Source organism: Heptranchias perlo, chromosome 26 (genome assembly GCF_035084215.1).
Source record: "Heptranchias perlo isolate sHepPer1 chromosome 26, sHepPer1.hap1, whole genome shotgun sequence".
NCBI lineage: Eukaryota > Metazoa > Chordata > Chondrichthyes > Hexanchiformes > Hexanchidae > Heptranchias > Heptranchias perlo.
Window position 1 is genome coordinate 37,467,517 of NC_090350.1, and position 144,179 is coordinate 37,611,695.

Consider the following 144,179-nt stretch of genomic DNA (forward strand, 5'->3'; position numbering starts at 1 on the left):
GAGCGACCGCCCCCCCCCCCCCCCCCCCCCACTGGCCACGACCAACCTGGACCTGTGGATAATGAGGCTGTGGTTATGTTGTAGCTAATGATCTCACATTGACTATATTGGTAGGTCAGTCTGGATGAGCCACAATTTCCTCCAGCTAAACAATGGAGAATAGTGGAAAGGATAATACTTAAAGCAAACCTGACATGAGCAAGGCTTCCTTTCCCCCCTAACCCTTTTTAGTAAACATTGGGGGTGAATTTCCACAGATACTCCCGCTCGTCCACCGAAATAAAGGCGGAAACCCCATAAAAATGCTGCAAACGCCATTTACGCTGGTTTTCTGGTATTTCCAGGGCTCTTCCGTCGAAATTATGGCAGACGAGAGGGAGAGCCCCCTTGTGGAAATTCACCCCCATTGTCTTTATCAAGGTGAGTGATGTTAGTTCCAGCATCAAGCATTGCTAGGTTCAGCATAGCATAGGAGAGTAAAGCTCACTATACTGCACACTGTCCCAACCTCAGAAAAGTACTGCCTATTGGAGCAATGTGACATTTCTATCTCCCTTATGGCCTTGCCAACAATGGCTGCCAATTTTGTATCTATTAGTGCCAATTTATAAGTATGCTGACAACTATGTGGTTTGGACCAGAGGCTGCTAAGTACTGGGTGAAATTGGCAAAACACGTTGCAATAAGAGTTCTTACAGCTGGAAGAGAGAGGAAATGTCCATCTTGGCTGGACTGGATTCAGACCCAGGTTTCAGAGATGAAATGTCAATGTTCTGTGCCAGTCTCTCGCTGTAAGTTTTTCCTTAGCAAAATAAATTTATTTCCGGCAGGAATTTATGATGAAAAAAACAAAAACATAAACCAAGCCATAGGAATATGAATGTGTATCCTTTTCTCAGCTGACTTGAGTTAATGGTGCTATTCCCTCCTTTACATACATATTAATTTTTTCACTAAAATTAGTGAACAGGAAAATATGGAACTGAGGTAATATATTTAAGAATTAAAATAAAAAACTACAGAATTGGCATTAAGAATTTGTAAACGAGCTCTCCTCAGTGAGTAAGTATTAAGCTCTTCAGATCAGGAAGGCTCCAAGTTGATTTCTTGGTTTGTACCGATTTAGATGATCTCAAGTACGGAGGCAGTGGGGTGATAAAATTGGCTTCAGTGACCCTGGGCTAGAAAGAAAAAAATAACAGCCTGGGCTCCTGATCCCAACTCTTACCCAGTGACCCCTGCTGGAAAGTACACACGTGGACATCAGGGGAATACTACACTGGACTTGGCTGTGATATCCTCTGTGGTCAAATAGACTGCTGATACTCATGGAGAAAGAACAAAACCTGGGCAAGGGACCGGAGGGCTGCTAGTGGAACAGTTATTTCAGGAGAGTAGGGGAGCAAAGAAAATGTCAGAAGAATAATTGTTTTTTATTTGTCACTGACTGGAAGAATTTTCAGGCACCTTAGCAAAAGGGCAATGCAGTGGAGCAGCAACACCAAAGTATGGCACTTTGGCCATGTGGAACATTGCTGTTGGTCTCAGCTGCACTATTATGCGGCGATGCTTAGTGCAGAACAGATGGCGCATCATAGGGAAAGGGGAATAGGGTGGGCAGGAGGAAGAATTTAATAGAGATGGATCTGCAGTCCACTTTTGTACTTTTCCAAGTAGCCAGCTCAGAGTTGCATTGGTAGAGGATTGGTCACAGGATAGTCATTGCCCAGGAAGGTCAGCTGCATATCGCATAAGAGGCTTCTCTACAAGATCCAAGCCGCCGGTATTTGTGGTAATATATTGAGCTGGATTGGGAACTGGCTGGAAGGCCGTAGGCAGAAAGTAGATGTAGATGGATTCGGATCTGCTTGAAGACCGGTCACCAGTGGTGTTCCACAGCGATCGGTGTTGGGACCAATGCTCCTTACTAATTTTATTAATGATCTAGATGGAGGTGTTGGGGGCATGGTCTGCAAATTTGCAGATGATGCTAAGATTTGTGCGAACGTCAGGACTGTAAATGATGTTCGGCTGCTTCAGGGGGATCTTGATGCGTTGGGGGATTGGGCTCCTGACTGGCAATTGATGTTTAACTCAGAAAAGTGCAGTATTATGCATGTAGGCAGGGCGAATGCTGAACATACACACACCCTTCAGGGAAAACCATTAAAGCAGTTGGAGAAAGAAAGGGATCTGGATGTTCTAGTGCATAAATCTTTAAAGGTTCATGAGCAATACCATTAATCAATAGCGACAGTGAATAGGGTGTTGGGGTGCATTTATAGGACAATTGACTATAAGACAAAGCAGACTATTTTGTCCTTGTACAAGACCTTGGTCAGGCTTCAGTTAGGATACTATGTCCAGTTTTGGTCTCCTCACATGGTGGGTGATAGTGAGGCTTTGGAAATGGTGCAGAGGAGGGCCACTAGATTAATTCCTAGTTTGAAGCATCTTAGTTATCACGATAGGCTAAAAGAGCTGGGTTTCTACATTTTAGAGAAGCGCAGACTTAGGGGTGATTTGATCGAGGTTTATAAGATGATGAAGGGAATAGATTGTGTTCTAGTAGACAGTTTGTTCCAATTAAATAGGTTAGGGAGGACCAGGGGTCACAATTTTAAGTTGAATAAGGCCGGATCTAGGTTAGGTGTCAGGAGGTGGTTCTTTTCCCAGAGAATAATGGACCTCTGGAACAGGCTGCCGGCTTGTGCGCTGGATGCTGATGTGTTTAATTCCTTCAAGTAAGAGCTGGGCCTGTTTCCGGTTGGGGCAGAGGTCACCTCGTACAAAAGGTAGATATTGCGTTGAATTATCAGGGCCAGAGTTATCTCCTGGAATAGTTTTCTTTAATTCGTTCATGGGATGTGGGTGTCACTGGCAAGGCCAGCATTTATTGCTCATCCCTAATTGCCCTTGAGAAGGTGGTGGTGAGCCGCCTTCTGCGATCACCTGGGTGGTGGGTGGGGTTGTGGGGGTCAGTGAGGAATTTCCCAGATTTTTTTTCTCCACATTGGCCTGGGTTTTTATCTGGTTTTTTTGCCTCTCCCAGGAGATCACATGGTGTGTGACGGGATGGGGAACATATATATTGTGATGTACAAGGTATCACAAATTGTGTGGGACAGGCTGGATGTCCGTCATTGTCCATGTGTTTGTAACCGGTGATCCTGAAAATAAAGTAACTTACCAGGTGATGCCAATGTTTCTGCCCTTCCATCTCCAACCTTCTACATGCCTTTCTTGGCTTTGTTGCAGTGTTTGACCCCCTTTTGACCTACCTCAACCAAAGTTATCTTTTTACCAACACCAAATATATATTTTTTTTATGTATTTAAGAAATGTCATCTTGGCTCAGTATTAGCATACTTGCTTAGCATTCTCTGAGGCAGAAGGCTGTGTGGTCAACCCCCATTCCAGGACTTGATCAGTACTGAAAGAGTGCAGCATTGTTGGAGGTGCTGTCTTTTGGATGAAACGTTAAACCGAGGTCCCATCTGCCTGTTCAGATGGGCATTAAAGATCCCATGGATTGGTCAACATTCATTTCTCAGCCAGCACCAACAAAACAGGTTAACTGATTAGTCATCTCATTGCTGTTTGTGGGACCTTGCTGTGCACACACTGGCTGCCACATTTGTTTAAAAAATAAAACCCAAGTGGTTCGCACCTGCCGTCCTTCACTGGTCTGGGCCTATATGTGACTCCAGTCCCACAACAACATGGTAGATTCTTAACCGCCCTCTGAGCAAGTCATTCAGTTGTATTAATCTGCTCGGTGGTTCAAGAAGGCCCACCACCACCTTCTCAGGGCAACTAGAGATGCGCAATAAATGCCAGCCTTACGAGCGACCCAACATCCCGAAAATTAATTTTTAAAAATGGGCACCACCAAAGTTGAAAAGATTGGTGGAGAAGTATGAGGTAAATCAGGAAGTGGTTATTAAATTGAAACACTACTTTAGTGGGGAGAGGCGGCAGGGAGGAGAGTAAAAAAACTACCTCAGAACACTGGAACATCCACATGGGACTTGGCAGTGTCTATGGGAGGTGGTACTACCTCAGGTGATCCATAAAATGTACAACCTCTTAGACCAAAACATCCTACTCAGGTGAAGGGGGGGTGGGGTTTGCTGGGGCACTGCTTCAGTGGAAAGTTTGATTTTATGATTAGTTGGCAATTCATTTTATTCAATTTTCTTTTAAGTGAATGATGCTTCTTAGAGTCACGATTTGTATGGGAGAAAAAAGAAAGCAAGTTTCAGTTCAAAAAGATTCGGCTTCCAAGTCCCGTCAGTCCCCAGGATGAACTGCCCATCTGGTTAGTGCAGTAAGATTTTTAAAAATGAATATCAATCATTACTGGACTTGTCTTGTTTGATCTTGTGATCTTGCCAGTCTGGATTGAGGCTACTCCTGTTCATTTCATTTGTCACATTCTTACCCATCAAAAAAAAAGGAGACTGTTCTCAGTGTGGTCTGATCAGTGCATTGTAAAACATTCGTCTAACTTCTATGGACTGTCATCGCCTCTCAGTCAGCTTTTAACTCAAGTTTTCAGTGTGAAACAAGAATATTCTAATCAATGGAGTCACACAGTCTTACAATCTGGCCGAAGAAGAGAAACAATAATGTAAATAAAGAAAGCAATGTCCAGAATTTGAATGTTTTTAAGGCCACTTTTATTTGTCTGTTTTATTTCCTGACACAAACTAGGTTTTACCAAGATGACAAAACAGAACACCCATAAAACTTCTTAAAAATGCATGATACCGTTTCTCTTAAATATACTTTCATAAATATCCAGATTTTAAAAAGACACATATAAGACACTTTGTTTCTTGGTTTTGTCTAACGATTTCATAGATATCCCATCTTTTAACTGTTCGCCTTGCATTACATCTGCCTAGATTTTATGAGTAATTACGATCGTTCGTTTCTGTTCTTTATGTGGTATTTTATTTTTGGGTCAATTTCAATCACACATGTTGTGTACTATGAGGCTGTTATTTTTACCAGTGGACAAAAATATGTAGGTTTATAATTAAATATGGTTGAATGACAGGATCAATATTGGTATCAAACAAGTAAATTACAATATAAATACAAATTATGTTTTAGTTTTACATTTGGCGACTTTCTTCTTTAATATACAAAATATACTGCAAAAATATTCAAAGTTTCTGGTATATTTCACAGTGCTTTGTCCATTTGAAAACGACTGCACTTAACGTTATAGGGTTCCTGTCTTAGGAGAAGGTAACTAGACTAGACACTTTAACATAGATGAAAGCATTTTTAGTAGTTCAAATGCTTTTGTATATTAAATAAGCATGTTTTCAGTATATTACAATAGGCTACTTAGTGATGATGTTAAGGGTTGTCAGGAAAAGTGCACCAGAATCTATTAGACGAGAAGTCTGTTCTCAAGAGCTGCCAGTTTTTTTGCGAAGGCACCTAGTATAAAAATTGTTAAGGGCAATATTGCACAACAGTTAAAATATTCAGCTACAGTGCTTCATACGAAAGTGTACTAATGGTTTAAATTTTTTATTGAATTATGTATCTATATAATAAATCTCATGTCGGCACACACTTCTTGGCAACTTTTCCCATTATAAACTCCTACGTCCACATAAGCTCGTCGCACTATGATTACACCCTCCCGCCAGTGGTGGCACTATAGAGCCCCAGTTTTACTTCACCCAGCAACTCAGCCTGCACTGCAGAGAAACATCTACGCTCCAACCAACTCTACGCTGCTTCCTAAATTGCGACATATTTTGCTATCTTACTATAAATAATAATAAGTGCAAATTATTATGTAAATATAAGGACACAATCTATAACATTAAAATGGGGACTGAATTACATCTGAACACCCTGGTTCAATTATCCGCTACTCTTTAATATCGCTGTACCAGAACATGACACTTGGTCTTGGCTTCCCGTGTGCATCACCACAGGAGATCAGCTTTACATTAATATTATATATAAAAACAAATAATGCATGATTAAGCAAATATGCAAATTTAATAAATGTAATGAAATGTAAAAGCTGCTCTGAAGGGTCAGCTGATAAATGCATTTTGGTACTGAGCCACATAGAACAGGAAAGTTCAGGGTTTGGTTCCTGGCCTGTCCTGCATTAGTTGATCTCAGCTCATGCAACTGTCAGAGTGTTACAATTAGTATCAGCAGCCCTGGGCTAGGGAACAGTGAAATCGGCCAGGGCTCCCTCTCCATTCAGCTATCCAGTGACCCTCCTCCTGAAAAGTGCACATGTGTGGTGTTGGGTGAGGAATTGATCTGGTACAACTGTGATGGCTCCCATGGTAAAATAGACACTCACTGTCTAGCATCAGACATGAAGGATGGAAACAATGACAAGGTACCAAATATTGGGGCGGAGGAGAGAGAGAGAAAGGCGCCCATGGATAGAATGAGGGTAATTTTCAACTTCAGCGGGGGCAGAAAACTGGTGAAAGTGGATTGGCTGCCCGTCATTGACCCCATCCCATTGATGTCAATGGAAAGAGAAAGCAGGCAGGATGCATAATGGGCGTCCGATTCACTACACCAGTTTTCTGCTCTCGTTGAAGTTGCAAAACTACCCCATGGGTGTAAAATTATTTACCTTAGTATAAATCTACTGATTAGTGTGAGTGTGTGTTCCCAGAATGTATCCAATTGGCTAGAAACAGATGACCAATTGCAGCAATTCCATACAAAAGGTCATTTAGCTCAATGTCTTTAATTTGCTGCCAGTTGAATGTTGTTTCTTTCATTTAACTATATTATAGACGTAAAGCTCACCCGTCTGAGACCAATGATGGATTATTTCCTCTTAGTCTGAATCCACAGATACTCTTGGCGATATCGTTGAATGAATTCAGTGCAATTGTGTCATTTGTTTTCAAATACTTAGATGTATACTATATAGTGAAACTCTGGTCACTGAATTAATAACTAAGGGTTAGTTATACTATAATTAAGGGAGAAGTTATACGATAAATACCATGTTTGAGTGCACAGTGATAGACTGGAATTCTACTGTTCAAGTCCCTGCTGAATTTATTGCACTTTGAAAATCATTGCTAGCTTAGTGGATATAAGGGGAATAGGAATGTTGGTGTGATGACAATCACACACATGTGAGTATGTGTCCAATGTACCAACATTAGGGTTGCAAAGTGTAAACTTGAGGAAGAAAGTGTTCCTGAACAAATGGCCACTGAAATGTGATTTTATTGCAGTGCTGCCATTTTTAGTAGAAACAACTTTAAAAGTACAGTGAAGTTTACAGGTCTGTACCTTTGCTGCCTTCATTGCAAGAGGATTTGAGTACAGGAGCAAGGATATCTTACTGCAGTTATTCAGGGCCTTGGTGAGACCACACCTGGAGTATTGTGTGCAGTTTTGGTCTCCTTACCTAAGAAAGGACATACTTGCCATAGAGGGAGTGCAGCGAAGGTTCACCAGACTGATTCCTGGGATGGCAGGACTGTCGTATGAGGAGAGATTGGGTCAACTCAGCCTGTATTCACTAGAGTTTGGAAAAATGAGAGGGGATCTCATTGAAACGTATAAAATTCTGATAGGGCTAGACAGACTGGATGCAGGGAGGATGCTTCTCCTGGCTGGGGGGTCTATAACGAGGGGTCACAGTCTCAGGATATGGGGTAGGACATTTAGGGCTGAGATTAGGAGAAATTTCTTCACTCAGAGGGTGTTGAACTTGTGGAATTCTCTACCACAGAAGGCTGAAGAGGTCAAGTCACTGAATATATTTAAGAAGGAAATAGATAGATTTCTAGACACGAAAGGCATCAAGGGGCATGGGGAGAGAGCGGGAATATGGTATTGAGATAGAGGATCAGCCATGATCATATTGAATAGCAGAGCAGGCTCAAAGGGCTGAATGGCCTCCTCCTGCTCCTATTTTCTACGTTTCTATGTTTACTCCGACAAGCTGGTGTTATACTCCAGCCTGCACACAGCAGAGTTGGTGGTTTTACTCCCTTTGTTCAGGGATCAGATCACCGATCCAACTCCTGAGTCATTCTTTGCATTGATGCAAAAGTGGTAGTGCAATTGTTTCATACTTAAACTTGGAATATAAACACTATATTTTATGGCTTTTTTAGCACACATTTTTACATCAATTTCTCTCATTTTTGCTCCTTTGCTTTATCAATATATCTGCACTGCATACATTCTTACTTAAACAGGAGAGGGGTTGGCAAAGCCTGTGGAATTTTTCAGGACTAGTATCAATGATACTTGGTTTTGACATCTTATCTAATTTTCCTGGACTCAGTTGTTAAGATAAGGGTCCCTTAATAGTTGGTAAATGCATCACATGATGTGACATTAATTAAGGCAAATAGAGTTGAGGTGCAGATCAGCCATGATCTAATTGAATAGCAGAGCAGACTCGAGGGGCTGAATGGCCTACTCTGTTTCTAATGTTCCTGTGTTCCTTAGCTCCCAGTTTATGCAGATATGACCCAACTTTTTTTCCATTCTTAAAATGAAAATATCTATATTTTATTAGAAATCTTGCATAGGGCATGCATTTCGTGTCCATAAACTTTACTTCCTATTATCATGATTTTTGGTCACCCTTTTGTGCCAACATTTACTATTGTAAATTGCTATGTCAACATGTCCATGCAAGTTTTCTATGTCAACTGTCACAATGTAGTTGCAGGCTCTGGCCACTGGGTGACTCTGTGGAATAAGTTCCTGAAATTTCTGACCCAACCCCATCATATATACATATATTATATATATAAAGAAACTTATATTCAAAAACTGACCGTGGCAATGCCATATGCAACTTACTAGTAATCAGAAAAAAATCTTCACACAAATGGTTGTGAAAATATGGAGTGCACTACCGCAAATATCCATCAGTGCGGAATCAATTGAGGCGGTAAAGGAAGAAAGATACTTACTTGTGAAGTAAGGATATTAAGGGATATAGAGAAAAGGCGAAGGCCGGGATTAAAAAGCTGAAGAGTTGTCATAGCTAAAACAAGTGTAACAGGCTTGATGAAACAATTGGCTTACTCCAGTTCCTATGTTACTATATATATTCCTGAAAAAAGTGCTGGCAGCCTGAATCCTGCTAATTTCATAAAACCCAAAGTCCCGACTCCCCAGCTGGTCTCCTGGTCTATTTAAGCTTCTGGTCACCATTGACTAGAAGCATAGCTGGACCAGCCATATCAACACAATAGTTACAAGATCAGGGTGGAAACTGGGCACACTGCTCTGAATGGTTTACTCCCTGATCCCTCATTGCCTCTCTACCATCTATAAGGCTCAAGTCAGGAGTGTGTTGGAATGTGTACCACTTGCCTGGATAGATGCAGCTGCAACAACACTCAAGAAGTTCAACACCATCCCAGATGAAACAGTTTGCTTGATTGGTGCCTCTGCCAATGGGCTCAATATCCATCACTGGGTGCACTGTGGCTGTAGTATGCACTATCCACAGAATACACCTCAGCAACTCACCAAGCTTCCTTTGACAGCATCTCCCAGCCCTGTGACCTTTGCCACCATGCACAAGAACAGCAATATCATGGGAGCACCATGACCCCTTCAATTCACACACTATCCATCATCATCACTAGCTTAAAATTCTGGAATTCCCTACCTAACACCATCATGGGGCATCATCACCACAAGGACCGCAGCAGTTCAAGAAAAAAGTTCACCATAACCTTCTCAGGCACCTAGAGATAGGCAACAAATGCGGCCTTGCCAGTATCACCCGTGAAGAAATCATTTTTTTAAAACCTTGAAGCTAGATATCAGAGCTGCGTGGGCAATGAATTATACTAGTTACTGGACTTTCAGATAAAAGCTACCTCTTCTGCTGATCAAGAACTCAGCGTGTGAAAAATCAATTAAATACACGCCTTTAAAAATTCTTGCGGATAATGGGAGTGCAGACAATTGAGGTTCCATTGTAGTTAGGTGTATGGGTCTAGAGCAAACAACAATATCTGAATGACACTAAAAGTTCAGAACTGAAACTTTTATACTGTCTACACACTTTTTCTCTCTTAAGGTGTTGAACTATATTGTGAATAATTCTCTATTAGTATATTTTTATGACGAACTGCACATGGGTTTAAAAGGATATGTTTTGATGTCAGTGTTTTAATTATTTTCTCGACCTTTGTCTGGAATTCCACAAGCGACTCACAGGCACATGGGTCTCTGGGTACATCTGAAAGCAAAAACAAAGCAGGTGAGGCAAAAAATACCAACGTATTCCAGCCTTCTCATAAATCACTACCTGCAGCTGCATGTCACGATACAGACATTTACTGGGATGTTCTCTGTGAACATGTGTAGTGAAATTGTAAATGTGTTTGTTAGTGGATGTTACTTAGATCTAAACCTACATAATACAGTCCCCAGTCCTTCCACTGTGATTCTCTTCACTATAGATACATTGGTTGTAACACAATGTAAATCTTTCCAAGGGTAGTACTGTAGTCCAGATAGTGCTAAACAGACACGGCATAAAGAATAATGTTAGGGGTTGACTTTGTTCTCTCTTTTCCTGGTCTAATTTCTAGGTCTGATTCTCCCTTCTTGATCTCTTCTCTAAACTAAAGTTCTGTTCTCTTCTTTAAGAGTTTGCTCTATTCTCTGAAGCAAATTCATTGCTTTGTGAGGGGAATTAATACCAATTTACCAAATTGTGGCCTTTATCTCTGATATATATTATTATTTATATTATGCACCTAGGATGTATGAATGGAAAAAAATCACATGGCTGAAAGTCAATAAACCAAAATCCCCTGTGTGAGTGTGTGTATATTCTTTTAGTATGTGAATATTTACTATTTATTCTTACTGTTCAAGTATAATCTTAGCATTATGTACACTGGACAATGTGCAAGTGGAACGTGAAGTTCATTCCTAGTGGAGAATCAAACACAACTGACCAACAGGTTTATCACCTCTCCAGTTCTGAAAGGAACAATCCAGTTTTTGACTGAGTTGTCCAGTAATTTTTAAAATGTTAACTGGACACCAAAGACCTGTTTTTTAAAGAATAGAAGTCCATTTTTCACACTTTGCTCCCATGTCATATGATGTGGAAGTACTAATTGTTAAGATTTGCAATGAATTTTCATCCACTACGAAGCAAGCATCTAAAGTCAAGCCACGATTGTTTAGGGCTGATTCTGAGATTGGGCACTTCTAACACAGAGTGACAATCACAGGGAGCACTGGTTGGGAAATCATGGACCTGCAGTGCCTGGTTTTCCATCGCTTTAAATGAATGGATGAAAAATCAGACACAATGGGCCTGTGATCTCGTGAATTGCACTCTCTGTGGGCACTGCTCCACGTCAGGAACGCCCAGTCACCAGAATCAGCCTTTTTGTGTCTCTGTCCTGCTCTGTGTTCAGTTAGGGACTTGGGAAAAGCTGGCAACCTGACTCGTCAACGGTAGGCTAGCAGAATGAAATGATTGTAATGAATTATGACATTGAAGTGCTACAGATCAGAAAGATCATACAGGTCGCAGCAGTAACAGAACACATCCGAAAGGTCATTTTTACAGGTGCAGCATTTTGATAAGGTCGCCCACAGGATGTTTACAGATGCACATGCTCACTGCCATCATGTGGGGATCATTTGCCCATTGGCCGTGCTTATCAAGAAATGGTCCACACGCTGCTTGCAATTTTTCTTCCATTAAAATGAATGGACGGAAAATCTCGCAGAAACCTTTAGAGAGTTATGACCAATAATGGCAAGATCCCTTTCTCCCTCAACTGATTTTAATTTGGTACCATGTAGTGCGTAAGTACACTTGGTATTGATCAAGCCCAAGTGCACTTATCTAAGTAAAGGACATCTGCCAGAGTTTGGCCCAGTCCCCCAGCACATTTAGACCCACTTGCAGAAGTTCCTTCTCCTGCATAGTCCTGACACTCGCACAAATCTTAGTGTCATCTGCGAACTTGTGGACCATTCCTCCAACATCTACATCTAGGTCATTTAAGAAAATCGTAAAAATCAATGGCGCCAAGTCCGATCCCTGCGGGACATCACTAGTAGTGGGACACCACTAGTAACTGGCCTCCAAGCAGATCCATAGACATTAATAGCAACTTTCTGCCCACGGGATTGTAGCCAATTTCTAATCCATTGTAACAGTTCCCCACCCACACCACAAGATTTTGTTTTGTAGAGTAACGTGGGGATACCTTATCAAAGGCTTTTTGGAAATTCAAGTAATCAATCTTTATTGGGATGCCCTCATCTACTAACCTTGTAACTTCCTCAAAAAGTTATATTCAATTAGTTAAACACAACCTCTTTTTCTAGAAGTTATGCGGAGTCTTTGATGATACCCTCCCTATCTAGGTGATTGTAGAGGGCATCTCATACGATCCCTTCAAGCATCTTACTTATGATTGATGTCAGGCTTGTGGGCTTGTAGTTCCCTGGATCTGACATCAAGCTTTTTGAAGATCAGCATCATATGAGGATCTTTCCAATCCAAGGGAAAAATTCCAGACCCCAATGAGTTGTTAAAGATAAGGGCAAGGGGCTTGCAAATCACAGGTTCCAGCTCCTTAATCATCCTTAATCACCATCTGGACCCACAGTCCAATCTACTTTCAGGTTCTTTATTCTATCTAAGATATCTTCCTTTTTTATTGTAATATTTCCAATTTTCCTGTTTTTACACAACCCACGTCTGGCAGCTGGGCATCATCCACAGGAGTGTAGTCTGATGCAAAGTAATTATTGAACACCTCTGCCATGCCCTGAGATTCCACTTGAAATTTGTCCTACGGTGTCCCTCAGTGATCCAAAACAATCTTTTATGGTCCTCTGGCTCGGAACGTAACTAAAAAAGCCGTTGCTATTACTCCCGCAATTATCAATGATCTTCTTTTCCTTTAAACTCTTAGCTGCTCTAACAGTTGCCTTAGATGCCCTTAATTATGTATGATATTTATCTCTATTTTCTAGTGAGTTGTTTTACTTTAATCTGTAGAAGTACTTTGGTTCAGTCTAATTTGTGCTTGTACATTTCTGGTTAGCCATTTTGGTTTAGTTTTGCCATGTGTCCTTTTAAAAACCCTTGGGACATACATGGCTTCTTTTTGCTTGAGAATGGTCTTAAAAACTACACATTTATTCTCAGCATCTATTTTCCTACTTACTAGGGTTGTCCAATCAACTTCTTCTAAGTCTTTGGCCAGTTTATTGAAATTAGCCCTCCTGAAGTCAGGAACCAACATTAAATTGTTAATAGTCTTTTGCATGGCTAATAAGATTACATCTAATTATGTTATGATCACTGTTGCCCAGGTGTTCCCCCACACAGAGTTGTGATACAGGTCAAGAATTTGAGCACCCCTAGTCACATCACTAACATGTTAAGTTAAAAAAATAAATCATCATTTGTATCCACAAATGTTGCAGCTAATTTACCCACCACACTTGGTTCACCATTGGTCCATTTTATACAAGGAAAGTTGAAGTCCCCCTTAATACAGACCTAATCTAGACTTGCTAGCATGTTAGTTCTGTTGCGGCAAGCTAAACAAAACATTTTCTGCAATGATAGCCTTGTATTCCTTTGGGTAGCTGACACTGTCTTTTTGAAGCTAGGATATGGGTTCATGGATGTATGTCAATATTTGCAGGGGGTCCTCAAGCTTATGGCAATATTGCAGGGTCTCTAGAGTGAATCAATATTTGCTGGGTTCCCCATACTGAAAAGTTTGAAAACCTCTGGATTAAGACAACTATAACGAAAGACTGAATTGTATTGAAAGATGAAAGAATATTCCTTACCGCATATTTTAACCTGTAATTTGTCTGCAATTTGGTTCATTGTCTTGAAGTCTGCAGTATAATAATAATGATCCTTAACTGGATCTGAAGCAATTATTCTTAATTCCTCTTCAAGTGCATTTCCCACTCCAATCGCAAACATCCTAATTCCTGAAAACAGATAAAATTAATTTCTAATTACATTTTGAAAAGTTATCAAGTGTTTTGTACATAAAAATGCATTAGGGCGAATATCAGCATTACTGAACGGTACATTTTGTACCAAGAACTTGATATGTGCTGCTACTATTACCAGTAACAAATAGACTAGGTTCTTTAGGAGCATGTAACATAGAGAATAGCAAAGGCTGTAGTGCCCTCCAAAGACTCGATCGATAATTGAACCATATGGTGTTTCATTGAGTCAGACGGAGCTGCAAGGTCCCAGTTTCAATCTCTAATCTGTGCTGAATTAACCAATTTTATCTGGAGCAGGAGTAGGGTGCTGCAATTGGTTTTGGTGTCCCTGGAATATGAAGGGGAAAAATTTGCTTCTGATCACCATTCATTGACGTCTATTGGAAATGTGGGCAATGTATGACTGCTGGAAGAGGAGGGCTTCGTTGTGAGAACCTCTCTGGTTGATTAGCCCGCCACCACTTTCTTTGTAGGCTTGCCAATGGGCCTCCAGTGCTTGAGGACTGTGGTGGATGCAGATGTTGAGCACTGTGATATATTCACAGTAATAGATGTTAAAGTGTGAAAGATACACAGGAACAGGTATTGAGGACTGTGAGAGAGATAGTTGTTGCAGAATGTGATACACAGGAACAGGCATTTAGGTTGTGTGTGTGTGTGTGTGTGTGTGTGTGTTTTACATAAAGAATAGATATATAGGAATCTGTTACTTGGGCAGCAATAAATATTTAGAAGACGCAGAGTAGGGCTGCTTCACTGGATGGGGAGAGGGGAATTTTTGGGGTGGGAGGCTTCAGCCATGCTGCTCTCATACATTTGGTGGCAGCTAACTCAACTGTGGCATTCACAGCAGCCTGGGAGCAGGTCATTTGTTCAACATCTTGATTGTAAAATAAATACTAGTATAAGGGGAACATGTATAAAAATGGGGGAAAATATCATCAACATTTCCTTATAGAATCATAGAATCTTACAGTACAGGAGGAGGCCATTATGCCTGTGCCGGCTGGGTGAAAGAGCTATCCAATTAGTCCCACTCCCCCGCTCTTTGCCCATAGCCCTGCAAATTTCTCCCCTATGTATAAAGACTTGAGAGTAGTGGCTAAATTTTCTATGAAAGAGTTAATTTTTCTTCTTCAAGTATTACCTTGATCTTTGGCCTTCTGAGCAAAATCATTAATGTAATCCTGTGAGCGGCCGTCAGTAAAGACGATACCCACTTTCGGCATGTTCTCTCTTGCTCCTTCAGAAGGGTCGAAAACATGTTCGGTCAGATGCTGCAGCGCCAGGCCTGTCATTGTTCCTCTCTCCATGTACTCCATTTTCTTCACTGCTGTCTTGATATTTTGTCTTGTTTTGAACTTGTTGAAGGGGAATTCTGTCCTGACCGAGCTCGAGTACTGAACGAGGGCAACACGCGCATTCTGGTCACCAACATCTAGGGAATCGACAATCTGATTGATGAATTTTTTTACCAGTTCAAAGTTTTCCGGTCTCACACTCTTCGACCCATCGATGACGAAAGCTAAATCAACACCTCCTGAACTGCAAGCTGTGAGGAAAATTAAAAGCAAGAGTTAAAGAAGAAAGAACTTACATTTATAGAGCGCTTTTCACAACCGTAGGACCAAGGATAGCTGACTCAGGAGTGATTGAGCTTCTAGGTAGGTGCAAGTTAGAAGAATATCCAGTCAGTTCTCACTTTGAAAAGCATAAATTATTAAATAATTATTTTAATATTAATGGGTTCTGTGCTCAATACTGATGGTCCAATCTATATTGCTCAGTTTACAGGAAAAGGAGAAAAGACTGTGAATCATTTGTGGTCTGTGACTATTATATTTATCTATTGAATAGCACTGCCTCTTAAATAAGAAAATCACAAATTGCCCTAATTTCTCCTTAATTGCTAATAGCAAAACATTTATTAAAATGATATATTGGTTCAAATATTTGAAATGCTGAATGCATGCATTCACTTTAAGTGTCAGTTCTGTTGCCGCCTTCCTCTCAGCTGTGCTTCTCACTCTGCACGCTGTGTTGGAAAATTGTAGCTTATGCTTCATAAGAAGGTTTGTGATTTCTCTCTACATTGTGCACAGAGGATATCGTCCTCTGTTATCTCTTTGGCTCATGATATCATTTAGTGTAATAGTTCATAGAAAAAGAGGGGAAAACCGTAACTTTGGGCATAGAATTGAAGCTGTAATTTCGAATCTCTGAGCATTAGGTTTTAATAAGGGAGCCATTCATTGTCAGTATTTCAGATGTATGGTGATATATTTTAAGAGATTTCCACACTGTTGTAGAAACTACTTGATTCTGACTCAACTTTGATTTTTGTTCTCACAATATTATCAATATCACTAGATGTTGGCATGATTGTAATTGGGTGTGATGATACTGGACATCTGGGATATAATGGGATCAGGCCAAATAGAAGATATACTTGGGATCAAGGTCTTTGGAAGAGAATCTGTAAATGCAAATAGGTTCCCCTCATCTTAGAAGATCTTAGGATCTATAGTGCTAAAAGTTGGTCACTGTGTTTGATTTGGGTTAGCGAACAGGAATCTACAATCTAGGCTCTTTTAGAAGGTTGCTATTAATAAATGCCAAAGTGGGATCACAGTAAGAATGTTAACATCTGATCCAAACACTTGATGAACAGTCCAGTATCCACTGAATCCCTACACCACATGCATCAATTCAGGTGTGTTAGCTTGTACAATGCATTACCCCCACTCCCCCACCACCACTTTGATGTGTACAGTTTTCGCCTCGTATAACAAGGGACATCCTGACCTCAGAGGCAGTGCATAGAAGAGTGGGTAAGTTGATAAATGGGATTGGGCACCTCAGCTATGAAGAAAGACTAATGAGAGGAGGGATGTTTACATTGGGAAAAAGGGAGCTTAGAGGTGACTTTATTGAGCTATTTAAGATCTTCAAGAGAATAGATAAACTGGATCCCGGAATTATGTTCACTATCAATAGACACCTCAGGGCAAAGGAACATGGATTCAAACTTATATGAGAAAAGGTGAATAAGCACTTAAGATATAACTTCTTCACACACAGGGTGGTAAACATATGGATAGCCTACTGAAGATGTTGTAGCATAACACAGAGGACGACCCTTCTCGAAAACATCTCATGTAGCATCACCTCTACTTCAGCAGTCATCAAACATGCATGGGTCAGGTAAAGGGCTGTCCCATCACTTACCTGCAGACTCGTGCCTACATCTTGGGTTTCATTTTCACTTACAGGCAATTTTCCACTTACACCACTAATGTGCTCCCTACACATGGTCCAAACCTGCAGCTGTAATTATGCTGCTATGCTGATTTGGGAAAATTGAGCACAAGCAACTCGCCTCCATTTCAGTCTATCTAAAACCTCGCAATAGCATTCTGACAAAAGCTAGGAAAAATCTAGCCTGGTACATCCAGTTGTGGATGACCATGGTCTCCTGGTGTTTACTTGATTGTCTTATGGAGTCCTGCAATTAGCCACATGTTTTTTGCCTCTGCTCTTTGGCCTGTTTCAGGAGTTATCATTACTAGCGGTTAGATGGGATAGTGCTTCCTCAGTCTAATGAATAGGCCAAGCATTGATGGGCCTGATGGTCTTACTTTGTAACTGTAAGTGTGGGTTAGCTAACCTTCAGTTTAAATGCTTTTGGATTCCTTGCAGAAACAAGACTTACTGCCACATGTTCTTCCATCTGGATTTAATGTGAATCCTTTATTGCAGGCACATTTGTAAGAGCCAGGAACACTTACGCAGATGTGCTCACAGTCATGGTCCCCACTGGCACACAGGTCCACCACTGAAACACAAAATTCAGGTTATTTCAATCGCAACAAAAGGATATACCTTGGCCCTTCACCTTGGTGTCTGAACAATACAAAAATGAATCTAAGCTATTTGGTTTCATTTGCTTTGGCTATTCAAAAATATTGCTGATTGAATGCAGTAAGGGAAATGAGAGTGATTTACAGTAACAGTTTCACAATGGCCAAACTGTTGCCAATATCAAAGACACAATCGTAGAGGAGCTTATCACAAATTGTGGATTTACTTGTTTAATTATAATTAGAGTTCAGACAAGGGCCTGGAATTTCCTCTTTGGGCGTAACCTGGAAGTTAGACCCAAAAATGCACCCAATGTCGCGCCCTTTTTGCTGATGTCAAGTTACGGCCAAGTATCCTCCCAATCTCATTGGAATACGCCCGAACTTAAAACGGGCATAAATCACTGTAAACAATCCGGACCCAAGGAAGGTGCTGAACCCACACCATATATTTCTTCTTTAAGTATGAACATTTAAATTTCAACTAATTTAACCATCATTCATGCACATCAGGCACAGCGTGTTTAGGAATCTGAAATCGGGGAAGCTTTTCAGTTTTTAATGAGACATATTTATGCCATAAAAATTCATCCAAAGAAACAAAAAATACGATACAGGTCTCAGTGAGGACAAATTATAAAAAAAACACTCAAAAAATTGCAATGAAACACCAGAAGAATGACTTTCTTTCCTGCTGTGCCTGAAAATCTGGCCGCAATGTGAAGAAACCCTCTGAACAAGCACAATTGGAGGATTCTGGCCTTTGATAGTTGGAGGCATGATCAGTTTTGTGGGAGGAGATTCATTCGGGCAGAGGGTTTAATGGGCGGACACAAAAGATCGAGGAGACTTGGGCGCATTGTAGTTACGCAGTGAGTTGTAATGATCTGGAATGCACTGCCTGGGTGGTGGAAGCAGATTAAATGGTAACTTTCAAAAGGGAATTGGATAAATACTTGAAGGGAGAAAATTTACAGGACTATGGGGAAAGAGCAGGGAACGGGATTAATTGGATAGCTCTTTCAAAGAGCCGGCACAGGAACGATGGGCCGAATGGCCTCCTCCTGTGTTGTGCCTACTATGACATGCGCGTAACTCGCTCACACCCAAAATTCTGCGATCTTTTATGCCACGTAATTGGTTTGCGCCCAGATTGTGCATTTCTGGGCATAATTGCGGAGGAAATTCCTTGATTGTTTTCTTAATGGTATTGTATATGTCTTCTTTATAGAATTAATCCTATTAATAATATTTTATACTACATTATCAATTGTATATTTGAATGTAATATTGTTAAATCTATCTGAAAATCTGGACTGCAAAAGAGGGAAGGTTGAGTGCACTACCTTGTACAGTGTAATTTTAATGTATATTGCAGAGGAAAGATAACATACATTTATAGTTATTGTTTTAAACTGTGCAATAATAGGTTCTAAACAGCAATTTCAATAATATACACAACTGCAAATGTGTGCTCAGCATTTCATCTGGTAACCACCCCCCCGACTTCATGAATCACATTACCAGGAAATAAAATGATTCTGTAAACAGAAGTAGACTGTACTCACTCGGGTACCTGTTAGATATGGGTACTAGTCTAGTGCGAGCACTGGCTGGCCAAATTGGAGGTTGAATACTGGCCAGCGTTGATACCCAGACTCTAAGTCCTCATAGGCCTGAAGGGTGAACCTCTTAACTGCGATGCTACTGAGCTGACACCATTCTCCCTTCTTTGCTGCATTACTCACCACAGAATGCTTCCTGGAATTTTTTCGAGAGTTTCTCTATAGCGCTATAGCTTTCCACGTAGTCCAAGTGCTCTTCCAGGGGTTCGCTGGCGATCTCGCGCAGGGAGTTCAGCTCTGCCCTGCCCACACCAATGGCAAAGATCTCAATGCCGCTCTGTTTGGCACGTGTGGCTGACTCCTGCACTCGGTCCTGGGGCCGGCCATCGGTCACAATGATGGCTACCTTAGGGTAGAAGTGGGCACAGAACTGTCAGTTGCTTGCAGTAGTCACGAATGAGTTGACATCAGTACACTGGAGACTTTATTCCATTGCTGATTTCTGTTTTTGGCATAAAGTGAAGCCAGAAAGACAATTGCGCTTGTGTTCATTACTGCTATCAAATCACAATCAATAACCTGGGTCAAAGTTCTGGAACTCCCTACCTAGCAGCACCGTGGGAGAACCTTCACCACACGGACTGCAGCGGTTCAAGAAGGCGGCTCACCACCACCTTCTCTAGGGCAATTAGGGATGGGCAATAAATGCCAGCCTTGCCAGCAACGCCCACATCCCACGAATGAATAAAAAAATAACCGTTTCGAAAGTAATTTTAGTCAATGCTTTTCAAAGTGTTTAACCTTAGTGGCACCACCAGTAGGCATAGTCCTTAGGCATAGGTACACAGAGGGCACAAAGCTCCAAAGTCAGTGTTCTGGGATGACTGTATTAGATGCTTCACTACTGTGACAATGTTGTTATATTCATCCATTGGAGCGTTTATGACAGTTTTATATTTGATGCTTATTAAATTAATCTGTTTTCACAATATAAAACTCAAAGCTGTTAAAGTAAATGATACATTTAACAACAACAGCAACCATTTAACACACCATTTTGGTAACTAAATCTTAATAGAAATTAATTTTTGTTTGTTTCAGAGACTTTTTTTTCTCTACATTAAATGAAGTACATTGTCTATTTCTCAAAGGCAGTTTGAAAAGATCTTTGGCCTGTGTTTTACCTATTTGAAGAGTGTGAAGAGTTACCGACTTGTTTTTTTGTTGTTGATGGAACTACCCAGTAGAGGGCACCAAAAGCATCAAGCCAACTCTTCCCAGTGTGCACTTTGGGTAGGAAGAAACTACAATGTCTCCACAAGAGTACAACATATTTACTATGGCTAATATTTTCCAAGGTATACAATTTGTGTAGAGCTTAATAACCAAATGTAATGAAACCCCAGTGTAACACTACAATATTATGGTACTCAGAACCCTGTCCAATGTTGCTTCCTCAGCCTTTCAGATTCCCAGCCCATCTTTGTTTGCCCTTAGAAATGTTGCTTACATTCATAGTATTCCAAAGAAATGTGATCACTCTCACACTTGCAACCCCTGCTGTAGTGCCCTTATGTCTCTATTTTCTAAAGTTATGGATGCTGTTGTTAAGTATCAACTTATCCATCGCCTTGAAGATTTTGACTTATTTCATTATGCAGTATGATTTTCAATTTGCCAGTTGATGTAATACAACTCTGGCACTCCGTGTTAACACTTTGTTGAGTCATTTGCCATTGCCTTACACCTCTTCAAAGCTAGTGAGAGGGTCCAGCACAGCACAGCGAAACAAGCAGCCATGATGCAGTCTTCCACCAAAGTCTATGAATGCCTGGTTTCCTCTCAAGCCGCTATCTATGCAATAATAGTTGATATCTGATTATTTTTTCATCAAATCAGGGGCCTCCCAGGACTTTGTTCTTTCTCCATAATAATGACCTTCTCCACTCACCATCCAATGTTATCCAGTCTTTTACTGATATTTTCAATCAACATCCTATAGATTACACACTCTCAGTCCATAGAACCTCGATTGCTCTCACTGTACATTGGCTGTTATTACATCTTGATTTCCTCCAAGCCCTCCAATGGGGAAGTAAAATCTTTCTTTACATTTATTGGACAGTTTCTTCATGCCTTTGACAAGTCCAACAAACAACTGCCAACTCTTACCTCTGATAGCTACACTGTTAGCCATTATTTGTCTATCACCATTCTTGGCCATGATGTGGAGATGCCGGTGATGGACTGGGGTTAACAATTGTAAACAATTTTACAACACCAAGTTATAGTCCAACGATTTTATTTTTAATTTACCATTCTTGGCAGCACTAATGCCACTGATCTTAAAAGGATCTCCCACATCTCTTCCAGTTCTAAAGCTGTCTTGAAGAAAATGTGTTCCCCTTTTCATGCCAAATATTTCTCCCCTCAACAGCTCTTGGCTAGTTATAAAAGTATAACTCTGCCCAAGGCTTGGAACTCTGTTTCTATATCTGAGGAAGCTCTTCTATCAATTCTCGCACTCCAGAACAGTATAGAAGAAAAGAAATGATGTCTGCTAGATCTTCTCTCGCCTCTGGCCTCCAATTTATTTCTCTCCATCACAACCCTTCTTGTATCTCACTCTTTTATTGCTACTACTTTGGTCATGCTCCTCTGCCATTCCTCTCTTGTTTCTCCTAGGCTACAAATACCCCATATTATGTACTATTCTTTTCTCCTGTCTCCAACGGAGGATGAGATTTCAGACCCAGAAAGGTTGAACCTAGTTTGTACATTGGGATTGGGATGTCGCTTTCATAAAAATATTTTTCTGAATCAGGAAGTATCTCTTCTGAAGTGCTGCAGCAATTCAGTGGTGATATAATTTACACAATTTTCAGAATACTGTATTGCACTATTGCCCGGTGTACAGGACCATTATTAACATTAGTGACAATGAAATTTCATCCACAGCTTGTTGGAGTGTGCAGCTGAGAATTTAGTCTATAAGGTTCTGAAGTCTGTGAGTTTTTATTTATCACTGTTATTTTATAAATTATTCTGCCTTTTCTCCCCCAGCCACGGTTCTGCTACAGCTGACCTGCTCTCAGGCTTTTGACTATGCTGTTCCTAAATCAGCCAACAATGACTCCATAAGAGCAAAGCTGTGATGCTGCTCCTTCTGATTTTTCCTCTCTCCCAGGAACCTCTCTATGGTGCCCCACCATAGCATCGCTGAGATTGATCAACTAGTGAAGCATGGGATTCCACTAGTGAAAAAAAACATGAGATTGAGCTAGTGAATCATGAGATTGAGCTAGTGAAACATGAGGTTGAGCTAGTGAAGAGTGGGATTGAGCTAGTGAAGAGTGGGATTGAGCTAGTGAAGTGTGGGATTCTGCTGGTGAAGCAAAACATGGGATTGAGCTAGTGAAGCATGAGATTGAGCTAGTGAAGAATGGAATTGAGATAGTGAAGTGTGGGATTGAGATAGTGAAGTGTGGGATTGAGATAGTGAAGTGTGGGACTGAGATAGTGAAGTGTGGGATTCCGCTGGTGAAGCAAAGCATGGGATTGAGCTAGTGAAGCATGAGATTGAGCTAGTGAAGAATGGGATTGAGCTAGTGAAGCATGAGATTGAGCTAGTGAAGAATGGGATTCCGCTGGTGAAGTGTGGGATTCCGCTGGTGAAGTGTGGGATTCCGCTGGTGAAGCAAACCTTAGGATTGAGCTAGTGAAGCATGATATTGAGCTAGTGAAGTGTGGGATTGAGCTAGTGAAGTGTGGGACTGAGCTTGTGAAGCGTGGGATTGAGCTAGTGAAGAATGGGTTTGAGCTAGTGCAGAGTGGGATTGAGCTAGTGAAGTGTGGGATTGAGCTAGTGAAGCGTGAGATTGAGCTAGTGAAGTGTGGGTTTGAGCTAGTGAAGTGTGGGATTGAGCTAGTGAAGTGTGGGATTGAGCTAGTGAAGCGTGAGATTGAGCTAGTGAAGAGTGGGTTTGAGCAAGTGAAGTGTGGGTTTGAGCTAGTGAAGTGTGGGATTGAGCTAGTGAAGCGTGAGATTGAGCTAGTGAAGAATGGGTTTGAGCTAGTGCAGAGTGGGATTGAGCTAATGAAGAATGGGATTGAGCTAATGAAGAATGGGATTGAGCTAGTGAAGCGTGGGATTGAGCTTGTGAAGAATGGGTTTGAGCTAGTGCAGAGTGGGATTGTGCTAGTGAAGTGTGGGATTGAGCTAGTGAAGAATGGGATTGAGCTAGTGAAGAATGGGTTTGAGCTAGTGAAGTGTGGGATTGAGCTAGTGAAGAGTGGGTTTGAGCTAGTGCAGAATGGGTTTGAGCTAGTGCAGAATGGGATTGAGCTAGTGCAGAATGGGATTGAGCTAGTGAAGAATGGGTTTGAGCTAGTGAAGAATGGGTTTGAGCTAGTGAAGTGTGGGATTGAGCTCATGAAGAATGGGTTTGAGTTAGTGAAGAATGGGTTTGAGCTAGTGAAGAATGGGAATGAGCTGGTGAAGAATGGCAATGAGCTGGTGAAGAATGGGTTTGAGCTAGTGAAGAATGGGATTGAGCTAGTGAAGTGTGGGACTGAGCTAGTGAAGTGTGGGATTGAGCTCGTGAAGAATGGGTTTGAGCTAGTGAAGAATGGGTTTGAGCTCGTGAAGAATGGGTTTGAGCTGGTGAAGAATGGGTTTGAGCTAGTGAAGAATGGGATTGAGCTCGTGAAGAACGGGACTGAGATAGTGAAGTGTGGGATTGAGCTCGTGAAGAATGGGATTGAGCTAGTGAAGAATGGGTTTGAGCTAGTGAAGAATGGGTTTGAGCTCGTGAAGAATGGGTTTGAGCTCGTGAAGCGTGGGATTGAGCTAGTGAAGAATGGGATTGAGCTAGTGAAGAATGGGATTGAGCTAGTGAAGTGTGGGATTGAGTTAGTGAAGAATGGGTTTGAGCTAGTGAAGAATGGGATTGAGCTAGTGAAGTGTGGGATTGAGCTAGTGAAGAATGGGATTGAGCTAGTGAAGAATGGGATTGAGCTAGTGAAGTGTGGGATTGAGCTAGTGAAGAATGGGATTGAGCTAGTGAAGTGTGGGATTGAGCTAGTGAAGTGTGGGATTGAGCTAGTGAAGAATGGGTTTGAGCTAGTGAAGAATGGGATTGAGCTAGTGAAGTGTGGGATTGAGCTAGTGAAGTGTGGGATTGAGCTAGTGAAGAATGGGTTTGAGCTAGTGAAAAATTGGTTTGAGCTAGTGAAGAATGGGATTGAGCTAGTGAAGAATGGGATTGAGCTAGTGAAGAATGGGTTTGAGCTCGTGAAGAATGGGTTTGAGCTAGTGAAGTGTGGGATTGAGCTAGTGAAGTGTGGGATTGAGCTAGTGAAGAGTGGGATTGAGCTAGTGAAGAGTGGGTTTGAGCTAGTGAAGAATGGGATTGAGCTAGTGAAGTGTGGGATTGAGCTAGTGAAGTGTGGGATTGAGCTAGTGAAGTGTGGGATTGAGCTCATGAAGAATGGGTTTGAGCTCGTGAAGAATGGGTTTGAGCTCGTGAAGAATGGGTTTGAGCTAGTGAAGAATGGGTTTGAGCTCGTGAAGAATGGGTTTGAGCTGGCATCTTACCATTCTGCATTGCCACGTGCTGCTGCCCCATCGGAATGCACCAACAGAAATGTTAACATTTTTTGACCTTTAGCTGGACGCCAGTTGCTGTTCACTGTGGCCTCCATTGGTTTAAAAATGTTTTTTTTAAGTAAAGTTTTCTGAAACACTGATCCCTCTGTAACTGTAACTTCATTCAATGTTGCGTAGACATACCTTGTCACACAAGTCCACACAGCACACACACTGTACAGTACTCACAGTCCCTCTCCAGAACTATGACAGGAGTCTCTTTGTATTCTGTGTAATTTTCAGCTTGGTATTTACCATTTGAAAGGGATCCTTTTTTACTTGATTTAAGTGAAATGAGAACCATAAACATTCGCAGAAAATATTGCTTAAGAGAACAGAAATGTTTAGACACACTGAACGGTGGGTATGATTATGATACATTGGTATGTGTTTTAAAAAATGGCATTGGGAACTTGAAATTAGTTCCTGGTAAAAGTAGTTTTTAATTTACGACAGTTCTGATGAAAAGTCATTGACCTGAAACATTAACCCTTTGTTTCTCTCTTCCACAGATGCTGCCTGACCTGCTGAATGTTTCCAGTATTTTCTGCTTTTCTATCCAATTTCCAGCATCTGCAGTATTTTCCTTCCAGTTCATCTACTTGGGTTTAGCTGATTTCATGACAATATACTGCAGATGCTGGAAATCTGAAATAAAAACAGAAAATGCTGGAAATACTCAGCAGGTCAGGCAGCATCCGTGGAGAAAGAAACAGAGTTAACGTTTCAGGTCGATGACCTTTCATCAGAACCCAAGTTTTATGTTGTTTCCATTTGCATACATGCATTTGGATGTTGGAGAATGGGTGGAGAATTGGAGAGCCAGCTCCAGGCACATCCAGGGCAGGTACAGTATAACAGATACAGAGTAACTGTTCACTAACTCTATCGCAAGAATATTCTTTAACCCAAATCTTAGAAAGCGATTCCTCTCCACCCCGCGCCCCCCACCCCCCACTCAGTGCACATGTGACACTTCCTTTTCCCAAACCAGCTAAATGTTTGTCAGCTAATATAACCAACAGCAATTTCTAGTCTATGGTTGCTGGGTGTAAAGTGACTGCAGATTATTACCCACACCTACAGTATAAAGTTCGATGTAGAAACTTTACATATGATCGAGGTAATGAAGTATGTCCAGCTAAATGCTCTATGAATATTACCATAACCTGACCTAGCAAACTTGGCACTAGAAATGTCTCTCTTCTGTCTGCAGTCTCACGTTGTTCCCAGTTACAACATTATTGACCAGCACAACATCCTTATTATTCTCAGCACAACATTTGTGAAAAGATATTTGATCAACAAATATCCAATAGTTAAAAAGAATTACAATTTTTATTAGTTGATTCTAAAACTACAAATCTAGAGAAATGTTTTTTTTGTCCATTTCTCTGATTCTAGGTAATAACATTAGGCTTGTTTATAGAAAAATACATTTGTAAAAAAGTAAAAATGTTTAACAGTTGTCATTACTCGGATAATTGGTGCTATGATATTTGTAATACAGTTCATTGTACCTGTGTACAGATACATTAAAATTATCAAAACAATATAAAATCAGCTTCATTTTTTGGCTTATTATATTGTCCAATTCTGCTTTGAACCATATTATCATTAGAATCATTTACTAAACGCAACTAATTTATGCATCTGTATGTTTCAATGAGGATTAATTTGAAAGCTTGTATTGGATCACAGGTGGAGAACTGAAATCGCCCTCATCGTCCATGGATTAAAGAGAGATCAAAAAAAAAATCAGGCACGGGGTCCCATTCCTGATTGGTATTTAGTGATTGCTGCTAGAAAGTCCTAGTAGTGTTGGGTCTTGGGTGGGGTCGGGATCGGGCTTTACAATAATGCTCTCCCTGGTCAAGTAGTCTTATTAACATACAATGAATTTGAAGAACGGCTCCTTGGGTGGGATTTTCCTCGAGAGAGAGAGGAATGGAGAAAATCACTGGGTGTTGACTAGAACTAAACCCAGGGGCTTTTATATTGTGCATGATCCGTGCTAGTGCGGCAGGGAATTGTCAAGATTGGATGCATGGGACCCGCCCTTGAGGAACCCAACGGCATTGGCGCAATGTGAAAGCACCTCGAATGTCATCGACCAATGTCTTTGTTTCACCTTCTTTAATATTGAATTATCTTCGATCAGTTTAAAGCTCCCATTGGTCCATCCACTCATAGTGGTAGATTAAATTGAAGGTTTATTCAATAGTCACAAAATAAAACAAAGTTGGCAATGCAATCCGTTTGAACGACATCTGATTTTTTTTTTTGGATTAAGTTTCCTGAATGCATGCATTGTTCACAAATTACAGATCCTTTCAGCACCACTGGGTTCTGCCGATCATAAAAGCGGTGGTCCTATTGTGGCAGGGGAATGGGAGTATCAGGCGGCCTTTTACATTGTATGAGGAGTGGACATGGATCACAATGGACAGGTTCCTTTCATTCCCACTAACCAACCACAATGGTGTATTTTTTTAAACCAGTGATCTGTCAAAGGTAAAGATGTAAAGGTTTATCACGCAGGTGACCTTCAGTTGAACCTTCTGCCCTGGGTAGTCATCTGTACTGAATGAATGGTAGGCATCACATTTGATATCTTTGCACCTTGCATTGTTACTGCCCAAATACCAGGGACAGTGGAAAAGGTATCAGGTTTGGCACATGCCATTTGATGAAAATAGAAAACTGTCCTTGGAAGGATGGGATCCTATTGCTGCAGCTGAACACTTGTAAAACCACTCACACCTTGTAATAAAATGAAGCTAAGAGGATAATCATGTCGGTACTGATCGAATTGCTTTAAAAACAGCAAATTAATTTTAAAAACAGAAGAAGGAAAATTATATCAAATATTTAAAAAATATTATTGAGTTCCAGACAAAGAAAGTTTCCATAGTTACCTTGCTGGCGGCATTGGATTTCACCCGTGCCCCATGAGTCTCACTGAAAGCAACGTTTGTTGCAAATTGAATAGCCAGGCCAGTCATGGTGCCGGTGGAGAGCGGCTGGATCTGGGAGACAGCTCGCATGAGGCTAGCCTTGTTGCGATGTGCCTTGAGGGTGAATTCGTTTTTGACGGTGCTGGCGTAGTTAACCACACCAACCCGGGTGGCGTTTGGACCGATGTCAAGGGATTCGATTACCTGGGACACAAACACTTTCACCTGTTCAAATTCGGAAGGGCGAACACTCCGAGAACTGTCAATGATGAAGACCAGGTCCGTTGGTTTAGTCCGGCATAGACCTGTAAGAGAGAGAAAGAAACAAAAGGGGGAAGTGAAAGAGAGCAAAACAAAAGTGAAAACAAAAGTAGAGAGAGGGGTGCAAAGAGAGAAATGAATAATACAGGCAAACAGAGAAAGAGAAATGCCACAGAAGGTTGAAAATATTGGAGATAAAAGGAAATGTCACGACAGCCTGAGAAACATGAGCAATAGTGATTGAGAAATAAAGGAAATTATGTCAATGAAAAAGGAAGGAAAAAGAAATGGTTACACAAAGAGCAGGTATAGAAATAAAGAATTAAAGAGAAGAAAAAAATATTTTTGGGTTACAAAATTCAAACTGAAATGATCTGTGGAGGCCACGTATGAAGGAAGTACACTGAGTGGCACTGCACAGATAACTCTCAAAAACTATACGTGCAAAGGATGGGATCACCAACCTAAACCACTAGTCCCAGCATGAATCTATTCATACAACTATCTTTGGCTTATTACTAATTTGGGCACAATTGCCTTTCAACTGTATAATGAAACATATGATAAAGTTTCACAGTTTGCTTGAATGGTGCTCCTGGACTCAATATCCACCCTTCCACCACCAGCACACTGAGGCTGCAGTGCAGCAACTCACCAAGATGAACTTGAAAGTACCTTCCTTCCCTGCAACCTCTACCACCGAGAAGAACAAGAGCAACAATGTCATGGGAACACCATCATCTGCAAGTTCCCCCACCAAGTCACATGACATAGACTTGGACATAGTCATTGAGTCAATGTCCCGGAATTCTCTACCCAACACCATTGTGGGAGCACCATCACCAAAAGGACTACAGTGGCTCAAGCAGAAGGCCCACCATCACCCTCTCAGAGCAGCTAGGGATACAGCCTTGCCACCATCACCTACATCTCAAGAACAAATAAAGTGACATGGTTTTGCATTAGTCGTGAGCATATTTACCAGCGCAATATGATTGACATTTTTTGATATATTTGTTAGCTCTGTGACTTGTAGCTAATGCTAGTGTATGGTAAAATGCAATACAAATTTCAATTTAACTCTGCAAACTACCCCTAAATCAACCATAACTTTAAAATGGTAGGTTCAGTTTACACAATAACTGAGTAAAATTGAAGGTAAAAAGGAACAGCTTAATCACTAGGGACTGGAACTCATAAAAGCCATGTTTTTTGTGTTACTGCGATAATACAAGATTAAGAGATTTTTCCAGCATACTCTTTAATCATCATATTCCAGTAGTGTGGAAAGGGAGAGGGCCACCCTAGGCACCACTAGTGCTGTTCTGTTAAGTTAAAGTGTCACACTTGCTTCAAACACCATATTAGTGCACAGAACTCGACTATTGAATGAAGTACAAGGGGCAGCTATTTCTAATGGTCTTAGCTGTGTTTCTTTTGTCATAAAACTTTTTAATGCTCTTTTTGTTAGCGTTAACCTGTTATCTTTAGAGATGCTGGCTGTATATTTCCAACACTTCCTATTTTTATTTTGCTGCATTCTAATCTGTGAAACAGACTCTTTCTCTGAAAACAATAAAAACACATTATTTTGTAGAAACTGTGTTTGTGACGTTTTCCAAAAGCCATTGAAGGGTTGGGAGAAAAGAAAATAATTGTGTGATTGTAAAATATTCTTTGGAAAACATGAGTACAGGAAGTATAAATAATAGTACATCCCAACTATGAGAGTTAAAGTAACAATAGGCACATTGAATAATATTTTTTACATATGTGAAAGATGCACAACTCACTCAATCTTCATAATGCATAATGAGTGTCTCTTTCACAAATAAAAGAATACAGTTAGACGATACTTTGCTATCACTGGACCAATATTCTGTAGGCAGTGCTAGAGTATTGCCAATATATTCTGCAAAAGATTGTTTTTTTTTTCTTCTTCTGTTAGTCGCCCTTTTGCCCCCATCTTCTCTTGGCTGCACTAACTCCTGCTGAGATGTGGTTCCAGATATACATTGCATTACACCCCTGCAGGAGTATCTCACTCAGTCTCCATATTTGAGCCTAGACAGCGAGGATCAGCTGAGATTGATCCTCTCCTTAACAACCGCACACGCGAACCTTGCGACAGGGCTCACTGGACATCAATCAGGATTGGGAACCTCAGAATTAATCTTTCTTTCCCTAACTTAAAGCCTCTGAGAACAATTTTAGTGATCTTACTGGCACCTCAGCTAAGATCATTCCACCTCAGCACAGCTTTTGATCAAACCTAGGATCTTCTTCACCTCATGGCTCAGTGTCACACCAGCCGCAGCATTTACTAACTAAGCCACTGGGGACCTTCTGTTTGTTTCCAATAAGTCAAACAGAATAAGATGTGTGGAAAATATACTGAATTTTACAGATGATCCCTAGAGTTGAAATCAGCTCAGTTTCTCATGGAACACAGATGCAGTACAAGATCTCTTTTATAGTGACTCTCTGATAGATATAATTATGGCAGAGTTTCCACTGGAGTCACTTTCAAATTCACCTTGGATTTTATCAAAGATTGACCATGTCAATTTGGGCAGTGGGACAAACAGTATGATTATCTAATTTCAGGGGTTTTACCTACAATGTAGATAGGCATTACTGGTAATTAGTTAAAAACTAATTTTTTTAGATGAAGTTTCATTGCAGTGCAAATTTGTAAACTATAGATAGATGCTACAATCAGACTGTGTTGAATTTACTGAAGAAACAGTCAACACCTGAAACTTTCACTTTTAAATACTATTATAGCACATTAAAGTCCATCTAGCAAACTCTCTGGTACAAAGTGTGCTAAAGAACTGGAGTTTTTGGTTAATTTTCCACAGCTTAATGGATATACTGAAGCATTGGGCAAAATTTCCCTTAAACACATGGAGTATACATCAGACTTTGTATAGATCAAAATATCTCAAGGACTTTGATACCAATTGGAGCACCAATATTGCTACCCAAGCTGAGATAGGCTAACTCAGCACAGACCAGAAATGAAGCTAAGGACCTTCCATGTCTGTATAGCTCCGGACTGCTTTTAATAGCACTGAAAATTTATTGAATATTTTCTCCCCTCCTCTTCTGAAGACGTTGCCTTATGTCGGGGTGCAGTTCCATTGTGAGTGCTCATCTTTCGGTATTTCACCCAACTAGCCCTTCTTGGAAATGTGAACCTTGGCAGTGAGTTTCAGCAGATAATTAGATCATGAGGGTACCAGAGCCGAGGTCCACCCTGTCCTCACCCAACATCTGTGTACATTCCACTTTCCAGTAGGGTTCACTTGAATGATTTTCTCCACTCTAGCCAAGGGGTACTGAGGCCAATTGAAGTATCCCTACCACCACCTTGGTGAGATCAGTTAACCCAACACAGACCAGAAATGAACTTGGGGCATTTTAGTTCAGTTACATCAACTGTATAAACACTACCTTTATCACATGAGCCAACACAGAGGTAATAACACAGCATCCTTTATTAAAGGTTAGATTCTGCTTGTAAATTGGTTGCACAATCTTTGCAATTCATTTCAGAATGCTAGGATCACGCACACGCAATTCCATAGAGATGGTTGAACACAGAGTATAATGACCAGTTCCTTTGAAAAGCGAGCCTGTTTTCAATGGGCAAGCTTAGAAGGATTGAGTTCAACAAACAACTCATTTCCAAAACCATCAGTTCTGATCATCCAACCCTTCAAAACCAAAGTGGCATAATAGTTTGCCATTTGCAAACTGACTAGTCAGGTAGAGTATTGTTGTTTCTGTTAAGAACAGTAAGTAGCACTGTGCCATGGAAAGCAGCGTAGTTGGATTGTAGTAGCCAATTCCAACATTCTTGATGACACAAACCATTATAGTGAAAGTGCAAATTTTTTTTTACAACACTGAAGATGTTAGCGGCAGTTACCTGCTTTATCACGTTATTATTTTCATCAATGTAAAATATCACTACCAGGGACCGAGAAAATGCCAGCAATAGCTGCAACAATGCCATTTCTAGTCTAATTAACTACTGCAGCGGTAGATATGCAAAGATCCAAAGATCCTTTCCATGCATTCCCCCGCCCCCCCCCCATCAAGCACATTATGCATCATCAAACTAGTTATTTTGAAGGCTTTTCTGATGGTTAAGTGGTTAAATGCACCATGTCCGGAGCTATACAGACATGGAAGGTCCTTAGCTTCATTTCTGGTCTGTGCTGAGTTAGCCTATCTCAGCTTGGGTAGCAATATTGGTGCTCCAGTTGGTATCAAAGTCCTTGAGATATTTTGATCTATACAAAGTCTGATGTATACCCCATGTGTTTAAGGGAAATTTTGCCCAATGCTTCAGTATATCCATTAAGCTGTGGAAAATTAACCAAAAACTCCAGTTCTTTAGTACACTTTGTACCAGAGAGTTTGCTACATTATTAAAATTAATTTTGTGTTCAAATGTGTTTGAAAATTCACCTGCATGTTGTTATATGAGTTTAAATGCTAAGTACAATGCACCTTGAAATATATACTAAATTCTAGCTGCATTCTTCAGCTCAGTGTTGAAGTGACAATGATAACAATAACAAGGATTTCAGCCTTAAATTCCTGTAATCAAAAGATCTTGGAACCTGTAGCAGAAATACAGTTTGAAGATTTTGAGCAGATAAAATGTACAGAATCTGAATTTTGCACTGGCCATAATTTCAGAAGCAAAATTGCAATACCAACATTAATTGTACCATTTATCCAACATTATATTGATTTGGATGCAGCTGAATTCTTACAAAGTAATTCCAAGTTAAGTGAAAATTCTTAACTACAAATTAAGAAAATTAGTCTTGCAATTTGGAAGAAATTATCAGTACTGGTGATCGTCTGTATATGATCGATTAGAAGGATCTAAAGCCTATTGTAGAATCATGTGAACTTAACACTTAGAGCTCCTAATTTTTAACAATAATACATGAATATACCCTCTTACCAGCTGGGACCTGTGGACCAGGTTTTGCAGGTTTGAATTTGAGTTTGGGTACCCCATTAACTTGAACCAGGATTAAGGCAGTGAGGAGCAATCCAATGAAAAGTCCCTTCATCTTGATCAGTAAGTAGTTGCAGGAGTTCAGGTTGCAGACAGAGTGTGGCAGAGAGCGGGACTGGGTCTAGGTATTAACATACCATCCCTCACAGAGGCTGGAATGCAGCCTGACACGTGTGAAATACCTAAAAGGGGGTCTAGGAAAGGCGTTGAAATTTAACTCTTTGACAAAATTATTCCCCAGCCTCCTTTGGCTTCAGAGGTTTATAGATAGGGAAAAATCGTGAGAGTAAGACTAACAGAATTAAGCAGGCGAAAAAAACAATGAAGGGTCAGAAAACATTCCAGTGACTGACCATTTATATTACTTTATAATATTTGAAGCTATATCTGTTTGTGATCAGTATATAACAGTTATTTTGTTAGAGCTTTCTAAATACGTTGATTTGTGTAGAGTGCTGGGTTTAAGCTTTTGTTTCAATAGTTCACATTTCAATATTTATTTTCCTTATATCACTTACTTTAACCAACCGCACTTGGACCTAATCATACGATGGGTGACTCAGTTTTTAAAAAAAGTCATAAATACAGACATGAGGCAACAGATCAAAACCCCACAATAACCCTGGATAATTCCTTAACTTTCCCGAGATTTCATTTTAGCGGCATGGATACAAATTTGCTCGCTAATTTCCCCTCAGTAGGGAGTAAGCGCCAGACTACACTGGGGGTGATAAGATTGTGTTATTGAATATTTCCTGTGTTGCTGATTTTAGCTAAAAAAAAGTAAACTGCAAATGTGCGGGTGTTTTTCAGCACTGCACTGTGCCATGTTATTGTACATTGATTTACACGGGCTGAACTTCATTGTGAAGTTTTCTCCCAAACCCGACTTTTGGATTTTAACACCAAAAGTGATGTGCTAAAATTGGTTCTGTTTAATTTGCTTTATCTCCTGGTATTTAACACAATTTAAAACGACCTCGCCTTCCCACCGATAGCTGCCATCTCATTGCTGGCGGTACATGTTGCTCATTCTCAACATTGACCACCTTCCAAATGACCCAGAAGGACTGACCTTTTGCTCTGTAACTTGTTTGTGGGATGCATAAATCCTTCCAATTTAATAACATTTCTTAAACTCACTTCCAAATTTCGCCCTTCTTAATGGCCGGTAAATCGAACGGTTCATATGTTCAGATACATGCCTGATGATACATCTTTATAGCAATGCACTAAATTTGTCGGGGTAAAAGGAATAAAATGATTTGAAGAATACAATCAGTTGTTTTGGTCACGACCAGTCTGAATACTTAATAGTTTAAATGGTTAAGGGGATAACGAGAAACTATGGAGAATAGCGGCACTCTTTTAACTGAACTATTGTGAGTTTTAAAGTCTGTTCAAAATGATCCCATTCCCTGGTTTTATTAATTCATGTTTACAGTGTTTTGGCTTTATTTCATTTATTGCGAGATAAACAAGAAACATATCGATTTTCCCCACGTAAAACAAACGTGTTCAAATGAGGTAGGGACAATTATTCTTTGGCTGAAAAGAGAATCATTGCTTTTAAAAATAACTTCTGATTTCCTTAAGAATTTCGTTTTAATGTATTAATACATAGAATTTACAGCATAGAAACAAGCCAATCCGCCCAACTGGTCTATGCAGGTGTTAATGCTCCACAGCAACCTCCTCCCACCTTAATTCACCTAACCCTACCTGCATAGCTTTCTATTCCTTTTCGCCCTCCTGGACTTATCCAGCTTCCCCTTAAACGCATCTATGCTATTTGCCTCAACCACTCCACGTAGTAGGACATTCCACATTCTAACCATTCTCTGGGTAAAGAAATTTCTCCTGATTTTTTTATTGGCTTTATTCGGTTTGCAGCCCCTAGTTTTGGACTCCTCAACAAGTGGAAACATGTTCTCTAGATCAACTTCATTGTGAAGTTTTCTCTCCAACCCGACTTTTGGATTTTAATATCAAAAGTGACATGCTAAAATTGATTTTGTTTCGCAATTCTGTTTAATTTGCTTTATCTCTTCGTATTTAACACTATTTAAAATGACCTCGCCTCCCACCGATAGCTGCCATCTCATTGCTGGTGGTACATGTTGCTCATTCTCAACATTGACTATCTTTCAAATGTCACAATTCTAAAGGCCTCTATTAGGTCACCCCTCAGCCTTTGCTTTTCTAGCGGCCCAGCCTGTTCAGTCTTTCCTGATAGTTATAACCTCTCAGTTCTGGTATCATGCTTATAAATCTTTGTTGCACCTTCTCCAGTGCATCTATATCATTTTTGTAATATGGAAACCAGAATCATAGAAAGCTATGGCACAGAAGGAGGCCATTTGGCCCATCATGTCCGTGCCAGCCGAAAAAGAGCTATCCAGCTTAATCCCACTTTCCAGCACTTGGTCCATAGCTCTGTAGGTTACGGCACTTCAAGTGCACATCTATGTACTTTTTAAATGAGTTGAGGGTTTCTGCCTCTACCTTTCAGGCAGTGAGTTCCAGACCCCCACCACCCTCTGGGTGAAAAAATTCTCCTCAGCTCCCCTCTAATCTTTCTACCAATTACTTTAAATCTATGCCCCCTGGTCAGTGATCCGTCTGCTAAGGGAAATAGGTCCTCTCTATCTAGTCCCGTCATAATTTTATATCTCAATTAAATCTCCCCTCAGCCTCCTTTGTTCCAAAGAAAACAACTCCAGCCTATACAATCTTTTCTCATAGCTAAAATTCTCCAGCCCTGGCAACAATGGCAATTGATGCTAGCATATTACAAAATCCTGGAACTCCCTTCCTAACAGCACTGTGGGAGAACCGTCACCACACGGACTGCAGCGGTTCAAGAAGGCGGCTCACCACCACCTTCTCAAGGGCAATTAGGGATGGGCAATAAATGCTGGCCTCACCAGCGATGCCCACATCCCGTGAACGAATAAAATAAAAATTGCTAAATTTAAATCTGAGATAGATAGCTTTTTGGCAACCAAAGGTATTAAGGGATATGGGTCAAAGGCAGGTATATGGAGTTAGATCACAGATCAGCCATGATCTTATCAAGTGGCGGAGCAGGCTCGAGGGGCTGAATGGCCTACTCCTGTTCCTATATTCCTATGTTCCTATGTAACATCCTCGTAAATCTCCTCTGTACCTTCTCTAGTGCAATTAAATTTTTCCTGTAATGTGGTGACCAGAACTGTACGCAGTACTCTAGCTGTGGCCTAACCAATATTTTATTCAGTTCCAGCATAACCTCCTTGCTCTTATATTCTGTGCCTCAGCTAATAAAGGAAAGTATCCCGTATGTCTTTTTGACCACCTTATCTACCTGTCCTGCTACCTTCAGGGATCTGTGGCTATGCACTCCAAGGTCCCTTTGTTCCTCTATACCTCTCAGTATCCTCCCATTTATTGTGTACTCCCTTGCCTTGTTTGCCCTCCCCAAATGCATCACCTCACACTTCTCTGGAATTCCATTTGCCACTTTTCTGCCCACCTGACCATTGATATCTTCCTGCAGTCTACAGCTTTCCTCCTCACTATTAACCACATGGCCAATTTATGTATCATCTGCAAACTTCTTGATCAAGCTCCCCACATTCAAGTCCAAATCATTAATATATACCATAAAAAGCAAGGGACCCAGTACCGAGCCTTGTGGAACCCCACTGGAAACAGCCTTCCAGTCGCAAAAACACCCGTCAACCGTTACCATTTGCTTCCTGCCACTGAGCGAATTTTGGATCCAACTAGCCACTTTCCCTTGGATCCCATTGGCTTTTACTTTTTTGACCAGTCTGCTATGTGGGACCTTGTCAAAACCCTTGCTAAAATCTATGTACACTACATCAAACGTATCACCCTCATCGACCCTCCTTGTTACCTGCACAAAAAATTCAATCAAGTTAGTCAGACATGACTTCCCTTAACAAATCCATGCTGACTGTCCTTGATTACTCCGTGCCTTTCTAAATGACAATTTATGCTGTCCCTCAGAATTGATTCCTATAATTTGACCACCACCAAGGTTAGACTGACTGGCCTACAATTACTCAATCTATCTCTTTCTCCCTTTTTAAACAACGGTACAACGTTAGCAGTCTTCCAATCCTCCGGCACCACGCCTGTAGCCAGGGAGGATCGGAAAATGATGGTCAGAGCCTCCAATATTTCCTCCCTGGGATACATTTCATCTGGGCCTGGTGATTTATCTACTTTCAAAGTTGCTAAACCCCTTAATACTTCCTCTCTCACTATGTTTATCCCATCCAATATTTCACACTCCTCCTCAACTACAATCTCTATCGTCCCCCTCTTTTGTGAAGATAGACGCAAAGTATTTATTAAAAACCATACCCACATCTTCTGCCTCCACACATAGGTTACCTTTTTGGTCTCTAATAGGCCCTACTCTTTCCTTAGTTACCCTCTTGCTCTTTATGTATTTATAAAACATTTTTGGGTTTTCCTTAATTTTACTTGCCAGTATTTTATCATGCCCTCTCTTTGCTTTCCTAATTTCCTTTTTAATTTCATCCCTGCACTTTCTATACTCCTCTAGGCTTTCTGCAATATTGAGTTCTGAGTGTTTGACATAAGCTTCCCTTTTTTGCTTTATCTTATCCTGTATGCTCATCATCCCGGGGGCTCTAGATTTGGCAGTCCCACCCTTTTTCTTTTACTCTGAACCCCTTGAATCTCCCCCTTGAATACCTCCCATGGCTCTGACACTGATTTGCCTTCAAGTAACTGTTTCCAGTCCACTTTTGCTAAATCACTTCTCAGCTTAGTAAAATAAGCCTTTCCCCAATTTAGAACTTTTACTCCTGTTCTATCATTGTCCTTTTCCATAACTATGCTAAATCTAACTGAATTATGATCACTACCACCAAAATACTCTCCCACTGATACTATTTCCATCTGCCCAGCTTCATTCCCTAAAACTAAATCCAGAAATCCCCACCCCCTCTTGTCGGGCTTGCTAGTATTGGCTAAAAAAGTTCTTCTGAATGCAATTTAAGAATTCTGCACCCTCTATGCCTTTTGCACTGATTGTATCCCAGTTAATATTAGGGTAGTTGAAATCCCCTATTACTGCCCTATTATTTTTGCACTTCTCAGAAATTTGCCCACATATTTGCTCTATCTCCCTCTGATTGTTTGGGGGTCTATAGTATACTCTCAGCAGTGTGACTGCCCCTTTTTTTGTTCTTTAGCTTAACCCATATGGCCTTATTTGATGATCCTTCTAACATATCATCCCTCCTCACAGCCGTAATTGTTTCTTTAACCAATATTACCCCTCTCTATCTGGTCTGAAAACCTGTAACCAGGACTGTTCAGCTACCATTCCTGCCCCATGTTTAAGCCTGTACACAGTACTCTTAAGTGTACCTAAAATGTTTAAAAATTTGCCCCCCCCCCCCCCCAAATTTGGAACACTCTTACAAGTGCAATTTCAACAAATATTCCGTGAAACCGTATATAGCCCGAGGCAAACAAAAAGCTGCTTATATCCAGAATTGGGGGACCGCTACACCACTACTGATTAAAGCAGGAAGAAACTCCGCCTTAGTAAATATTTACTTATTCCGACACTTTTCCAGGAATTCATTTTACAACAGATCTTCATCTGTGAAATGGACTATCTAAAAAATGGCGTTTTAAATGGTATGCTTTAAAGGTCTGAAAGAAAGCGGTTTAAATTTAGGTGCCTGAGGTTCCTCTGTGTTTGGAGATTTAGGATTGATGAGGGCGATCTGAGCACAGCTGCACGTTTCCCACAACTGCACATTCTAACGTTGAATGTTTAATGTGGTAGATGGGTGTAAAGGGACACAGTCACACTGCAACTCCAACAACATTGCAAAGTGATTTGGGATGCATGTGACACTTCAAGAATCAGCCGAATGCTGGTGTCTGATAACCGAGCGCATTCAGTCCAAGTGGTGCGAGGCCCAATCCAAAAGTCTATCTCACCTCACGTTTGGGTGCGCTGTAACTCCAGCCCGTGTGAAGCCACGTTTGAAAAGCCGTCACTGCGCTCCTGATAATCAAACTCAGGTTATTATTGACTATAACGGCTCTTTGTTGACTGCATCAGGTCGGTAGTTGGAGCACGATCAGTCTTAGATCTACATATATCGAACAAACTAGGCAGAATCAAAAAATCCAGGTGGCTGGATACTTTGAATTTCAAAGCTAAATTACTCACTGCCAACCTACATATTTGTAAAAGTTAGGAAAACAAGTTAATTTCTCAGTCAGTTCCGAATACACACAAGGGTTCATCAGACAGAGTAAATGATACGATGGTGAGACGTTTAACTTTCTGAAGAAGAAAAAAAATCTCAAAATTGCTGCGTTAGTGATCCTTAAAGATGGAAAAGCAGCATATAAGGGAGTTCCTGCTGATCGGAGATCTGACTGAGTAATAATTATATAGTCTAAAACATCATTAGCAACTGGAAAATAGACTATAAAGTTGAGAAAATAAACGCTATAAAAACCCATAAGAGGCACTGCAATAATTAAACTTATTGCATTGACTTTAGGAGGTCCTATGAAGATTCCCTGGATCTATGGTCAGGTCCTTTAGTTGACTTTCTGCTATATGCTACCTGATGTTCTCACTTAGCACCATGCAAAGTTACTACTAGAAATCCCACTGGGCCCAGAAAGGCTGGAAGTTGAAAATATTTTGTATGAATTTCTTGGTTAATTAAGAACACTGTGCAGCTGCTAGTCTCTACTTCCCACCCCACAAAACCTGGTAGTTTATTGGGATGTATTGCGAAGGAACTGAAGCTGGCATGGAACCAACACAGGGCACCAGCGTGAACTGGTCATTCCTGACAACTTACCCAATTATTCTGCTGCTTTAAAAATGCTCAGATTTCTCCTTCCTTTTACAAGTTGTACATTTCCTATTTATAGTCAAAAGGGCAGTCTGTGAGGTCATTTTATAAACACTGGGACATTTGTTTTGCTCAAAACCTGTGCCTTTATTGTTCCAGTTCACTGATCATATCTGAGGAGGACATTAGGTGCATCTCTTGGTCTTCTGTACCTTGATGCTTGTATAACTATGTATGCTGGTAGAGTTTCCTACATTTTTAAAACTAGCTCTTAAAAGGCTAAAACCCAGACACTGCCTGTAAAAGTCATTTAACCGTTGTAGGTGGAAGTGCTCCCAGGCTGCTAATAACTGCATTTTCTTGAGTTTGCAGATTTACAACAGAGATAAGATCATGCAACATGCTGCTGATAAAATCTCCATACACTATAGCTTAGCAGGGAGAAATACAAATAGACAAATGGTGTATTTTTGTGTACTTGTCTTACATTGGAATGAGCTACAAGTTTCCAACGATTTAGGTTTTTGAACAACTCTTAACAAAATTGTGTTGTTTGTATAATTTATTTATGGAAATAATCTCATTTTACAGAAGCAGAACCAGCTTAAAAAAATCATAAGTTACTGATTGCACAGAAATGTGAGGACAGCTGCATTTGCCACAGTTTAGCCAAAACAAAGTACCACAGATTTCAAAATGTCATGTAAACCTTCAAAAATACAAGCACAGATTACATTCTATTTGTTGCACTTTTACTGCTCAAATTTAAAGGTACACTTAAACGATCTTAGAAGTCTTAACCATTTCAATGCTTCATATCTTATTCTAGCAAGCTGCAGATTTTAAGCAATGCAAACAGCTAATATTGAAGCTAACCCTCTATTCAATTGGCCTATACCATAGATAAATGGGGAATTTTATAATGGATTCAATTGCTTCACTTAAAAGCAGTGTAAATATGCAGTATTAGAGAAACAGAAAAAATGCTGAGTCAGCATTAAAGCATTAACCAGGAACAGACAATATCAAAACCTCTTAGCTATCCCATGCCTCAAAATGTAAAAACAGTAAACACACAATGGTCAAAAATGTGATACTCATTGAACATGTTTGTAAAGTTTTCATAAACAGTCCTTTCAAATGGAAACGAAAGAGAACAACTGGTTATTTTTAAGAAACCTCATTATACATGGATTTGACTAAATCAATCTTGAGGGAAGAATTTCTGCTTTTTTTTAATCTGTAGCAAAATCAAACAGATGTATAAAGAACAGGTTTATGATTTTATTAGAAATAGTGACAAGAAAGTCTTTTATCCCTCTTCCCCCACCCTCAATTTACATGAAAATAAATTACTCTGGAGCAACATTTAGACAATCATCTAGAAGAGAGCCCAGATTTACCTTGCTGATCTATAGCTTGCAACAGAGTAAATTTTTGGGAGCCAATCTTAATTTCAGCCTGGTTCAAACATATGATGAGTTTTTCCACTGCCAGTAAGGAATTACAATACTTTTAAGTGTGGTTTACCTACGCCTAGGTAATTAGAATCTATTTACTATGAACCACACATCATAAACGGCTCACTTGACAACCTGATCAACTGGTCTGTTCCAGTTGGAATACTGATTGCTGGTTTCCTACTAGACAGAAATCCACTGAAGCTTGAATCTTCTACAGTCAAACTCCAGTGAATCACCTCCTGCTGGGTATATGCAACCATGCTGCAAGGAAGTCTGATCAACCTATAAATTCTTTCTGACTGAAGGGCGACTTTACTGGAGACTATAGATTAAAGCAGTATGCTCCATAATATTAGAAGTTATGATTCGTGTGCTTGTCCAGTATTCACAGCTTTCCAAAAATGTAAGTTAGTCCATGAGAAACTATTGCTAAAAACCTTAAGGATTGCTGAATTGGTTTGTAATGACACTGCCTGTGTGCAACATCCAAGTCAATAGGAAGCAGTTCCAGAGTTGTGCATCATCTGATGACTGTCAAAAGTACACTTTAATGTCAGTGAAGCTTTTAAAATTCAATTATCAGATAAGAAAAACATGATGGGAGATGGATCTTTTTAGGCAGGTAAATCCACTTGTGGGGCACTGTAGCTTTATGTAGAGAAACTTTTCTATTTTAAAAAAAAGAAAAATTCTAAACTGGAAGTGTGCAGCCATCATCTACCTAAAATTCATTCCTGAAGACCCGGTGATGGGTTTTCAAAAGAGTTACACTCATCAATCTAGAAATGTTGGGATGGATTCCATAGTCAGTGAGTAGAAAATCTAATCCATTATCTAATAGTTCAACACAATGCTCATCAACCTTACTGGAACATACCTGCAATGTCCAGGAATGGATGATCTGACCCAGTGCTCAGTATAACTACTAGATAGTTTTAACTTTTAACTCTTGAAATGTGTCAATTCAAATGCACAAGCATTGTCTCAAATAGCTATCAGAACCAATATTATATATTTAACATGTACCACAGACAATACCCATCTGAACCTGAAATGCCCTTACTTTTGCAGGTTTTGAGATTATGATTTCCATTTTACACAAGCAACACAAAAAAATTAAAAATCTCAAGTGTAACAATTATAAAATCCATTCACAGGGCTTCCAAAAAAAACTGCAAATAGAGTGTTCTTTCTGAAGCTCAGTATGTTGCTTAGTACAATACTGCATGCTAACATTTTGATAGGTACTGAACATTCAAATGTTCACATTAGGCCACTGTAAATGACATTGTTGTATAGGATGGTGGAGACTCCTTGTGTGGCAAATCTGCTGGTGCCTTCTTTACAACCTCCTCATATAATGGCAACGTCATAATATCTTCATATGCTGGTGGCTGGGTCTGAATGCAAAATAAAGTGATTCATTACACAATGATATTAATGAATACAGTTCACGTAAATGGGACTGTGTTTCAATTCAGATAAGCACACAAGACAGTGGAAGTTTCAAAATGGTTGTTAAAACATCTCCAGTTTAAAGAGGAAGTACCAGAAGGAATTATTATGAATGAGTACTCATTGTTCTCTGCAGTTACCCACCTAAACAATCATACAGAACAAAAGCACCTGTTAGACAGAGAAATATTAAGCGCAGAATAATTGAGATAAAATCAACTTTAATGCAAATGAAATGCCAAAAGCAGTCCAGGATAGAAATGGATGGCATAATGCCATTACTGGTCTATGGAAAATCCAGAATACATGGTTTTTCTGGATTTAAGTTTAATAGGAATTAGTTCTATCAAAAAAAAAACTGAATTTGAGAGATATTAAATCTCCTCTTTGCATTCTTTACTTCAGTGGAAGTAATCCCAGTATCTCAAGTCTCTCCTCATAACTATAGTTTCCCACTCCTGGCATATCTATACTGTACACTCACTATGGCTTTAATGTCCTTGCTATAATGGGGTACGCAAAAGTACACATAGTACTCTTAACTGTAGTCTAACCAATGTAAGTATAAATTCATCATCACTCTTCTACTCTATGCCCTATTTATAAAACCTAAAATTCTATTGCTGTCTTTTACGGCTTTATCGACCTACATTCCTAGTCAGGGAATTATTGAACCCCTACATGTCTGTTCTTCATCACTCTTCAGTGTCTTTTCATTAAGTGTATACTTCCCTTCCTTTTCTTCCCCTCCCAAAATGTATTACCTCACATTTGTCCACTTAAAATTACATCTGCCACTTGTCTGCCTATTCACTAACCAGCTTATGTCTTCCTGAAATCTTTTACAGTCCTTTTCACTGTTTGCCAAACCTCCCACCTCTGCAAGTTTAGGAATTGTGTTCCCCATACCCAAGTCCAAATCATCTATATATAAACATCAAGAGCAAAAAAGCGGACCTAGTACTGACCTCAGGGGTACACCACTTCCAACTGTTCTCCAGTCTGAACAACACCCAACTACCCTATCCTGTCCATCAGCCAACTTTCTAACCATGCTGCTACATTTCCTCTTAAACCATATGCCTGAATATTTGTAACAAACCTCTTGAGACATCTTATCAAACACTTTAGTATAATCCATATACACTACATCTACAACATTCCCTTTATCTATCCAAATCAGTCACTTCTTCAAAAAACTCAAACACGACTTGCCTTTAACAAATTAACCCAAGGATTTCAAATTTTTTTTTTTATTCGTTCATGGGATGTGGGCGTCGCTGGCGAGGCCGGCATTTATTGCCCATCCCTAATTGCCCTGGAGAAGGTGGTGGTGAGCCGCCTTCTTGAACCGCTGCAGTCCGTGTGGTGACGGTTCTCCCACAGTGCTGTTAGGAAGGGAGTTCCAGGATTTTGACCCAGCGACGATGAAGGAACGGCAATATATTTCCAAGTCGGGATGGTGTGTGACTTGGAGGGGAACGTGCAGGTGATGTTGTTCCCATGTGCCTGCTGCTCTTGTCCTTCTGGGTGGTAGAGGTTGCGGGTTTGGGAGGAGCTGTCGAAGAAGCCTTGGCAAGTTGCTGCAGTGCATCCTGTGGATGGTACACACTGCAGCCACTGTGCACCGGTGGTGAAGGAAGTGAATGTTTAGGGTGGTGGATGGGGTGCCAATCAAGCGGGCTGCTTTGTCCTGGATGGTGTTGAGCTTCTTGAGTGTTGTTGGAGCTGCACTCATCCAAGCAAGTGGAGAGTATTCCATCACACTCCTGACTTGTGCCTTGTAAATGGTGGAAAGGCTTTGGGGAGTCAGGAGGTGAGTCACTCGCCGCAGAATATCCAGCCTCTGACCTGCTCTTGTAGCCACCGTATTTATATGGCTGGTCCAGTTAAGTTTCTGGTCAATGGTGACCCCCAGGATGTTGACGGTGGGGGATTCGGCGATGGTAATGCCGTTGAATGTCAAGGGGAGGCGGTTAGACTCTCTCTTGTTGGAGATGGTCATTGCCTGGCACTTATCTGACGCGAATGTTACTTGCCACTTATAAGCCCAAGCCTCGAATTATGGATTCTAAAAGATTGCCAACCACTGACATTAGACGACAGTTGCCTGGTTTATCCTACATTATTACATTCTTAAACAAGGCTGTTATATCGGCTACTCTCCAGTCCCACGGCACAATTTTCATATTTGAGGATTAAAGAAATTGCGGGCAGAGCCTCTGCCATCTCCTGACTTCTTTCAACAGCCTAGGGTGCATGCCATCAGGGCCAAATATCTTAGCCACTGTGAGTTCTCCTAATTGTTTCAGAACAAGTTCCTTTTCCACAGTTAGCTCATTGATTGTTCCATATCCGCATCTAGCAAACTATGTTCTTACTTCCACCATAATTTATAAAAACTATTGCAAAATATTTAATATCTCCACCATATCTTAATCCTCCAGTTAGACTCCCTCCTTTATACCGAGAGGTCCTATCCTCTCTGATTATTCTGTTACTTTTATATGCTTAGTTCCTTTTATCTTATCTGCTGCTCTTTTATCACATTCCCTTTTACCCTTTCTAATCTTTTTTTGCACCTCTCTACTACATTTTCTATATTCCTCATGATTATCTTTAGCATTGCTAGCCCTAGCTTTATCATATGCTTCCCTTTTAAGTTTCTGTTTAGTGATAGAAACAGGCGAGGGGCAATGAATAGGAGCTCCAACAATTTCAAGACCAAGCTGGGGCCCTATTGAAATATACATTTATTAAAAATAAACTTCAAAAAGTATTTTTTAAAAAATCAAAGCTTAATAACTTACCTGAAGGCTGTTAAACCCTCAGTCTGGTGCCCATAGTGGCACCTGGGCTGGGGAATTTTCAGAGTTAAGTAAGCAGTAGCACCACCTACCTTGGAGATGAAGGTGTGGAGGATTCAGAGGTAAATAACATCAATAGAAACACAGTGTGACAGAAATAGTATTACAGGAAGTAAGCGTGACACTTTCAGGAAATGCATGTATACCCAAGACTTATTATAGGTGTACACACACTAGCATATGGCAATATACATTTGGTCTACATTGCAAGTCTCGGCCTCGAGACAGAAAGGTTCCCACTTACTCCATCTCGAGGATGGTGACTGGAGTTGGGATATCATTCCATGGGCACTGAAATCTCCCCAGTTCTTTGCCCAAGTGACCATTCTTCAGTGATCCTGAACAGCAAAATTGGCAGGCTATTTGATCGCAAGGGCCATCACACTGGGTCAAATTTTGTCTTTATTCGATTCAATGGAGAAATGACCAAGAGCAGAAATTCTGGCAAATGTTTCCTCCCCCAACCTGGAAGAGGTGGATAAACAGAGGCCAACTGCAGTAAATCTACTGCAATCAAGTTAAATCAACTTAAATCAGTTCAAAACAGAAATCAAACCCGAGACTTTCTTAATATGTATGGCTCAGAACCACAGCAATGTATATATTTACCAACAGAATGATTGGGAGTTCAAGAAATGTTTTAAGCCGAATTTAACCTATCATGTACATGTGGTTTTGAACCATAAAGCTGAGAAATGTCCTAGTTTTAACTCTGAGTTGCCCTAATTTGACTGACTTATCCTGGTAGTACAGGATACTACAATAAACCTCAGTGCCCTTGGGTTGGAGACATGCTTGACACAGACACAAAAAAGCCAGCATTCCCACTACTACATTTCAGTGACTCATGCCGGAAAGTGCATGTATATGTAGAGGATCAGGTTAATGCCAACACTTGCTCTCCAGGATCAACCATGAGCTTATGGTTCTTGGGCAAAAGTACTGGAATGCTGCTAGCTCTTGTGGAATGATAGTCCAACCCGAGCCACTGCTTTTAGAAAAAGAGGAGGAGAAAATAAAAAAAAGCAAGGATTTGGATTGGTTTTAAAGGATCATGAAGCAAATGGATCTCAAATGGCACAAACTGGTGGGTGAAGGATACACTAAAAGCAGTAGTAAAATACTAACAATTGCATATCTGCCCTATATTTTCATACACATCAGCTGATTTTTTTTTCTGTAGATGATTTACAACTCTCTATACTAAACTATACTCACTATTGATCTTTCGGTTTAGCTTGCTGCGTGGTTGGCTCCTAGTTGAGAAACCCAAAGACAAGAAAATAAATTTTAAAATTCAAGATGTAAGCTGATGTCTTAGGCCAAAGGAATTCTACTCTAATGCCCACATGCACAAGTTAAACCTATATTAAGTATACATTTTGCCACCTCTAATTGTCCTCACAGGTCATTTCAAGCATCCTTTCTTTAGCCAATAAAAACAATACCGCGTTGAAGACAAGTATTGTACTTCAGTATTATTACAACCGAAAGCTTGTTAAATGCACAATCTAGTGTGCTACCAAGCCATACAATCAAGAAGGTTCCAGATTGATTCACTAGTTGTGCTGAGCTAGCTGAACTTAGCTGGGGCACCAGCAGGGTGTTAAAATTGTTAATAGTGTCCTAGGCTGGAGGGCAGCTATGACTCTTGCTGATCGCTACATAGGAACTCATTCTTTAAATTGCGTTCATGTGCGTGGAGTATTAGATTTGGTTACAATGGCCCTGATGCTTGAATAGCCTGCAGACATTCCCCATGGCAGATGGTCAGTTGGGTGAGGTACTAGGAAGGAGATCAGTAACTGCACTGTACCCATGTATTAGCTTCCTGGGGAAAGGAAGGGTTGGGAGGGGGGGGGGGGCAGGGGAGAAAGAGAAAAGATGAGGGCCCTGAATTGCCGCTTTGGTCGCAATCGGCATTTGGGCACAAATTGTGCCCGAACATTGCACCGACTGGGTTTTATTGCGACTTTCCATTAAAATGGCATAACATAATCACAAACGTAAAATCTTCTATGAATCAGCGCAATCTGGCAGCTTAACAGAGCGTAATAGTTTATTTTTTTTTGCAATAAAAAATATTCATTGATGTTTTTAAGATGTATTTAAGAGTGGTAACCTGGTGCAGTTTTATTAATACAGCTGAAAATGTGTTTATTAGAAATAATAAGCATTTTTAGTAAGAGTGTCTAGTCCTCCACCTGTGAGTAACCGGATTTTAAATCACTGAAAATGACTTTAAAAAACTATACTGAAGCATTTACTACTTCCATTGGTGTACACTAGTCAGTTATCATAGAAAGGTTACAGCACAGAAGGAGGCCATTCGGTGAATCGAGTCTGTGCCAGCTCCATGCAAGAGCAATCCAGCTAGTCCCACTCCCCCGCCCTATCCCCATAGCCCTGCAAATTTTTTCCTTTCAAGTACATATCCAGTTCCCTTTTGAAAGCAATGATTGAATCTGCCTCCACCACCCCCTGGGCAGTGCATTCCAGATCCTAACCACTCGCTGTGTAAAGAAGTTTTTCCTCATGTCACCTTAAATCTATGTCCTCTGGTTCTTGACCCTTCCGCCAATGGGAAGTTTCTCTATCTATTCTGTCTAGACCCTTCATGATTTTAAATACCTCTATCAAATCTTTTTTCAACTTTCTCTGTTCCAAGGAGAACAACCCCAGCTTCTCTAGCCTATCCATGTAACTGAAGTCCCTCATCCCTGGAATCATTCTAGTAAAACTTTTCTGCACCCTCACTAAGGCCTTCACATCTTTCCTAAAATGCGGTGCCCAGAACTGGACACAATACTCCAGTTGTGGTCAAACCAGTGTTTTATAAAGATTCATCATGACTTCCTTTCTTTTGTAGTTTATGTCTCTATTTATAAAGCCCAAGATCCCATATGCTTTTTTTTAAAAACCGCTTTCTCAACTTGCCCTGCCACCTTCAACGATTTGTGCATATGTACCCCCAGATCTCGCTGTTCCTGTACCCCTTTTAGAATTGTGCCCTTTAGTTTATATTGCCTCTCCTCGTTCTTCCTATCGAAATGTATCACTTCGCATTTTTCTGCATTAAATTTCAGCTGCAATGTGTCCGCCCATTCAATCAGTCTGTCTATATCCTCTTGAAGTTTATCACTATTCTCGTCACTGTTCACTACCCTTCCAAGTTTTGGTGTCATCTGCAAAGTTGAAAATTGTGTCCTGTACACTCAAGTCCAAGTCATTAATATATCAAGAAAAGCAGTGGTCCTAGTACCGACCCCTGGGGAACACCACTGTACACCTCGCTCCAATCCGAAAAACAACCGTTCACCACTACTCTCAACTTCTTGTTACTTAGCCAATTTTGTATCCATGCTGTTACTGCCCCCTTTATTCCATGGGTTTCAATCTTGATGATAAGTCTATTATGCGGCACTTTATCAAACGCCTTTTGAAAGTCCATATATACCACATCGACCGCATTGCCCTCATTGAGTTTTTTGATGAGGTAACAGAGAGGGTCAATCAAGTTAGTTAAACACGATTTGTCTTTAACAAATCTGTGCTGGCTTTTCCTAATCAATCCACACTTGTCCAAGTGACTGCTAATTCTGTCCCGGATTATTGTCTCTAAAAGCTTCCCCACCACCAAGGTTAAACTGACCGGCCTGTAGTTGCTGGATTTATCCTTACACCCCTTTTTGAATAATGGCGTGATATTTGCAATTCTCCAGTCCTCTGGCACCACCCCCATGTCTAAGGATGTTTGGAAGTTTATGGCCAGTATCGCCACCTCATTTCTGAGTAAATCAAATTTTTAATATTTAAAAACATTTAAACCATGCCTACGAGTGCCTTTGTGCCCAAGAAAGCTAGCGTAATTTTAAAACCCTCCTCGAAAGGCTGCAGGCTGGCGCAATCGGCGGAAACTCACCATCCCTGTTGTTTCGATCGGGGGCGTGGCTGGCTTCAGCCCGATTTTTTTTTAGCCACGCAAAACATCACGAAAACGCGAATTTACATTACGCCCAACGTAAAGTGAAATTCCGCAATGTTTTGCGCTGATTCGGCCGGATTGCACTGAAAAAGCCAGCGCAATCAAGCAAAAACTCTGGGCCGAGAAATATATTAATCCTAATCTTCCTCTATAAACTTGTCCAAAATTGGAATAAATTTCATCATACTAACCATAATACCATAAATGCATACCAATGTCACAAAGCTGTGATATAACCCTACCCCTATAATATAATTTGCAATCTAGAGGCAGTTAACACTTATACTAAAAGGATAACATGCCTAACAAATATACCATCAATCATGGGCAGGACTTAGTTTTGATTATACAAGTTTACTAATTATGTTACATTTAACAACTCGTCCTTCTGCTCCTGCAGTTTGCCTTTTGCACATGTGAAGTCCTGAAATTTTAGAATATATAAACTGCACTGCTGAGAGCAAGGGGCAAAGCAAAATGAGCACTGTTGAACATTACTATGGCTTTGTAAACACACTAACCAACACTGTGCTTTTCTAATGCTTAATGACTAGCACAAATGTGCAATGAACTTTAATTTTGAAATATTTACAGACCACCATAAAACATCCATGTGATACACCAGTCATTATCACAATTGTCCTAAATGACAAATAAATAGTTTAAAACCAAGTCTGGCTAAAAACTCCTATTTTGTGTGGTCATGGAGTTAAAATAGAGATATTCAAAATTAATCAGCCATTCAGCAGGAGTTCAGATATAAAGCACCAGTGTGCTGTCATGGACATGGGTTCATAGCCACAATCACCATATGCTCAGCTCCCAATGGCAGAGTTATGATTATGGGAATGCACTTAGCACATACTTCAAGAGGGAGTTCAGAATCTGTTTTAGGATGTAAATCCACTGATCACACCCAAATGAAGACAGCATATTTGATGTACTCATCCATTTCCTGCTCAGTGAGCATCAAGCCGTGATAACCTTACCCGAGAACGAAGATCGAGGAGAGTTTCCACTAGGCTGTTCTCTTGTTCCAATTCCTTAATAAACTTGTAGCAATTCCATGCAGCGTTGATGAAGAAACACTACAGACAAAAATAGGATGATGACTTGGGTCAAATTACAAAGTTTAATTTAAAAGTTTTTTATGCAAGTTCATGGGTATCAAGTTAGGATTTCCGGTATAAGAACATAAGAAATAGGAGCAGGAATAGGCCATCCGGCCCCTCAAGCCTGCTCTGCCATTCAACAAGATCATGGCTGATCTTCTAACTCAACACCATTTTCCTGCATTATCCCCATATCCCTTGATGTCTTTAATATCTAGAAATCTATCGATCTCTGTTTTGAATGTACTCAACGACTGAGCCTCCACAGCCCTCTGGGGTAGAGAATGCTAAAGAGTCACCACCCTCAGTGAAGAAATTTCTCCTCATCTAAATGACCTACCCCTTAATCTGAGACTGTGACCCCTGGTTCTAGACTCCCCAGCCAGGGGAAACATCCTCCCTGCATCTACCCTGTAAGAAATTTGAAAAATAATATAATTTTTTTTTTAAAATGGGAAGAATGTCCAGCAGTAAATAAAAGATGCACAAGGCTGGTAGCCAGCAATATATTAAGACTTCTTAAAGTTATTGATAGTTAGTTTACAGAGTTTTGCCCAGGCTGATGAGCAAAGAGTAAAACATGTGTGTGTGCGTGTATTTATTTTGTCTTTTAACCCCCTTCCTCTTGTTCTGTTCATTCTTAAATGGTGTTTATTTGCAATATCTTTCAGTTCTGAGGAAGGGTTTATACCTGTAACATCAACTGACTCGTGTTTTCTCAATGGATGCTGCCTGACCTGGGTGACTCCAGCATTTTCTGTAAAACTTTCTGGTTCATTTACTAAAGAAATCTGGACACTAGTTAAAGAAGGGAATTTCTAGCCCAATTATCACTGTGTAGATTTAGTGCATTCTAGTACAGATTGACAATATGTAGTTTGGGGTGATATTAGCTCCCTAAAACAAGAAAACCAGGTATTTTGGGGCAATATATTTCACCCTTTGTTGCCTCTGCCAGAGACAACTTGGTAACTGGAGAAGCTCAAACTTTTATTTTTAAATGAAGCAGGTTATAAACATGAACCCATCCACCGACACCCGAGCTTTCACTTTAAAAGGAACGGATTTAGTGTTCTAAGTTTACCATTTCTGAAGTTTTCAGGGCATGGCTGTACATCAGTATGTCTAGCAGATAAGTTACTATCTCTAAAGAAAGGAGAGAGACAGAAATGGCACCCTGAACAATATCAGCAGCCCAATTAAGGTTATCAAAGAGTTTACATAGAATCTACAGCACAGAAACAGCCCAACTGGTCTATGCCGGTGATTATACTCCACAAGAGCCACGTCCCATTCTAATTATCTCTTCCCACCTTGTCCCCATATCCCTCTATTCCTTTCTCTCATGTGTGCATCAAGCCTGCCCTTAACTGTGTCAATGTTATCTGCTGCAACCACTCCATATAGCAGCGAGTTCCACATTCACCACTCTGAGTAAAGAAATTCCTCCTAAATTCTTTATTTGATCTGTTAGTAGCTTATATTTATGTTCTGGTCTCACCCACAAGTGGAAACAATTTCTCCACATTCACCTTATCAAATCCCTTCATAATTTTGAAGACCTCCATCAGTTCTCCTCTTAATCTTCTCTTTTCTAGAGAAGCCTGCTCAATTTTTCCTGATTATTGCATCCCTTCAATGCTGGCAATGTCCTTGTAAATATTTTCTGCGTTTTCTCAAGTGCTTCAATATCCTTTTTGTAGTGTGGAGACCAGAACTGCGCGCAGTACTCGAAGTGTGGCCTAACCAAGATTCTATATAAATTTAACATTACTTCCCTGCTTTTGTAATCTATTTCTCTAGATGTAAACCTCAGTACATTGTTTGCACTCTTTATGACCTTATCAACTGTCGTTGCAACTTTTAGTGATTTATGTATTTGTATTCTCAGATCTCTCTGCTTCTCTACCTCATTTAGTTTCTTATCTTTCGAGGAATAAGTGACCTCCTTATTCCTCCTACCAAAATGAACCACCTCACATTTCACTATACTGAATTTCATTTGCCATTTATCCGCCCACCCCGCAAGCCTGTTTATATATTCCTGTATTTTGGTGTGGTCCTCCACATTTTTAGCTATACTCCCCAATTTAGTATCAACTGCAAATTTTGACACCATACCTCCAATTCCTGAGTCCAAATCATTTATGTATATGGTAAAGAACAGTGGTTCCAACGCAGATCCCTGCAGTACACCACTTGCCACTTTCTGCCAGTCCAAGAACTTCACTTAACTCCTATCCTCGGTTTTCTGTTTTGTAGCCATCTTTTAATCCATTCATTTAAGGCACCAGCTCGTGAAAGAAGATAAAATAATGTCTTGTCTGCAGTGACTGGGTTATAATTTATTAACCAATTACAACTGGGTAGATTTAGTGCATTCAAATTGTACAACAGTTTACTCTGCCTGCTTGCAGAGGTACACTATCAAACTCCTTCATAATTTTAAAGACCCATACTAGGTCATTCATCAGCCTTCTCTTTTCTAGAGAAAAGAGCCCCAGCCTGTTCAGCCTTTCCTGATAAGTATATCCTCTCAGTTCCGGTGTCATCCTTGTAATTCTTTTTTTACACTTTCTTCAGTGCCTCTATATTCTTTTTATAAACATGGAGACCAGACTATGCACAGAATTCCAAGTGTGGTCCAACCAAAGTTCGACACAAGTTTAACATAACTGCTCTGCTTTTCAATTCTATCCCTCTAGAAATAACCCCAGTGCTTTGTTTGCTTTTTTAATGGTCTTATTAACTTGCATTGCTATTTTTAGTGACTTGTGTATCTGTACCCCTTGAGCCCTTTACTCGATTTAGACTTATCCAAGCCGTATGTGGCCTCCTTATTCTTCTGACCAAAATGCAACACCTCAAAGATCTATATTGAAATTTGTTTGCTAATTACATCACTAGTTCTTTACCATAATGTTAAACACAAATCTCCAATTGTACCACTAGGTGCTATTTACAATTCAAGTACACACAGTACAAATTTTTTACATGTCCATTACACTTGACTGAAATTAGTGATGGGCATGGTGAAAATGTTGTTTTATAGAATGCATTGGTAATTAGATCTTTCATCACCTCTGAGAATAACAAGTCCATTCCACAGGATGAACTCAAGTTCGTCACAAGTTGCAGTGAGTTTCCCATTAAAAACGGTGGTCAGTGTTAGTTAATTTTATATATGGCGTCACCTTTAGGAGGGGAGAAATTAGAACAAGAGGGAAGGAAAAAAAATAGTACAGTTATCATCAACATTTTTTGTTTCAACAACTCTCCTGGATGAAAACAAGGTAATCAAAGTGGCGGCTTTCCATGTTTAAAAAAAAATTCAGAGTTACAGAAGAACATAAGAAATAGGAGCATGAGTAGGCCATTCGGCCCCTCAAGCCTGCTCCGCCATTCAATAAGATCTTGGCTGATCTACCTCAACTTCACTTTCCTGCCCTATCGCCATATCCCTTGATTCCCTTAGTGTCCAAAAATTTATTGATCTCAATCTTGAATATACTCAATGACTGAGCATCCGCAGCCCTCTGGGGTAGGGAATTCCAAAGATTCACAACTCTCTGGGTGAAGAAATTTTTCCTCATCTCAGTCCTAAATGGCTGACCACTTAACTTGAGACTATGGCCCCTAGTTCTAGACTTTCCAGCAAGAGGAAACCGCCTCTCAGCATCTACTCTGTCAAGCCCTCTAAGAATTTTATATGTTTCAATGCGATCACCTCTCATTCTTCTAAACTCCAGAGTATATAGGCCCATTTTATCAATCTCTCCTCACAGGACAACCCTCTCATCCGTGGAATCAATCTCAGTTCATAACTTTTGTTTGCTTATGCATACAAATCATACCAAGGCTGTGCAGAAAAACAAACAAAACATTGAGCACTGGGGTGAATGTGATGAGGATTCAGCAACTTTGCACATTTCCCCTGCTGCTTGCTTTGCCAGAGCTTTTTGAATTCTGGGTTAGATCCCTTAGCACAAAAGGAATATAGCTTTCTCTGATAAAAAAACTGAAATAGACATGGTGCTTGGGCAACATATCATGACTACTACATGGGATTTTCCTGAAGTTGCTAAGTAATCTGCTCAAGACAAGGTGGCCATGATCCTAAAACATTTGGGTACTGGAAGTGACAGTGTATTTTGTGCCCCCTGATATCTTGTGCTACTGACCTTATTTTGGCATTATATCCATGTCCAAAATCTTGTCTAACACATCCCTAGGTTTGTAACATGGGATGAATCAATCAAGTTCCTTATGCATTGGCTAAAACAGACCACATCTAGGGGATCCACACACCCAATGTGAATGTTTATTGGTTACTCCCTCTAGCATATCTTCAGTGGTTTTCAGGTACAGAATAGTTTGCCATTTGCAAGTTAAAAATATTTTATTGTAGCAAGGATTAAAAAAAAGTTACCCTAAGTTCTAAGGCCAGGAAAAAAAAGGAGGGACACTTGCCTAAATTAATCTAGTTGAAGGATGGCGCAACTAGAATTTAAAAAGTGACCTATTCTAGCAGTCATGAGTCAAGCAGTGGCGATCAACACTAGTGAACCCAAGGGATTTCAGGACACAAATATATCCTACTATGCCTTCTAAACCTCTCTTTTGGCAGCAACTCTGCATCTATTTTGACCTATGAAACATTAGCAGGAACTTATGTAGCTAACTGACATGGGCAAACCATTATAGGCCACATCCCTGCATTAACCGTTTACACAGACAAGAATGGTCAGTGGATAACTGATGTGGTTCCAGTGGATGTACAGCTGTAAGGATGTCTCCTTCCTTCAACAAGGCCCATATCTCAGGTATAGAACAGGCTGGAGTTGGTTATATTTTGTGTATACATATAATCATTTTCTGGATATGCATATTTCTTTCCTTCAAGAATAAAGCATGAATAATTTATTATCTGATTTGTTCCAGCAGAGTGTCAGTATGTTTGACGATGTCTGACTACACCAGAAATATGCATGAACTTGAACACATATGCAGAAAAATGTGAAGTAGTATATTTTGAAGAATGCAAACCCTAAATAGTAAGATTCTTAACAGTGAAGAAACAGAGATCTAGGGGTGTAGAAAATATTGTAAAAGGTGAGAATAAAGGAGCAAAAGGACATAAAACAAGCAAATAAAACTGGGTTTTACACATGGAGATACTGAATATAAAAGCAAGGAAGTGATTTTGAATTTCTACAAGACATTGGTTAGGCTGCAGTTGAGAGTATTGCATCAATTATGGAGAAGGTGTTACTCACAAAAAGGGTATGGCAAAGATTCATAGAATGATACCAGGAATGAGAGATTATAGTTGTGAAGAAAGGCTCACGCCACCCACCCACCCCCCCACCCGAGGGAATCCGGGATGGATGTTTTTATGAAGTTTTGAGTGGGTAAGTAGCATAAGATTGTCTTCACTAGTTGGCAAATCAGTAACAAAAAGGCATATACTTAGGATCATCACTAGAACAAAAGGGGAAATTCAGAGAACATTTTTCAGAGGCTTGTTTGGATAAATATTTGGAACTGGAGAATATAAAAAAATACAGGGAAAGGGAAGATAGATAGATTATAGTAGATACTCTGATGGAAGATCTACCACTAGTACAGACACCATAGCCAAATAGCCTCCTTCTGTGCTGTCAGTTCTATGAATCTACAAAACATTACCTTAACACTGGCAATATCCAGTGGGTTCAGTGTAGAGTCCAGATACATACTTCTGATTAAGTATTAGGTTTTGTGAACTATTACAACAATCCTGTGTGACCATCCTAAAATCATATTGGGTCTAGCCAACCAACGAGACACAACATAAATTTAGCATTCAACAACATCTGTATTTCTTACCTTCAAAAGCAGAACGGTTATAAACATAGATGTGTACATTATCAATGCTTTGCTGGAGCCTGGACCAGTCAAGGTATCTTTTTCTGGGAAATAAAACTTGACAGAAAAAATGTCACTTAGAAATACAAGTCATGCAACATTAACTGAAAAACAGTAATAAAAAGGAACTTTCCAAAATCACTGGCTCTTCATATAGAACTCTTCATATAGAGAGTGCAAGACTGTTATACCATTCTTCCTCCTACATATGTTGAAAGGAACAGGGTGGTGCAGTAGTTAAAACATTAGCATTGCAACTCAAAGCAGAGTTCAAATCAAGTCCAGACTGATGGGATGAAGATCCCTTGTCTGCAAGGATCCTATGTAAGCAAACAAAAAAAAAGGAACACTTCCCAAGTCATCAAAACAGTCACTGTGGAGTTCCTACTCCATCTGGGCAACAAAACCCCACAGTTGTATGCAAATAAGTAAGCTTTTATATTTGAGAGAGATAAAATTGACAACTATAATCAGAGAATGATAACATATGTCTTGAGATCAGAATCTCTGCATTGTGTTGCATTGGTAGAACACTAACTCAATTTTAACAATTCTCTTTTTTTTAAATCAAAAAAGAAAAAAGTGAGATTACATACCTTCAATCAAATCTCAACAACTACTTGCATTTATAAAGCCCCTTTAATGTAGGAAAACATCCTAAAGGGCTTCACAGGAGCATACTAGATGAAAATTGACACAAGTCAAAGGAGATATTAGGAGGGGTGATTAAAAGCTTGGTCAAAGAGGTAGGTTTCAGGGAGGGTCTTAAGGGAGAGGAGTGGTGGAGGGGAGGTGAGGTTTAGGGAGGTCATTCCAAAACTTAGGACCTAGATGGCTGAAGGCACCAACAATGGTGGGGAAAAGGGAGTGGGAATGCACAAGAAGCCAGAGTTAGAGAAACAGAGTTCTTGGAGGATTGTAGGGCTAGAGAATGAGAGTTTTAAATTCGAGACGTTGGTGGACTGGGAGCCGATGTAGGTCAGCAAGCACAGGAGTGATCGGTGAGCAGGACTTAGTGCAGGTTAGGGTAAGCTCAAGTTTATGTCGAGTCTGGAGGTAATAAAAAGCATGGATGAGGTTTTCATCAGATCGGTTGAGGCAGGGATGGAGACGGGCAATGTTACGGAGGTGGAAGTAGGTAGTCTTTGTGATGGAGAGGATATGAGGTTGGAATCTCAGCTCAAGGTCAAATAGGACGTTGAGGTTGCGAACAGTCTGGTTCAGCTCGCGACAGTGGCCAGCGAGGGGGACAGAATCGGTGGTGAAGAAACGGCCAAAGACAATGGCTTCAATCTTTCAGTGTTTAATTGGAAGAAATTGTGGCTCATCCAGGACTGGTTATTGGGCAAGCAGGCTGACAACACAGAGGCAGTGGAGGGTCAAGAGAGGTGGTGGTGAAATAGATCTGAGTGTGCATGTGGAACCTGATGCCATGTCTTCAGATGGTATTGCCGATGGGCAGCATGCAGATGAGAAATATGAGGAGGCCAAGGATAGATCCTGGGGGACTTGAGAGTTAATGGTGTAGCAGTGGGAAGAGCAGCCATTGCCGGAGATTCTGTGGCTACTACTGGATATTTAAGAGTGGAACCAGGAGAGGGCATTCCCACTCAGACAACAGAGGAGAGGTATTGCAGGAGAAATGGCAGAGTCAACCACGTCAAAGGCTGCAGAGAGGTTGAGAAGGATGAGGAGGCACCATGCTCATAGTCACAGAGGATGTCATTTGTGACTTTGACTAGGGCTGTTTCAGTGCTGCAACAGGGGTGGAAACCTGATTATAGAGGTTCAAACAGAGCTGAGGGAAAGATGGGCATGGAATTGGGAAGCAACAACACGCGAAAGGACTTGAGAGGAAAGCGAGGTTGGCGACGAGGCAGTAGTTGGCAAGGAGGGGTCAGTATCCGAGGTGAGAGAACCACCATTAACTACAATCTTATTTTATTCAACCAAGAACACAATTACAAAGAAAAATTGAGAATAAATAAAACAAAAAACAAGAAGCATTCCTTTTCAAACAGGAAACCTAAGACCCCGAGCAGAGAGATAGGTACTTACCACATTTTGAACATAATGCTTGACGTGTACATATTCTGGAAGTTCAACATAGATGCCAAGTACTTCTATGCAATAGATGATGAAGTCGAATATCAGGTAACATATAAATGGAGTCAGAAAATGTGGAAAGTACTAGATCATAAAATAAAATGGAAAAAAAGTCAATAGGAGTACTAACTTCCACATGTGTGTTTTCTTGGAGGGTTTGGAAAATTGAAAAAAACTGAAATTATTACTCATTGAAAATTTCTTACTTTATACTTCATGTATATTGCTCTCAGTTGGCATTGTGAGACCTTATTTTCTAAAGAGGCAACAATACTACTTTAGGTGCAGTAGCAATACTTTTGACTGAATGTCACATCCTACATGCCATACAGAAATAAGGGGGAAACAATCACATCCCCCTCCCCGATCACGGCCAGACCCCTCCCCTTACCGACTGTCGGGGACCGTTCTCACAGGTCCCTGGCTGTGGTCTCCTGTCGCCAGATTCCCACTCCCACCCGCCAGCCAGGTAGTCAATCTGATGGGACTCTGGAAAGATTTATTCAAATGAGGCCCTGTCATTAAGATAGTCAGCGCCTCCATGTCCCCGACCCTGTTGGGTTTGTTGCCCGTTACCGGGCTCCTGTGTACCCTTACAGCCTCCCCCTGTAAAAATCGAGGCCTGAGAATAAGCAAAAAATATAGTAAATAAATACTTCCTCCAAGAATTCACAAGGAAAGCCAAGAGCAACGTGCACTCTTCAAAGATATCCCAAGTAAAATCAACAACTGCTATAAATGAGATGGAAGTCTTAATCAGGCTCAAAATAACAAAATCCCTAGAAATTGATGGTATTTATCCCAGAGTGCTGAAAGAGGCTAGAGAAGAGATTTATGAAACACTGATGATCATTATGAGGGAGTCATTGGACACTGGGGAGTTACCAGAAGATTGGAAACAGACTAATGTGGTGCCCATATTTGAAAAGGATGATAAAACAGACATAAGCAACTACAGATCCATTAATCTCAATTCTATTCCACTGAAAATAATGGAATTGGTTGTTCGAAGTAAACGTGAAGACCATTTGTACAATAACAACCTAGTAAACAGCATTCAGTATGGATTCAGAAGGGGGAAGATCCTGTCTAACCTGTTAATTGTATCCATGTGATTCATATCAATTGGTGTTAATTGTATTCAGGTGGTGCATATCAATTGGGGCTCTCTTGCATCCATATATCAGAGAGCTTATCTAGAGTGTGGTATGTGTAATGTGGAGCTCTGTGAATAAAGGCTTGGAAGCAAATGAAGACGAGGCTCTAGTATTCTTTCCTTCACCACCTGGCTATCCAATTTTTAACATAACCAACCTCCTTGACTTCTTTGAGGAAGTGATAACCCAAGTGGTGTACCCTGACTTCCAAAGGCTTTTGTTATAGTTCCACACAAAAGGCTATTAATTAATTCAAAGCTGTGAGGATTCAGGTAAACCCTGGGAACAGATAAGAAACTGGTTAAAGGGTAGGAAACAAGTATTACCACTGTTTCTAATTTAGAAATGTGATCTGGATTAAGATACTCAAATTTGCACATGATACCAAACCAGAAGGGATAGAATCAGACGAGGAGCTGAGAAATTGCAGAATCAGTTGGGTAAAATATGCAAGTGGGCAGAACAAGGGGAGATGAAATTTAATGCAAAGTACTACACAGAGGAAGGAAAAATAGATAACACACATACACCATGAATGGTGTTGAAATATCTAAGGATGAAGCTGAAAAAGACAAATAAATGAATCAACAAAGCCAATAGGATGTTGAATTACATAGCCAAAACATTAGAATATAAGTCAGAAGAGGTAATGATCAAACTTTATAGTGTTCTAGTCAGACCGCACCTTGAATATTATGTCCAGTTCTTGTTGCCAAGAAACAAAAAAGACATTCAAGCACCGGAGGCAGTGCAGAGAAGAATCACAAGGCTAATCCCTAGTGTCATAGGTATTAGTTATGTGAAAATACTGGAGGAACTTAGGCTTTTCATACTGGAAAGGAGGTGTCCAAGAGGTGATCTTATGGAGGTATAACATTGTTAAAGGCAAACAGAAAGTTAACCTGGAATATTAAATTAAATTGTGGAAGTAGATCGAGGGAACACACTTTCAAAATAGAAAAGAGTACTTTTAGGGCAGATATCAGGAAATTCTTCACACAAAGAATGATCAACATGTGGAGGCAAAAACCCTGGAATAATGTAAGAAACAATTGGATGCTACAATTGGGGTAGAGGCATGTTAGGATCTCTCTCGATGGATGAATTAAATGGGCCAAATGGCCGCCTTCATCCATAATTATCTTGTAATCTAGTGAGTCTCCAAATCAAGCTGAGAAATCCACAAAGATGTAGTTTTTCCCCTTAAAATGGAGCTCATACTGTATTCTTCATAGGGACACGGCCCACTCACCTAAGTCCAGAGAATACTATGTGGCAACTGGCTAGATTTTGGGGGCAGGGAGAAGAGGAGTCTTCAAGTCTCCGCAGCGTACTACAGGAGTATAGCAAAGTCTACCGGCATGTAGTAATGGTAATCCTGTTGATTGTCCAGACAGAAAGAACCACTCACCAATTAAGATATTAGCTTGCAGGGTTATTTGGTGCTGAGTGGGAAGAATCTCAGCCCAAGTGGACCAAGCTGGAAAATGAACAGTGCCCTAGCATATCGCACTTAGATTGTTCAGGTGCCATTTTACCAAATCTATCAGAGGCTTGACTCAGTTCCAATCTTCCAACGCCAGGCACGTAGTATGAACCAATTTACCTCTCTTCGCCTCTCGTTTCTCTTCACCACCCCACAGGAGGATTGCCACAAGTTGGTTATTAAGTAATTGACTAGTGTGCAGTTGAGTCCTTGGTAGGCAGATAGTAGATATGAGGAACTCCGCAGGAATGGCATGCCATAGCGAGCAGCACAACTCGCCATAAAATGTGGGTGCATTGACACCATCCTCCTGCCAACACCATCAACATACACCATAACCCACAGAACAGCGGTTCATTAATTGGAGGTGCAGAACTTTACCAGAATTATTTGCCTCTTTGCATCCCAATCACAGTAAAGAAATAACTTTTTAAAAAAAACATAGCCCCTTTCATGACCTCAAGATGTCCCAAAACGCTTCACAGCCAATGAAGTATTTTGAAGTGTAATCACTGCTGTAATATAGAAAATGTGGCAGCCAGTTTGTACAAAGCAAGGTCCCACAAACAGCAATGAAATAGGTGTCCAGACTCCACGGACTGAATGGCCTCTTTCCGTGCTGTAACCTTTCTATGATTCTACAATCTATTTTTGAGGGATAGATGTTGGCCAGGACACAGAGACATATAACACTATCCTTTGAACAGTGTCACGAGATATTTTACATCCACACAAGAGGTTTGCAAAATGCTAGGGCACTGTTACCATCCTATCCGAGGGACAAAACCCTGGATATAAAGCATGTGGTCTTACACCAGTCTCCAGGTAATGGCTTCCAGCAGCCATCATGCCAAGTCGAAGCTTGAAGGGAAAAAATTTACAGGGCTATGGGGAAAGAGCAGGGGAATGGGATTAATTGGATAGCTCCTTCAAAGAGCCGACAATAGGCTGAATGGCCTCCTCCTGTACTGTAGCTCCTATGATACTAAGCGGTTCCTTATCAGCTATACAATGGACACCTGCCTTCATTTTGGTGAAGAGACCTATGCAGGACACTTGTAATGTCCAGCCACCATGATGTTCTAAACAGCATTGCATTCACATATCGATAGAAAGTATCCCATAAAATCCCCTTGGTGTAAAATTTGTAACTAGTTATTGAGAAAAGTGCAGCAATGTTCTTAACCAACGACACAAAAGTTACAGTACAATCATTTTGTGAAACTACAAGTATAAAAAATTGACTACCCCCAAGTGATACTATTCTAGGAGATGACCAAGTCATTAGGGTTGGAAGGTGAATACAAAGTGTATCTGGAAATTCCACTTAAGAACAAATCTAATTTTCCATCAAAACTTATCCCATCATGTTGAACAAACCAAAGGCAACATTGCAAACAAACACAAATGATTTTGCACAAGTCACCTTGCACAATAGCGAACTGATACTCAGAAGATAGTGTAATACAAATGTCGAGTGCCAGATTTGAAAACCGGTAAAGGAATATGAAACACATAAAAGAAGTGATTTCTTTTGTTGTTGAAAGAAAACAGGAATTTAAAGATTGGAGATTATGTTTGATCATCCAGTGTAAAACACAGATATATTCTCTTGTGGCAGTGCTCAGAGGCAAAAATAAAAACTATGGCCTCCTTTCTCTTCATGTCAAAGTTTCACTGTCTAATTCTTTATGTTTCCCTTTCTTGATCTTCCATTCTCCCTCTTCATCACTCTCTGAATGGCTTGTAGTTTGTTCTTCCTTCAGTCATCTCTCTCTCTCCTCTCCCCTCCCTTGTGCTTGTTTTCTTCTTAATTCAGTCTTCCCCCCCCCCCCCCAATTATTATTTGGCTTTTTATCCCTGCTTTTCTTGTAAATCCACTTCTATTTTGTTATTTAAATTTATCCTGTTTAAGTATTCTGACTCCAGATATTCTGCTACACTCCAAGGGAAGGAAATAGGGCTTGTGTCATTAGCAAAGTAGAGAGCTTGAGTGGGCTAGGACTTCAGCATACTGTTGTGATTGGAATGGAAGGGTGTATTCAGGTTGCAGAGAAGACACGGAGCAGGATGGGGCTTTGGCATGTGGCTGCGCTCAGAGAGGAAGGGAGAGACAATTTTACAGACAAACCTTTATGGACCTATATAGTACAGAAAATGGAAGATTAAAAAGTGTGCAGCAAAACTTGTGCTGCTGTATCATAATTTAATGCTGCCTTCGCACTGAGGTAGTGCTTTGACTCCAGTACCTACCCTGCACTTGGACAAAGTGAACCTCTGTGCATGTATAGATAAATGAACACCTAAAGCTCAACTCTCTGCAGTTAGAACAACAGTGGCATTTTTTAATGTTAAAAAGAAGCCAACTACTCTACTGGTTTCTACCCACATGAAAAACACAGGGGCCTAGGATCTTTTTATTTTTGAAATTTAGAAAGAAGGCTTTGCATCAGATTAAGTTACATGGCAGCTGCTGTGAAGCTCAACATCTTCAAGGGGATGCCTTTGTTTGACAAAATGCAGAGTGCACTCAGATTGGCAATCTCAAAACAGATGTATTAGTTTGCACTAATGCAGTACAATTTTTACATTATAAAAAAGCTAGTAGCCTTGTGTGATTTAAACAGATTTTTTGTGCAGACAGCTTTCTGCTAACTTTAATATAAAACTGGTAGATCCTTACCTTAATAATTCCATAAACTCCTATGCCACTGACAGCAGTCATGAAAATGTCAAAGACAAGAGATGTAAAACTGTCCACTGAAAGACATAGTACATTTTTATACATTAATGGAAAATGGCCGCGAATAGCAGAACTAAGCTGGGACAATTAATCATCAAGTCAAATGGGAGACTACCTTAGCAGTGATGAGTGACAGGAGCATGGTACCTCTAGTTTACTCAAAATCAAATTCCCTTCCACAAAACTACACTTTAGATTAATTAGCCTGTATTTTAATAATTACAAGGTTGAGAACTGATATTTTATTCAAGTAAATCTTCAAGCTTTTTTATAACTTGTTTAACAACGAAAACATTTTGGAATTTGTACTTCTTTGAGTCCAAAGTTTAAACTGTAGATTTGAACTGGATATGAGCATCAGGACCAACATTCAGGATTAAAAGGGATATCCATCTTTATTTAACTTGATAGCAGTTGCCAACGGTCAATTAGTCACTTTAGCAGGTCTTTCTCTTTCCCTCACCCAAAACACACATTTCTCCACCCCCCCACCCCCACCACCATCCCTCAAACTTAAGGCTTATTTAAATTTCTTTACCAAAACAAGTTATATCTAATGCCAGGCTACATTACATTTATTTTCACCTCTGTTGCATTTTATATGGAGTGCAGCAGTATTAAAATAGAAAGTGGTGCACTAAAAGCTTTGACTTTAACATCTCATTTTATTACAATTTATGAGACTACTACCCACAATCTAGAGTGCTAAAAGAAACTGGCACTCTGTGCATGCATCATTTCCACAGCACACTGCAGATTTTTTAACCTAATCCTCATTAAAAATTAAGCCAAGAACATCCAAAATATTTACTTACCTTTGTGAAAGGCGCCTTCGAGATGAATACCTATCACAGACAGGTCTACTTTTGACTCTGGCCTGAACAATCTCACTAGTTCAAATCCAGCCATTATTGTCCAAACAACCTGTCAGAACAGACAGCATTTTGTTTACTTTTTGCAAATAGTAACAGTGGTCATCTAGCATACATTGCTGAGCTACAAGATGTACAAGTCTAGACAACTAGTATCAATTCCAAGCGCTGATACTGCTTAATTGTGACATCATTATTTCTTTAAATTTCCATTTTAAAATTTTATTCTGCAAAGATTTTTTTTTAAAAAAGTTGTAGCTGCCACTTAACTTCATAGATAAAGATTTCAACAAGACTTCTCCACAAAAGCTGGAGAAAGGACATACCATAGGGAGTCGTCAAACATCTGCATAAATAGGGATGGCTGGATAAATTATGATTAGGTTAGTCTCACAAATTTGCTGCCTATAGCAGGTACGAGAGTTAAGAGTATTTTTATCTTTCAAACTTTATGATTACCTAAGTGTCATATTAACGTCTACTGCAATTGTTTATTCTACATGCAAATAACTCGGGTCCATCAACCAGCAAAGGAATTTTAAAAAATACACATCAAGCTCTCTTGTGGTAACTTTGAAAGAGAATATGACTTCCCCAAAATATAAAAGAACTTCCAATTCCTGTCCCTGTATTCTTTGCTCATGTCATCTTGAGCAATGTGCCCCTAATCTCTACCAGAAATGTTTAGCTTTGCATTATCAATTTTTCCCAGTGTAGGTTCTTTCATTTAATTTCCACAGCAATATTCTACCAAGGTAAAGGGTGCAGTAATGCACACAAAACTGGCAGATTCCAGAACAATATTGTTTCTTAAGGACTCCAGCTGAAACTTATGTCCATATATTTGAATTCTGTGCTTGTTGTAAACTGATGTTGTTGAGTTTTTAAAAAAACAAAATACACGTAATGTTGCCGCTTAGTTTCCTAAATGCTAACAAGATAACTTTTCAGCAAGTCCTGCTTTTATCATGTTCTTTTGTACTTTACAAAAAGAGACTATGTAGAAGAATTGGCCTGTCTTAAACATACAAAAAAAACCAACAGGTCCACAAGTCAAGTCAATGATTCACCCACCCCTTAACCATGCTATTTCCTGGGAGAGGCAATGGGAAAAAACTGCATCCAATTCAGGAAAAATTCCTCTCCAACTTCCCTACAGCAATCAAGCAAGCTCTAGGAGACCATGGTTACCCATCACAAATCACTCATCACATCTAATTAGTAACTTCCCCCAGTCCCTTCATCTTTTTTAAAAACTCCAATCATATATTCTCTAAGCCTACATTTCTTCAAAGTAAATAACCCTAATTCTTGGAGCCTATCCACATAATTAAGAAGGATCATTCTAGTCACTCTCCTAAGCACCGTCTCCTTAGCGTCGATAGCCTTCACCGTGTGCAGGAACCAAAATTGACAATATTCCAACTGCAGACGTACTAGAGCCTTATATAGTCTAAATGTATTCCTCAAGTTGCACTCAATGGTCTTAGTAATATAACCTAAAATTATATTTCCTTTTTTTATGGCTACCTCACACTGCTTGTGTATTTTAACAACTGATCAACGACTATTCCTTTGCCCCCTTTCTTGACATTGAACAGGTACCCCTGCATGTTATAAGTATACCTTGGAGTTTCCTAATTAAGTGCATGACACTTGTCCACATTAAAGGGCAGGTGCCATATATGGGAGATTCACCCAACTCATCTAAATTGGCCAGCAACCTATTAGTTTGGTCTGAATTAGTAACTCCTGTGCACATTAATGCATCATCTGTGAATTTAAGAAGCGTTTTGTTTATTCCTTCCTCAGAATCATGAATGAAAATGATGAACAACAATGATCCCAGTACAGAGCCCTGAGGAATTCGGCAGGTAAGTGGCTCAGATCCATTCCATTAATAACTGTAATCAGATCAAACTTCACTAATCCATCTTCTAATTGGCTGAAAACATAAGAAATAGGAGCAGGAGTAGGCCATATGGCTCCTCGAGCCTGCTCCACCATTCAATAAGATCAGGGCTGATAGAACCATAGAAAAGATACAGCACAGAGGGGGGCCATTCGGCCCATCATGTCCGCACCAGCTCGAAGAACAACCAGGTGCCCATTCTGATCTCACCTTCCAGCACCCGGTCCGTAGCCCTGCAGCTTACAGCACTTTAGGTGCAGGTCCAGGTACTTTTTTAAAAGTTGAAGGTCCCTGCCTCTATCACCAATTCGGGCAGCGAATTCCATACACCCACCACCCTCTGGGTAAAAAAGTCTTTCCTCATCCGCTAATCCTTCCGCCAATCAGCTTAATTCTATGTTCTCTAGTTCTTGAACTCTCCACTAGGGGAAACAGGTACTTCCTGTCTATTCTATCTGGGCCCCTCATAATTTTGTACACCTCAATCAAGTCACCTCTCAGCCTCCTCTGCTCCGAGGAAAACAACCCCAGCCGATCCAATCTTTCCTCATAGCTGCAATTTTCAAGCCCTGGCAACATTCTTGTAAATCTTCTCTGCACCCTCTCCGGAGCAATTACGTCCTTGCTGTAATGTGGTGACCAGAACTGCGCACAATACTCCAGCTGTGGCCTTACCAGCATTTTATACAGTTCCATCATTACATCCATGCTTTTGTATTCTATACCTCGGCTAATAATGGAGAGCATTCTAAAATCCATGTAGACAACATCCACTGCATTACCCTCATCATTCCTCCTTGTCACTTCCTCAAAAGAATTTAATCAGATTTGTAAGGCATGACCTTCGATGAACAAATCCATGCTGACTATCCCTGATTAAACCATGACTTTCCAAGTGACAGTTTATCCTATCTCTCAGTATTGATTCTAATAGTTTGCCCACCACCGAGTTAAGACTGACCGGCCTATAATTGATCTTCGACCTCAACGCCACTTTCCTACCCAATCCCCATATCCCTTGATTCGCCTAGAGTCAAAAAAATCTATCCATCTCAGCCTTGAATATATTCAATGACTCAGCATCCACAGCCCACTGGGGTAGAGAATACCATGGATTCACAACCCTCTGCATGAAGAAATTCCTTCTCATCTCAGTCTTGAATGGCCGACCCCTTATCCTGCGACTATGCCCCCTAGTTCTAGACTCCCTAGCCAGGGAAAACAATCTCTCAGCATCTACCCTGTTAAGCCCCCTTAATAATCGTAGATGTTTCAATGAGATCATGTCTCATTCTTCTAACCTCCAGAGAGAATAGGCCCATTCTACTCAACATCTCCTCACAGGACAACCCTCTCATCCCAAGAATTAATCTAGTTAACCTTCGTTGTACTGGCTCCAAGGCAAGTATATCCTTCCTTAGATAAGGAGACCAAAACTGGACGCAGTACTCCAGGTGAGGTCTCACTAAAGCCCCGTACAACTCCAGTAAGACTTCCTTACTCTTGTACTCTAACCCCCTTGCAATAAAGGCTAACATGCCATTTGCTTTCCTAATTGCCTGTCGTACCTGCATACTAACTTTGTGTTTCTTGTACGAGCACACCAAAGTCTCTCTGAACACCAACATTTGATAGTTTCTCACCATTTAAAAAATATTCTGTTTTTCTATGGGGGATTTGGCGATGATAACGGCGTTGAATGTCAAGGGGAGGTGGTTAGACTCTCTCTTGTTGGAGATGGTCATTGCCTGGCACTTGTCTGGCGCGAATGTTACTTGCCACTTATCAGCCCAAGCCTGGATGTTGTCCAGATCTTGCTGCATGCGGGCACGGACTGCTTCATTATCTGAGGGGTTGCGAATGGAACTGAACACTGCAATCATCAGTGAACAATCATCATCCTCCTTATGATGGAGGGAAGGTCATTGATGAAGCAGCTGAAGATGGTTGGGCCTCGGACACTGCCCTGAGGAACTCCTGCAGCAATGTCCTGGGCCTGAGATGATTGGCCTCCACAACCACTACCATCTTCCTTTGTGCTAGGTAGGACTCCAGCCACTGCAGAGTTTTTCCCCATGAAATGGTTTAAATGATGCACCATTCTTCCACTCAAATCTAAGATTTGACAAGCAAATTTTCTACTGAAACAATGTATCATGTAATCTGCTTCCATCACTGTTTCTGGTAGGGTACTCCATGTACTAAAAACTTGCTACATAAAAAAAAATTCTCCTAACCTTTCCCTTCATTCTTTTGTTGAGGATTTTAAATTTCTGCCCTCTACATACCAACTCAACCAGTGGAAATAGTTTTCCCCCATTCGCCTTATTAAAACCCTTCATAGTTCAACAACACCTCTGTCAGATCCCCTCTTAACTTTCTCTGTCCTAACAAAAAGAGCCTCAGTTTCTCCAGTCTCTCCTCAAAATTAAAGCCTCTCATCCTGGTATCATCTTAGTGATCTCCTCGTTCCCTCCATGGCCCTGACATCCTTTCTAATATAGTGTGCTAAAACTACAATATTCTAACAGCAGCCTAACCAATGATTTGCATAGGTTTAGCATTACCTCTTTACTTGTAGTCTATAGCTCTATTTATAAAACCCAGGATCCTATATGCTCTTTTTTTTTGTCCTCTCCTTCTTAAAAAAAAATTGTGTATCTAAATCCACAAGTCTCTGCTCATCTACTCCTTTTAAAGTTTTACCATTTTCTGTATATTCCTCTCTCTATTTTTCCTCCCAAAGTTTATCATCTCACATTCCTCCATTGGGTGTGATGTGTGGTGGTTATGTTAGAAGACTAATAGTCCAGAGACCTGTACTAATAATTCAAAGATCGTGAGTTCAGATTCCACCATGGCAGTTTGAGAATTTGAATTCAGTTTAAAAAAAGGTGGCATCAGTAAAAGTGACCATGAAGCTGTCAGACGGTCATTAAAACCCAACTGGTTCACTAATGTCCTCTAGGGAAGGAAACCTGGCATCCTTATCCAGTGTGGCCTATATTTGACTTCAGTCCCTCACCAACGTGGTTGACTCTTAACTGCCCTCAGTGAAAACAGCCAAAAGTTTGTGTGAAAGAACTGAGTGCCCTGCTGCAATAACTCACCTTTTCTCCCCATCTGTCAAACAAGCATTTGAATGTCCAACTGGCTGCTGGCTGAAACATGTCTGATAGAACATGGAGTGTTTCCCACAGCACGGGAAACAAGCCGAGGATGTTTAAAAATCGACCCCTGCCTTAATGCGGACAAAATTAAATACTTCAAGTATCTACATAAGTCTCTTAACCATCATCCTGCTGGCTTTAATTGCGTTAGTGGAGAACCCGGAAGTCTGCGGGTTGAAGCCGGGTTCCAAACCCACTCGGGATTTCCGGAGCCTGCCCTCCCCCCCAAGGCACCCGCTACTTCACTGGAAAATCAACCCCAAAGTGTCTGCAAAGGGTATAGACAGATTAAGTGAGTGGGCAAGAAGGTGGCAGATGGAGTGGGGAAATGCGAGGTTATTCATTTTGGTAGGAAGAATAGAAAAACAGAATATTTTTTAAATGGTGAGAAACTATTAAACGGTGGTGTCCAGAGAGACTTGGGTGTCCTCGTACAAGAAACACAAAAAGTTAGTATGCAGGTACAGCAGGCAATTAGGAAAGCAAATGGCATGTTGACCTTTATTGCAAGGGGGTTGGAGTACAAGAGTAAGGAAGTCTTACTAGAGTTGTACAGGGCTTTAGTGAGACCTCACCTGGAGTACTGCGTCCAGTTTTGGTCTCCTTATCTAAGGAAGGATACACTTGCCTTGGAGGCGGTGAAACGAAGGTTCACTAGATTAATTCTTGGGATGAGAGGGTTGTCCTCTGAAGAGAGGTTGAGCAGAATGGGCCTATAGTCTCTGGAGGTTAGAAGAATGAGAGGTGATCTCATTAAAACATAAGATTACGAGGGGGCTTGACAGGGTAGATGCTGAGAGATTGTTTCCCCAGCTCGAGAGTCTAGAACTAGGGGGCATTGTCGCAGGATAAGAGGTCGGCAATTCAAGTGTGAGATGAGCAGGAGTTTCTTCTCGCAGAGGGTTGTGAATCCTTAGAATTCTCTATCTCAGAGCACTAGGCTCTAGTATGCTAGCCTTCACGACCTGGCTATCCAATTTATAACAACCAGTAGTTCTCAGAGGTTCATAAAGAGACCACTGAAGGCCGCTCAAGAAATGATCAGAAAACTTTTTTAAAATTACATTTCTGTGGAGCTAGGAGGAACAGGTGTGTTGCCCTGGCTCCACAAAAATATTGTGGGCTATTGCAAGCCAGGCTCAACCCCCTTGTTTCATCTCCCCCCAGACCTATGTGCAGCACGGCTCAGTGTTGGAGCCAGCTGGAATTTGCCAGGCCCTGACAGGCGAGCTGCATCAGAATGCCCGATTGGTGTCCGTAGCTGACCAGTTTAATTCAAATGAGACCCAATGCCGAATTTTGGTCATGTCTCAGGCTGGTAGGGACTGGCTCGCAAAGCAATCACTTTGTCAACTTGTCCCCGAACCCCAATCCCTGACCTAAGCCCCGACCGTGCAGGCCGCTGCCACCACCCTCCCCCCTGCTAGTGATCTCTCCACCCCGGTCATCTATCTCCCCTGTATGTACTCTGTGCAGGGGGGAGTGCCCAAAATTTTTTAGGCCATACTATTTCACGCTGTTTTACATCAAAACCCTTCAAGGTTATCCTAAAGCAGACAACATTTTAGGGTCCCAATACATAGCTGCAATCAAATTCCATCACTGCATAGGATTAAAGTTAATATCAATTAAATCCAAAGTCAAAAAGGTAATTCACATATCCAGGAATGAAATCAATTTGATTCTGGGGAAGGGAGGGACCTCCTGAATGCAGCATACACTCTGCACCACACCTGGTAACACTTCCGAACATAAGCATGCAACAAGATATGCAGCAGAGAAGAGGACATTTAATTGACTGATCTGCAAAATAACCACTTCCTTTATGAAACCTTTTCAGTCACGAGCGAGTATAACAAAACCAGCATTTAGGCAACCTTCATAAGGGATTGATATACATTCATTTGATGTTAGCAAATAATTGGAATAATGATAATGAACATTTTTGTTTTTTAGAATTAAGTATTGTAGCGTTCAACCTTGCCAGGGCCAGTATTTTAATGTAAGTGGCCTGAAGGAACTGCAGCTGTGCAAAGCCAATCACATCCATTTTTACAAATATTCAGAAATACTGAATTTCACTTCACTTGTAATCTCAAACTTGGTAAGGCGTGTTGAAACAGAAAAAGTCAAACTTTCCCACCTGGCACAGTATTCTCCCAATTTCCCCAAGGTTCTATTCTAGCTACCCTACTCTTCCTCATCTATATGCTCTCCCATCATCCACAGTCATGTGGTTAGCTTTCATACGTATGCTGAAGACACTTGGCTTTACCTCTCCATCAGTTCTCTTGACTACCTTTGTGCTGTCAGTCTGCCTGTATGATATTAAGTCACAAAGAGCCAGAACACTGAGAAGACCAAAGCCATTATTTTTGGTCCACTTCATTGGCAATGACTCCATCTCCCTCCCTGCCTGGTTGCTCAGGCTAAATCAGGCTGTTCGTAACAAGGCGACATGCAAGAATCAGAGCTGAGTTTCAAAACCCCACATTCTATTATTCATCACCAAGCCTGCTTACTTCCACTGTTACAATTTTGCCTTCCTCTCCCAGTGAAACCCTTATGCATGCAATCATCATCCCTAGATGAGATTTCTCCAATGTTGTTCTGGTCAGCTTTGCACTCTCCACCCTCCATAAACTTCTTCCTGTCCCACACTAATTCCTGCTTACCCATCACCATGCTGACCTACACTGGCTCTCTGTCCCCCAAAGCAACAGCTGCTAAGTTACACAGTCAAGTTGAAATCCTGTATCCTGAGCAATGCTTCATCTTAATAGTGGTAAAATATATTCTACATTTCACCTCCGTAACATCGCCCATCTCCGTCCCTGCCTCAGCTCATCTGCTGCTGAAACCCTCATCCATGCCTTTGTTGCTTCTAGACTCAACTATTCCATTGCTCTCTTGGCTAGCCTCCTACCTTGCACCCTCAGCAAACTTGAGCTCATCCAAAACTCTGCTGCCCGTACCCTAACTCGCACCAAGTTCCGTTCACCCATCAACCCTGCGTTTGCTGACCTCTGTTAATTGTATCATGTGATTTTTATCAATGATTGTTAATTGTATTCAGGTGGTGTGTGTCAAGTGGGGACATATGAGAGCTTATCTAGGGTGTGGTGTGTGTGTAAGAGGGATCTCTGTGAATAAAGGCTTGGAAGCAACTGAAGACCAGGCTCTAGCAATTGGCTATCTAATTTATAACAACCTACATTGGCTCCCAGTCCGCCGGCACCTCGATTTAAAAATTCTCATCCTTGTTTTCGTATCCCTCCATGGCCTCGCCCGTCCCTATTTCTGTAATCTCCTCTAGCCCTACAATCCTCCGAGATCGCTGCATTCAGATAAGGGCATAAGCAGTCAATCTTCTGGAGATGCAAAATCGACTCTTGTCAACAGATTGGACATGGAGCAAACACTGAGGCTTGGACAGAACACTGAGGCTGCACACTAGCAGATTCAGACAGAGTGTGCAGCAAGGGATTTTGATGAGAGAAGTTGAGATTGAATAACACACCTGGAAAAACTTGACAAAATAGTATGCGGTCAGGAATTACAGCAAGAGCATAACTGGGTGACACATTCCCTACAGAAGAAAAACAACCCAAAACATCTCTCAAACCACATACCTGTACTCAAAAAAATACTCTGTTAAACAAAACTGAACAGATACTGTGATTTGTAAACCAGGATTTCATCTTCCCATTTTAAAAGTGGTTAAGTAAGAAGAAAAGGAGTCTTAAACTACTGTAGTGTTTCTATACCCATTAGATAAGAATTTCACTAGCTCTGCAACTTGACATATGATTGTGGTATTGACATTTGATTATCACATTGGCATTATTTTACAGAAATACTTCAGTACTGGCTTTACCAAAGAGAAGAATATTGGAGAGGATGTCAATCCTCAAGTTGAGAACGAGATGAATAATATTATGATAGATAAGGGGAAAATTTTAGCTAAGTTAGTTAAGCGAAAGGAAAACAAAGTGCCAGGGCTCGCGGGATACAGCCCAAGCTGCCGAGGGAGATGAGACACAAGGATGAAACTGCACAGGCCCTAGAAATTATATTTCAGGGCAATATTGAGTGTGGATGTGTGCCAGAGTACTAGACAGTGGCTAATGTAGTACCCATTTTTAAAAAGGGAGGAAGAGTTAATCCAGGTAATTACATGTTACAGACCAACTGGTTTAACATCTGTGGTGAGGGAAAATTTGAGTGTCTTATTTAGGATGAAATTACTCTATAGGTATATAAAGAGAAAAGAGTTAGAAATAGCTAGCTCAGATTTCCAAAGGAATAATCATACTTGACAAACCTCAGAATTTTTTGAGGAGGTAGATGGGAGAAATGAAGTGGATGCAGTGTACATTGACTTTAGGAAATTCTTTGACAAGGTACCACATGGGAGATTGCTAAAGAAGATTATTTTTAAAAATTCGTTCATGGGATGTGGGCGTTGCTGGCAAGGCCAGCATTTATTGCCCATCCCTAATTGCCCTCGAGAAGGTGGTGGTGAGCCACCTCTTGAACCGTTGCAGTCAGTGTGGTGAAGGTTCTCCCACAGTGCTATTAGGTAGGGAGTTCCAGGATTTTGACCCAACGATGATGAAGGAACGGCGATATATTTCTAAGTCGGGATGGTGTGTAACTTAGAGGGGAACATGCAGGTGGTGTTGTTCCCATGTGCCTGCTGCCCTTGTCCTTCTAGGTGGTAGAGGTTGCGGGTTTGGGAGTTGCTGCTGTGCATCCTGTAGAAGGTACACACTGCAGCCATGGTGCGCCGGTGGTGAAGGAAGTGAATGTTTAAGGTGGTGGATGGGGTGCCAATCAAGCAGGCTGCTTTGTCCTGGATGGTGTTGAGCTTCTTGAGTGTTGTTGGAGCTGCACTCATCCACGCAAGTGGAGAGTATTCCATCACACTCCTGACTTGTGCCTTGTAGATGGTGGAAAGGCTTTGGGGAATCAGGAAGTGAGTCACTCATCGCAGAATACCCAGCCTCTGACCTGCTTTTGTAGCCACAGTATTTATGTGGCTGGTCCAGTTAAGTTTCTAGTCAATGGTGACCTCCAGGATGTTGATGGGGGGGGGTTTGACGATGGTAATGCTGTTGAATGTCAAGGGGAAGTGGTTAGACTCTCTCTTGTTGGAGATGGTCATTGCCTGGCACGAATATTACTTGCCACTTATCAGCCCAAACCTGGATGTTGTCCACGTCTTGCTGCATGCGGACACGGACTGCTTCATTATCTGAGGGGTTGTGAATGGAACTGAACATGGAATTGGGGAGAGGATAGCAAACTGGATTAAAAATTGGTTAGGAGAGAGAAAAGTGAATAGGAGTCAAGGGCAATTTTTCAGAGTGGTTTGAAGTGGGTAGTGGTATTCCTCAGCGTTCAGATCTGGGAACACTTTTGTTCACTGATATGGATATAGGCTTAAAGGGAGTGATGTTGAAATTTGCAGATGATACCAAAATAGGAGATGTAGTTAAATTTTTAGAAGACCAAAAGGATACTGAAAAGGGATACTGATAAGATAGGGGAATGGGCTAAAAAAATGGCTGATGGAATTCAATTTCAGTAAATGTTAGGTGATGCATTTTGGCTAAAAAAACCCAGCAGTAATTATATTCTGAATGGAAGTAGGGTCGGTGCTGTGGAAGAGCAGAGGGATTTGGGGGTACAGGTTCACAGAATATTAAAGGCAGCACATCAGGTTGATAAAGCCGTTAAAAAAAAGCTGTTGAACTTCTAGGTGTCATCTCAAGATATATAGAATATAGAAGTCGAGGTTATGATGAGCCTATATACACAACCTAATAAGACCTGTTGCATTACTCTGTGCAGTATTAGACTCTTAACTATAGGAAGGACATTGAGGCTTCAGAGAGAGTACAATGCAGATTCACTAGGATGTTATCTGGTATGAGGAAATACAAATACGAAGAAAGACTTAAAAAATCGGGCCTTTTTTCGTGAGAAGAATGCAGATTATGGGACAATATGATATGTGTTTAAAGTAATGAAAGAATGAGACAGGGTAGATAGAAGCAGACTGTTTCCAGTAGTTGAGGGGTCAAGAACGAGGGGCCATAGATACAAAAGATTAAATGTAATAGAACAGAGGGCAGGAGAAACTTCTTCACAGGGTTGTGAGGCAGTGGAAGTAACTTCCAGGGTTAGTGGTTGAGGCAGAAACAGTAACCCCGATTTTAACTCAGAGCAGAACTCAGGTGGGTGGGGAGTGGGCGAGTGCCAAATCCCCCCTCCCCTCTCCCAAACCCAGCACCAGGCCTGGGTGATTTTAACTCTGTATCTCATCCGCATGCTGCCGGTCAGCTGCTCCCGGCTCGCACCAAAGGGAGGCTCACCAGCAAAAAGGTAAGTCGCAGGAAGAGGGATTTGGAAGCCCTCCTGCTCCTCTTGGCCCCACAAGGAAAGTTAAAAAAAAACTTACATTAAACGGTGTCTTCTGGTCCCGGATCCTCTTCCCATTGTCTTCAGCTGGCGGGAAAGGCACAATGGCTTCCCTGCTTAGCCTAGTTAAAATTGTCATTGGGGCACAATGATCAAACCCTGATCTGCATATTTAAAGAAGTACGCTGCTGTCTTCAGGTGACTGCCTTTGCCACCTGCTCAAAAGTGCAGGTTAAAATTGAAGATGGCAGCATCCACGCGGGTTGTTGGCGGGTAAGTCACTAGGCTGATTTTAACTGCTCGCCTGCCTGGTTTCCGCCAGACAGGTGGGGTTAAAACCGCCTCTTATGTCAACAGTGAAGATTAGATTCAATAGGATTGGATGAAGGAAAAGGGGTTGAAGGATATGGGAACAGGGTGGGTAAATGTGATTATAAATATTTGCTCGCGTGAAGGGTAAGTGCCGAGACAGACCGGTTGGGCCGAATTGCCTATTTCTGTGTTGTAACTTCTGTATATTTTAACTTTTTTTTGAGATGCTCTTCTCTTTCCTTTCCTATCCTTTGCTCAACCTCTTTCTTTATTTTCTCATATTTAAACACAGGGGTGCACAAATGCTAAAAAAAAAGCTGGTTACCATATTTTCTATCTAAAATGCTGTCCCCATTGAAAAGATGTACTACAATTAGGAAAAATGCTTGTTTTAACAATACATTTTTGGCCTCAGGGAGACACCCAATCTCTCTGCTTCCCCTTGCTGCAGGTTTGGCATCTGCCAATGCACGTTCCAAAGCAGTGCTTTTATCCTTGAAAGGGAGCTGGCACTTCAGACTCCTACATGCTTTTTCCAGAGTCAGACACCTCTGAATTAGCCTCCAGGACAGTCTAAAGTACTAGTTTCCTTCATAATCAATGGAGTATGCAAGCTACTCCCACAACTTATATCACCAGAGCTGAGCTCCAAAATGGTAAGACTCCACTAGGTCAAAAATACTCTCATCAAAACAAGGCAGTCGTTTAATAGGCATACAATAGCATTTTTTCTAAAGTACATTTGTACGTCACGGTATATCCCTTAAAATGTGAATTTTTAATAATTCATCTACAACTGATCTTCAGATTAGAGGCACTTATAGGGTGCTTCCAAACACTCATCCTGCTTTAATTATTGACTGACGATGTCCCGATATGATTGTTTTCAGTAGGTTTTTTAAAAAAAGGAATCCCAAGGTGCACATTTTTTCTGCATATATTAAGTTTTAATGATTGCCATTTTATTTTCTATAACAGCATTTCAGACAAAATCCTGTTTGATATGCCCTTTTACCCAATGACAAGACCCAACAATATGAGTGATATGCTTGACCCACCAAGCATAATGTCCAACAGGGACCCAATCGTAAAACTGATCTGTTGTCTTGGCTTGTGCATGTGTTTTTTTAAATTCCTTATTGGGGAGGCAAAGCAGTCCCAGTCAATGCAGCAGCGACATTTAATATTTTTGTCATGTGTGTTACGTGCATGATCTACCTTCTGAATGCCTGCTGTCTGGAGGCTGCTGGTGAATGTTCCTTGATAAAGGCTCAGCACAGTGAGTGAATAGAGGGAAGCCAGATCACTCAAGCCAGTTTAGCTTTGACAGCAGTGGGAATTAACTCAGGCCCAAGAACGTATTAAAGATGTCTGGCTGATGGATTTTAGGACTGATTTGTTTTGCTGCAATATTCTAATGAAACGGTGGGAATAAAAACTCCTAGAATAAAAATATATTCTTGTCCTCTCAAAAATGAATTAAAGCACAGATCTATTCTGAAGCAATTTATAAACACCTTTCACTTTGGGGGTGGGAAGGGTTAACTTTCAGAATGACTTCAAGGTTTATAAAGGCAGAGGCAACGGCATGAACAAATTGCAGGTTTATAAGAAGAAGCACAGTAACATTCCCACATTATTGCTGACATCTTGATTTAAAAAACATGAAAAAATACATTACCAGAAACCAGTAAGGGGAGCATATTCCCCATAAATTCAAATTGTGCTGTTGCCTTTTAAAAAAAATGCATTTCCCCCCCAAAAAAAACTCAAGGGGAATTACACAAAGTACATGGAATTTTTTGTGCAAAACAAAAATACACCATATATGTAAAAGGGTAAAAAAAAGTGTACCACTCTCTATATTAGAAAACCAAAATGTATTGTAAAGTTTCTTTTTTTACACACTAACATGGCTGGTATTAGATTCACGTCACATTGCGAGTTGGAGGTCATAACAAAACTTAAAAAATATATATTTAATGACAAGACCCAACAAGACAAGCGATAAGCTTGACCCACCAAGCAGGCTACCGTGGTACAGGTTGGAGGCAAAGGCGGACCGTGTTTCGCGCTGATGTTTTAATATACTAATTAAGGTATATACAAATATAAAAATGTAAGTGTTAGTTTTATTACAAAAAAAAACTATTATTTTTTCTATCATTTCAAATTTTCAAACGGAAAATCCGTTTGTAACGGCAGCGCCTCGCGCCGGTGGGCACGAGGAGGAGGCGGCGGCGGGAGAGGGAGGAGACGGCGCTCGTGCTCCGAGACCGTTATATAATAATAATAATAATAATTAATTAATAATACAAAATAACATCCCCCCCACACCACAGGCTGGAGCAAGAGGTAGAATTTTTTTTTTAAAAAAAGCACACGGGCGGGAACTCTTAAAATCCCAAACGAAATGTCCATTCTTCACAGCAGGTGTTTATTATTATATATATATTTTTTTTAAAGTCTGGCGAAAGACAAAACCCATCGCCGTTCCGTGTGGAGTCCCAAATCCCCCTCCCCGCGCCTTTCATTTTATCTTCCTCCCCCGGCTACCACACCCCCACCAAAAGAAATCTTATTATTTTTAAAAATTAATTTCTCTCCCACTCACCGTGTATGAAGCGGCCAAGATAATGGTTCCAGTTCGGACATGGCAGCAGAGGCATCGGTGACTACCGTGGTACATGTTGGAGACAAACCGCACCATGTTCGCGCTGATGTCTCTTTTTTAAAAAAAAATATTTATATATTAATTAATATTTTTAATTAATAAGGTGGTGCAGGCTGTTGGTTTTAATATCTCGCGCTGTTTCGCTCTCGGGGACCCGTTAAACGGCGGAGGATGGAATTTACAACTTCGCCACTTCCTGCTTCTATCTCTCGGATCACATGACACACACCCAAAAAGAAAGATGCAAACTTTTTTAAAAAAAAAATTTTTTTAAAAAAAAGTTTCACAACTTTTGTTATAACTTCCATCTCGTAATATCACCTGAATCTAATTAATACCAGCCGTCTTATATATGTTTTAATTTTATTTTTAATTATTTAATAGCAAATTTATACTTTTATACATGACGTCATCTGTTTCCGGGCGTATCTGTCAGGTTTAAGATTGTCACCATCCATCACTTGTCCCTTTATATCATTTCACACCAAATCAAACTCGTGATTCGGGCGGGTCTGTGTTATCGCATTCTCGGAAGGCTAATCTCAAGTGTGAATCAATGTGGTGGCTGGCGCTATCTTTCAGTTCTTACTTAACAAAATACATTAAAAAAAACCCAAAGCTTTACTGAATCAAAATGAAAAGGGGCATTGTCAGTTGGTAAACAGGCAATGTATTTCCCAAAACGATTTATCCCAGGGTTGTAGTCACACATTTGTGCGGTCAAATATCTGGTCTGGGTTTTTCCACTGTTTAAATTCATCACCATATACAAAAGGGCAGTGCTTATTCAAACATAGAAACATAGAAAATAGGAGCAAGAGTTGGCCATTCGGTCTTTCGGGCCTGCTCCGCCATTCAAAATGATCATGGCTGATCGTCTAACTCAGTACCCTGTTCCCACTTTTCCCCCATATCCCTTGATGCCTATAGCATTAAGAAATATATCTATCTCCTTCTTGAATACATCTAATGACTTGGCCTCCACTGTCTTCTGTGGTAGAGAATTCCACAGATTCATCACCTTCTGAGTGAAGAAATTTCTCCTCATCTCGGTTCTAAATGGCACACCCCGTATCCTGAGACTGTGACCCCTGGTTCTGGACTCCTTAGCCATTGGGAACATCCTCCCTGCATCATGTCTGTCTAGTCCTGTTAGAATTTTATATGTTTCAATGAGATCATCTCTCATTCTTCTAAACTCTAGTGAAATAGGCCTAGTCGACCCAATCTCTCCTCATAGGTCAGTCCTGCCATCCCAGGAATCAGTCTGGTAAACCTTCATTGCATTCCCTCCATGGCAAGGACATCCTTCCTCAGATAAGGAGACCAAAACTGTACACAATACTCCAGATGGGGTCTCACCAAGGCCCCGTACAACTGCAGTAAGACATCCCTGCTCCTGTACTCAAATCCTCTTGCAATGAAAGCCAACATACCATTTGCCTTCCTAACTGCTTGCTGCACCTGAATGCTTGCTTTCAGCGACTGGTGTACAAGGACATCCAAGTCTCGTTGCACCTCTCCTTTTCCCAATCTATTACCATTCAGATAATAATCTGCCTTTCTGTTTTTACAACCAAAGTGGATAACCTCACATTTATCCACGTTATCCTGCATCTGCCATGTTCTTGCCCACTCACCCAACTTGTTTAAATCACGTTGGAGCCTCTTTGCATCCTCCTCACAGCTCACATTCCACCCCAGCTTTGTGTCGTCTGCAAACTTGGAAATGTTACATTTAGTTCCCTCATCCAAATCATTGATATATACTGTGAATAGCTGGGGCCCAAGCACTGATCCCTGCGGTACCCCACTAGTCACTGCCTGCCACCCGGAAAAAGACCCGTTTATTCCTACTCTCTGTTTCCTGTCTGTCAACCAATTCTCAATCCATGCCAGTATATTCCCCCCAATCCCATGTGCTTTAATTTTGCACACTAACCTCTTGTGTGGGACCTTATCAAAAGCCTTCTGAAAATCCAAATACACCACGTCCACTAGTTCTCCCCTATCTATTCTACTAGTTACATCCTTGAAAAACTCCAGTAGATTTGTTAATCATGATTTCCCTTTCATAAACCCATGCTGACTTTGTCCAAATCCGTTAATGCCTTCCAAGTGTTTGTTATCACATCTTTTATAATAGACTCTAGCATTTTCCCCACTACTGATGTTAGGCTAACTAGTCTGTAATTCCCTGTTTTTTCTCTCCCTCCTTTTTTAAATAGTGGGGTTACATTTGCCACCCTCCAATCTGTAGGAACTGTTCCAGAGTCTATAGAATTTTGGAAGATGACCACCAATGCATCCATTATTTCCAGGGCCACTTCCTTTAGTACTCTGGGATGTAGATTATCAGGCCCTAAGGATTTGTCAGTCTTTAGCCCCATTAATTTCCCTAGCACTATTTTTTTTTACTAATACTGGTTTCATTCAGTTCCTCCCTCTCACTAGACCCTTGGTTCCCTAACATTTCTGGAAAGTTATTTGTGTCCTCCTTTGTGAAGACAGAACCAAAGTATGTGTTTAATTGTTCTGCCATTTCTTTGTTCCCCATTATAATTTCCCCCATTTCTGACTGTAAGGGACCTACATTTGTCTTCATTAATCTTTTTCTCTTGACATATTTATAGAAGCTTTTACAGTCAGTTTTTATGTTCCCTGCTAGTTTACTCTCATATTCTATTTTTCCTCTCTTAATCAATCTTTTTGTCCTCCTTTGCTGAATTCTAAACTGCTCCCAATCCTCAGGCTTGCCGCTTTTTCTGGCAATTTTATATGTATCCTCTTTGGACCTAATACTATCCCTAATTTCTTTTGTAAGCCACGGTTGAGCCACCTTTCCTGTTTTATTTTTGCGCCAGATAGGAATGAATAATTGTTGTAATTCCTGTACACGTTCTTTAAATATTGGCCATTGCCTATCCACCGTCATCCCTTTTAGTAAAGTTCCCCAATCTATCATAGCCAACTCGCACCTCATACTTTCGTAATTTCCTTTATTTAGATTGAGGACCCTAGTTTCAGATTCAACTGCTTCACTCTCCATCTTAATGAGGAATTCTATCATGTTATGGTTGCTCTTTCCTAAGGGACCCTGCACAACAAGATTGTTAATTAATTTAAACTTATGCCACTGTATTATAGATTACAGTTGTTTAAATGAAATCTCTTTGTGTTCCCCCTCCCCCCCAAAAAAACATAACTTTGTGCTACAAACAGACATAGGAACTGCTGCTGTAACAGTTATTTTGGTGAACAGCAAAGACTGGTTTTAATGCATTTTTCAGAGTGCGTTATTCTTTACAGTTCTGAAAGGGGGCAAATGTGGATGCCAATTTGCACACAGGGTCCCACAAACTGCAAATGAAATGAACGACCAGTTCATCTTTGTGTTTGGTGGTGTTGGTTGAGGGAGGAATGTTCAGTGGAACACTTGCTATTTTCAGGCAACAGTTGCTAATCATCATCCACATCAGGAAATTTTCAGGCAATAGTTGCTAATCATCATCCACATCAGGAGATTCCTAAGCTTCAACGGAACCAGAAGATTTAAATGAATAGTTGGACAGATTTTTTAAAAAAATAAGAAACTTAGATGGAGTACTATTACTTAAGGTATACTTCATTGACATCAACTTGGATTTTAAAAGCCTGTAGGTGATGGGACCACTGAGGAATGAATTAGTTCTGGGAAAGAATAAATTAGAGTAAGAGTCAGTGCAGTGATTCTTGGTTTCAACAAAGTGAAGATGCAGATAGAAAGAAGAGTGTGTAGGGTGAACATGTTTGACGCTCAGGAGGAACAAGAGAAGAACGTTCAGAGAAACAATGACCACAGTAATATTGGTAAAACAGAAAGACAAAAACAGCTATAATGGACAGAGAGTCTAGAGGATAGAGGTGAGAGAAGGATTACCTACGAGATGATGAGATTTTTCTTGAATACTGTCAAGAAAGGTGCTAGTAGAGCATCCTCAAATTTGGGAGCAGTATTCAAAATATTGGATGGAATTGGACTCTACCGAGAGTTAAGAGTGGTTGAGGGGAAAAGAAGCAATAGGCACGAAAGAGGAGACCAAATCTCTTGGCTACACAATGGTGGAGATATGTAAATCCCATTTGAGATCAGTACTGGATAAACAAAAATTTACTCCAACTAAATATTGGGAAGACCGAAGCCTTTGTCTTTGGTCACCGCCACAAACTCCGTTCCCTAGCCACTGACTCCATCCATCTCCCTGGCCACTGTCTGAGGCTGAACCAGACTGTTCACAAACTTGGTGTCCTATTTGACCCTGAGATGAGTTTCCGACCACATATCCGCTCTATCACCAAGACCACCTACTTCCACCACTGTAACATTGCCCGTCTCCACCCCTGCCTCAGCTCATCTGCTGCTGAAACCCTCATCCATGCCTTTGTTACTTCTAGACTCGACCATTCCAATGCTGTCCTGGCCGGCCTCTCATCTTCCACCCTCCATAAACTTGAGCTCATCCAAAACTCTGCTGCCCATATCCTAACTCGAACCAAGTCCTGTTCACCCATCACCTCTGAGCACATTGGTTCCTGGTCCGGGAACGCCTCAATTTTAAAATTCTCATCCTTGTTTTTAAATCCCTCCATGGCCTCGCCCCTCCCAAATCTGTAACCTCCTCCAGCCTTAAAACACGCCAAGATCTCAGCACTCCTCCAATTCTTGCCTCTTGTGCATCCCCGATTTCAATTGCTCCACCATTGGCAGCCGTACCTTCAGCTGCCTGGGCCCTAAGCTCTGGAATTCCATCCCTTAACCTCTCCGCCTCTCTACCTCTCTCTCATTCTTTAAGATGCTCCTTAAAACCTACCTCTTTGACCAAGCTTTTGGTCACCTGTCTTAATACCTCCTTATGTGGCTTGGTGTCAAATTTTGTTTGATAATGCTCCTGTGAAGCGCCTTGGGAGGGTTTACTACATTAAAGGTGCTATATAAATGCAAGTTCCTGTTGTTGTTCTTGTTGATATATAGGCCAAAAATGTCAACTAATGAAGGAGGATTAGGGTGAAACCATCAAAAGTAAGAGGTGGTAGCTGTGAGTTTAGCCTGCGAGAGACATGAATAAACTGCTTTTTCAAAGAATTGAAAGAACAATGATTTCCATCACCCCATTGAAGGATACAGAGGAGAGTAAGAATTAGTGATTCAGCTGTTGCACTGTGAGAGGAGTGAAGGTTCACCATCTAGTGTGGTATGAGCTGTGGGATTTCCATCGAAATGGTAACTAGATTTACTGAACATTTTGTAGCTTCGACCTTAGAATTTCTATTGGTCCGTAGCTGTTGGATTCTAAATGCAGAGCAAAGTTCTCAAATACAGGATATCTATGTGTCCTTGATGGCACTGATGCAAAGGACTTTAAGTAGCAGCTAAATACTTTTGACATACTGATTATATATATATCCTTGGAGAGCATTACAGTACAAGGGAAAGCTGCAAGAAAACCACAAGTTCAGAGATTTGAGTATGGCAGTTGGGTGAGAAACATGGAATAAATAAATTATATTTTTGACAGTCTAGACAGCCCTTGACTACAATCCAAATCTGAGCGGTCAGCATATTGATGCACTTTATTGGTACTGTGAAGTAAGCTTAAGATCAGTTCTACTTTGAGGAAAAACCTCAAAATACATAGGCAACTGAATTACTTCACTGCATATGGTGTCAAGCATGTAATTAATGAGAAGTTAATAAATGTAATATTTCACAACATCACAGCATAATTTAAAATATGATTAGCATTAGTTGGCTCCCTTAATTTAAGCAAGTTAATAAAATTATGCTTAATTACATATGTTACCTTATGCTTACACACTTACGTTACATCAACAGCCAAAGAAGAGATCAGTTTCAAAATATAGATTAAAGACCTTAGAAATAGAGCACAAGATGCAACTAAATTAACCAGGAATCAGCTGCAGTGATTTTTCCCTATGAATTAGAGCATGCCTAGAAGCTCCCCCATCAATGTACTGAGTGGTTTGGTACTGAACCATATGGACCTGAAGGTTCCAGGTTCCAACATAGTCTCCGCTGAGATTTCAACATGGGTGGCGTGGAGGATGTCACAAATTGGCCTTCATGTTCCTGGGCTAAGCCGAGGGTGGAGGAGAGAAACAGACCAACGTTCCTGTCTTGATCACCATCTGTTGCTCTGGCTGGTAAGTGTGTGTGTGTGTGTGTGTGCCTCAGGATCAATCTAGGTCAAGCTGACTAAAATTATCAAATAGCCCACTAAGGCTTTAGATTTTAGGATCAGCATTGTTTTAGTGACAGCATTAACCCATCTATTTTAACTAGTTAACACCAACATTAAAATAATGCCAATCTGAAATTCCAGCCTTCTGTGTCTGGGCTACACATTCAGATCTAAAATATTTAGTAGCATCAAAAATAGCTGATTCCATTCCTTTGCTATTGCTAGTTGTGCAAGTGGTGGACTCTACAACTATCACCAAAAATATGCTTTTATTTTTTAAGTAAGTTTTCAACCCAATGATATTCATAAGAAAGACACAGTTGTGATAAAAAGAAAAATGTATGGAAGCCTGTTCATAGCATTTGTGCTTATACAAACAGTTTCTTTCTTACCCTTCTGAGGGAAGAGGGAGTGGTTCCTTCAATTTCTGGTACATGTTTTGGCCATTTCTCTCAAAGCAGCAAAATGAAAAATAACAGTGACCGTGCAAAAATGCACTGGAAGAGCAGATGTTGCATTTTGGCATCTTTGACCAATTTATCATAGACAAGGTTTGGAATTGAAGTGCTGCTTTTGGAGTTAAAGTGAGCTCACAAAGAATTACAGTCTGGCTTGCAGCTAAGGCTGGGGAGCAAGAGAAGTGTGTAATTGATCCAGACAAGTCAACCATTAAGTTGTTGTCCTTAATGATCTAGAACAGTGGAGGGGTGGGGACGGGGGTTAGTTAAACTGACCCTGCCATCCAGGTTTATTGTGCTGGGGTGATATTGCTAATTCTGAAAACAGCAGGAGTTAGTCGTCAAGGAGCCCATATCCAGGGGACAGGCAGTAGTGGGATTAATTGGTGACTACTGACCATCCCTTGGACAAGGAAGGTGTCAGGAGTAAAACAGCAAAACTTCCTGTCCTCAGAAGCCCTCAAAAAGAACAAAGAGACACATGGGTTAGTTCCAACAAAGGCTATGGAAGACCGGTTAGGACCTAGGCTGGAAATTAAAATTGAGCCTGTCAAATTACATCTGGGGGTTACCAGAAAGAAAGTAAAACATGAGTGAGTAATTCATCCCATCCGGTAACCAGATAGCACAGTGCACTTTTTTGTTTTGTATGTTGGAGGGAGACATTATAGAAGAAGTGAAAAAAATTCTTGAAATTACTATCCTGTTCAATCACGTATATTCTGAAAAATATGCCAGCTTCTTGATTTTACATTGACCTCATCTCACCAGCGTGTTCACCAGTTCCGCCTATTGGAAAATCGGAGAAGTGTATTTGAGATTACGTGTGAGGATCAAGATACTCAGTTCAACAACAACAACAACTTTCATTTATATAGGGCCTTTAATGTAAGAAAACGTCCCAAGGTGTTGTGCAGAAGGGCAATCGGACATTTCATATGACAAAGAGGTGTTATTGTTACACCTTCGGATTATGCTATCGTATGTTTAGACATTGGGTAACGAAAATAAACTCCAGATGATAAGGGACGCAAGTCTGCTCACAGGAGAAACCAGTGATACCAACATGAAAGAATATCTCGGGCAGACCCAAGATTTGTAACAATTTACCTATTGAGATATTAAATATTTATTCTCTTGTCACATTGCCAAAGTGGACAACAGAAGTTCTAATAGCAACTGTAACATATTGCCACGAGGAATGGAAGGGCTATTGAGAGTTAAATTACCTTTCCCAATTTTTCTGTTCAAATGTATTGAATTCTGTCCTCTGATATAACTTTTCTTTATAGTTATTATAAGCTTGTGCACCATATTAAATATTTTATTTTATCTAGCATGCCCATCCTGCGCCTGTCATATTTCAAACATTACACTTCAGACATGATACTTAAGTGTAAGAAGTATAAAGAAAAATAAAAAAATAAAGATAACCTGTCATTTCCTTCTGGCTTTTCTGACCTGAAATAATCTGGCCTCTCCCCTTAAATTAAGGAATAATAACCAGAGCTTTTATTTACTCTGTCCCATCACTTCATTATTTGAAACACCTCTGTCAAATCACCAGATAATTTCCTCTGTTCTAAGGAAAATGGCCCAATTTTTCCATGTCTTTCTTCGTACTTGTATTTCCTCATACCAAGCAGCATCCCAGTGAAACTGTGCTGTACCCTCTCTAATGCCACAACATCCTTCCTATAGTGTGGAGCCCAAAACTGCACACTGTGCTCCAACTGTAGCCGTACTAAGATTTTATATTGATTCACAATTACATCTCCACTTTTATATTCTATACCCTTTGTCATAAGACCCAGTATATCAATATCTTTTTTTATGACCGTATCCACTTGAGGTGTTGCTTTTAATGGGCCTGATTTTAGCAGGCCTGCGTGTTTCCGGCGGGTTGGGTTTCGGGTGCGTGGCCTCCGCGCCCGGTGAAATTAGTGGGTTGCCCGTGCGATCGTAGCAGGCAATCCACTAATTGGAATCACTTACCTGCTCCTCCGGGCTCCGCGCTGCTGGTCTGCGCATCGGGCGGGCTGCGCATGTGCAGTACGATCTGTCAGCTGGAGGCTCTCTAGTTAAAGGGGCAGTCCTCCACTGACAGATGCTGCAACCAATGGAACAAATTACAGCATGGAGCAGCCCAGGGGGAAGGCTGCTCCCAGTTTAATGATGCCTCACCCCAGGTATCATCAGATGGGGTGAGGAGGAGGGGGAGGACAGAGATCTTCCACCCGGCAGGCGGGAGGAAGCAGCCTGCCTCTGCCACCAAGAAGGCCTGGCTCGAGGTGGCAGAGGGGGTCACCTGCACCACCAACATATCGCCCACCTGCATACAGTGCAGGAGGCGCTCCAATGACCTCAGTAGGTCAGCCAAAGTGATTACACGTAGTCTTTCCCCTACACTCCATCTGCCACATCACTGCCCCCAACCCACATTTCCTTCAGCACTGCCAACACAACTCTGTCACATCACCCCTCATACCCACTCAAACCTCATCCTCATCTTACCTGCACCTACTCACCTCGCCAGTACTCATCCCGCCACTACCACTCAACCCAATCCTCATACAATCTCATGGCTCTATCTCATACTCACCCTCTCGTGCATCTCTCTCACGGCCAGCCTCACTCAACCTGCCACTACCTGTGCTGCAGCCACAGGACATGCATCACATATGTGCAGTAGGCAGCGTACGGCAAACGTGTCGTGAGCATGAAGGGGATGCACAACGGTGTCTGAGGGTTTGCCATGGGTGTTACCTATATTGAATTTCAGAGCAACTCACATCACACATTATATTGGCACCACTACTGCCATGTCTCCGCGAATCCTGTCTGTTGTGTGCAATAATGCCCGCTCCTGGGTATCACTATGAGGACCCACCACTGATGCCACTCATTGTGTTACTGCAGAGTAGGTGCAGGTGTATTTGCAGGGCTCTTCCGCGCAGACGACTGAGAGACATCGGCGGTGTACCCGGCTGCACCCAGGAAGGATGCGGTGGAGAAGTTGTGGAGGGCAGTGGTGACTTTGGCAGCGACAGGTAAGCAGGTGGTGCTGGGGCCAGCCAGGAGCAGCTCGGCATGAAAGAGCCTGCAGATCTCCACGACTACATGTCGAGTGAATCTGCGCCTCCGTGTGCACTGCTGCTCGGAGAGGTCCGGGGAGCTGCGCCTCGGTCTGTGGACCCTGTGGCGAGGGTAGTGCCCTCTGCGACGCGTCTCTCTCTGCGGTAGCCCTCCCTCCTGCTGTACAGGTAGATGTGTCACAGCACTCTGTTGTGGAGCTCCACGTGTCAGAGGCGGACGGCGTGGCTGGTGATGCTGTTCGCCCTCCGAGGTGGTCATGACTGCAGCTACGGCAGCCCCCATCCGCAATATGTACATCTGAGGGGGTCCGCAAGGTAGGCACATGTCTCCGGACCCCGGGGTGAGTGTGCAGGTTGGTGACTTTGACCGTCCGGAGGAGGGGGGGGGTGGGAGACCCTCACCCATTGCAGGAGGCCGCTCTGTCCCAAGTGACAGAGCGGCCTCCTGCAATGGGTGAGGGTCTCCCACCCCCCCCCCCACCTGTCAAATGGACCTTTGCAGCTGCCACAGGCTGACGGCTGCAACACGTCCAGTTCAACTAGGACTGTTTCCCCCAGTGTGTGAAACAGTCCCATGTTTATCCAAAATCACACACAGTCCCTTAATCAGGTCAGTTAATGACCTGAACAAGCAAAATAAATAACCTCAAGTGGCATCCCGCTGGCTTTAATTGCCTGCGGGATTCCCACCAGTGGGGGCCACGCACGCACCCCCGCACGTCATCGGGGAACCCGGAAGTGGGCGGGATCGTGGCGCGATCCGGTCACGTGACTGGATATCGGGATTTTCGGGGCCCCCCCCGCTGGAAACCCACAGGAAACCCGACGGTAAAATCGAGCCCAATGTCTTTGAACCTGAACCCTAAAATCCTTCTGCTATTTAAGCCTTCTCTCATTCAAATTATAATTATTACTTTCATTTTTTTACCAAAATGGACAACTCCAAATGCAGCTCTTTCAAAATGGTAGATGGCTGCTACTATTAATCGGCTGGTTGATACTGGAAAGTTCCCTTCTTCAACTCAAATTCACTGCTGGGAGATCCTTAGTGATGCTCAGTAGGCTGCAGTTTTGTCAGTATAGCAGATAATTATCATAGCATTAAAATGCAAGGGAAATATACATCGATTCTCTTCTGAGCCAACAGTTCCGAGGCCCATTCTTCAACTGTGGTGAATTCCTTGTGGGTTTGTGGTAAACCACATTGGTCTGTATGACTCTTTTCTTTATGGCTGGCTTCTTTTTGGCCTATCTGCAGGCATCCTTAAATCTGCTTTTACATTCATTCTTGTCTGGCTTTTACATCCATCTTTGTTTTGGCCTGTGGGATTGCAGATATTTTGCAGCCAATAGCTTCTCAGAATTTTTTTCCTGCTCACTGAGTTGAGTGCTGTGTTTAGGATGCCAACCTACTTTTTTTTAACACTTCCTCAATAATGAGGACTTCTGATCCATAAATTGTTTTGCACTGAGTATATTAAAATAACAACAACAACTTGCATTTGTATAGCGCTTTTAACAATAGCAAAATCTCCCAAGGCGCTTCACAGGAGCGTTATCAGACAAAATTTGATACCAAGTCGCATAAGGAGATTTTAGGACAGGTGACCAAAAGCTTGGTCAAAATGGTAGGTTTTAAGGAGTGCCCTAAAGGAAAGAGAGAGAGGTAGAGAGGCGGAGATGTCATAATAACAATTAAGATAAAATAAAGTTGCTATGCAGTCTTTTGGATGCAGATATTGAGCATTTGGTTGGAAATTACATGTGGAAGTCATTGGATTGTATAAAGTAGTTAACACGCAAACTAATTCAGAATAGAGAGAAAAGATGAAAGCTAGCATAACACAAATGTAAAGCATGTGTTGCATTTGTAGCAAAAATAGCAGAAGTTATGAAACTAGAAATATCATTGGCAATTTAGTGAATAAATGCTTAGCACGCTTGTATGATATTACTCTGCTATTTTAACAGATACTGTTAATCCTGGGTTAATTGGTTTAACAGGTGAAAATCTCCATTAAAATATCACACAGAGAAGTTGTACAAATCTGTTAAGCATTTATCTACCAATGTTATCGATATTGGCATAATGTATTTTTTCTGTTTTTTTTGTCAGTGGAGATAATATAATAATAGTTTCTAAGTTCATTTATTTTCTTCAATAATGTTAAGCCCAGGGTTTGGAATTCCTCCTTTTAACAAAAATCAGAAGAATGTCTGTTTTTCTCCATAATTAATAACTGCTAACAAAAACACAGGAAACTGCAGTTTTAAAGCGTGTGAGTTCCGAGGATGCAATTTTGCATGTTGGCAATTAATTACGAAGAAAGGCAGGAATTCTCCCATTTTTGTTGAAAGAGGAATTTTACCCCCATCTTGCTCTGTATCTAGTTTTATTTACTTGGTACTTCTTCCTCCCACACCAACTATTGAAAGAAAAAAGGATATTATAATTTTAATTTAAAACATTGTTCTGGATATTAATAAAATTATATACTGTATAATTGAGTTTTTCATCTTCAGATAATGTTACAAATTGATTTAACACTTACTACACCTTCAGGTTCTGTGATGACATAAAAAATGACCCAGACATATTATAAAACACAGTGGAGATAACAGGATGATACATTTAACCTCAATCAAACTTTTAGTTATAAAAATGGAATTGTACCAAGGTAAGCTGCTTGAAATCTTTCCAAAAGTCTGAAGCAGGAATCTAGGAGGAGTGAGTAGTTTATATTCACAGTTTTACAAAAAACAGCATCGTGTTTCCTCTGGCCAGGGCTGCTTCCTACCGCATTGAGGTTTCTGTAACAGTACCTCTATTTGCCTATTAGGTTTTTTGCAGACCGTCGGAATGCGAGGTAGTCAAAGGGCACTCAGTAACATTCTGTCCCTGAGAACTGCTTAAAACTGGCAATCAAAATAGTGAATACCTTCCACACAGTTTCAGTGATTTGCAATTTATAAAGAACATGGCCACAATTTCTATTTGTTTTTACACATTTCAAACCAAGTTCGTCCATACTACGTTCAAGTGGTGCTCGAGACAGAAGACCTCTGTCTGAGCAGTACACTGAGAATATCAATAAGGGGCGGTGAACAGCAAACCAGGTTAAAATCATGAAGCACCTTTTATTTTATCAGGAAATACCGTATCTTCCTGTGACTCCATTTATATGTGTCCTGTCTCCTAAAAATCTAGAAACTTGAACTTCAATTACATGACTAAGAAAAGTTTTTACATATCAATTCATTTGCATTACTTTTGCAGCTGAAGTGACAAACCATAAAAATAGTTTTGCACTCATAAAGAATCTTTCATATTTTAGGCCATTGTAGGTATAAACAAACAAAAGTGCTACGGCACTCCGATATTACATGGTTTCTCTTTGGCTATATATGCTCACTAACATGGTGACAATTAGATGACAATTCATGTCTTTGTTACCTCTAGACTCGACTCTTCCAATGCTTTCCTGGCCGGCCACAACTTTCATCACTCCACTATTGACGGCCATGCCTTCAACTGCCTGGGCCCTAAGCTCCCTAAACCTCTTCGCCTCTCTACCTCTCTCTCCTCCTTTAAGACACTCCTTAAAATCTACCTCTTTGACCAAGCCCCTGTCTTAATACCTCCTTATATGGTTCGGTGTCATATTTTGTTTGATAATGCTCCTGTGAAGCGCCTTGGGACATTTTACTACATTAAAGGCGCTCCATAAATGCAAGTTCTTGTTGTTGCTGATGCAGTATGTCTTAGTTAAACCGATATTCACATATCAGTCATTTTCTGCATAAAATTAGGTTATTAAAGGGGCACTGGATAGTACAGTCAGTTAGAAGGTAGCTTTTCACCTCTGGGACCTTGGTTTGAATCCAACCCTGCTAGATGGGATGAATGTTTCTTTGACTCATAAACTGTAAGCGATCTATTTGTAAAAAGTTGGGTTGTTTCAGCCCAGTTCTCAGTGGGCATGGACCCACAATACCAAATGACTCCTTATTTGTAACTAATTGGCACTAAATTGGCAATCTTACTCAGAAAAGCCATCAGATAGTGTTCTGGGAAATAGAAACTGTCATACTAATACACCGTGTTTACCTCTGCGGCTGGGACAGAGCAGATGAAGCTTTACTCTACATCATACTCTTCTATACTTGACCAGAGAGTGCTTGACGCTGACACCGAGTGCCTCAAATGGGAATGTGTACCCCTCATATTGTTGAGCACAAAATTTAGCCCAAAAGGTTGCTGATTAATAATTAATTTAATGACTGATTGATAATTGATACACAGATGCTGATGATTGCTCCACCTGCCCATTGGCTCGTGGTTCATTCCTCAAGCAAGGATCATTGCGTGAGAAAGAAAAGAACAATGTTGAGATGGCACTGACACAATTGAAAACCCTTGCATAACCAGGATACAGGGTCCTTGCACTTTTTAAAATTGGTTCCATTAGCAAAAATGAGAAATATAAGTGTTGTGCTTCTAATAAATTAACTCTAGGGAGATGCAGACCAGTAAGCATAATGTTTCCAAGTTTAATGTTGGTAGGCTTGGGCCAATATCTGCAATCCTCAGCTATACTCTTTATCACATAACACTAAAGGGATACATTGGGCCCGATATTACCATGTCGACGGGTTCGCGGCGGGGGTGGGGGGCGATTCCGCGCCCGGTGATATCAGTGTGCTCTGCACGCAATCGGAGACTGGTTGGATCCACTTACCTCTTGTTCCGGGTTCCCCGCTGCTGAGCTGCGCGGCGGGCAGACTGCGCATGCGCAGTAAGGTCTGTCAGCTGGAGGAGCTCTATTTAAAGGGGCAGTCCTCCACTAACAGATGCTGCAACAAATAGGAAAAATTACAGCATGGAGCAGCCCAGGGGGAAGGCTGCTCCCAGGTTTAATGATGCCTCATTCCAGGTATCATTGGATGGGGTGAGGAGGAGGGGGAGGACAGAGATCTTCCCCCCGGCGGGCTGGAGGAAGCGGCCTGCTTCTGCCACCACGAAGGCCTGGCTCGAGGTGGCAGAGGAGGTCACCTGCACCACCAACATATCGTGCACTTGTATACAGTGCCGGAGGCGCTGCAATGACCTAAGTAGGTCAGCCAAAGTGAGTACACTTACTCATTCCCCTACACTCCGTCTGCCACATCACCGCCCCCACCCCACATCTCCTTCTGCACTGCCAACACTACTCTGTCACATCACCTCTCACACCCACTCAAACCTCATCCTCATCTTACCTGCACTTACTCACCTCCCCAGTACTCATCCCGCCACTACCATTCAACCCAATCCTCATACAATCTCATGGCTCTATCTTATACTCACCCTCTGATGCATCTCTTTCACAGTCAGCCACACTCAACCTGCCACTACCTGTGCTGCAGCCACAGGGCATGCATCACATATGTGCAGTGGGCAGCGTAAGGCAAACGTGTTGTGAGCATGAAGGGGATGCACAAGGGTGTTTCAGGGTTTGTCATGGTTTTTACTTATATTTAATTTCTGAGCAACTCACATTACGTCTTATATTGGCACCACTACTGCTACGTCTTTGCGAATCTTGTCTGGTTTGTGCAATAATGCCCTTTCCTGAGGATCACAATGAAGACCCACACCTGATGCCACCCATTGTGTCACTGTAGAGTGGGTGTAGGTGCATTTGCAGGGCTCTTTTGTGCAGACGACTGAGAGACGTTGGCGATGTCCCCGGTGGCACCCTGGAAGGATGTGGAGGAGAAGTTGTTGAGGGCAGTGGTGACTTTGACAGCGACAGGTAAGAAGATGGTGCTTGGGCCAGCCGGGAGCAGCTCGGCATGAAGGAGGCTGCAGATGTCCACGACTACATGTCGAGTGACTGTGAGCCTCCGTGTGCACTGCTGCTCAGAGAGGTCCAGGAAGCTGAGCCTCGGTCTGTGGACCCTGTGGCGAGGGTAGTGCCCTCTGCGATGCATCTCTCTCTGCAGTTGCCCTCCCTCCTGCTGTGCAGGTGGATGTGTCACAGCACTGTGTTGTGGAGCTCCACGTGTCAGAGGTGGATGGCGTGGCCGGCGAGGCTGGTGATGATGTTCGTCCTCCGAGGAGGTCATGACTGCACCTACGGCGGCCCTCATCCGGAAGATCTACACCTGAGGGGGTCCGCAAGGTAGGTACATGTGACTGGACACCGGGGTAAGTGTGCAAGTTGGTGAATTTTATTGTTAGGAGGAGGGTGGTGGAGGCCAAACTTTGTCCAAAGTGACAGAGTGGCCTCCTGCAATGAGTGAGGGTCTCCCCCCCCCCCCCCATATCTGTCAAATGGACCTTTGCAGCTGCCACAGGCTGATGGCTGCAACACGTCCATTTGAACTGGGAGTGTTTCCCCCAGTACGGGAAACAGTCCCAGTTGTTTGTAAAATCCCAACCCTCCTAAAATATCACGTTAATCAGGTCTGTAAACGACCTGAAATACCAAAATAAATACCTTAAGTGGCACCCCGCCGGCTTTAATTGCTGGCGGGAGTCCCACATGCGGGGGCTGCGCGCGCATGTCAGCGCGTCAGTGGGGAACCCGGAACTGGGGCGGATTGGAACCGGGCTCCTGACCCGCCCCGGGAATCCCCGATTTTCGTAGCCCCCCCGCCAGGAACGCACCCGATCGCGGGTGCTAAAATAGAGCCCATTGTGTCACTATATAAAGGTATTGGTTGTTTTTTATTCTATATTCAAATAATGACTTCACATGACATTTGATGTCAGCTCTCTGCCACATTGATCCCCATATTAAATTGTACAAATTGAATGAGTACTTTAATTATAAAATAAATAATATTTGCAAAGTGCCACTATTTAGCAGTGATGCAAGAGAAATGGGGGGTTAAACTGGTGAACCCCCGAATTCGGGCGCAGGCATTAGCGATTACACGATTAGCTCGTGCCTGGTGGTACCTACACAGCCATCACGTTAGACTGGTGCTGCAACCTAATGTACCTGATAGATGCACAACGTGGAGCCCTCTCTGCGTACGTCTCTCCACTTTCTCCATTCTCTCCACTTCAGAAAAGCAAGTTGGGGCTGGTCCATTGTTTTCACTGATTCCAGCCGGCGATATACCTTTAATTCGAAGATGTCGTATCGCCGGCAAACCAGGAGGAGCAATTTCCGGATTTCCGCATTTGACTGCGCGTGTGCGAATGCTGGAACTTGCTCCTCAATTTCGCCACCAACAACGGTGAGCGCTGTTGAGCTCACCGTTCTTTTTTAAAGCAATTTCTGGGCCTTTGTGGTGAGTTTAGTCTGTATCTACGACGTCAGCAGAGGTACGGCATCCAGTTCATTTGAATGGGGAGCCAGAAGGCGAGGTGCCGTTTTCGCGCTGCTTACGCAGTGTATCTCGAACAGCAACTTCCGGATTTTCATGTTTAACTGTGCATGTGTGCTCACCGGCAGCCGCTGTCAGATTTGCGTATAGCGCTGTTAGCCTCATCGTTACTTTCACAGCAAAATCCGGCCCAATATGCTTTGGGATAAGCAATGTTAGTATCTGCTTTTCTTATGGACCTATAAAAACCCCACTGACCATGCAGAACTATTTTTCAAGTTTGGCATATCTAGCAATAAATATTTAATTTCAGTTATTTTGAACACAGTGTCTAAATAAACAAGGAAACAGGACAGTTTGTCCTCATTCACTTCCACTGATGTTCCATTAATGAACGTAAAAAGGGATGTAAGGCCGGGAATTAATATTTGGATCAGACGGGCTTCACTAGCTTCGTTTGTGTGTTTAACAGCACTGTAACATGGAGCAGAAAATATATTTTTTCCGATTTATTCCCTGCAGAGCTTCAAATAACATTTACTACGTTCAATTGCAATTCTTGGCACCAAATGTTTGATGACAAGATTAGGTACAACCTTTAAAGATGCAAGATTACAAACAAGTAACTGGAAAAGTACTGTTCGGCATTTGTGAAAATAATTTTATAAATCATTTCAGGTTTATTTCATTTATTTTTCATCAAGATTTGTAGAAATCTCTTGACGTTATTGTTTGCAGTGTTCATCGATAGTTTCATTTATTGACTAAAACCAACTTGCAGAAAAAAAATCAGAACCTAGAAATCTTTATAACGTGTAAACATATCATCTTACATAAAACCAATTTCTTCCTTACAATTTTCTTTGTGAAAACTACTTATTTCATTTGCAATCAATGCTGTATTTTGTTCATTGATTTTTATAAGACTGATATTCCAGTTGGGTTTTTATAGGTCCTGTTGTAATTTGACAGCCAGTTCTCTTTGTAAAACTGGAAGAGGTCTACACTTTGATTCTCATTCATCTGTCGGATAGATATACAGTATTGATGCACAACTCAGCACCTTGATCAACCTCAAATAGAATTGAATCATTTCACTCTAAACAAATTCCTTATGGGGGCTTATAAGGAACACATATAAAGGACCGGTTTTACTAATATACTTGTTTGAAACCAGTACCTACACAACAATTTGCATTTCTGTAGTGATCCTCACATGCTGGAAGATATCTCTAAGCATTATTTATGGAGGGATAAAAACACTGAATGCCAAGCAGGAGGAAAAAAAGGAAAAAGAAGTGGTTTAGTGGGGCAGGGGGAGGTGGTGTTGGAAAATAAAGGCACGGTCAGGAGAAAGGTTTTAAGGAGGTTCTTGAAAGCAACAGGAGGTTTCAATGCAGATGGATCTAGGTAGGGAGTACCAGAGGACAAGAATGTACTGAGCAGCCACCAATGATGGCGTATAGGGAGCAAGAAACAAGGAGTAAACTAGCGTCAGAGGAGTAAAGGATGCATGCAGGAACATATTGCTCAACTCAGAGCTGAACTTCCTCCCCCACATCAGCTCCAATTCCAAACCTGTTTTTCTTAACCTCTGCAACATTACCTGCCTCCATTCCATCTCTCCCCCACTAACGTCAAAGTGAGACTCAACTTTTCTAATAGTCTTCCAGCCAGTCTTTCCACATCACCCATTCACTAATTAAAACTCAGTTGTGATGCTGTAGCCCATGTCCTCATGCTGCACACAGTCCCATGCTCTTGGCCACACTTAGCCACTCTGAGCTCCACTGGGATTTCCCATGCCCCAGTTTTCATCCTCGCATTCAAATCCCTCCATGGAATCCCTCCCCCCTTCAAAGCCACTTTTCTGATGCACCTTGTGGGGGGAGTGATATAAATAAACATGCCCTGAGACCATAAATGGACTAATTGTTGGAATTTTCTCCAGACTGACCGTGCTTGCCTTCTCTCCCTGGGTAGAGCGCAGCTTATCAGAAGGTCAGCCAAACCAATTGGAAATAATTGGCTTTCTTTCTGTGCACATTTTGAAAAGATTTTTCAGTTTTGACTTGCTTGTGTTTTGTACAATGTAATGTTTGAAGTATAATGGATATGCAAGATCCAAGACTTTGGGGTTGATTTTAGGACAGCCGAGCGGGTGCGTTCGTGGCAGGGGGGCTCCAAAAATTCGGGATTCCCGGGGTGGGTCCGGAGTCCTGCTCCAACCCGCCTACTTCCGGGTTCCCCAATGATGCCATTAGGTGCGTGCGCAGCCCCCGCATGCGGGACTCCCACCGGCAATTAAAGCTGGCGGGATCCCACTTAAAGCAATTAATTTGATAGTTCAGGTCGTTCGCAGACCTGATTGGGAGGATATTTTAGGACGGGTTGGACTTTCATCTTAAGTTTCCCGTACTGGGGGAAACACTCCCAGTTGAAACAGACATGTTGCAGCCACCAGCCTGTGGGAGCTGCAAAAGTCCATTTGACAGGTTTGGCGGGGAGACCCTCACTCATTGCAGGAGGCCACTCTGTCACTTTGGACAAAGTTTGGCCAGCACTACCCTCCTCCTAACACTAAAATTCACCAACTTGGAACGTCAACCCCGTGTGCAGACACATTTACCTACCTTGCGGACCCCCTCAAATGTACATCTTCTGGATGGGGGCCGCCATAGCTGCAGTCATGACCGCCTCGGAGGACGAACAGCATCACCAGCCTTGCCGGCCATGCCGTCCACCTCAGACACGTGGAGCTCCACAACACAGTGCTGTGACACATCCACCTGCACAGTAGGAGGGAGGGCAACCACAGAGAGAGATGCGTCGCAGAAGGCACTACCCTCGCCACAGGGTCTACAGACTGAGGCTCAGCTTCCTGGACCTCTCTGAGGGGCAGTGCATACGGAGGCTTAGAGTCAGTCGCCAGGTAGTCGCAGACATCTGCAGCCTCCTTAATGACGAGCTGCTCCCGGATGGACCGAGCACCATCTTCTTACCTGTCGCTGTCAAAGTCACCACTGCCCTCAACTTCTTCACCTCCGGATCCTTCCAGGTTGCCACCGGGGACATCGACAGGGTCTCTCAGTCGTCTGCACACAAGTGCATAAGGGAGGTCACTGACGGCTTGATCTGCAGGGCCTCGCGCTATATCAACTTCCCCATGATTGACCTCAGCCAGACGGAGAGGGCAGTGGGATTCCACGCTGTGGCTGGCTTCCCACAGGTGCAGGGTGTAATCGATTGCACCACATAGCAATACGAACACCTCCACACGAGCCAGGACTGTTCATCAACAGGAAGGGCTATCACTCCAATGAACACTCAGCTCATCTGTGACCACCGCAAGAGATTCCTTCACGTGTGCACCAGATACCCTGGCAGCTGCCACGATTCCTTCATCCTCAGAGAGTCCAAGGTCCCACCCCTCTTCCATGCACCGAACACCCGCAAGGGCTGGCTCCTCGGGGACAAGGGATACCCCCTGCACATGTGGCTTATGGCACCTCTGAGGAATCCCACCACTGAGCCACAGCATCGATATAACGACAGCCACATCGCTACCAGGTCTACAATTGAGCATATTATAGGGCTGCTCAAGATGCGCTTCAGGTGCCTTGATCGTTCTGGGGGAGCGCTTCAAAACGCACCAGACAGAGTGGGACACGTTATAGTCGTGTGTTGTGCTCATGGCACAACAGAGAGGGGTGCCGCTGGAGGAGGCCCCATCCACATCTGCCACCCATATTGAGGAGGAGGAGGCTGAGGAGGAGGCCGAGGAGGAGGAGCAACCCATGGGCAGAACAGTGGCTCACCTGGTTCCTCGTGAGGCCAGGGAATCACTGATATGTGAACAGTTCTCCTAACATCAGACAGTGTGAAGAGTCCAGTCCTCACCACCTGAACAGAGGATCGGCCACACCAGCCCCCTCCCCCGCCCCCTGCACAAAACAGTGGTGCAACTACACCTACACCCACTGTAGAGTGACCCAATGGGTGGCATCAAGTGTGGGTGTTCATGGTGAACCCCATGAAAGGGACTTATTGCACAAGCCAATCAAGAATGGGCAAGACATGGCAGTAGTGGTGATAATAATAAGATTTATTGTGAATGTGAAAGAAAACAAATATAAATAAAAAACATGACAAATCGTCAAACACCCTGTGCATCCCCTTTGTGCTCACAAAACCTTTGGCTTACGCTTCCTACTACTCCTACGTGGTGCTTCCCCTGTGACTGGAGCAGAGGTAGTGGCAGGTTGCTCTTGTCCATGCCCTGACCGATTAGATGCTTTGTGCGGACGCCCTCTGGGTTTCGGTACCCGTGAGGGGCCCCTCCAAAGACAGCTCCACCTGCACCTGGGCAGGGCCAGACTCAACCACCCGGAGAGGGGGCAGCATTGCGGGTGCTGGTTGAGAGGGGGGCAACGGGTGAGACGTGGAAGCGCTTTGACTGGCGTCCCCACTTCCATGTCCCCTTTCGCCATCATCCCTCTCCTGGGCCTTCTGGCATCTCTTCTCCTATCAAGGCAAAACACAGAGAGGCGTGATTGAGTGATGGTTGCATAGTGACCCGCTGCATGCATTGGTGTGGGTGGGGGTGACCGTGAGGGAGATGCATGGGAGGGTGCGTGTGAGACATAGCCATGAGATTGTATGAGGATTGGGTTGCGTGGTAGTGTTCGAATGGGAACTGGGGCGGTGAGTAAGTGCAGGCAAGGTGAGGATGATGGTTGAGTGGATGTGAGGAGTGATGCGAGAGTGTTGTGATGGCAGTGGAGAAGGAGTTGTGTGGTGGTGGAGGTGATGTGGAAGACGCAGCCTTGCCTCTGGGATGCTCCAAGGTTCTCAGCCTCCTCTGGCCAAGTTAAAATCTACCTCCTTTTCTCGATCTATTCTTTCATACAAATTGCAGGGAAATAATTTAAGTAAGATTCCAATATGTTTTTGTGTCAGCACACTGGAGCTAGATATGGACGCTGAAGGAGAAGTTTAAGAGGTCATTTCCTTAATGGGTCAACGGAATGGCCACAACAAAGTTCTTTTTTAAGAAATTGAAATGACACCAGGGTAATTGAATCTAGGAAGATAGGAACAGGAGTAGGCCATTCAGCCCCTTGAGCCTGCTGCGCCATTCAATTAGATCAAGGCTGATCTGTACCTCAACTCCATTTACTCACTTTAGCTTCATATCCCCTGATACCCTTACCTAACAAAAATAACCCTACAAAAACCTGTATGGGTTAATGTTGAAAAATCAGTAATTTGTGGCTAAGCATAATTTCGATACAGTTGCAATTGAGTGAAAAGCGAAAGGCCTGAGCTTAAAAGTAAAGTAATGGTGATAGTGTCTGAGGTGCTGATATGTCCACCAGTTTCACACTCCTCCACTGCTGGTTTTGACAGGGCCGTTTATATGACAAATTACATTCATTGCATGAAATGTGTTGTGGAAACAATTACGCAGTGCTGGAAAGTAATTTGGATCCTCGTCATTGTCTTCTATTGACACGATACTTAAACCTATTGGGCTCTGAACTATTTCTTCTGCCTTTTCACTCACTCCAGCATCCAAAAATGCTTGGTGCATTCATGGAATATTTTATCTGACTCATCGCATGAAAATCAATATTTTGAGACTCAACAGATATAATATCGTAGCATACTTGCTTTAGCACAGGGGGAAAAATGTCAAAGGAATTGGAACAGACATTCTATTCTTGAATATTGACACCTTCCATCTACTTAGTTTGATATTGAGTTCACTTTTCTCCACTTGAAGATTTTTTGAACAGTCAATGACATTTTGTTAAAAATCTATTCTTATGCAGCACAATGAACCAAGTCTTTGGGATAGAAATTGCTCCTTGTGCCAAAGGGGGCAAAAAGGACCAATTTTGGGGCACAGCAGCCCACACCTAACCTGTGCCTGCGTTACTAGCACTGCCATATTGAAAAAGACAGGCAATATGCACCTTACATATGCAAATGAGGGGTCTAACACCTCTTTTAGGCCCCCTTGCAGAAATTGGTTTGGATTGAGCAGAGCAGGAACCAGGATTGTTAATCTGTCTCTGTGGCCTAAGCAGCTTTCATTAAAATGTTTTTTATTTTTTACAAACCCCTTTTGTGTAGAGCCAAGATGAACAGGAGTGCTCCCCCGTCTCCACAGCACTCGCAAAAGGCCACCCCACCCATTACCACTCCACCCCCACCCCAAAATCTACCTTCAGGCCTCTGCCAGCAGGGTAAGCGGCCTAACATTCTGAGTGAGTGTAAGCAGCACAAAATGGAGTCCAGAAAACTCCAGCAAAACTTCAGACAAGTGGGAGTTGATTTAGAAACATTTTAAAATAGCCCAAGGCTATTTTTGACTTGGGCACATGTTGCGATTTATGCAAGCGTCAAGCTACCTTGAGAAAGTTAGCATTATTGTAAATGTAGTGCCAACTAGGATAACTACTACAGAAACCTTAATGAAGAGAGACTGGGAAGATTGGGTTTGTTTTCCTTGGAGCAGAGGAGGCTGAGGGGGGACATGATTGAGGTGTACAAAATTATGAGGGGCACAGATAGGATGGATACTAAGGAGCTTTTTCCCTTCGGTGAGGGTTCTATAACAAGGGGACATAGATTCAAGGTAAAAGGCGGGAGGTTTAGAGGGGATTTGAGAAAGAACTTTTTCACCCAGAGGGTGGTTGGAGTCTGGAACTCACTGTCTGAAAGGGTTGTGGAGGCAGGAACCCTCACAACATTCAAGAAGCATTTGGATGAGCACTTGAAATGCCATAGCATACAAGGCTACGGACCAAATGCTGGAATATGGGATTAGAGTAGACAGGGCTGATGGCCGGCGCGGACACGATGGGCCGAAGGGCCTCTATCCGTGCTCTATGACTCTATGACTCTATGACTCTAAAATCATTTGTCAAAGATAAAGCATCCGTTAGCTTTATTAGGCAATGAAGAGGAGCTATACAGGTTGAAGGCTATAAAAATGTAAATTTGTTCTTTTTCTTCTTTCTATTGTTAGATAACAGCAGATTACAGCTGATTGGTAATCTGAGAAAAATATTGGTTCACTTAACTACACAATCCGCAATGCTACAGATTTCATTTATGTTTGAAAGCTTATAATAATGCACGTAGTATTCTGTCCTTGCCATATTTTGCATGTAGTCCTAGCCCTGACACCCTGGAGTTACAGTACCACCATTGATTGTAGATTCTTTCACTGGCACTAAAGTAGCAAATAGCAATGATGAACAGCTGTAGATTCCACTGCTGCTTGGAGTGTCTCACATCTGTCAAACATTTGGGACTTCTGACAGTTTTTGAAATCCTTTCTTTTATTTCCTTCAACAGGGCAACCTACTCTCACATCCTGCCTGATAACAGAGCTGTGTTGTTTTATCTGAGTAGGATAGGAATCAGCACACCTGTCCAAAATTCCTAACTAGTTGCCCAGATTTTGGAATGGTGATGTCGCATTACTTGGCTTTACTCATCCATCTGCCTGCATACATTCTGAGCAACTAATAGATGCAAATTTCAGAGGCAGAGACATCTTTGGGGAACCAGCGTCTTACAGTATTGTGTTCTTTTGAGAGATAAAACCTGGACTTAATTTGCCTCCATGCAACACAAAATATAATTTAGCTCTTAGGCTTTACAATGAAATGCAGATCAAGCAGGACCATCTTTACTGCTCTCCACTATTCTTAGTGATTGATAGTTCTAAGCTTCGCTAAGGACACTTCTTCTAAGGCATTCTAACTGATCCTCATAAATTTTGGATTCAACACCTGTTCTCTCTTTCTTTCTCTCTTGATAAGCATTCCCCATAAATTGGGTCATCCAAGAAAGTCTTCTTCCTGCTAGACTTTGATATTGTCCTGGTCAACTCAGAACTCATTCAGTGTCAGCTCTAAATAGAACTTCAGAAAAGTCTATTGATTTTCTTGCCTCCAGCATGAAACAGCTCAGTTAACAAATCTTATGATAGACTAGCTATGGAGCTTGTCAATTATTTCAACCTTCTATGGGCCCAAATTTGACACTTTTTCCTTGATTCCTAATTTTCTCCTGTGTCGGCTGTGGATCCCCAGAGATCTGACGTCAAGTAATATATATCTATTTTAACTTCAGTCTTTCATAAAGAGGTTTCCTCTGATTATCTAACCTTAACTTACTGGATAAATACTAGATATTAATCTGTGGAATTCAGATATGCTTCTTTCCTATCTGATTTGTTTAACAGCTCCTCATCGTTACTTACAAGCTTGACTGTAAGTTAGATAATGTATCAAAGCAATATTGGCCCTCCAGACCAAAGGTGTCTAAGCTTTTGTCTTCATGACCTACATAGATGTGTAGCATGGAACCTTGGGGGTGTCATGTCTAATACTACCAGATCTTTTTGTTCTGATACAGGATTTATCCACGAATGAAGCAACAGTACTAAGAACAGCCCTTTCCAAAGTACCAGGCCTACAAAATTTAAACAGAACAAAGCAGCAAATAAGAAATACAAGCACAAATAGGACTGAGTTCCCTGGACTTCAAAGCCCAGATTGTCAGGGCCCAAGGTCCACTTGTGGCCTTAGGTTTGCAAATTGGACAACCCTGCAGGACAGTGCCTAAAGTGAAAAGGTAATCCATCCTCCAGCAGTAATATCCCTCACTTTAATAAATTACAAAAATTCATCAAAAATATGAATTCAAAAGCCCCCAGAATTGCCCATTAGTCCAAATTAATTACAGCAGGGAAGCATCATCAGTACTCTATATTTTCTGAGTCTAAAATGTATTAAAATATCATAGCCATTGGATTTTTTTTTCATATTAATGTTTTCTCAGTGAATTCTGAACTCATTAGAAATTCAGCCCTGGAATACTGTGGATATATTGGGCTAGATGGACTGAAGGTTTTCTGCCTGAAATTATTAATATGTTACTATGTTACTATGTTTCTCTACACCTTACAAGTCAAAAACATGCTGCCAATTTGTTGTGCTTCACCTAAATTTTTGTTGGCTCTTAAAACCAAACAAAGGCTAACTAAATTGGCTTCGGCTCAGTAAAAAATGTACCTCCAGAGCCAAACGCCTCTTCGGTTTCTAGTCAAAACCACTTAGTAAGCAACTTTGTTGATTTATTTTCTCTTTGTGAATGGCAGCAAGAGATTTGTGAGTAACCTACGTATGCAAGTGTAATTTACAATAGCATCATTGACATTCTAATGTTCAGTAATTGCAATGGATAGTTTGTGCATCCATAAGAAAATATTTTGGAGCCAAAGAATAAATGTTTTTGGAATTAATTCTGGAATCAACGTTGATACCTTTTGAGTTGCAGTAATGTTTCTGGATATCCATCTCAGCAATTGACCTCTTACATACATTACCTCAAAACAGTAAAATAGGAAAAAAACAGAGATTTAAATGATAACCAAGGGAAGTAGAAATCTAGAATTTCAGCAGCATTAGTGTGGAATTTGGATGAAAAGTGCAGAGAACCTGTGTGACATCACATCCATGTTACTAACAATAGCTTAAAAGTGCATTTTAAACAAAAGCAAATTGAGGCATTAATAAAGGAATAGAACAAAATAACTTGCATTTATATAGCACTTTTCACAACCTCAGGATATCCCAAATTCACAGCTAATTACCTTCGAAGTGCAGTCACTATTGTGATATAGGGAAATGCAGCAACCAACTTGAGCACAGCAAGGTCCCACAAACAGCAATGAGATAAATGACCAGAAAACCTATTTTAGATAATGTTGGTTGAGGGATAAATATTGGGCAGGAAACCAATAGAACTTCTCTGCTCTTCTTGAAATCGTGGCATGGGATCTTTTACATTTACCTGAGAGGGCAGACTCAGGTTTAACATCTCATCCAAAAGATGGCAGCTCTGATATCGCAGCATTAACTCAGAACTTCACTAGAGTGTCATCTGAGATTAATGGGGCTTGAACCCATAACCTTCTGACTCAGAGGCAAGAGTGCTACTACTGAGCCATGGCTGATACCTTGAATATTTAAAACTTTTATTAAGCATCAATATTTCTATAGGGGATCAAATTGATTCACTTTTTACTTGAGATTTCACAGCATGATGATTCAGTCTTTCTCTATTGCTCTGTAGATTAAGGCAAATTGACAAAGGAGTTCAAATATCAGATCAATACAGTGCTGGATGGAACAGTGATGATTACAGGCCACGTCAGAAATGGAGTTTCCATTTTGATTGTTTTGCAGGTAGGCCAGATGGGTGTTATAAATGAAACAAATATAATTTCCTTGAGTTTATTTGCATGGGTGGGACAGTTGCTCATTTTCAATGTAGCGGCTGCTATTTTAAAAGAAAGGAATTTGTAAATAGGCAGGTTAAATGGCAAATCTGATCATTTTTGTATCTTATTTTCAAATGAGGCCTGAAACTACTATACTGGATGTAGCTGTCTTTGGGTATAGTTGCCTGGGGATAAACTCTTGGGGTAATTGTCACTTTCGGCATGGATGATAAACTGGCGATTATGGATTGGCCGCTTTAATTCAACCCGCTCAATTTTCTTTTCCATTGTGAATATCAGGCGGGGTGTATAATGAATGGCAGAACCACAGCCGCCAACTTTCTGCCTGTGCCAAAAGTGAAATCACCCCCCACTGTGCTCATCAAAGTAAAGAATATTAGTAGAAGGAATTCAAAAACATCTACTTTTTATGTACAGTGTCAGTATCAGTTAGTGTCAGTTAGATACAGGTTCCCTCTAAACAATCTGTCTTCACCATAACATCAGAAGAGCATTCTCAGTGTATCATCTCTATTGCCCCAGCACTATTTTCATCTCTTCAAAGAGACTACCAAATGAACGTAAATTGGTGTTGATTTGTGGAAAGCTTGGCCTTTTAATCCTCTTGCACTCAGAGCAGTTAAGATATGTCAACAGCAACAACTTGCATTTATATCGCACCTTTAACAGAAGCGTAATCAGATACCGAGCCAAAGGAGGAGAAATTAGGAGTGGGGACCAAACACTTGGTCAGAGGTGGGTTTTAAGGGAGGCCTTGAAGGACGAGGTAGGTGGAGTGGCGCAGAGGTTTAGGGAGGGATTTTCAGAGCTTAGAACCTAGATGGCTGAAGATACGGCCGTCAATGGTGGGGAGATGGGAGCCGGTGATTCACAAGAGTCGGAGGAATGCAGTTGTAGGGGGTGGGGTGTTGTAGGGTTGCAGGAGGTTACAGAAATAGGGAGGGGTGAGGCCCTAAAGGGACTTAAGCATGAGGATGAGAATTTTAAATTGGAGGCGTTGGAGGACCAGATGAGAATATAGGTCAGCGAGGACAGGGGTGATGGATGAGCAAGACTTGTGTGGGATAGGATAGTGGCAGCAGAGTTTTGGATGAGCTGGAGTTTATGGAGGGTGGAGGATGTGAGGCCAGCCATGTGAGCATTGGAATAGTCGAGACTGGAAGTGACAAAGGCATGGATGAGGTTTCAGCTATATCCTTCCCAGTATTGCTGCCAACGTTCTTCCAGCACTCACAAGGGCTTAATTTTCTAATATTTACAATCAATTAGGGAGGAATTTCAATTCAATGTCATTTAAAGTACAGTACAATTTTGTTACAGGGTTTCAAAATTGGATATTTTGTTTATTTGATGTTGACAGAGATGTATTGACCTGTCAACTCTCATTAGTTCTGAGCAAGACTTATTGATTTTATTAAACAAATGTAACTTATTTCACTACAACTCAAATTAAAAAGAAATAAGCCCAACTTTGTTTATCTTGAGTGGGTTAGAAATCTGTCTCACTAGTTGCTCTCATAAAATCTTACTGTTGGCAGTAGTCTTCCCTTAATAACTGGGAAGCTGAGGTGCACTGAATGCAATGTGTATTCTGGGAATGAGGAAAGCGGGGAAGGAAATTGCTGGGTCACTGAGGGTTAAATTACATTCCTGAACTTCAGCAAAAAACTACGAGCTAATCTTTTAAATCAGTGAATTTTGACTTTTGTAGAAAGCCTCAAAACAATCACATTTGTGTTGTAATTATTAAATTGTACAATAGGATTAGAGTTTCAAACCAATGAGCATCTCATGTTCAAAGCTGTCAATTTATGAGAAAATGGAAAACTGTCACAGTCAACATTTTTAAATTTAAAAGTGGGGCCATCGGGAACAGTCATACATTTTTGGATTATATTACAGCCCCCACCGCATAAAGCGGGCGTGTTCGTGCGCACGTGATTTGCCCCTTTATTCGGGTTAGCCGGTGTAACGTGGTAGCGCTATATACCCGAACAAACCTCCTCACTGCCTGATCCTAGATCTCACCGGGGACCTCAAGCTCTGCAGCGCCTGCCTCACGAAAGTGATTAAATAATGTCACACAGGTGGCTAAATTGTTTGGCTAGCCCACTGTAGATGCTATTGACCAAGTGGCCAAGACAACAATTCAAGGCACTCTGTTGTTCATGACCCTGAAAATTTGTGTAATTCACAAGAATATAACAAGAATGTTGTAGATCAAGGCTGTGAGGTGCGAACTGGTGAGTAAGCGCTGTTGTTTCAGTCCGAAATAAACAGAACACTTACAACGCTGTAACCGGCAACTTTGAAATTGATGCCAATGGTTATCTCTTTTTGACTGATATAAGCATCTGCCCGTTTTAAACAGGGACATTTTAAGTTGTGGGAACTGTATTTTCATGCTTTTCCTGCCCAAAAAATAAGGCAGGAATTTATAGGCATGATTGTCTGCTACTGGCTTTTGTGCTGGAGGGGAGCTAGCCAAAAGCACAATGAACTAATTGCTTCAGCTCATTTGGATAATTATAGCTGGCAGAGCAGCTTTGGCCTTGTGCAGCGAACAAGCCTAGTGGGGCAGGTGGAAAATTTGCCTAGGAATTTCAAGTTAAAGTAAGTGGCTGCATGTGAGTGCAGGCGTGACACCCAAACTAAATTCAGGTTTGGGCCTCATTAACAACGACCTGTGAGTTGTCCAATTAGAACCACCAATGATCAAACCTTGTTATTTCCTATTCTTTAGGGCACAGTCGCAGGATAAGGGGTCGGCCATTTAAGACTGAGATGAGGAGGAATCTCAGAGGGTTGTGAATCTTTGGAATTCTCTACCCCAGGGGGCTGTGGATGCTGAGCCGTTGAATATATTCAAGGCTGAGATAGATAGATTTTTGGACTCTAGGGGAATCAAGGGATATGGGGATCTGGCAGGAAAGTGGAGTTGAGGTCGAAGATCAGCCATGATCTGATTGAATGGCGGAGCAGGCTCGAGGGGCCGTATGGCCTACTCCTGCTCCTAATTCTTGTGTTTTTCATGTTCTTTAGCAATTATTTTGTTCATTTTACATCGTTCTACTTTATCCTAAGAGCTTACATTTTAGCTACAAGTACTTTCTGAAAGTTAAGATGTGCGATACCAACCATATTACCCTTCTCCACCAATGCAGCTACACCTTCAAAGAAGTGCAGCAAATACCACCTCCCTTTCATAAACCCATGTTGTCTTGGAATAACCAGCTCTACTTTGTCAAATGCTTTTTTTTTTATTCGTTCATGGGATGTGGGCATCGCTGGCACGGCCGGCATTTATTGCCCATCCCTAATTGCCCTTGAGAAGGTGGTGGTGAGCCGCCTTCTTGAAACGCTGCAGTCCGTGTGGTGAAGGTTCTCCCACAGTGCTGTTAGGAAGGGAGTTCCAGGATTTTGACCCAGCGACGATGAAGGAACGGCGATATATTTCCAAGTCGGGATGGTGTGTGACTTGGAGGGGAACGTGCAGGTGGTATCGTTCCCATGTGCCTGCTGCTCTTGTCCTTCTAGGTGGTAGAGGTCGCGGGTTTGGGAGGTGCTGTCGAAGAAGCCTTGGCGAGTTGCTGCAGTGCATCCTGTGGATGGTACACACTGCAGCCACAGTGCGCCGGTGATGAAGGGAGTGAATGTTTAGGGTGGTGGATGGGGTGCCAATCAAGCGGGCTGCTTTGTCTTAGATTATTTCCTTCATAACATTCTCCAATCTTTTTCCTACTATGGATGTCAAAGAAATAAGTCTACAAAATCATGTAATTATGTTTCTAACCTCTTTTATATAAAAAAAATTGGAACAAAAAAGGCCATTTCCAATCATGTGGTACTACCTCTGTATATAATATAAGCTATAAAAATTTCAAACAGGTTCCCATTGTGTCTCCCCTTATACCCTTAAGTACTTATAGAAACACTCCTTCTGGTCTTTCGTGAATTTTCAAGTGCTCCAGTTTTGTAATGACCATTTCATTACTAATATCAGTTTCCTCAACGAACTTGGCTGCACCTCATATTCCTTCAAGTTAAAATTTTGGCTGTGTGTTTCCGCTCCCACTCTCCTGCCTTTTACCTTAGTTTAATGAAATATACAGTATGCTGAGAGCTCTACTATTTGATTGAATTTCTTTCCTTTATAAAATTTAAAGTATTTCAATGTAGCTATGCTATTTGTTGGAAAAATATTCACATCCTTATGAGTTTGTAGGCAAAACCCCTACACATAGATTTGTTACAGACAAGGTCAATGGGTCTCTTCAGTGTTACCAGTTCTAAACAGGCAAGAGCTCATCTTCTTCTGGGTTGACTTCTTTTTGTTTTTGATTTGGCATTTTGTCAAGAATAGTTTGTGGTAAGGAGTTCAAACTACTGCTTTGTTTGGAATGATAACATTTGCACTAAGAACTACACAACTTTCAACAGTACGAAATATACCAATAGACTCTTCTTGTTCTTGATCTTAGTCTTGTTAATGACAACCATGTGGGGTTTATAAATAAGTATCAAAGCCTATTGTGTATATAGCCTTGGCAATGTATCAGCCAGCTACCAGGGTGCCAACATTCATATCTTAACTAATTTTTATTCAAACATAAATTTATTTTATTATTGTATTGTACAGTAAGTTGCACCCTTTTTCAGGTCATGGTCTAATACAGAGTATCGGTAGGTACATAAGAAATAGGAGCAGGACTACGCATTACGGCCCCTCGAGCCTGCTCCACCATTCAATAAGATATTGGCTGATCTTCTACCTCGACTCCACTTTCCCGCCCTAACCCCATATCCCTTGATTCACTTAGTGTCCAAATACCCATCGATCTCAGTCTTGAATATACTCAATGACGAAGCATTCACAGCCCTCTGGGATAGACAATTCCAAAGATTCACAGCCCTCTGAGTGAAGAAATTTTTTCCTCATCTCGGTCCTAAATGGCTGACCCCTTATCTTGAGACTATGACCCCTAGTTCTAGACTCTCCAGCCAGGGGAAACAGACTCTCGGCATCTACCCTGTCAAGCCCTCTAAGAATTTTATATGTTTCAATGAGATCACCTCTCATTCTTCTAAACTCCAGAGAATACAGGCCCATTCTACACAATCTCTCCTCATAGGACAACCCTCTCATCCCAGGAATCAATCTAGTGAACCTTTGTTGCACCCCCTCTAAGACAAGTATATCCTTCCTTAGATAAGGAGACCAAAAATGTACCCAGTACTCCAAGTGTGGTTTCACCAGAGCCCTGTATAATTGCAGCAAGACCTCCTTACTCTTATATTCCAACCCCCTTGCAATAAAGGCTAACATACTATTTGCCTTCCTAATTGCTTGCTGTACCTGCATGTTAACTTTCTGTGATTCATGTACAAGGACACCCAAATCCCTCTGACTACCAACATTTCGTAGTCTCTCACCCTTTAAAAAATATTCTGTTTTTCTATTCTTCCTACCAAAGTGAATAACTTCACATTTCCCCACATTATACTCCATCTGCCACCTCCTTGCCCACTCACTTAACCTGTCGATATCCCTTTGCAGACTCTTTGCATCCTCCTCACAGCTTACTTCCCCACCTAGCTTTTATCGTCAGAAAACTATCAGAGTAATGGATTAACACACTGGGACCTATCAGAGTGCTTGATAAACAATCTGAGGAATTGTTATTTGCACTGGGACCTATCAGAGGGAATGATAAACAAAGTGGTAATTGTCAGAGGGATTGGTATACACAGCGGGACCCATCAGGTGGATTGATAAACACAACATGCACAGAAGATTTCCTAGGAACAAGAATCAGTTCCTGCAACTCAACATCCCCCAGAAAAAAAACATATGAAAATAGCACTTAGAATAAAATAAATTGCATTTATATAGCAACTTGCCACTCATTATGTCCCAAATTACTGCAGAACCAATGAATTACTTTTGAAGTACAGTTACTGTTATTACTTAGGTGCCGCTGGAACAGTTACTGCGCATCCAATAGAAAATGGAAATATGGTCCCCCTTCATGTCAGCCCACCAAAGCCACTCTAAGCCCCCAAACACAAAGCAACCTCAGGACTGACTCTCAAATTGTCAGGCCAATTCCTACATACTGCAATCCAGTGCCTAATGAAACCCGTCCTGCTCTTTCTTCCTCCGTGCCCTAAGCTCTCCGGCTAAGAATGACCCCAACTCTGTCTTTGTTAATATTGTTAGTGGACTGTTAATTACTTTGAAAACTAGGCGATTGACTTATTTTTCAATAAAGGAGGAAAATCTGCCCCCAGATTCCTCTGACTAAGGGGGTCATTTTAATCTCGCCTGCCTGGTGAGAAACTGACAGGATCAGCCATGCGTTTTACATAGATAGAGATGGCCACACCATTTTCAGGACACTACCACCCTGCTTTCGCTGGGCGGGAGGCCGCAAAATCTCTCCACCCCCACCCCCAAGTGTCTGATGTTTCACATTTTACTGTCCTTACTTTTTCTACTTGCACCAGTGATCTGGTTAAAAACATCCTCTTCAGCACAATATAGAAAACCAACGACAGTAGAAATGCCAGAATTATCTCTTGACCTTGGAATGTTGAACAGCTGTCGAGCCTAAAGTAAGAGAAACAAAATATGTCTTACAGCTTTCATATAGAACTGAATAAAACCATTTTGTCGCCTCCCAATGTTGAACCATTTCCATTTAAATTGTTTTGATTCAGATATCTTTCTGTAGCCCACTGTAATCCTGTTCACATTAAAAATATACTTACTGGAATAAAATAATGACTGGAAAAACATTTTCAGCATGTAGGAGGCTGTTTCCAAGGACATCAGGGAAACAAAATAAATTTTACTAAGGCATGAAAACCTCAATAAACTATCATGTAAAAACATGAACTGCGACTGGAGAGTTGTCAGAAGACAACATACATTAAATACACTTCACATTACAATAATATTATGCCACAAAGATGATCAGAATTTGAATTAAAAGGTATTCTGGACATCAGTTTTTCCAATTGCGTACCAGTTAATAAAATTATTGTAATGTGAACAGGACTAAGAAATGGTTCTGATGAAGGGTCTCTCACAGAATATAAGCTCTTCTTTCTCATTCAAATGCTAACAGACCTGCTGTGCATTTCCAGCATTTTGTGTTTTTTCAACATTCATGGTTTTCTTTTCATCTTTACTGTAAGAAAATAGTTGGTTCATTCAGATGGTCATATTTCTTAATATCCGATTAACACTTATTTATTGGTTTGCATGCCCCACCTGAGATCATACTGAGACCACTGCTAAATGAATGTAAGTGTTACGTGAAGTCTCATCTAAGTATCTTGACAAGCCCAATAGCAAAGAAATATATTTTGAATTATAAAGGTTGAATTTCTCTTGTCAACATTATAAACGGGGATTTATATCAATGCCATCTCCGAACCCAATGTGATCTTAATTGAACCAATACAGATTTTTCTCCAAATATACCTCATTTGGATTAATTTTGAATTTTAGATGCCATTGTTTCATGTATGTGAAGTGACAGGCTTTTGTGACAGACTTGCTGAAAAAGATGGTAAAACCGAATGTACAGTTAAGAAACCACAGACTGAAATGATTGTTTCTGATATTATTGTACGCAGACTGAATGCATCAACCCATTTACTTTAAATGGGTTACCACCTCCATTAAAATGGCACAGAGAAGAATGTCACACAAATGCATCAAGTATCTGTAAACCAATTTCACCAGCAGTAATTTCTGGGCTCATGATATGATCTTTGGATTCAGCAATCCAAAACAAAATAGTATTTTCTGTTTTAATCTTTATATATATGGGTTGATTTTCTTAATGCACCCCTGTCATCGTATTCCATGAGGTCAGTTCTGATTTGTATTCCTCTGATTGACTGAGAGGTACATTGTTTGATTTTACACTAGATATTCTACTTCCAGGATGGGCTCAAGGAATTGGGGTTTTTTTTCTTTCGAGAAGCATATACTTTGAGGTGATATGATTGAGGTTTTCAAAATGATGAAGGGAATAGATTCTGTTTGGGTGAATAGGTTATCTGAGCTACGTTAGGGATGGAAGAAGTAGGGAGAATCAGTTTAAAATACAAAAATGTTAGATGCTAGGGAGTATATCTATTTACAGGAAGTCACCTACCTCTGGAATACCAAAACATGTCGTATGGATTCACTGCAGTCCTTCAAAAGGGAGCTGGACGAGTTCCTGATAGTCAAGGACATCTCAAGTTATAGATGGTAGGTGAAGGGTAGCTGTATTTATTGATATGAGTCACTGCAGTGCCCTGGAGTTTGCTTGATTGCCTTCAAAGGTTATAGAGGAATTTCCCAGAGCCTTTTTACTAAATTGGCCTACGTTTTATTTTATTGCTCCCAAGAGATTGTATGACTCGGGGGGTGGGTTGAGGCTGCACCCTGTCTGCATTGGATGGGCTTGATGGACCAGTTAGGACTTTCCCTGCCCTTTTTTGTATGTTCATATGTACTCAGCTTCAGCATCGCTGACAACTCCTATAAGCAGACTTTGTGCCCTGTATGATCCAGAGTGTGCCTTTACCTGTCTAATATCTGGGTAAGTAATAGAGACACATAGCGATCAAGCAGACGACCTTGTATGCTGGCTCATGAGAATGTACTACGTGTCATCACGTGACCGTCCTTATCTTCAGTGCTTGGATTGACTATACACTGCATCAGATTGAAACTCAGACGATACACCAACAGACAATTTATTTAACATAGATCAGGTAAATGAACAATATTTAACACAAAACAATAATTTACAGACTTTGCTATATTTCACAATATATCAAAATAATAAAGACTTTTTCCCTGAGCTACCTTTCAGCATATGTCGAACCTTGAAAACAAATGCTCACTTCTTATTTGGTGAACCGCTGCAATGAGACAAAACCAGCTCACTTCCTCTGCTGGCTGTAGACTGTAGACTAACTTGTGAGGTAAAGTCAACAACAGAATTATAATAAAGGGGACACCCCTTTATCTAATGAAAAGCAAAGCACTCTGCTTCCATTTTAATCAGTCCAGCACCACCACTGGAAAATAAATTAAAACAATTAACAAATAAAACATATCAGCGATTCTTATGGCCTCCCTGAAATAATTTGTCAATTTAGTGCCAATTAGAGCTGAGTCATAGTCGCCGAGCAGAAAATGGTTTGTAATTAATCCAAACTTGTTTCCTACAGGGGCTAGAGAAAAGAGAATCTCCATCTCATCCATTTCAGCTGGATTCAAAACGAGGACCCGAGAGGTGAAAGGACACTTTTTATTTGTTTTGTTCTGTCATTCCTCCACAGCAATAATCCAGGCCAAAAATAAAATAGAACTAGAACCTACAAAGTGTATAAGAAGATAGCTACTAGTACTTCTTGGTCATATTCATCTGAGCTCAAACATGAATGAGGCTGCCAAATGCGCTCTTTGCTGCATGTGAACATTTGAATACGTACATCATTTACTGACAGCTCAAAGGATAGAATACCCTTCGTGCTCAAATTACTTCAGCACCAAAGTAATCTCTCAGCCTATTCTTTGCATAGTATATATAACCTTCTAATTTACAAAGTTACTTACTAATACATAAATGACCAATTAAAGGTAAAGATTAAAGAAAGCAAGCTATTTAGAAGTTAAAGGAAAGATAAAATACTATATTTAAAAAATATTTTTCTAATTTTATAAAAAATTATAACAGGTCATTTTTTGGAGTTTGTTTCACATTTTTGATTACTTATTTCAGTCAGGAAAGCATTAGATTGTTAAATCACTGCACCCGCACTTTATACTTTCCATCTTCATTTATGGTACTATTCCAATATTTTTCTAACACATTTTTAACTGGCAAAAATACCTCTGCAGCTCTTCAAAGAAGTTTAGATAAGCAACCACATTATTTCAAATAAGCCAAGATTCAACGACTGTGTTATTAATGGTTTTTTGCACACTCCCTTATTCATACCTTAGTCTTCCCACAAATATCCAAGTAATTTATATGTACACCAAAACGTCTTTATGTTAAGAGCCGTATGAAAACTGTGATCATCAAACATAAAAACTAAACTTTCCAAGAAAATTCTATGAAACTCGATTATGGATACGTACTTAAAAGAAAGTGGTGTATGCTTGATGTTGGGTGACACCTATTAATATGGATTACTTGAGATTTAAATGGAAAAATACTTCTAAGTTCTCATTATTTTGCACCTAGTTAGTGTCAATCTTGAAGATGGCAAGGTCCTTTTACTACACAATCAGATTTAACTGTTTAAGTGTTACGCTTGTCCAATTCTCATCTTTTCCACTTAACTAGAAATTGCTGTTATGTACTATTCTTGGGTAAATTGTGGGTTACTAAAATCTTCTTGGAGAATTTCTGCTGCTTTACTCCCTATACTGCTGTTTTCAATCTGTGGGACAAAACATGGATTATACCACCCACACAGTGGGCCAACCAATTAAAAGGGAGAAGCATTAATCCTGTTAATCGACTGTGAATTGCAATTAAGAGGCAGCTAAACGCCTGAAGTAACCCTGGGAAAGCAAAAGCAACTGACTTATTCACAAAATTGTTACAAAGTCGGGCAATAGAAAATGAGGAAATTCAGTTTTATAAACCAGGCACTGCAAGGCCTACTATGAAGACTCAAGGAGAAAGGTCACATTGATATCCTTTCCTCCTTGGTTACCAGGCGTACAAGGATGTAGGTGAAAGCAGGCATCACCAATTGGCCACCATAGTCCCAGATTTGACGGACGCACATCCAGGGCCTTAGAAGGTATAACCTAATGAGGTCTAGAGCTTCCAGTATCTTAACAGGCTGTCAGAGAAACCCTGCAGCTAACCAACGTACGTATCTTTCTACAGGGGAATCACTTGGAAGAAGTAGTAGGTTAGGTGCCACAAGCCTGAAACAAAGTACAAGCATTAAGGAGCTTCACCACTCAAACTCAAGCTGCCAACATTCACACATTGCGTAATAGGTGAAAGAATGCCCTGGACTCCATTTGAACATTGTATTGAGCAGCTATTGGTCATTGGTATCAATAAAGCATAAGATGGCATAAATGGTATTTGAAACACTGAGCTTGAAAGAGAAGGACAAATTGGTGTGGGCATAGTTGCTTGGCAGACATGGTTTTGCCCTTTGCCCTACTAATTCTTCTTACAGCAATTGTGTTAGGGTTGGGAAACGAGCAGTGAGCAAGCTCTCTCCCATTATCCGTCAGTATTACTCAAAAGGATTTACAGCAATTTCTAGGTTATTATTCTCCTTTGGAAACCTGCTGCTGTAACATGTCCGTGACCCCTCCCTATCTGCTTGCATCTTGCAATGCACAAATCTTTTTAATTAGCATTGTCTACTTGTAATTAAGAGATAGCTCAGTAAGGATAATAGAATATCCTGGGTAGTGGTGCCTATCTATAATAAATGAGTCGTTCTCCAAAGGATTTTAAACACCTTAATTAGTGATGCCTATTTGTAACAGAGAGGTGGCTCAACTGACATAAGAGGTCTCTAGCCAGCTGTGGCTCATTGTAATCACTGGTTGCTCTCTGGATTAATACAAATGGCTTACTTTTAGCTAGTTCTTAGTTGTAATAAAGTAGTGATGTGATGTACTAGTTGATTTGTCATTTCCCTAATTATTGCACTCAGTTAATGATTCCCACACCTAATTGGGAATCCAGGGGAATTTGCTTTGAGCTTTTTTGTTAGACTTAATCTTTTGGGCTTCTTTTCTTTTTTTTAAGGGGCACAACTAATCATAGTATCATAGTAGGTACAGCACAGGAGGTGGCCATTCAGCCCATCATGACTGTGCCAGCTCTTTGAAAGAGCTATCCTATTAGTCCCATTCTTCTGCTCTTTCCCCATAGCCCTGTAAATTTTTTCCCTTCAAGTATTTATCCATTTTCCTTTTGAAAGTTACTACTGAATCTGCTTCCACCTTTCAGGCAGTACATTCCAGATCATTACAACTCCTGCGTAAAAAAAACGTTTCCTCATGTTGCCTCTGGCTCTTTAGCCGATCACTTTAAATCTGTGTCCTCTGGTTACCGACCCTTCTGCCAATGGAAACAGTTTCCCCTTATTTACTCTGTCAAAACAGTTCATGATTTTGAACACCTCTATCAAATCTCCCCTTAATCTTTTCTGTTCTAAGGAGAACAACCCCAGCATCTCCAGTCTCTCCACATAACTGAAGTCCCTCATCCCTGGAACCATTCTAGGAAATCTCTTCTGCACCATCTCTAAGGCCTTGACATCTTTCCTAAAGTGTGGTGCCCAGAATTGAACACAATACTCCAGCTGAGGTCTAACTAGTGTTTTATAAAGGTTTAGCATAACTTCCTTGCTTTTGTACAAAACAATGTTGAGGACAGTTGAAGTGTCCGCCGAGAAGCAGAGAAGCAACCATGGTCTTTGGGAAAAGAAGTAGCAGGGCTAAGACTCAGATAGGTAGCCGATGAAATTAAAATGGAATTTGGGGGTTTGAATGGAGGCTGATGTTAATTGAAAGAGTTTTAAAAGAAGTGATTTCTTTAAAAAAATCTAGCAGTTGTTTTTAACAACTAGCTTTATTTTGGAACCAATTATTTTGGATCTGAAGTCTATGGCCCAGAATTTGCTGTCAAAATAATGGTGCTTAGTGTTATTCATGTGCAAATCGTTCAGCGACTTCAGGCGAGGGGCAGTTGTGCGGTTAAATGTAGAAATCCAAAAGTTGGTGTCCGAGATGTGCTGCCCCGCTGTTAGCTTTGCAAAGACGGCATCTCTCTGTCTGCCTCACCATCGAGATGCATTGAACGGCGTGAAGTTGCTGTATTTGCAATGTAGGCACAATCTAAACTCTCCACAGAAAGCTAAGCCAAGTCATTTCAAGTCTAAGTACCCTTTTAACGACAGGATAAGTGTTAATTACTGCCAATCAATCTCTTTGGCACTGAAAATTAACTATTACACATGTGGAGTCTCATTCCTTCTGGTTTTAATTGTTGGAGATTAACATTTTTTTTTAAGTTAACATTTTTTTTACTTTTCCTTTCCTCTCTCTTTTTTCTCTCTCTTAATCCAATCGTTCTTTCCCTCTCTTTATTTCTCTTTCTGTACCTGATTTGACATTGAATTCACCCATTCTAACTTATACTTCCTTCTCAGTCCATGCGCTGTTAATTTCAGAATCCTTCAGTCTGATTGGTTAAGGAGAGGCACAGTTGCTTGCCCTGTAGAGGGCGCGTGCTGTTTCCATCTCGTACTTTCATCAACTTGCAGGGCAAAATATCATCGAGATTAAACGGGCAAGAGCAAGTCTAACTAATGGCAGACGTTGTTCATTGCCCTGTAACATCAAATTCTGGGCCATTTTCTCAAATTTGGGAACAGTTCTATTTCTATTTTTAAAATAGGGGCCTCTGGTTTTCGAATTCATTTACAAAAGTATTTGGATGTTTTCGTTCTTTTTAGACTTGTATTTGTAGTTTTCTTTTTCAGGAAGATGGCTGAGAAACAACAGTAGACTAGTGTGAAGATTGAGAAGAACTAGTATCAGGATGTAGCTAATCTGCACAGGGCATGTAATTGTTTTATAGACCAGTTATGTTACACAGAGAATTAGTTTGGTCTTTGCATTAATATCCACTGTGTAGAGTAATTCAGGTAGAAAGCCATCGGAATCAAGGTTTGAAAAAATTGCAGGTGGTTCACTGGACTTTGAGATCTTTTAAAATGTAATTACTAATATTAAAAATCTGGATGTCATTGAGCGGAGTTCCATTTTTTTCTGGACAATGATGTTGAGGCAAAATCTTAAAGATGCCATTATACAGCAAGCCACTCATTTGAGAGTGCAGCTACCAGTCTCAAATGGCACCTTTAAGATGTATTTAGATAAATAACACATACAAAAATAGTCAAAGCCAATTTACCTGGAGAAGAGCAATTCAGTCCCTAAAAAGAGTTCATATACATTATTCAAGATGTGACAGCAGAGGTAAACCGCACATAACTGAGATTGCACAGAACGCTTCCAGCGGTGTAAGTGCGGCGGAGTGCCTGACAGTGACCTCCGCTCCTGACCCCCCCCGAAATATCTGGGGTTAGGGGGAGGTCATATCATCGGCATATGGTTGGCTTTATGGGAGAGCCTGAGGTGCCTGCCAGAAGAGGGGAAGGGAGGTAGGAAAAGCAGCTCTGGCAAGTCACTCACTTAGAAACCAGTGCCACCAGCTTAAAAATGTTAAGGGTGCAGGACAATCGGCCCCCAGTATATGCCAGGAGAGTATCATTGGGCCACACGGAAATTCAGGGCCCATGTCTGGATGCCCTCAAGTTTAAAGAGATGATATTATACAATTTCCTGCTTTGCATTATCCACTTGGCAGCTAATATTATACATTTTGAATAAAAGAATCAAAATCAACGGGAAACTATGAACTTTGGTATTTTAAGAATGGAATAAAATGAATGTATCCATTCTGTATTCTGTGCTGCTTTCTTTGTAGTCACTCTTGGGCAGGAACTCATTTTAAACAAGCTTTCAAGCACAACTAGGAAATCCTACTAAGTATTATTAATAAATGCAAATAAATCAAGTGTTCCATAGACAAGAACTGACAGACCTTATCCGACTCTGGAAAATGAGTTCAAAAAACAAACAGAGGAATCGGACTCATGACTTTCTAGGTAAAGCAACAGGTCAAGCACTGAAAGCTGCAGTGCCTCATAACTAAAATAATAATTTGCATTTTGATCAATAAAACCATTTTGACACATTTGCGATAACTGGGCACAGTTTCATACTCTTGGTACAACACTATAATGTTACTTTTATATCTTGTCAGTATACAATGAAAGGCAAGCAGAAATACCAGTGGATCATTTCTAAATGTAAAGAAATTGCTTGTTAATGTGTGATAAACAGAACACTAGATGTGTACGTGTGAAATGTGAATACATTGTCAGTAACTGAGCATTGCCAAAGAGCCAACTCATTTTTGCAGGACCTAATTCACTGAGTTATCTCAGGCTGGCATCCAGTCTTCCAAATGTCAATCTACAAACTGTCCTTTTGCTCCAATGACAATTCAGCTCAAATTTTAGGGTTCCATTTCCTGATTGGCTAAAATTACCTTGCCTTTGGAACTGTTTTGTACCCAATCAGGAACCCAATCTTACTTGAATGGATCCTGGGTTGAATACACAATGCAGAATGGTGGAGCAACACACAAACAGGTAGGATCATTTAAATTTAAAATAAAAAATCTTAAATCAAATTTAAAATATAACGGCAATAAATGTAACATAGTTTAAATACCACATATTAGAAGAAAGAGAAAATGAGCAAGATGGTCAAAATTGTGGAATTCCTGACTGAACACCATCAGGACAAGGACTGCAGTAGTTCAAGAAGGCAGTCCATCACCATCTTCTCAGGGTAACAAATATCCCAAGACCAAATAAAATGAATAGGTGCAAAGAGAAGACAAAGCAGATGTAAAGTTTTAAAAACTTTTAAATTTTAAAACTGTTTGTGAGTGTGTGTTTTATTAATGCTTGTTAATATCTCATGGTGTTGCTTATGGTGAGTCAGAGGATATGTTGTTTTTAAGAACAGGTATGTTATTACCATGCACATGCATCATTGCAATATAATAATGAAGGGATTAATTATACTTTGATAGCCATTTCCTAATGGGCATAAAGGCACTGGTTTATGGAAAACAGCTTGCTGCTTTGGTGAAGCTGCATTTAAGATGGTCTGACCATTAAGGCAACAAAGACTAATTGGTGCAAATAGGCATGCATTAAGGTCAGTTAGATGCTAATAGATGGTGTGGAGGGAAGTTTGGCTCTAGTGTAGCAGTTAATAGAAACATAGAAAAATAGGAGCAAGAGTAGGCCATTTGGCCCTTCGGGCCTGCTCTCCCATTCAAAATGATCATGGCTGATCGTCTAACTCAGTACCCTGTTCCCGCTTTTTCCTCATATCCCTTTAGCATTAAGAAATATATCTATCTCATTCTTGAACACATCTAATGACTTGGCCTCCACTGCATTCTGTGGTAGAGAATTCCACAGGTTCACCACCCTCTGAGTGAAGAAATTTCTCCTCATCTCGGTTCTAAATGGCATACCCCGTATCCTGAGACTGTGACCCTTGGTTCTGGACTCCCCAGCCATCGGGAACATCCTCCCTGCATCTAGTCTGTCTAGTCCTGTTAGAATATTGTATGTTTCGATGAGATCACCGCTTATTCTTCTAAACTCTAGTGAATATAGGCCTAGTCGACCCAATCTCTCCTCATACGTCAGTCCTGCCATCCCAGGAATCAGTCTGGTAAACCTTCATTGCACTCCCTCCATGGCAAGGACATCCTTCCTCAGATAAGGAGACCAAAACTGCACACAATACTCCCGATGTGGTCTCACCAAGGCCCTGTATAACTGCAGTAAGACATCCCTGCTCCTGTACTAAAATCCTCTTGCAATGAAGGCCAACATACCATTCGCTTTCCTAACTGCTTGCTGCACCTGAATGCTCGTTCTCAGCAACTGGTGTACAAGGACACCCAGGTCTCATTGCACCTCCCCTTTTCCCAATCTACAACCAAAGTGGATAACCTCACATTTATCCATGTTATACTGCATCTGCCATGTTCTTGCCACTCACCCAACTTGTCTAAATCACATTGGAGCCTCTTTGCATCCACCTCACAGCTCACATTCCACCCCAGCTTTGTGTCGTCTGCAAACTTGGAAATGTTACGTTTAGTTCCCTCATCCAAATCATTGATATATATTGTGAATAACTGGGGCCCAAGCACCGATCCCTGTGGTACCCCACTAGTCACTGCCTGCCACCCGGAAATAGACCCGTTTATTCCTACTCTCTGTTTCCTGTCTGTCAACCAATTCTCAATCCATGCCAGTATATTCCCCCCAATCCCATGTGCTTTAATTTTGCACACTAACCTCTTGTGTGGGACCTTACCAAAAGCCTTCTGAAAATCCAAATACACCACATTCACTGGTTCTCCCCTATCTATTCCACTAGTTACATCCTCAAAAAACTCCAGTATATTTGTTAAGCATGATTTCCCTTTCATAAATCCATGCTGACTTTGTCTGATCCCTGTTAATGCCTCCCCGGTGTTCTGATATCACATCTTTTATAACAGACTCTAGCATTTTCCCCACTACGCTAACTGGTCTGTAATTCCCTGTTTTTTCTCTCCCTCCTTTTTTAAATAGTGGGGTTACATTTGCCACCCTCCAATCTGTAGGAACTGTCCCAGAGTCTATAGAATTTTGGAAGATGGTCACCATTGCATCCACTATTTCCAGGGCCACTTCCTTTAGTACTCTGGGATGTAGATTATCAGGCCTTGGGGATTTGTCAGCCTTTAGCCCCATTAATTTCCCTAGCACTTTTTTTTAAATTAAAACTGGTTTCCTTCAGTTCCTCCCTCTCACTAGACCCTTGGTTCCCTAACATTTCTGGGAGGTTATTTGTGTCCTCCTTTTTGAAGACAGAACCAAAGTATGTGTTTAATTGTTCTGCCATGTCTTTGTTCCCCATTATAATTTCCCCCATTTCTGATTGCGAGTGATCTACATTTGTCTTCACTAATCTTTTTCTCAACATATTTATAGAAGCTTTTACAGTCAGTTTTTATGTTCCCTGCTAGTTTACTCTCATATTCTTTTTTTCCCCTCTTAATCAATCTCTTTGTCCTCCTTTGCTGAATTCTAAACTGCTCTCAATCCTTAGGCTTGCCACTTTTTCTGGCAATTTTATATGTCTCCTCTTTGGATCTAATACTTTCCCTAATTTCTTTTGTAAGCCACGGTTGAGCCACCGTGTTTTATTTTTGCACCAGATAATGAATAATAGTAGTAATTGCTGCACACTAAATATTAGCCATTACCTATCCACCATCATCCCCTTCAGTAAAGTTCCCCAATCTATCATAGCCAACTCGCACCTCACGTTGCTTTTAAATCTATAACTCATCCCCAAAGCCTGGTTATCAAAGTCAGAAGAAACTAGTCGAAAATGATCAACCTTCTTTTTCTCTCTTAATTTTATTTTAAGATGCTTTGTTCATTGACAGATTCCCTATTTGTTATTTGTTGCTGTTTAATTAATATGGTATTTGAGCCGATCAGGTGACGTATATTTTGCATGTGTGACGGATGTGCTAGGGACAACACTGTTATTGCACCCTTCACAAGGGTTGTGAGAGTACAGTGACAGAAAAATGGCAGCAACACTTGGAAGTCAAGTTTGATGTGACTCTGGGGTACACTAAAGCCAAGCAGTACAAGACTCCCTCCATTGTGGAGTCTTCCTGGCTGCTGGTCTTGACGAATCCTGGCAAGCTTATCTTCTGGTTGCAATTGGCTGTGCAAGTCCCATGCGTTGGAAGCCAATATGGGACTTAGCACAATATAAAAGCAGCTTATACTTCATATACACTTGCATAGTAACCTCTTTATTTTACCCAAAATATTAAATTAAATTCTCTTTGAAAATATATAACAATTTAAAAAAAGAAATCGCCAGGAAGTTCCTCAGGGCTTCTCCTGCTCTGCTGATGTAACTTTGATGGATGTTTGGTGGAAAGCCCATTTAATGCCAAAGTTACTGCGGCGGAGTGGGAGAAGCCATGAGGAAATTCCCGCATGTTGTTGAGATTCTCTTTTCTCCTCTCCCCACCAAGAGGTTGGGGTGCCCATTCCACACGTGCCAGAGTGGCCACTGTTCATTGCTGAGCCTGTACTCTATCAGCGTGGTATTTGGCTGGTGGGATATCCCAGTCAACCTTGATCCTGTCCTGAACTAATATCCACACATCTGCACTTTCCACCTGGAGGCAGGTGGGGGAGTAATTGGATAATGATATGGGGCGAGAAACTTGACTAATAGTTTTTCCCTCCAATTCTTCCCCCCCCCCCCCCAAAATAATCCGGCCAAAAAACACTAAGGCTAATTACACTCAGACTCTTTTATTTATCTTAGATTTTAAAAAAATATTTTCTTGCAGCTAAAGTATGCAGGAGAAATCTATAGAGTTTCTGGTATAATAAAATCTACATTGAGACAGGAATGTTGTGTAGGCAAAACTGACCTTTTCTTTGCTTGAAATTGCAGGAAGTCAAGTTAATTCAATGAGTGAAATAAATGATTTGATTTGGTAATGAAAATACAAGCTTGGTTTACTACACAAGTGTGAACATTGTGCCTAATGTGAGGGAATCATTTGGTATCAATCAAGTTATGTGGCCTTTATAAAAAGGAATTGATGAAAAACAGAACATAAACATTAGAACCTTTTTATGAATGTTTTTCTTGGGCTTTTTGGCCAAATTTCAGTGGTCTTTGCATAGTCAGAAGACAAATTTTACATGTGTTGACTTCAAAAATACAATAAATCAAACTTGATGTATTTGTTGTGTACAATTTCTGGCAAAGTATTCACTGTAATCCTACTCAGGTAAGGCGTTAGTGAACAAGAAACTTCTAGACCAAGAAATGGGTTTCAGAAATGGAATCCTTACTGCACCAAATCTTTTTATACTTGAAGAACTATGCTGTGACATATTGCCAGCTTTAGTGACTTTTAAGAATGCTTTTGATTTGAACGTAAGAGAAGGTACATAAGGTGCCTGATCTTTTGGATAAGGTATTTACACTGTTGAAGATGAATATGAGCAAAACTGATGGGGTTCAGAAATGCCACTAGTAACTACCAGAGATAAATTCTGACCACTTTTTTATTTTCATCTTAGTCGTCACTTGTGCAAAAAAAATGTTTGATTTCTCTTGTTTATTTTTTGGCATGTTATAACAGGGGTGTGGACCTTTAGAAATGAAAATACTCCAAGTCAAAATGTTGCTCTCATCCAAAATTTCATGCATAGACTTGTGTTTTCTCAGATCCACTCATTTTGTGGGGACTTTCTATCTTCATATGGTTGATGAAAGCTATTTAGGTTGTGAAAAACATATAGTAAATAGTACAAATTTTTTAGTAAAACATAAAAACACATATTAGCATAGTTAATGCTACAAGCTGGTTAGAATGATGCAGGAATGTTTTTGAGGAATTGTTGATTATTTTTTGCAGGAGAAATGCTCAGACTTGTACATCACATGTGCTTTGTACATTAACAAAAAATTCACGTATATGTTATCAATTCTAGATATACCTTTCCTTTAGTATATCTAGAAGTACCTCCTGCCAGCTCCAGGCCCTTCAATTGAGCTACAGGTTCCCCAATATATACTAATGCAATACCATCTGCCTCTCACTCATTAGAATGATCTCCACAATTTTGAAATATACTTTTACTGATGATACTTACAAACAGTCTACCTAAACATCGTAAAACAAGAGAAACAAGTTACCACTGAAGAGCATTTTTGGGAGAAAAGATATTTGCTTTGCATTACTTTTTGAACAAGAGCAATTGAAGAGAATATGCACAGAAATATTCCTTTTCTGTACATTATTGTGAATTGGTTTGACCCATTATGATAAACTGTTACAGACTTTAACACATAATATCATAAAGAGTGCATGGAAAATATAGCTGTAGGCCCAGAATTTCCTGGCGACTTCCCCCCCTCCCCCCCCCCTCCCACCCCCCCCCCCCCCCCCGGTGGAATGGCGCATCTACAGCATTGGGTTCGTTTTCCAGTACAAAAGTCAGAGGAAATTATGGTGTAAGTGAGTTACGCCACTAATCACGCTACGTTGTAATTTCCTGGGACATTGGCGCTGCTCTGCCAAAACTTTGAAAAGTCATTTATAATAGCTCCACCTCCCCATTCAAGTCAATAGCGATTTTCCTGAATTAAGGCTAATTATCTTGCCGCAGCCACATAGACTGAAAAATAATGGCGCAGGCGGGACCTTGATCACCTGATATCGACATGATTTATGGCTCTCGCATGATTCTCATCCTGGGAGGACCGTGAAAACTGCGGAGTTTCATCTCGGCAGTCTGGAATGATGTGAATGGATTTTTACGTGTATATACAAAATAAAAATAGGCTTTGACATTTCACCATCAAAAATAAGTTATCATTGTGTTCAATCTGAAGTAGAACTCTTGAAATAAGTGCAAACTCTGTGAATGTATTTATATTCATGTTTAAAATAATTGATTGGAGTAAATTAAAATCTCTGCTCTTACCTGAACTCGTCAAAACACTTCTTCGTCATTATGTGTTAGGTTTAGTGTATATTATGTGTATGGTGTGGGGTACTAAAGTGCCTGCACATGCCATTGATGAAAGTGAGAGTTTGTTTAAGCTGAGACTTTTTAGGTAGCTTAAATTGCTAATGTCATCCTCGAAATAAATGGTGAAAAAAATCTGTAACTTAGAATATTCCTGAAAACTGAAATACATCAGCTGAGGCGTGTCCATAGCTCAAACAATTTTCTGCGAGTGATCAAGTTCAGAGTAGTGAAAGGATTTGAAATTCTGAATTCTATGACTCAGGCTGTGTCAGTGTTTTGATCTGCTTGATGCAGGTGGGATAAGGCCATTCTGAGGTCTCTGATTTGCCATTGTGCTCGCTGCAGTGTATTCAAATTACCTTTCCAGGAAATTAATTTGGTAACAGGATGATTGACGAGCGAGACAGTGCAATTTACGGTGAACATCGCTGATCACACTGTTCCAGGAAATTCTGGCCCAATTGTATTCTTTTAACATTCAATTTTGATTATCCTTGGTCGATTTTCTAATCTTCGTTGCAACTTTACACTTCTTACTGAGTCTGTCGGTAATCCTTGGGTTGATGAATTTAATGGTACTTATCAGAGATCAACTGGATGCCTAACGGTAATAGCAGATTAACAACTTTTGAATTGGAAGTTAACTAGCACCATGAACTTTACCTAGTGCATCAGCACTGATATAAGTTGTTAATTTTCTTTGATATAATATGGCAATTACTTTACAAACTCCCAAATAAGCAGAGCAGTTATAAAGCATCTTTATTAGATTCTGTAGACAGATGAGACTTTATAGTCTGGAGTTTGAAACTCTGTAAAGTTTGGAGTTTTTAGCTGGATGCCAACTCCTGTATATGGATGGGCTGTTTTCTGTATGTATTGAATTTTTCTTCAAGTAAAGTTTTGTTGAACCCGAGCCCTTAAGGACAATGACTATATTCAGCTATTTACAGACACACTTGTGTCCCATAGGCGATAACACTCTTCATAATAAAGCACCCCGTCTACACACCAGAGATTCATTTGGTTTATTCACAGTGGGAAAGAAATTAAAATTCTAATGCAAATGTTCCTTGAGCTTAATTTACAATATCTTTGGCTGACTTTCCATTTGAGCCTTTGTCCCAGCTTTACACTGGCAAAAATCATAAAATTCTCTACTCCATGGTGTTAACATCATGGGCTCGATTTTTGGACGTCCGTGCCTGCGGGTTCGTGGCGAGAGGGCTCCGAAAATCGGGGATTCCCGGGGCGGGTCTGGAGCCCGGCTCCAATCCGCCCACTTCCGGGTTCCCCAGTGACGCGCTTATATGCGCGCGCAGCCCCCGCATGTGGGACTCCCGCCGGCAATTAAAGCCTGCAGGATCCCACTTAAGGCAATTAATGTGATAGTTCAGGTCGTTAGCAGACCTGATTTGTAGGATATTTTAGGAGGGGTGGGATTTTCATATCAACTGAGCGTGTTTCCCCCTACTGGGGGAAACACTCCCAGTTCAAATGGACGCGTTGCAGCCACCAGCCTGTGGCAGCTGCAAAGGTCCATTTGACAGATGGGGGGGAGGGGAGACCCTCACTCATTGCAGGAGGCCACTCTGTCACCTTGGACAAAGTTTGGCCTCCACCACCCTCCTCCTAACAATAACATTCACCAACTTGGAACCTCAACCCCAGTGTGCAGACACATTTACCTACCTTGCGGACCCCCTCAAACGTACATCTTCCGGATGGGGGCCGCCGTAGCTGCAGTCATGACCTCCTCGGAGGACAAACAGCATCACCAGCCTCTGACACGTGGAGCTCCACAACACAGTGCTGTGACACATCCACCTGCACAGCAGGAGGGAGGGCAACCACAGAAAGAGATGCATCGTAGAAGGCACTACCCTCGCCACAGGGTCTACAGACCGAGGCTCAGCTTCCTGGACCTCTCTGAGTAGCATTGCACACGGAGGCTCAGAGTCACTCGATATGTAGTTGTGGACATCTGCAGCCTCCTTCATGTCGAGCTGCTCCCGGCTGGCCCGAGCACCATCTTCTTACCTGTCGCTGTCAAAGTCACCACTGCCCTCAACAACTTCTCCGCATCCTTCCAGGGTGCCACCGGGGACATCGCCGACGTCTCTCAGTCGTCTGCACAAAAGAGCCCTGCAAATACACCTACACCCACTCTGCAGTGATACAATGGGTGGTATCGGTTGTGGGTCTTCATTGTGATCCTCAGGAAAGGGCATTATTGCACAAACCAGATAAGATTTGCAAAGACGTGGCAGTAGTGGTGACAATATAATATGTAATGTGCATTGATCAGAAATCAAATATAAGTAAAAACCATGACAAACCCTCAAACACCCTTGTGCATCTCCTTCATGCTCACGACACATTTGCCTTATGCTTCCTACTACATGTATGTGATGCATGCCCTGTGGCTGCAGCACAGGTAGTGGCAGGTTGGGTGAGGCTGACCGTGGTGGCAGAGGCAGGCCACTTCCTCCCGTCTGCCGGGGAGAAGATCTCTGTCCTCCCCCCTCCTCCTCACCTCATCCAGTAGGACCTGGAGTGAGGCATCGTTAAACCTGGGAGCAGCCTTCCCCCTGGGCTGCTGCATGCTGTAAATTTGGCTCCTTTCTGCAGCATCAGTCAGTGGAGGACTGCCCTTTTAAATAGGGCTCCTCCAGCTGACAGCCTATGATGCGGGTGCGCAGTCCGCCCGCTGCGCAGCTTTCCAGCGCGAAACCCGGAAGCCAAGGTAAGTGGCTTCAATTAGGCTGCGATCGCGTGTGGAGCACCCCGAATTCACTGGGCGTGTTACCCACGCGCCCAGTCGACCCCCCGCTGCCAACCCGCCTCCTTCCTTATATCGAGCCCTGTGTTTCTTGTCAGTAGTAAAACACTTCTGTTAACTGTAAAACTGATTTTTCATAATTCCTACAAAATGATCTTTAATATACACTCAGTGAAGTTATGGACTGAATGGATTATGTGTACTTAACATCAAAAGCATCTTTGTTCTGTTAAGCATATAAGTCTTCAGACTACAGACTGGGAGAATTGAATGTTTGAAAAGTTATAAATTTACAGTTGTATATTACATATTTTAACAAGTTATATATTTCGTGGAATGAATTGTGTTACTATTTATGTAATTTGCCACCCAGGCTGAACCCAAGTAATCTTTGCTTTGGGTGGATTTATTTGTGATGGATTTTCAGGTTAAAACACATGAGCCTTGATTTTTAACTCTGGGCGCGAGTGCAGATCGGGGGACGCTGGTGTGAGCGCGAAGTTCGGATGGCCATTCCTGCGTGTGGGCCATTTTAACTCCCGGACCTCATTTTGATTTTTCAAACCTGACTCCCGCCTGGAGCCGGCGGGAATGAGGCGGAGGCCGAGGGGCAGCAGCGGAAAATCATGCGGCAGCAGGCTGCCACCGAGGAGCCAAGGAAATGTTGCTTGGCAAGGTGAGAGACGAGAGGGGGACCCAAGGTGACCGCGGTTGCGGGAGGAGGAAGGTGAGCCCGGGGCAGGGGAGGCCGAAGGATTCCTTGTGGGGCCTGGCGGAGGAAACCTTTAGACAGTTTTAAAACGTTACTCACCTGGGCCCCTTCTGGCCCCGGGTCCAATTTGTGGCAGCTTTCCCCGGTGTGGTCGCCACTATGTGCAGCCCGGGGTTAAAATAGCACCAGGGTCTGGCCGACGTCTGGCTTTTGGATATTCATGTGGCTCTCGCTTGCCTGCATTGAGGGCCTCACATCTCCCGAAACCCCGGAGTGAAAATTGCGGCCAGCGAATGTGTAGCGTGAACACGGAGGTAAGTGCGCCACTGCGATTTTAACCCTCACTCCCCTGCACGCCCCGTTGTGGTTTGGGCACTGGACGTTAAAATCGAGGCTTTAGAGTGTGACAAACATTTATTGCATCAAAGGTATTGGGTTTTAAGATACACATTTTTGATAATTGTATTTGCATGGGAGAATAGCAATAGAAAGCCAGAGTGGAATTGGGGAAGAGATTAACTGCATACAGACTTTGCAGAGCGTAGTCAGAATATATCAGATTGGTCCACGTGGGAAATGCTGCCTTTTCCAGGTTTCAGAAAGTAATGGTTCTCAATTGGTAGCAATTTCAGCCTGGATTTGTGTAGAAATCTTGTGTCCTTTGACTGTAGAAACCTTGGTACTTGTTTTCTGAGCTGCAGCTTTCCTTTCCCTGTGGTCAGTTTCTCTGCATGTTGCATGCTCCAGCATTAATGCCTCAGCTCATTTGCTGCTGAAATCATCATCCCTGCCTTTGTTACCTCCAGACTGGACTATTCCAAAGCTCTCCTGGCCGGCCTCCCATCTTCCACCCACCATAAACTTGAGCTCATCCAAAACTCTGCTGCCCGTATCCTAACTCGCACCAAGTCCCGTTCACCCATCACCCCAGGGCTCGCTGACCTACATTGGCTCCCGGTCCGGGAACGTCTCGATTTTAAAATTCTCATTCTTTGTTTTCAAATCCCTCCATGGCCTCACCCCTCCCTATCTCTGTAACCTCCTCCAGTCCTACGACCCTCCGAGATCTCTGCGCTCCTCCAATTCTTGCCTCTTGCGCATCCCCGATTTTAATCGCTCCACCATTGGTGGCCATGCCTTCAGCTGCCTAGGCCCTAAGCTCTGGAATTCCCTCCCTAGACCTCTCCGCCTCTCTACCTCTCTCTACTCCTTTAAGATGCTCCTTAAAATCTACCTCTTTGATCAAGCTAATACCTCCATATGTGGCTCGATGTGAAATTTTGTTTGATAACATTCCTGTGAAGTGCCTTGGGACGTTTTACTATGTTAAAGGTGCAGTATAAATGCAAGTTGTTATTGTTGCTGTAATGTTTTGGGTGCGGGCAAGTCTGAATGATGTGGAGACTTTATTACACGTTGGTTCGCTGCATCTGGCCAGTTGTTCTGGTTGGTTCTCTGCTCCATTATAGGCATTGGTGATGTAAATATTCTGTTGATGACCATCTATTAAGGAAATTCCTTTCAGGATATTATGTGACTTTGGTCAATAGCTGAAGTTTCAGCGGAATATATTTAGAATCTAAAACTCTTTTGTTGACAGACTGGTTACTTGAAGGCAAATTCCTTAGTAATATGAAATCATTCAAAAATATTCTTTTTTCTGCTTGTTAGCCCAGAAAATGTCATGGCTGCTTGAAATGCTAAAATCTTCTGAGCCATTTCCTGTAGCTTAAAGTCATATTTTGAGGCTTTTTTTTTGCATTAAACTTTCAATGCAAACACTGATTTAATGAAAGATTTGTCATGTAACTGCACTAAAAATATTATTCATTGATTTTAATGTGGAATTGTGCATTGCTGAATAAATAAACATTAAATGATATATCTTTCGGCATACTTCTGTGATGGCAGCATTTTTCTAATGGAACACTGGAGAGAAATGGGCACATGTGAAAGCAGGAGTTTGATATTACTGTTCTATTTATCTGGCCAGTGTGAGTGAGACATGCTGTGCCTGCGCATGAACAGTTGTGGACTGAATTTCCAAAGAAACAAGAGTACCCAGTGTCTGCAATTAGTATAACCTACATGGATTTTAGTAAGGCGTTTGACAAGGTCCCACATGGCAGACTGGTCAGAAAGGTAAAAGCCCATGGGATACAGGGAAATGTGGTGAATTGGATCCAAAATTGGCTCAGTAACAGGAAACAAAGAGTAAAAGTCGATGGATGTCTTTGCGAATGGAAATCCGTTTCCAGTGGTATGCCACAGGGCTTAGAGTTGGGTTCCTTGCTGTTTGTGGTATATATTAATGATTTGGACTTGAACGTAGGGGGCATGATTGGCAAATTTGCAGACGACACAAAAATTGGCCGTGTAGTTGATAGTGCAGAGGATAGCTGTAGACTCCAAGAAGATATCAATGGGTTGGTGGAGTCGGCGGAAAAGTGGCAAATGGAGTTCAACCCGGAGAAGTATGAGGTAATGCACTTAGGGAGGGCAGTAGAAGGAAATACGCAGTAAATGGGAATACATTGAGGGGGGGTAGAGGAATTGAGAGACCTTGGAGTGCATGTGCACAGGTCCCTGGAGATGGCAGTTACAGGTAGATAAGGTTGTGAAGAAGGCATACGGAATGCTCTCCGTTATTAGCCAAGGTATAGAATACAAAAGCAGGCATGTAATGATGGAACTGTTTAAAACGCTGGTAAGACCACAGCTGGAGTATTGTGCACAGTTCTGGTCACCACATTACAGCAAGGACGTAATTGGTCTGGAGAGAGTGCAGAGAAGATTAACAGGAATGTTGCCAGGGCTTGAAAATTGCAGCTATGAGGAGAGATTGGATAGGCTGGGGTTGTTTTCCTTGGAGCAGAGGAGGCTGAGGGGTGACTTGATTGAGGTGTACAAAATTATGAGGGGCCCAGGTAGAGTAGACAGGAAGTACCTGTTTCCCTTAGCGGAGAGTTCAAGAACTAGAGGACATAGATTTAAGCTGATTGGCGGAAGGATTAGAGGGGACATGAGGAAAAACTTTTTTACGCAGAGGGTGGTGGGTGTATGGAATTCGCTGCCCGAATTGGTGGTAGAGGCAGGGACCCTCAACTTTTAAAAAAATTACCTGGACCTGCACCTAAAGTGCTGTAAGCTGCAGGGCTATGGACCGGGTGCTGGAAGGTGGGATTGGAATGGGCACCTGGTTGTTCTTTGAGCCGGTGCGGACACGATGGGCCGAATGTCACCCTTCTGTGCTGTGTCTTTTCTATGGTTCTATGGTTCTAACCTGACTGCACACATGCCCAAGTGGTCAGACTCACTTTGATGGATAGGTGCAGAGCAGTTTACGTGAACATTGTGAAATGTGGGAGCATAAAATGCATTAGATTTTGGAAGCTTAATGCCAGCTCTAACCTCTCTAAGATTCACTTTGTATTCTGATGTCACAAACAGTTGGCATTAAGTTGGCATATTAAGTTCCTGGAAGGTTAGGGGGATTAGTGTCCCTAGGGCAAAGACAACATGGAGAGTAAAGTTGATAGGAAGCTCTTGTCCCGTAGAGATATAACTGAAGATCTCTCTAAATAACCTAGTTACAGTCTTTATTACAAAACATCTCAATTACATTTATTTAAGCTCCAACATTTTGTTATAAAATAATTTACTATCCGTTTCAGGCCAATGTTAAAACTTTGGAATCAACCAAGTGTGAATCCCTTGGGGTGAAATCATACTGTGTGATATTAGCATATGGGCAATTGCATTTTTTAATGAAATTCATTTGTCTGCAGTTTTAATGGAGGCATTAAGCTGTTTAATTTAAATGGGCTAGCTCCTCAATTAACTCGGGGTCAAAAAACATCTCATCAAATATGTTAAACATTTGTCTGCTTAAATCCCAAGGTGCAATTTCACTTTAACTGTGGTCACTAGTTAATTTAAGTTGGATCGAGGCTATCGCAATAAAATCAGAATCTTTTTACACCCAATTATTTCTGTTCCTTTACTGAAGATGCCGACTCAGGCTTGGATATGGTTCCATGGGTGACAGTAACTCCCTACGGTGACCATTCTTCATTTGTAAGGCTGGACAGTAAGTGCTGGTAGGCTGTTTGACAGTGGGGGATATTACAGCTGAACCTAACCTGCTCCTCAGCAGATAGCCACTTGTGCACCTTCCAGCAGAAATCACTTGATATGCAAGCTAACTCTCGGAAGCAGGAACCCTGATTGATTTCCCCCTCTCCCATCTCCAGCCCAGATTTACCGAGGCAAGTTGTAACAACCTGACTGCTGAGTTCAACTAAATCTGCAAAGACCTGTGCGTGAACTTGTGACCTTCCTGGTATGAATGGCTCAGTCCCACACTGCTCAGTTTATTTAGCAACTGAGCCTTTGAAGAAGCCCGATCATTTAAAAAAAATTAAATTAAAAAGTAATTAAAATTGAAAAAATATAGAACTTTAATCAGCAGTCTTAAGCTTTTTTTATTTGTTAGATTGCAATGTACTAGTTTCAGGAAATTAAATCATTCTGATATTAAACAAACAGTTCTAATGCAATTATCTGCCATCTTTATTGTTGAAATTAAGTGTTGCTATGTAACTCATTAAACCCGAAGCATTGAACAAAAAGCAGGCTCTTATATACCAATCTCCTAGAATCTCAATTAAAGTGGGCCAGATGTAAAATATGGCGAGTGGAACTTCTGGTTAAAACTTTTAGGTGGGTGGGGGGATGGCGGGGGGGTGGGGGGTGGTGGGTTGGGGGGGCGGGGAGATGTGAGGGACATAGTGGATCAGCATACTGTATTTTCACCTCTGCACACCGGATTCCATTGACTGGGATGAAAGTTTCGACTGCATGGCAACATTAAGAGTACATTGAGAAGGTGAAACTTCTCAAGTACCAAATAATTACTAAGTTTAAATAAAACTTGGCCCAAGCTAGTTCTTAGATGTTTAGCCCGAAAGGCCAAAAGGGTGGGAGGGGTGGAAGTAAAATATATTCACAATGGTGCAGGTAAGGGTGTTGTGCAGAGGTTGGGAGAAGATTTCTTCTGTTCATTTTTTGTAACAAAAATTATTAAATTTGAGTTTAGGAACACATTTTTGATTTTGCTACAAGTAACGAACAGAATTTTTTTGCTTCATTGTTAGGGTAGAGTAAAAGGAATTTTACTTTGCACCTAACATTCCTGTACCTGACCAGTAGTAGTTGATGTTGTGTCTGGATCTGAAGTGTTCTATTCCCTCGTACTGTGTAAAACCCTCAGCTTAATGAGCACAAAAATCATCAACATTTTTTTAAAATGTTGAAATATGTTTTCTAGTTTTTCCCTTCCATTTTTCTTTTTTTAATCTTCGGTTGAACTTGAATATTCCTAAAGGTGAGAGGACTGTTAGTATTGAGGATTGGAACATTTGTCACTTTCCTAGGTCCATAGTCACCAGGCTAAATGCAGAATAGAGCTCACTTTACACTGACCCAGTGCTGGGCAAAATGTCTCCTCTTTTCGTGATGTATGGTGAGAATCGTTCAAACAATGCAATTTAAGGCCAACCTCTGAGGAGCACTCCATTTTTGTATCAGGGGAAAAAACCCTCCACTTTCTTATGGTATCTGAATGAGAGTATTCACTTATTGTTGATTAATTCCAAATTACAGGCATTTTTGTGATATGGATCTTATTCAAGTGTCAACTGGTTTGATTCTGTGCCTAACTACTTTACATACTTATCTCCCTCAGTCACTCTTCCTCCTACAATCTACAGGTTTTTTTAAAACCCAAGTATGCAAAACTACTACTTGATTCATCTAATCTTTTCTCCTCAACTTTTGAAAATCGATGGCATCCTGCATTAATGGTCCTGGGCCCTTTATTTTGGTTTCTCAATAATGTAGCACAAAGAGTGATCAGAGAAAGACGACTTTCATTCCAACAGTCTGCCGTATGTATTATACATTGTTGAATTGGTACATGGTTCAAAAATCTCTCGTAGCTGGATGTATTTTTTTTTAGATTTTGGAATCTTTGAAAATGATTTTTATTTGTAGGAGTGGATTGTGGTGACCTTGGCGAGGTGGAAGGGAAGCAGTAGCGGGCGTACGAAAGGTGATTGCAGTAATAGAGAGCAAAGCTGCGGTGGCCCTAGGCTAATGATACGAATTTCTTGGATGGAGAAATGAAGGAAGCCTCTGGGAGGTTGGCTGTTGTGTGGGAAAGGCAGTGCCAATTTTGGGGAGGGGAACTGTGTTGAAGGAACTGGGGAACAAGACAGGATACGAAGGAATGTACTGAAAGAAATGGTGCAAATAGGGTTTGCTGTTTCACTGGTTTCTTAAAAGAGAACACCATGCCCCAGTCAGTTAAACAAATTTAGTTACTGCTTTGTATCAATATATTGGGGCAGTAAATCTTAGCAAGGTTCAGGTACCAGCATTCACCTTCTGTGCCAGTCCAAACATTCCTTCAAATACTTATTGGTTTTGTTGGTTGTAGCGTAATGAAAAATGGTATTCACTGAGTCTCAAGTTATAATCTTGAATGAATAGGGCTTTCTGAATATTTTTCGATAGTTCAGCTGTCCAAATTTTTTCCTCCTTAACTGCAGAAAAAAAAATCAGAGAAGCAAAAATACAGCAGGTTCTCTTTGAAAATGTCCTGTTATGAAATAAATGGGAGCCTTAAATACAAATATATAAACAATTTACAGAAGGCCACCTTTATGCTTGAGAATGGAATCTTTCACTTAAAAAGTCACTAGGGACTCCCCAAACAACGTTCTCAGATCACATTAGTTTATAGGACCTCTGGGAGAACCTGAGACAGGCTCTCGTTGTAAATTACATTATAAGGAAGATTAATAGATTGGTCTTAAGAGGTGTGCATTGTAAGTCCATGGAATACAACGCGCAGTCTGCTGGGATTTGTTTCACAAGCCATAAGAGTATGTGTTGTTCTGATTACCAGTTCCTCAGGACTGGTAATCAGAGAAGCAAAAATACACCGGATCCTCTTTGAGAATTTCGTGTTCTGAAATAAATGGAAAATTATAAGAAACTATTAACAGCAGCTGGGTTTCAGAGTAGCCAAACATTCAGTCTGTAAGCCCTTGTACTCTTGGAATGTTTTAGACATGCCTCCAGATTACAGGCCTTAAATGCAGCAGGAAAACCTTTCCATTTGATGAGTGATACCATTTTGTTCAGTAAATGCCTTTCTTTTAACCCTTTTGTTGACCCATTCTGTATACTCCAAGCTTCTCAATATAGTATTCTGGAAGTCATAATGCAGTGTTTAGATCTGCTTGCTCCCAATGCTTTAAAATTTATTTTGCATACTTTTTTCGTTTTGCATTAAGTTCGCCAACTTTCCCACCATTAGTCGCAGGGACTCCAGCCACCTGGACCCTACTTTCTGGAATGCTGTCTATCTCCTCCTGTTAAAACCTTCTCAAAACCCATCTCTTTGACCAAGCTTTTGTTCATCTCTTCCTAGCTCAGCATCCTTTTTCCTTGTATCTATCTGTGATATGCCTTACATCATTTTTTTTTAATGTGATTATTGTCGCTGGGGGATTGTTGTTATAGTTGGAGTAAAATGGGCATCTCTAATTCTTGCAATTCTGCTGGAAAGTTATCAACCTGTAGATCACGTGTCAGGACAGGACAGGTGTCCCTTATGTCTGTATGTGGAAGGTGGTCATCCCGGAGGCAAAATAAAGCTTATAGGGACGATTTTCTTGAAATGGAAATTTTGACTCGCCTATTTTTAGCCAGTCACATGGTTCCAACAACCACTCCACAAGCTCTCCGTGCGATTGGAAGAAACATTCTTTTATGACAGAAAAAAAACCAGAAGCAGTAAAACACAGAAAGCCTTTGATATCACAATATGGAGCTGGTTTTATAGAGTACTTAATTCTAGAATGTGTTTTTTTTCATGCTTGAGTAACAGTCGGGTTTAGACGGCCAGAGACTCATCCAAACTGCTCTGGAGTGGCTGCACGCCCTGGATGTAGAGGCAGACATTTTTTCTCAATCAACTACAGCTTGTTTGCTCCACAGCTTTATGAGTCCAGCTGTAAACATACACATGATGCAAATTCACAGTGCCAGTATAGTTTGGACTAATCTGAATAGCAGCTGGTATACCTTGTGAAAAAGGATTGATAGAATGCCAGTGTGCTTTTCCTTGCCAGGGGGAATGGCGCGTTGGGGGCTGTAGATTTTAATGCCTCAGCTCAAGGGTCAGCTAGAAACTGACCAAGGATAACCAACGGGTGCTACAGAGACATCTTAGTTGCTGTGACAATATTTGCAGGAGCTGCTTTTGGTGTGCAGTGTCATCGCACTGAAGCAGCAACCTGCGACACGCAACACAGAAAGATTTGTCAGCATGATTTTGCACTACAAAATTGGAGCTAGCTGAGGCTGCCCTCAGGTTATAACTTTGATATGTTTAACAACAGTTAAGAGCTTGCTCGTCTCAAGGAGGTTTTTGGCCTGTGAGGTGGGTACTCTAATACAGTTGGCTTTAGAAGATAAAAACTAAACTAATACTGGGTTTTTCCACTCAAACACTTAAATTAGAACGAATGAAATGATTAATTGTATTTCTTCTGTAAGTATAATAATCAATGCTGTTTTAAATGGTGGAATGATGGATCAGGAAAACAAATTGTCATTGGCAAATGGCAAGCAATTCTCCAGTAGCATTGGCCCAAAGCAGTTCAGAGGTGCGATCAGAAATAAATTGTTGCTGACCCAAAGCCCGGGCTATTAGTGGGTGTGAAGAAAGGCTTGGTTCTAAGAAGGGATTTAACGTCATCATTAATGAAGAAATAAGGTTGCACATTTACATTGCAATTGTAGTGTCTGTGCAAAATGGTTTTACTTTGCATTAATACTAAGGTTGTAGTATAACTCACTCTGCTTCACTTTGGAGTCAGATCTGGATTTACACCACAATGTCTTGAATTGCTTCATACCAACATTACAGCTATTGTCTAAATGCAACGTAAAAGGATCCTGGGGGCACAGATACCTAAACTCCAGATATGAAGTGAAGTACTAAATGGCAACATAATGAGGATGGAGAAAATAAATGCAGATTCAGAAATCCACATGATCGCCTACAAAGTTAGAGACTCTGTAAGTTTGACAATGGTTTGATTTAGTTCAAGAATTCAAAAATGCCATTTTCTACTTTTATCTCACTGTCGCTTCTCGAGGAAAGAAGAATCACCCTGAGGAGAGTCCTAAGATCACAGTCCATAATATCAGGTAAAAGAACTTCTGCTGCAGTCAACCCCTTACATACAAATGCCTTGAAATTGGACTTTTTGAATATTAGTGCTCTGACACTTAATATGCTTAAGTTAAATGGGACAGTGCTTCTGCTAATAAAGCCCTTTAAATAGGGCTCCTCCAGCGGACAGCCTATGCTGCGGGTGCTCAGTCCGCCCGCTGCGCAGCTTTCCAGTGCCAAACCCACCAATTTCACTGGGCGCGTGGGTAACACCCGCAGCACAGGCTGTCCGCTGGAGGAGCCCTATTTAAAGGGACAGTCCTTCACTGACTGATGCTGCAGAAAATATGCAAAATTACAGCATGGAGCAGCCCAGGGGGAAGGCTGCTCCCAGGTTTAATGATGCATCACTCTGGGTCTTACTGGTTGGGGTGAGGAGGAGGAGGAGGAGGAAGATCTTCCACCCGGTGGACGGGAGGAAGTGGCCTGCCTCTACCACCACGAAGGCCTGGCTGGAGGCGGCAGAGGAGGTCACCAGCACCACCAACATATCACGCACCTGCATACAGTGCAGGAGGCGTTTCAATGACCTAACCAGTACTCTTACTCATTCCCCTACACTCCGTCTGCCACATCACCGCCCCCACCCCACATCTCCTTCTGCTCTGCCGACACTACTCTATCACATCACTCCTCACACCCACTGAACCCTCATTCTCATCTTACCTGCACTTCCTCACCTCCCCAGTACTCATCCCACCACTACCACTCAACCCAATCCTCATACAATCTCATGGATCTGTCTCATACTCACCCTCTGATGCATCTCTTTCATGGTCAGCCTCACCCCACCTGCCACTACCTGTGCTGCAGCCACAGGGCATGCATCATGTATGTGTAGTAGGAAGCGTAAGACAAACGTGTCGTGAGCATGAAGGGGATGCACAAGGGTGTTTGAGGGTTTGTCATGGTTTTTACTTATATTTGATTTCTAATCAACTCACATTACATATTATATTGTCACCACTACTGCCACGTATTGGCCATTCTTGACTGGCTTGTGCAATAAGTCCCTTTCATGAGGTTCTCCATGAACACCCCTGATGCCACCCATTGGGTCACCGTACAGTGGGTGTATGTGTAGTTACACGACTACTTTGTGCAGGTGCCTGTTGCGCAGCACTGTGTTGTGTAGCTCCACGTGGCGGAGGTGGACGGCTGGTGATGTTGCTCGTCCTCCAATGGAGTGATGAATGCAGCAATGGACCCCCCCCCCCCCAACAATCCTGACGGTGTGAGTGTGAGGGGGTCTACAAAGTAGGTAAATATGTTTGGACAGCAGAGTTTCGGGTCTGATTTAATAACTTGGAGTGTGGAGACAACGGTGTGGCAGGCAAAACTTTGTCTGAGGTGACAGACTGTCCTGCTATAATGAATGAGGGTTTACCCCGCTCCTGTCAAACGGACCTTTGCAGCTGCCACTGGCTCCTGGCTGCAACACGTCTGTTTAAACAGGGAGTGTTTCCCCCAGCATGGGAAACATGCTCTGGGTAGTCCAAAATCCAAATCCTCCTTAAATCTGCAACTAATGAGGTCTGTAAACGACCTCAAGTACCCAGATAATGATCTTAAGTGGGATCCCGCCGGCTTTGATTGCCGCTGGGAGTCCCACATGCGGGGGCTGCGCGCGCACCGATTTGCGTCATTGGGGAACCCGGAAGTGGGCGGGTTGGAGCCGGGCTCCAGACCCACTCCGGGAATTCTAAATTTTAGGAGCCACCCCCCCCCCCCCCCCCCACTGCCATGAACGCACCTGCTTGGCCATCCGAAAATTGACCCCATTTGAACCTGAATACGCAAAACCTTATTTCAAGGGAAAAGACTTGGTCCAGTTCCCCTACATGAAAGACAAACCAGTAAAAAAAGGACAAATTAAGCAACATTTGCATATTAGTGATTTTAACACTTTATTTTTAATTATATCAATTTGTGATATCCAGTTATAAATTTTCAAAATATGGTACTTTTATATTTCAAAATATTACAGCATGATTCTAGATTGCAGTATTGTTTATTTTACATGTGGTATAATTCAGAAGTATCAATCTCACCTTGATATCCTTTTAAGTTAGTGCAGAATTTAACCCAAGACAATTGGTTTAAGCTTACAGCCGTAACACATTTATATTTACTGAATAACTATGAACAAATTAAGCTGATAGCGCAGGATGTAATATTTGAAAATGCCAAAGTCATTGTCTGTTTCATTGCTTGTTTCCTGGAAAATCAATAGTGAATAAATAGCTTTTTATTTAAAAGAAAGTAATTCTGATGTGATTAAAGTTAATGAAATAGCAGCAACAAAAAACCCTAAGTGTTTAAGTACAGATGAAGAATTGTTTTGAAAAGTGCTGCTTCATTATAAAATTATATTCTAAGTGTGTCTGCCATTCAGTCATGCTATTAACATGGAACATTTGAAGGTTGCTGTATAGGGTAAAGAAACATGGTTATGCACACTTTCAGCTGCAGTACAGCTGGATTTCAAAGGATGAATATTTGAGAAAATGGAGTCCCTTTTAAAGAAGACAATTCACATAGTGCTTTCAGATTTTAGCAATATTTTTATGGTTTGGTAACAAGAGAAATCATTGAGCCGTTAAGAGGTCGTCATCCCTCTCAGGTGGACGTAAAAAATCCCAACGGCAGAATTCGACGAAGAGCAGGAGAATTTTCCCAGTGTCCTGGCCAACATTTATCCCTCAACCATCACCTAAAACAGATGATTTATTTCATTGCT

General features: G+C 41.4%; 2 protein-coding genes across 2 annotated transcripts; both read right to left on the minus strand.

Moving 5' to 3' along the window:
• Positions 1–4,680: 4,680 nt before the first annotated feature.
• On the minus strand, positions 4,681–41,966 carry matn1 (matrilin 1). Its single transcript, XM_068006947.1, has 9 exons — positions 41,831–41,966; positions 41,647–41,733; positions 28,022–28,365; positions 19,640–19,862; positions 17,744–17,866; positions 15,179–15,583; positions 13,855–14,004; positions 10,160–10,246; positions 4,681–5,460 (listed from the first exon to the last, which is right to left on the minus strand). The coding sequence occupies exons 1-9, from the start codon at positions 41,964–41,966 to the stop codon at positions 5,408–5,410; spliced, it is 1,608 nt and encodes a 535-aa protein (XP_067863048.1). The 3' UTR covers positions 4,681–5,407.
• On the minus strand, positions 40,788–80,092 carry LOC137342704 (lysosomal-associated transmembrane protein 4A-like). Its single transcript, XM_068006828.1, has 7 exons — positions 79,831–80,092; positions 65,340–65,448; positions 64,465–64,541; positions 59,091–59,222; positions 56,994–57,089; positions 51,003–51,101; positions 40,788–43,106 (listed from the first exon to the last, which is right to left on the minus strand). Exons 1-7 carry the CDS (start codon positions 79,924–79,926, stop codon positions 42,975–42,977), a joined length of 741 nt encoding a protein of 246 aa, XP_067862929.1. The 5' UTR covers positions 79,927–80,092; the 3' UTR covers positions 40,788–42,974.
• Positions 80,093–144,179: the final 64,087 nt, after the last annotated feature.

Coding starts and splice junctions, on each gene's coding strand:
- matn1 (XM_068006947.1), bottom strand. CDS start 41,966: ATGGTTGCATATACCCAGCAGGAGGTGATTCACTGGAGTTTGACTGTA. Junction 41,734..41,830: donor CCAGTTGATCAGGTTGTCAA/GTGAGCCGTTTA, acceptor CCTTACTGGCAG/TGGAAAAACTCATCATATGT. Junction 17,867..19,639: donor ATTCCAGGAAGCATTCTGTG/GTGAGTAATGCA, acceptor TTTGTGTTTCAG/TGGTGGACCTGTGTGCCAGT.
- LOC137342704 (XM_068006828.1), bottom strand. CDS start 79,926: ATGGTGCGGTTTGTCTCCAACATGTACCACGGTAGTCACCGATGCCTC. Junction 64,542..65,339: donor CGAAGGCGCCTTTCACAAAG/GTAAGTAAATAT, acceptor TATGTCTTTCAG/TGGACAGTTTTACATCTCTT. Junction 59,223..64,464: donor GAGTTTATGGAATTATTAAG/GTAAGGATCTAC, acceptor TTTATGATCTAG/TACTTTCCACATTTTCTGAC.